Below are 127619 nucleotides of genomic sequence, written 5' to 3'. Positions count from 1 at the left end.
CCCAAATCCAGCTCTTTATTACTGTACAATCTACATTAATTTGATGTCTAAACACTTTTGCAGCATTTTCATAATAGTTTGAATTGATCCTGTTTTATTTTGCCCAGACCAATTCAGGAGATACGACCTATCCTGAGCGCATACCTGACCATTGGACGGCAAGGTGGTAAGCAAGATTTAAAGGTGTCGTGCAGATGCCATTCACGCCCTGCTTTGCTAGGTGATGTGCCTATTCAACAGGGGAGAGCTGCGCTCAAAAAGATTAATCTCTGTTCACTTTTTAATTAAAAAGCTAATGGTACATGGGTAGATGTGTCTTTCTCGAGAGAAATTAATTGGGAGAGAAAATTAGGAATATCCTTTATTAATGGGTTGGGACCAGGACCCTCAACCTCTCAGAATATGGTTTAGGCTTGGATTGACTCAGTCAACCTCTACCGGGGGTTGGACATGACAAATCACATCTCAACTGGTCCACCTTTTTTACAATCAAGCTTCTTCTTGGGAAAGAATATCACAGGCGAGATCACTGTAAAATCCCAGTTTTTTCTCCTAGAAACCAGTGAGATTAACATGGAATCTTTTGTGAAAACGCTGCAAAAGTATTTAGGCTTCTAATAATGTGGATCTTTAAATCTTGCTTACCACCTTGCTGTCCAATGGTCAGGTGTGTCCGCAGGATAGGTCGTAACCTCTGCAGGTATACTTTCACAGTGGCAATATTGTATTGGCAAAATTATGAGGTTTATCCGCGGTATGATCGATCAGTGAAAAGTTTGGCAAATGATTTACCATTTTGCAATCGGCAAAGCCCAATGTTCATTCTTGTTTAGCCAGCACAATCCCATAGAAAGGAGTTTAAAATATACTCTTAATAGGAATTAAGAGGCGGACCAATAGTTAAACAATTTCAAAGTTAGAGTTTCAGTTATACAAGTTTCAGTCAAATATTTATGGTTTGTAGGAAAATCCAGTGTTAAAGTAGAGTGCAAACAATCATATTTGCAACATTTTTCAACACCAGATTTATTGACGTGAACGAATGCTGCTTTTAAATGAACACGAATGATTTCTCATCCGCCCAACCGCAATAAATTATTGTAAAGTTATTTACTTATTTATTTTGCTACCCGAGCTGCAGGTATCCTAGATCCGCTCGTCATAGGCTACTGTACATGAAAGTAATGTAATGTTGGTGTATACATTGTCTTTTTTGCCTAATTGCCCAATCTGTAATTGGTTTCTGCAACAAAGTGTGAATAGATACATATTGTGCAATGATGATAATATTGTTATTGTTTGGATTTATGGATTAATGACTTTAATTAATTAATTCATCTTCTCGCAGGCCATCTCAATCATAAACCGCTAGTACAGCCACCGTAACCTCTTAGTTGATAAGTGCAATATATCAGTTCAATATCTTAATCTTACAGAATATGTAATATTGTGTGTTTCAGACCTCCTGTAACCAGACAAAATTCCTTGTGTGTGTGCACACTTGGGGTATAAAGCTTATTCTGATTTATGGACTTCTTGAAAATCCTTGATTTGGTCCTAATGTGTTAATCTAATGTTGAAAATTAAATAAACAACACACAAAGTTGCAAGGTGCAATTTTATAACAAACAAACTTGGTAAACGACAGCTTGTGTTCTACCAAGGTTGGCTACATACAAACTAACCATTGCATTTTTAGTGATCACATTTAGTAAATAAATTAGTGGTGGGCCGTTAACGGCGTTAACGCCGTTAACGCAGTGAGACTCTTATCGCGCGATAAAAAAAATGTCGCCGTTAATCTATTCTCAAAGTTGGGTTGGCAGCTGGGTCTATACTACGCAAGCTATGATGACTTTCACCTTGATATTTTAGCGCAGATGTATACCAGCTTAACTGCACTGTACGGGGCGAGAACGATTTTTTTTAACTCACGTGATTCGCGTCATTCGCGGAAGCAGAAGCCGCCTCATCATCTCATAACCAGGACTTCATTCGCGTCATTCGCGCCGCCTCATCATCTCATAACCAGGGCTTCATTCGCGTCCTTAGCGCCGCCTCATCATCTCATAACCGAGGCTTCATTCGCGCGATTCGCGCAGCAAGTAGGTCTATTGCCTCTTTGCATTAACATATAAATCACTCGCGCTTGACGCGCCATTCGCGTTTGGTCTGAACACAACATAACGTTACTGTGAAATGACCACATCAAACGTGACGTGCTAAAATGGATGCAGCTATGAAGCGCCGGGTTTGCTTCAGGGAATATTCATTTTTAAGAAGCTTCCCAATGGAAACATCGACAAGACTAAGGTTGTTTGCACCTTGTGCAATGCGTAATTGGTTTAAAAAAAAACACTTTCTCTTAACAGGTAGTGGTCTAGCTTTAGTTGAAACCAGAACTTTGTTTCGAGATCTAATGTATTATGGCTCCTGTATGACATATCGCTTTGTTGCTCCCTCACTCTTTGTAAGTCGCTTTGGATAAAAGCGTCTGCTAAATGACTAAATGTAAATGTACTGTAGGAGCTCTTCCAGTCTCAAGTACCACCTAAACACAAAGTTCATCTTATTGAACATAATTTAATTTTCATCACCAATTATCATAGTAGAACAACTTTCTCAAGCAGTTTGTGATGCATTTGGAAACAGGAGATGAGCCCCTGGTCTAATGCGCCACCTGGCTTGAGAAACCCGTTCTCAAAGACTTACTTTTAGTCATTATTTGGGTAGCACACATATTCTGAATGCCTTCGGCAGAATTCAAATGAGACATTTTAATCTAGATTAATCTAGATTAAATCCAAGATTAATCTAGATTAATCTAGATTAAAAAAATTAATCTATGCCCACCACTAAAATAAATACAGAAATCTGCAGTATTATAAATTGTTGCCTATATGATAAACCTATGTCACTGCCAAAAATATATTACAAAAATAGAAATATTCAGAATGAAACAAAATCGAGGAAGTCCTTCTTGCCTCAGACGGTTTGCCAGCTATGTCTGCGAAATTTAGGGAGCTCTGTAAGCATAGTGAGGGTCTCACAGAACAACAAAGTGAGATTCTGAGGACCTCATTTAAATGCAATGTATGCAGAGGAAAGTATTCACCCAGTCATCACACATACATGTATTTAGATTAAAAGAGCAACCATACTATACTACTATAGTTCATGGGTAAACACTTTCATAAAATATTACCTTTAATCTATATGGTCGGCATGTAAGGGACAATGTTGTCATTCCCAGATAGCATTTTTTTGCGGCCCAAATCTGGCCCACACCTTACTCCCCATACTTTACTCATCTGGCCCACATATGGCGTGGAATGATGGCACTTGTGCGGTCCGCTCCTGTTTGCCAGATTTGGGCCACAGGCATGCCAAAGCTATGCCACATGTCAAACATCAAAACAAATAAAGAAGAACTGAACCAAATATAAACAACAGTTCATTTAAATTCTGGCCCAGATTTATCCCAATACCATCACCTTTCTGTGCTCCAGTTTGACAGAATTTGTAATGAGTTTCAATATTATTATAGGGATGATTGAGTTATTAGTGATGAACATCTGCTTTTTAAAATAAAAAAATATTTGCCCAGAGGAATACAACAACTACAACCTGAAATACAACCCAGCTAACAAAAGTTTGTTATAAGAACGTTCCTTTTAAAATATTCAAAATGTCAGTTTTTAATGTTTTAAGATCATTTCCAGCTGACACTGGGCTCATTTCCAGCTGGGCTCGTGACCCTTGACATTTAATCTTGAACATAGATGTACTTATAAAGTACATTTGTCAAAGAAATTGAAATGATGCTCTGATTAATGGTGTTGGTTGGTGGTCAGTGAGATATCTACCATGTTTACATTTGATTAAATTACTGTCCTGCTGATCTTGAAATTACATTAAAACATCTGGGAGTTTGATTACATTTTCCAGTCTCCAAAGCTTTTTTGAAAAAAAAAATATTCAGAATTTAGACACAAAGAGATGAAGAATCAGTTTATGAATCTCAACAATGGTGAGAATAAACAAAAGAATACTTCAGGCTGTGATGCATGCTGGGTAACATCGTAGCACAAAACGAATTAATAATTCCCAGCATGCATTGCGGTTGATCCGCTTATCTGAGTTAGTTGGTTGTTTCTCACCATTGCTGAGAATCATACATTTATTTGATATATGTGTGATCCTAAAATGTTGTTTGATAAAAATACATCACTTTTTCACAAATCTTTCTAGATATCTAAAAATAGTCAAATTTCCTGATTTTACAATGTCCTTTCAGGATCTTTAGCATTGCACTCAACCTAAATGAGTACTGAATCAAGCTATAACATCACAGAGGTTTCACCAATACCATTTAGTAATGTTCATATTTGCTCTGCCATGACAAGTGCAAACATACCTTTGCTCAGGGGTCAAGATCCCAACCCAAGGAAACACTGATCACCATGATGGTAACGTTCTTAAAACATTCTTTTTTTTTACGTATTCAAACATATGAAAAACCTCTAAGGAACGTTCTTATAACAAAATTTTGTTAGCTGGGTTGTATTTCAGGCTGTATTTTAGGTTGTAGTTGTTGTGTTTCTCTGGGTAAATACTTTTTTTGTAGTTATTGTTGAACTTTTCTGCAGTGATGCTGTTTGTTAACAGCAGATGTTCATCACTAATAACTCAATCATCACTATAATAATAATGAAACTCAATACAAATTCGTCAAACTGGAGCACAGAAAGGTGTTGGTTTTGGGATAAATCTGGGCCAGAATTGAAATGAACTGTTGTTTATATTTGGTTCAGTTCTGCTTTATTTGTTTTGATGTTTGACATGTGGCATAGCTTTGGCATGCCTGTGGCCCAAATCTGGCAAACAGGAGCGGACCGCACAAGTGCCATCATTCCACGCCATATGTGGGCCAGATGAGTAAAGTATGGGGAGTAAGGTGTGGGCCAGATTTGGGCCGCAAATATTTGCTTTCTGGGTTTGGTCTTCATTGCAAAATAATCTCCAAATGGATAATCAGGACCCCAAAAAGTGATTTATAGTAGCATTGGTGTCAGTTACCTGGATCATTAGTCTGACACTTAGGGGTGGTTTCCTGGAAAATTTTCAGGACTAGCTGTTAGTTATACTAGGAAATTTTAAATGTGTTTTTACAAACAAACCATGCAAAAAACATTACTGGTTGTGTATCTTGAGACAAAACAGTTGCACTGATATATTTTAAGATGTCAGTGCAAGCTGTTTTCAGTTAAGACAGTTCAGACATACATTTTGTATGGACCAGAAAGTTGCCCCTTGGTGTTCTATATTAAGAAATTTCACACTGCTGAATGTCACAAATGACCATCAGCATCAAATAAAGTGTAATAAAGTCCTATACGTTTTCTGCTGATGAATTAAAGCAAAGGGTCATTTTAAACTGATTCTTAATTATCATGTATGTGTAATGCTTGTCACAGGAGTGATGCACAGTCCTGTGCTGGCGCAATGCTGTCGAAGTTTGGTTGGTTGCCGACAATGTGTTAACGTTCTACTTCAGGAGGGTCAAGCATGCGTAAAATGTCGGTCTACAATTACAGGGGAATCCCTGCTGTAGCTGGCCTCTCTGAAGTCTTAAATGTAATTAGGGCTATAGAGCAGTACAGTTCTGTAGAAGCTTGCTGTTGTGGTATAGTGAGTGTTAAATTGCTACCAGAAGACTTTGTATTATTCAGTTTTATTGATAATTTGGATTGTATTGCTCTCTTTACATTCCATACATTTGGACATTATAAACATCTCTATGTACATCTTCTGGTAATGTTGATTAGTTCAGATAGACAGTCTTGATATGGCCTGTAATGTTCGTTTACAGTGTAGTTCAGTACATTTCCAAGGTCACAATGAAGTGAACTAAACTCTGTCTCTGCCCTGATTTTGTCCTCTTCAGATTAAAATAGATCAATGCCAAATGTTGAGGGACTGGTCAAACTGTGTCCCATTTCCTGTCTGTATAGGTTGGCAGCTTCTGAGGCCCTCGGGAGCAGTTGCTCTGAAATTCTTGCCTTGCAGCCATCTCTGGCCAGCAGATTTGAAATACCTTTGCCTATAAATAGAAACATTTGAATTGTAAGAAGAAAACAAATGCTGATGATACTGTATTAAATAGTACTGTAAGAACTTTCTACCAGTCTTGCAGAGTTTAGGTCCTGCCTTGCACGACCTGCTGTAACTGTAATTCTGAAGACCTTCATTAGGTTATTTTTTGTTAGATTAAGGTTGGAGCTAAACAGGACACTGAAAGTATGTGTATACAATACAATTTCTGATTGATGTCAAAGCAATATACCACATACCTAGAATATGATGGTAATTCCATGCCTGAAGAAATCTCTGCAGTCCAGTCTGGCTGATCTGGCATGTGAGATTGGAAACATATATCTTGTCTACCCATTCTCCATATCCAAAGCCTCGTGGTCAATCGTCTGGATGAGGGCAGTCTTGATTGGATAATTGACCCGCTTATTTACGTTGGGCCATACCCAGATAGCAAATTTTTAAACTATGATGTTACCCAGCATGCATCACAGCATGAAGTTTTCTTTTGTTTATTCTTACCATTGTTGAGATTCATAAACTGATTCTTCATGTCTGTGTCTAAATTCTGAGTAAATTTCTATTTTTTTCTAACAAATCTTTGTAGTATCAAATACATAATCAAATTCCCCAAATGTTTTAATGTATTCTCAGGATCAGCAGCACAGCAATTTATTCAAATGTAATGAAGTAGATTTCTCACTGACCACCAACAAACACCATTGATCAGAGCATCATTTCAATATCTATTACAAATGTACCTTAAAAGTACATATATGTGCAAGAGTAGATGTCAAGGGTCACGAGCCCAACTCAAGGAAACACTGATCACCATGATGGTGACTTTTGTCAGCTGGAAACGATCTTAAAACATAAACAACTGACATTTTCCTTTCCATTCCATTCCATTTTCTACCGCTTATCCGAACTACCTCGGGTCACGGGGAGCCTGCGCATATCTCAGGAGTCATCGGGCATCAAGGCAGGATACACCCTGGATGGAGTGCCAACCCATCACAGGGCCAACTGACATTTTGAATATTTTAAAATGTAAAAAAAACTGTAAGGAACATTCTTATAAAAAACTTTTGGATGTATTTCTCTGGGTAAATATTTTTTTTATTTTAAAAAGCAGATGTTCATCACTAATGGCTCAATCATCACAATAATAATAATTAAACTTAATACAAATTCTGTTAAACTGGAAAGTTGTTGGTTTTGGGATAAATCTGGGCCAGAATTGAAATGAACTGTTGTTTATATTTGGGTCAGCTCTGCTTTATTTGTTTTGATGTTATACATGTGGCATAGCTTTGGCATGTCTGTGGCCCAAATCTGGCAAACAGGAGCGGACCGCACAAGTGCCATCATTCCATGCCATATGTGGGCCAGATGAATAAAGTATGGGGAGTAAGGTGTGGGCCAGATTTGGGTCGCAAAAAATTGCTATCTGGGTATTCTCTCTACAGTATGGTTTTGTCGGGTAAAAGAGCATTCCCACAATGTAAAGCATAACTCAAATTATATAGTTAAAATGTAGAAAGTACACTTTTTTCATGTTAGTTCATCCTGAATTAACTAATGTTAACAGTAACATTTAATTAAAAAAGGTATTAGTAAATGCTGAAATTAAAAATAACTAAGACTAATGGTAACAGAACTAAGCATGTACTACAGTATTTATTGATCTTAATGCTAATTTCAACATTTACTAATAGATTATTCAAATCAAACATATTTAGTAACATTAATGCTCTGTGAACTTACAAACAAAGTATCATTATTTGCATTAACATTAATACATGCTGTTTATATGTATTGCTCATCTTTAATTCATGTTAGCTAATGCATTAGCTAATATTAACAAATACAACCTTATTGTTGCCAATAGCTCAGAACAGTATATATGCCATAAAATTAGAGATATGTGATAATTAATAATTAAATCTCACCTTAGTTGATGATGTCTAAGGTGAGACTAACTTGTGATAACTTGTTCGGAGAAGCGAACAAGTCATCACAAGGCTGCTGTAGTGCGTGAGTCTGCTATTTACCCCGTTACTTTGTTTAAACTGTTTAACTGCACTGTTGCCTGTTGTTAATTAAGATTATTTGAGCTCGTTTATTTAATGATTCGTTGACTGATTGCTTAGTTGTTAGCGTTTTTTGTTTCGTTTGTGCTGTATTTAATTTGCCGTTAGCCTCTCGTTACGGCTTGACATTACAAGTTTGCTCTTAAAAGCACCGAGCTAGTTGATCGCTGTTTGATCCGTGGCCCATTCAAGTCGTACAGACTTTGTTTTGCTAATCGACTAGGCACCCAGATAGCAAATTTTTGCGGCCCAAATCTGGCCCACACCTTACTCCCCATACTTTACTCATCTGGCCCACATATGGCGTGGAATGATGGCAATTGTGCGGTCCGCTCCTGTTTGCCAGATTTGGGCCAGAGGCATGCCAAAGCTATGCCACATGTCAAACATCAAAACAAATAAAGCAGAACTGAAACAAATATAAACAACAGTTCATTTCAATTCTGGCCCAGATTTATCCCAAAACCAACACCTTTCTGTGCTCCAGTTTGACAGAATTTGTATTGAGTTTCATAATTATCATAGTGATGATTGAGTTATTAGTGATGAACATCTGCTGTTAACAAACAGCATCACTGCAGAAAAGTTCAACAATAACTACAAAAAAAGTATTTACCCAGAGAAACACAACAACTACAACCTGAAATACAGCCTGAAATACATCCCAGCTAACAAAAATTTGTTATAAGAACGTTCCTTAGAGGTTTTTCACATGTTTGAATACGTAAAAAATTGTTTCGTGTTTTAAGAATGTTACCATCATGGTGATCAGTGTTTCCTTGGGTTGGGATCTTGACCCCTGAGCCAAGGTATGTTTGAACTGCTGAAACTGTGTCCTTATAAAGTTCACTTGTCATGGCAGAGCAAATATGAACATTACTAAATGGTATTGGTGAAACCTCTGTGATGTTTTAGCTTGGTTCAGTACTCATTTAGGTTGAGTGCAATGCTAAAGATCCTGATAGGACATTGTAAAATCAGGAAATTTGACTGTTTTTAGATATCTAGAAAGATTGATATATGTTTATCAAACAACATTTTAGGATCACACAGATATCAAGAATCAACGTATGAATCTCAGCAATGGTGAGAAACAACCAACTAACTCAGATAAGCGGATCAACCGCAATGCATGCTGGGAATTATTAATTCGTTTTGTGCTACGATGTTACCCAGCATGCATCACAGCCTGAAGTTTTCTTTTGTTTATTCTCACCATTGTTGAGATTCATAAACTGACTCTTCATGTTTGTGTGTCTAAATTCGGAGTATTTTTTTTTTTCAAAAAAGCTTTGGAGACTGAAAAACGTAATCAAACTCCCAGATGTTTTAATGTAATTTCAAGATCAGCAGGACAGTAATTTAATCAAATGTAAACATGGTAGATATCTCACTGACCACCAACCAACCAACACCATTGATCAGGGCATCATTTCAATTTCTTTGACAAATGTACTTTATAAGTACATCTATGTTCAAGAGTAAATGTCAAGGGTCACGAGCCCAGCTCAAGGAAACACTGATCACCATGATGGTGACTTTTGTCAGCTGGAAATGATCTTAAAACATTAAAAACTGACATTTTGAATATTTTCAAAGAAACGTTCTTATAACAAACTTTTGTTAACTGGGTTGTAATTTCAGGTTGTAGTTGTTGTATTCCTCTGGGCAAATATTTTTTTTATTTTAAAAAAAGCAGATGTTCATCACTAATAACTCAATCATCCCTATAATAATATTGAAACTCATTACAAATTCTGTCAAACTGGAGCACAGAAAGGTTTTGGGATAAATCTGGGCCAGAATTGAAATGAACTGTTGTTTATATTTGGTTCAGTTCTTCTTTATTTGTTTTGATGTTTGACATGTGGCATAGCTTTGGCATGCCTGTGGCCCAAATCTGGCAAACAGGAGCGGACCGCACAAGTGCCATCATCCAACGCCATATGTGGGCCAGATGAGTAAAGTATGGGGAGTAAGGTGTGGGCCAGATCTGGGCCGCAAAAAATTGCTATCTGGGCATGTTCCAGCTGTATTCTGTTCGCGCTAATCTCAACACATACTTAAGCAGTGCCTCTGCGCTGTCGCGGTAAGCGTCAGCGGTAGCGTCAGCTCTCGTGTTCAGCCTCCTCGTGTTCAGCCTCCTCGTGTGAGACTCCACCGAGCAAAGACACCGGCAAGGCACATCAGTATATTTAATATACCTTTGCTTTCATTTACTTGTCTACTAACATGTGTTTCGAGTTTATTCCTGTACTATACCGTAGACAGCGTTCTCACCCAAGACGCAAGGCACAACGCACACACTCTCAAGCGCGTCCCATTCACATCTCCCCTTTCACACCTCTGTCTCTATCTATGGGTCTCTGGAACTGCCAGTCAGCTGTGAACAAGACTGACTTCATCCATGCGTTTGCCAGCCAGTCTGAGATTCACATTCTTGGTCTTACTGAGACTTGGATTCGTCCTGAAGACACAGCCACACCCGCTGCTCTCTCCACAAAATAGTCCTTCTCTCACACTCCCCGCCAAACTGGAAGAGGAGGAGGCACAGGTTTGCTTCTCACCAATGATTGGAAATATGCCACACTATCTTCCCTATGCAACAACTATTCATTTGAATACCATGCTGTAAATATCACTTTACCCTCTCAGCTCAGCATTGTTGTAGTTTACGGTCCCCCAGGTCCTCTTCACGACTTCATTGAAGAGTTAGATATGCTGCTCTCATCATTTCCGGAAGATAGCGGCCCTCTTGTAGTCATTGGGGACTTCAACATCCACCTGGAGAAACCCTATGCTTCTGACTTCCACACACTCACCGCCTCGTTCGACCTCACGCGACTCGTCACAGCCAGTACTCACAGATCTGGAAACCAGCTGGATCTCATCTACATCCGTAACTGCACCACAGATAACATTCAAGTCACACCTCTTCACATCTCGGACCACTTCTTCATCACTTTCAACATGCTCCTTCCTACATGCACTACACCAACACCACCACCCGTTCACTTTAGACGGAACCTTCACTCTCTCTCCCCTAGCACACTCTCTGCTAGAGTGACATCCTCTCTTCCCTCCAACTTTGCTTCTCTAGATGCTGACACTGCCACCGACACCTTATGCTCAACACTTACATCCTGTCTAGATAACCTTTGTCCTCTGTCCTCCAGACCGGCTCGTGCCACTCCCCGCTGCCCCTGGCTGTCTGACATCACCCGTGAACAACGTAGTACACTCAGGGCTGCTGAAAGGAAATGGCGCAATACCAAGAACCCTGCTGACCTAGGGGACTACCAGTCACTACTCTCCTCTTTCTCTGCTAGTGTTACCACAGCAAAAATGTCTTTCTATACCACCAAGATAAGCAATGCTTCTAACACTCGACAGCTTTTCAAGACATTTAACTCTCTTCTTTGCCCCAATCCTCCCCCACCCACTTCATCATTGACAGCGGAAGACTTCGCTGTATTTTTCACTGACAAAACATCATCCATCAGCAAACAATTCTCGGTACCTCAGACCTTGGGAAACACCTCCCAAACTTCAACCATCGAACTCTCCTCTTTCACCCCACTTAAGGACACTGAAGTCACCAGGCTTCTCTCCAGCCACCCCACCACCTGTCCCCTTGACCCTATCCCCTCCGATCTTCTTCAGGACATATCCAGCTCGCTCACACCTGCACTCACACACATCATCAACACCTCCCTGCTCACCGGCACTTTTCCATCCACATTCAAACAGGCCCAGGTCACGCCCCTACTGAAGAAACCAACATTGGACCCTTCTACTCCCGGCAGTTACAGACCTGTCTCTCTCCTCCCATTTATAGCAAAAACACTTGAAAGGGCAGCTTTCAACCAGGTGTCTTCCTACCTGTTCCAGAATAAACTACTGGATGACAAGCAGTCTGGCTTCAAAACAAACCACTCCACTGAGAAGGCACTGCTATCGGTCACAGAAGCACTGCGGCTAGCCAAGGCGGAATCTAAATCCTCGGTCCTGATTCTGCTAGACCTATCTGCAGCGTTTGACACTGTCAATCACCAGATTCTGCTAGCAACCCTGTCATCACTAGGAATCACAGGCTCTACCCTCCGCTGGTTCAAATCCTACCTCTCCGACAGATCCTTCAGGGTGTCATGGAGGGGCTCGCTGTCCACGGCTCACCACATGATCACTGGGGTCCCTCAGGGTCGGTGCTTGGACCGCTGCTTTTTTCCATCTACATGACATCACTGGGACCCATCATACAGGCACATGGCTTCTCATATCACTGTTATGCCAATGACACCCAGATCTACATCTCGTTTCACCCAGACGATACCACTGTAGCAGCTCGCATTACAGCCTGCCTCGAGGACATCTCAGCTTGGATGAAAGACCATCACCTCCAGCTGAACCCTGCAAAGACCGAACTACTCGTGTTTCCGGCACACCCTACGGTCCAACATGATTTCAACATCCATCTTGGCAATACCACGATCCCCCATTCCAAAACAGCCAGGAACCTCGGAGTCATATTTGATGAACAGCTGTCCTTCAATGATCACATTGCAAAGACAACACGGTCATGCCGATATGCATTATTCAACATTAGAAAGATCAGACCCTATCTCACGGAGCATGCGGCACAACTCCTTGTCCAGGCCCTGGTAATCTCAAGGTTGAACTACTGCAATGCTCTCCTTGCTGGTCTTCCTGCAAAGGCTATCAAACCACTTCAGCTGGTTCAGAACGCAGCAGCACGCCTCGTCTTCCAACAGCCCAAAAGGGTCACGTGACTCCCCTTTTCATCTCTCTTCACTGGCTACCGGTTGCAGCCCGTATCAGATTCAAGTCACTAATGCTTGCCTACAGGACTATCACTGGATCTGCACCGGCTTACTTCCACACCCTCCTGCACTCCTACACCCCATCAAGATCCCTGCGTTCAGCAAACCAGCGGCGTCTTGTATTGCCTTCCCATAAGGGTAGTAAATCGCTCTCCCGCTCTTTCTCATTCACAACTCCTTCCTGGTGGAACATTCTTCCTAACTCTGTCCATTCAACCACATCTCTCACAACATTTAAAAAACTAATTAAAACCCAACTCTTCTGTTAATACTTGACAAAAAAAAAAAACTCTAACCCTTTCTCTCAACAGGTAGTGGTCTAGCTTTTATTGAAACCAGTAACTTTGTATTGGCACCTAATGTATTATGGCTCCTGTATGAACTATCGCTTATTGCTCCTAAACTCTTTGTAAGTCGCTTTGGATAAAAGCGTCTGCTAAATGTCTAAATGTAAATGTAATGTCTGGAGGTAAGGCAGTCGTTGCTGGTTATGCTTGTATTCTGCCGAGATGTCTTGGATGAAGAGGGTTAGATAAAATTCTCCACCATGGTCCCCTCTGACCTGATCCCGCATCCCATGGGAAAGGACTGCATTTCTAGAAAAATATAATATTTAAACTTTGATGTTATCACTGAGTGTACCAAAAATATGGTAATATTGCAGTAGAAAATCTTAGTCTTACTTGTATACTTCTTTGTAAATTGTTAAAAAAAATATTGGCTTCGTGGAATATCCAATTTTTTTGCTATCATTCTGGTCCATATTGAGTTTGTGACCCACATACTCTGCATTATATGGGACAGGATTTAAATAACATGCACCCTGGAACAAAACAGAAATTATTAGATTACATATAGAAAGTGTTCAGCCCCCAGTTTTAGAAGCATTGGTGTAGAGATTCTGTAGCTTGGTTGTGGGATGGATCCCAGGGGATTGCACATACCTAGAAACAAATGTATAGGAAAATGCAATGTACTGTAAGTCGCTTTGGATAAAAGTGTTTGCCAAATGCATAAATGTAAATGTAGAGAGACTATAGGGCAGTTTCCCAGACAGAGTTTAATTCAAGTCCCAGAAAAAAATGCAAGTTTAAGCTTTTTTAACTAAAAACATCTTGCACTGAGATATATTAAACAAATATTAGTGACATTCTTTTGTCTCCAGATGCACAATGTTATTTTTGTAAGGTATGCTTGTAAAGATAAGATTTCAATATAACTAAGGTCTAGTTGGGCTTAATCTAAACCTTGTCCAGGAAGACCTCCTGGAAATTAACCTGTACTTAGGGTGTGCCCACTTCATTTCAACTATCAAGTTTCAATCAATCAGTTATCAATTGTCATGTTTTATCTCTTCTTCTGAAAGTTAAATACTAAATATGCATTGATGTAGGATTATGTTATGTTTAATAACGTAGATGGTGCTAACACATGATAATTATGTATTTTTATGATAAATTATGTACTTTGGCACATACCTGGCATCTTGCCTGGTGATATGGTTCATGCATCTGTGCCAGTGTCCTTCCCACTCGAACCTCTGAAACATGAAGTCCTTGTGCTGCAAGGAAGCCCATCATCATTTTGCGTCCGTACACAGCAAACTCCCTGGTGTTAAATGTACACCCTGGTGTATATAGGAGTCCATACTTACGGGTGTTACACTGAAGCAGAGTCTTTCAGGTGTGAAATGTTCATTTATTCATGCAATTAATTAATCAATTGAGTTCACATTACAAGTGATGATTGATCATTAATGATGAGCACCTGCTGTTAACAAACACAATCGCTGAAGAAGTCACCCTGATAGTGTTTAGTGTTTCCTTATGTTGGTGTCTTGATCCTTTTTTTGTCCATGATAAAAAAGTTCTTCAATTGTAACATTCTCATTTATTGATGCCTTTATTTCAGTGAAAGGAATGTTCAAAGAGGCAAAGTGGTGATTTTGGTGTATGATACAGAACCAAAACATTATACTTAAAAGATTTTGACAAGTTTTTCTGATCCTGCATAGTGATGCCCAATGATTTTTATAATGTCAAAATTTTTCATTATTTAAACACACAGACTTCAAGAATCTATGAATGCATCTCAATGATGGTGACAATCAACAACAGATTAACTTTAAGTAGCAATGTATTCTGAGTAACATTGTGGTAGAAACTCCTCTATGTCTCCCAGAATGCATTGCACTTGATCTGTTCATCTTAATAATTATGTAGTTTGTCAACATCATTGAGGTTTGAATGAAGAGTGTTGATCCAAATATAAACAACAGTTAATTTCAATTCTGGCCCAGATTTCAACCAAAACCAACAGCTTTCTGAACTCCAATTTGACAGAATTTGTATTGAGTATTTGTATTTGTATTCATTATTATTATAGTGATGATTGAGTTATTAGTGATGAACATATGCTGTTAACAAACAGCATCACTGCAGAAAAATTCAATAAAAACTGCAAAAAAATTTACCCAAAGACACATAACAACTACAACCTGAAATACAACCTGAAATACAACCCAGCTAACAAAAATGTGTTCACTCCACTGGAGATGGTGGTCTAGTGGGTTAAACCACTGAACTGGTAAAGCAATGGTTGCTGGTTCGATCCCAGCAGCAACCACCAGTGTGTCCTTGAGCAAGACACTTTACTCCATGTTGCTCCAGGGGGATTGTCCCTGTAATAAGTGCACTGTAAGTCGCTTTGGATAAAAATGTCTGCCAAAATGACTAAATGTAAAATTTAAAATGTGACTATATGTGTTATAAGAACGGTCCTTAGAGGTTTTTCACATGTTTGAATACATAAAACAATATTTTAATGTTTTAAGAATGTTACCATCATGGTGATCAGTGTTTCCTTGGGTTGGGCTCATTATACAATCTCCCGAGAGGCAAATCAAATTTTTTTTTTTACAAAGGCTGCAAAGGTCTACTTATTTTACTATTTGTACTCACTAAATAAATATTGCTGTAGGTAGAGATTATAACGTTAACAAAATAAACTCTTGTTATATAACGTTTGGTTTGAGCAAAAGGGGAAAACAATTGTATGCAAGAACACGTTAAAGAAAATAACTTGAAAATTAAAGATTCCAGTCATTTTTTATCCAAAGTGTGATCTGCTGAAACATTTTGAAAGTGAAATTGAAGTACTTTTTAAGTACTTCATAATTATTTTTATCAGCACATTAAAGCTCTATTTTATTTAGTTATAACATCATGACAAAAATATACATTTTCCTCAGATGTAGACATATTTCAAAGGTTAGGGTTAGGTTTGTAAACTAAAAGTTTCAAGATAATCTAACAGTATAATAGCATAGAACTTCATTGCTCATTATCAAAGTGCACTACGTGATATACTCGTAGGACGTTCCAGTAAGTCTTGTTCTTTATACATTAAGGGCTCAAAAGCAGTTTTTGAGATAAGCAAAACAATGCTTTGAAATGAAGGCTTACGTATTTGAAAGTATGTTGGATTTGCTTATGATAGTATGTATTATATTGGAGGTTCTGCATCTATTGAAAAGTTATATTTATAAGTCAAATGAAGGTATGACTGAATTAAAAAAAAACATTTTAATGGCAAAGTGAAAAATTGGCCTAGGCTGGGTCTGTTGGCCTCCGATATCCCGGTGGTACATGAAAGATCATCAAGCTTGGTTGGGCCTGGTCAGTGGGCCTCATAGAAAGACAAAAGCTGGATTTAGTGTAGAAGCCTTTCACACTTTAAAGAGAATGTACAGTGCTATGTAATTGATGGCAGTACTTTAGTTTATGTGCCATTTGTGTTTTGGGCTTTAGATAGATAGATGTCTGCTAATGTCTGTAGATTACCATGTTATTAACAAGGCTATAATTTACTCATAATGTCTGCAAGTTATCATATTAATCTATTCTCAAGTCTATTGTATGGACAAACTTCCTAGGTTATGATGTTAGTTCATTTTGTAGCTTATTGTATTGTTGATCACGTGCTATAGATAAGAGGGGGTCTGTCTTTACATTTCTCTTGCTTGAAGACCTGATGATTAAATACTCCAGATCTCGGTTTCATTTTGTTTATATTTTCCGTCTGAACAACTGAACAACGGAGCAGAAACTACCTCAGATGCACAACCACATTTAATAAATGATTATGCTAGTACTATATTATGCTACAGTTTTGTGTTCTGATTGTCATAATTTAAAGCCAAGAAATTGTTGTTGTCATTAAAATATTAAAATGTAGCATGTCCTGGGAACCCACAACAGCAAACAGCACATATGTTCACCTATATTTTTATTTATAACAGAGCCACCTGAAATTGACATGTTTCAATTCTGGGTAACCAAGTTTGGAAATTCCTTTTTAAATATCATGAAAACAACTGTCAGTTGAGACAAATAAATTGAGGAAAATACAGTGGGGAAAAATAATTTTAAAATGTTTTTATGTAACCTACCTGCAATATGTAGAATTTAGCTTTAAAAATATTAATTAGAAAATCAGAATGCCTAGAAAGAAACAAGTTGTGGATGACTGGCATTAAATAAAATAATGGTTCCAAACAGCACCGTAGCAAAACAATTTTAAGTAGAGCAGTTGTGTGGGTATTAAATATCTTTTTTTGTGGTTTTGAAACATAGCTTGAACAACCCCATCATGTAATCTCAACAGAACAGTGCTTTGGCGTCACCTACTGGTTATTTTAATTTTATGTTTAGTGGTTTCATTTAAAGTGTACATATGGCCTCCTTTCATTTCGATATTGACCATTTGGTTTATATGAGCTTGCTAGATTAGAATTAGAACACAAGGGATGCATCCATTCTATTCTAGACCTTACTTTTTATTTGTTATTGTATATTTCCTATCATGCCTGCACATAATAGATATTGTAAAATGCATTAAAAGCTTTTTCTATTGTGAAAGTAGTTTTTCACAGCCCTTAATAGTATTTTCTTGATATTCTTTAATGATGTTAAAGATATAGGCCTTTGCAATAGTTCTATCTACTGATAAAAAATACTTTATCTAATTTAATAATAGCTTTAATGATGAAATCTTCTATCCCACACTGTATAAACAGTGGGTTTGAATTTGTGTCTCAAATAACACAAGCCCATCAAAGGTTACAAGTAGCTGTACATATATCTGTGTAGCCTATGTGCGCTATTTAAAAGTAAGCAAGGCAGACACGTTAGACCAGGGGTGTCCAAAATCAGTCCTGGAGGGCCTTTATTTAACTACAAACAAGCGTTATATCTAAAACATTATTGTCTATACGGAAATAACAATTCATGTAATGACTATGCAGTATTGCACACCTAAATCAATCACGGTTCACAATAGTGGTGGTTTGATTAATCTTCAACATTAACTGCAAATGCGAATTAATAATTCTTAACAATTTCACAGGAGATAATAGAGATCACATGGACTTCACTAACAATCGTTTAGAAGTCGTCATAAAAAGACATCATAAAAACTTTAATTCTGGCTCCTCAGGGTATGTTTTTCCAAAGTCATCATCGATGTAGAAAATACTTCTTTTGGACTTCTTTTGTTTGATGGAATAGTTAAAATTGGGATGTTCCTTTTTTAGCACATTTTATTTCTGAGATAAAATCATGGCTGTCCCAAAACTTTTTGTGTCTTTATAGTGATAAGACTGAGGTTTTGCTTAAAGGGCCTCCCACTATGCCTTGCATCAGCTTCGTAAAGCTGGTTTACTATTTTTAAACGTTGATGGCTGTTTTGGAACCCCAAACCAAAGTCGTACACTAGTGATCCAATCGACCAAAAAACGCATTTTATTACCAGGCTTAAACAGGGTCTAATAAAGACAGCAGGGAACCACAGCAGGGTGCAGAAGAGCCAAATACGGCTCGAGAGCCACGGGTTCCTGACCCCTGATTTAGATGATCTAATGATTTTAGACAATACATCCTAACCTATTGTAGAGAATAATTGCAATTGCTCCTTAGGGTAGCTGAAATTTATGTTCTTAGCTGCAGGGGTGTAAAAAGTATTCGACTAAAATTATACTTAAGTGAAAATACAGATACTGAGAGACAATTTTACTCAATTAAAAGTTAGAGTATCGAAGTATGAACTTAAGTGAAAGTAAAAAAGTACTAAATTAAATTGTATTTAATAATTCCAAATGTAAACGTAACAGCAATAATTAAATGATTATTGTTTACCCAGTGAACACGATGATGTAACCAGCTCTCCTCCTTTCTCACGCAGAACAACTTACTGGACAGCAACCATCATTCCACTGACCCCTCTGTCATTGAAGCCCTGAGACTGACAAGAGCTGCATCAAACTCATCCTACTGGATCTATCTGCTGCCTTTGACACCGTTAACCACCACATCCTCCTGTCGACCCTTAAGGCTATGGTGTCTCCGGAATGGTGCTTCAGTGGTTCAGGTCTTACCTTTCAGGTAGGTTATTTAGAGATATATTAGATATCAATTCTTTTACCAAGTGCACCATTGCAGAAGCACTCATTGTGTTTGGAGAAAACGTTGTTACGCTAAAGGCAAAATTGATATTGGTATACTTTATTTATATATCATCAAGTAAGTTTTGTTTCTTTTAAGGGACACATGGTTGTTTGTAAGACCATTGGTCTGAAAGTGGCCATTTTGAGAATTTGGGTTTTGCCTGTGTCCCACATATTATGTGAAATGTATTGCAATGATTATTGTACACAAATCATATTATGTGAGATGTATTCCAATGATGATTGTACACCAATTATGTCTAATCTTACTTGAGTTTAAGTGCTGACCAAGCTAACAGAATGTTCAGAACATCGTGCTGCCTTTTGCTAATAATATTAATGTACTTCTAAGAAAATCTAAGAATATGGAACTAACTCACATGAATAATATCAATATAGGTCTGGTATGTTTCCATGACATAGCTTTCAATGACATATTTAATTCCTATTTTATGATTATTTACATTTACATTTACATTTAGACATTTAGCAGACGCTTTTATCCAAATCGACTTACAAAGAGTTTAGGAGCAATAAGCGAAAGTTCATACAGGAGCAATAATACATTAAGTGCCAATACAAAGTTACTGGTTTCAACAAAAGCTAGACCACTACCTGTTGAGAGAAAGGGTTAGTGTTTTTTTTTTTTATAAGTATTTGATTATAAGTATTATAAGGATTATAAGGATTATAAATTTTGATTATAAGTATTGGAACTACATTCAATAAACTTTAAACTCAGATTGAACTGCACTTCTGTGTCTGTGTCATTCTTGGTTCCCGGGCCTGCAACTTTGTTTGTTCCATTGACTAGACCCTTTAACCTTCTACCTAGCCAAAAAATGAATGAATCTGAGAGTGATTGACATTCATTTTTTTCCTTCAGATTTAATGACTTTTCCTTATTTAATGAGGACAACTCAGTGAACACAAAATTAAAATGATGTGATTTTTTCAATGCCTTAAACACACTTTGTAGCATCAGTGTGAGTTTATTCAAAGATATATTTAAGAACTCAACAAAGATATAAATTACCTAACACAAACCTTTTAGTTAAAAAAAATATTTTCCTCGAGGTTTAAATTGTTGGGGTCAAATTGACCCCAGTGGGGAAAAAGTGTTATGAAATTTAAGAGTAAAAGATAAAAGCGTCAGCTAAATGTAAATGTAAATGTAAGTTGGAGCTGGTCTTGTAAAATTTCTTGTTAAAGTCATATTAAAGGAGATTCCACTAGGAAGAATTCCAATTCAAGATATCTCTTATTAGGTTTTGCCTAGTCAAAAATACGTACACAACTAGTACTAAATTACTTTCAGAAATCTACAAATGTATTTTAGATATCTTTAAAATTAGTTCATTAAAGATACCTTAAATGTGATTATGACTTCTCAAACACCAGTTAGAGATATCTCAAATTATTAATTATCCTGGTGATAATTCAGTTAGAGATCTCTAATTGAATTAACACTAGTAACATTGCATTAAGAGATATCTCTTATTGGAATTATGCCTAGTACAAAATCAATAATAGATATCTTTAATTGCAGTTTCTACTAGTCAAAACTCGTTTGTTGATATCTAAAAATATTTTCCAGTGGAATTCAATGGAAGCATATTGACTAGTCAAAACAGCATTTAAGATATCTCGAATGTGTATTATGGCAAGCCGAAATAACTGACTAGTCATAATCACGTTGTAGGAAAGTTTAACCCTTTTCATCCAGATTTCACGTTTGTAGCTAGATGGCGCATGTGAGTAAATGGATAATTAGAGAACCTGTGCCACTTTAAGACTCTGTGATTAAGACATTGTTGGCTCATTCAACACACTGGCAGCATTTACCCCAATCTGTGTGCGTCCATGAAGAAATGTGAGTTATATTTCTGATTATCACATCCGTAAAGGCATGTTGACACTTGTAATTGAGGATTCAATTTTGTTTGTTGTTAAGATGCTAACAAGCTAACATGCTTAAAGGACATGTGCTACTGTGACATTGTTTGTATCCATATGGATAAATGTTTAACTGGTATACAGATATCTCTTACTCTTGTTAATATAATTGATCATCTTATTGTGGAATTATGGTGAATTGTTCAGTCTTTATTTTTTGTCTGTAAGTGAAACTTTGTTACCATGTAAAGAAAGAAAGTGTGTACACCACACGCAAAAACACACATACCCACATCCACAAAGTGGATGATGTCAACAATATACTCAATTTCATAATAAACATTTGTTTGTGAATATAACCCTTCCTCTCTAACCGGAGTCCTTAGTGTTCAAGGACTATCATAGCATCCCTGAGGCGTAGCCTCAAACAACGTTGTAGATATACTAATTGCAATTATTACGAGTCAAAATTATAGAAGAAATATCTGGAATTGGAATTTTGACTAGTCAAAACTAAATTATGACTAGTACTCCCAGGGGTATTTTATGTCAAAACAGCTTGCCATAGCCCCTAGCACAGCTGCCACAAAAACGGCTAGATGACGTACAAAATCTTGCAGACATATGATACACTCCTTTGCAATAAGGCGGAAGTTAAGTTATGTCATTGTGAAAAGGGCGTATTGTGTGAACCGTAAATTGCGGTCGTTTTAACTTCCGTATTCTGACACATTTCAGAGTGAAAAGGAAATTCAAAGGTGAAAATTTGTGGGTTTGCGAATTGTTCACTGTGAATTGATTGGATATGTACAAACAGCTGTTGCATAGATTTAGAAAATAAACTGGCAACACACTGACAGTTGAAGAGGAGGAGTTGATGGATGCCCCAGGCAAGCCTTCTACCTTACATTATTTGAGATGGATAGTCATTTCAGGGCCGAAGTGAATTTTCAGATTATAAGGGTATATGAATTTTAAAAAGAGAATGACCCACATTGATAAGCTATTTACTATTTAAGCTATTTAAACGCTGCAATATTTGATGAAAAAATCTAAATTATTATTTTTTTTCCCCCCGGGAATTCAAGGGTTAAAATAGGAATAATATACAAAATAGTATTTTGTATTTTAAATACATATTTTAAATACATGTATTTCAAATACTGTCCATCCTTGGTTGTTTCGACATTAACTGCGGGTGCAAAAGTGATATTGATTCAATGCAATTACCATTGACAAATCAACAATTTGAGCTCCAGGCTATCAGAGTTATTATGGCTTTTTATGATGTCTTCTGAATATCTGATATTGACGTGTTGGGGACCTATGTACAAAGTAAAAATTTGTTAAAATATGGTGTTTTTCAGACTAATTTCAGTTTTCACTTGGAAATAAATGAATTGAGTGAGATTTTTTTTAAATAAATTATGTTGATCTGAATGCAGTAAGTTTATTTTGCCAGATAGCAGGGGTGCACACCATTGGTCCTGGAGGGCCACCGTCTTGCATAGTTTAGCTTCAACCTTAATTAAACACACCTGAGCCTTCTAATCAATGTCCAACAGAACTAGGCCAGGGATGGGCAACTGTCATACAAAGATTAAAGTACTTGTCCATAGCAGTGCCTTAATTTCAGTCTTAATTTTCACACAATAATAACACAACACACTCAAAAGCTATTTAGGAAACTTCAAAATGTAATGGGAGGGGAGGAGTTTTGCTTCCTGACTGCCCGGTGGATGAAGCTCTCCTTTAGTCTGCTGCAGGGGCGCTGCCTGGAATTTTGGGCCCTATGACAAAAAAATCAAATTGGGCCCCCTGTCCCGACTGTCCCATCAAACAGTCCCATTACACAACTCTAATTAAAGGCTTTTAACTCTTGCTTCTTGTATTTCAATACTAGTACTAGCACAATATTGACTGCTGTTGATTTGTACATGCATGCACGTCTAGTACCCAGATAGCAATTTTTTTGCGGCCCAAATCTGGCCCACACCTTACTCCCCATACTTTACTCATCTGGCCCACATATGGCGTGGAATGATGGCACTTGTGCGGTCCGCTCCTGTTTGCCAGATTTGGGCCACAGGCATGCCAAAGCTATGCCACATGTCAATTCAATTCAATTCAAGTTTATTTATATAGCGCTTTTCACAATGTGTATTGTTTCAAAGCAGCTTTACAAGGGCAAACAGGAAAAACAGAAAAGTTAAAACACAGCACAGTGCATGGTATTTATACAACGGGTAAGATCATTCTAATAAATGATATCTAATTTCTAAATATATAAATGAATGCAGTCTCCCGGTGAGCAGGCCAACACTGCCCTGCTGTGGCGAGGAACCCAAACTCCAATGATTGATTAATGGAGAAAAAAACCTCGGGAGAAACCCGGCTCAACCGGGAGGGCCAGATCCCCTCTGACGTGTCATAGCTGCACTCAGACTGGTGACATGTGATTTTAGTTTAGCATTTAATACCAAATATTGTAACTTCAGCATTAATAAGACAAATAGTCCGTCTTTGCTCTTGGTTGGGGATGTAGTGGTCTGAGCTGGGATGGTCCGATGGTCATATTTCTCTTGGCAGCTGGTGGAATGCCTTAGATGGAGCTGGGATGGTCAGTCAGTCTGCAGCTGTATCTGGTGTAATCTCAAATTGGGGATGGGCATCTGTCGGTCGTCTGGACATGGTGGAACTTCTTCCTACCTCGGGATGGGCATGGGGATGGGCATCTGTCGGTCGTCTGGACATGGTGGAACTTCTTCCTACCTCGGGATGGGCATCCCGAGGCAGAGGCGGAAAGAGAATAAAGAGAATAATTAGCGTAGCTGCTGTTCATTAACTATGCATTAAGTGAAAGCTTGGCTGAAAAGATGTGTCTTTAATCTAGATTTAAATTGGGAGAGTGTGTCTGACCCTCGAATAGTATCAGGAAGGCTATTCCAGAGTTTAGGTGCTACGTATGAGAAAGCTCGTCCACCTTTGGTGGATTTTGTTATTCTAGGTATTGTCAAAAGTCCTAAGTTTTGAGATCTCAGCGAGCGTGATGGGTTGTAACGTGATAAAAGCTCGGTTAAGTAAGTAGGTGCTAAACCGTTCAGGGCTTTGTAAGTAATTAAAATAATTTTAAAATCAATGCGATACTTAATGGGTAGCCAGTGAAGCGATGATAAAACTGGGGTTATGTGATCGTATTTTCTTGACCTAGTAAGAACTCTGGCAGCTGCATTCTGAACTAACTGTAGTTTGTTTATCGATGATACAGGACAACCACTAAGTAGAGCATTACAATAGTCAAGCCGTGAGGTCACAAATGCATGAATAAGCTTTTCTGCGTCTGCAACACATAAACTATTTCGTAATTTGGCAACATTTCTAAGGTGGAAGAAGGCTGTTTTTGTGATATTTGAGATGTGATTTTTAAATGACAGGTTGCCGTCTAATATAACGCCTAGATCTTTAACTGTATTTGTTGGAGTAACAGTGCAGCTTTCAATTTGCAGGCTGTAATCGGAGATATTCGGTTTACTTAATTTTGGTGCTATAAGTAATATTTCTGTTTTGCTAGAGTTTAAAAGGAGGAAATTACTAGTCATCCAATGTTTTATGTCCTCGATGCACTCTGCCAGTTTGGATAGCTTAAAGGAATCATCTGGTCTTGATGAGATATATAGCTGAGTATCATCTGCATAACAGTGGAAGCTAATTCCATGTTTTCTAATAATGTTGCCGAGGGGCAGCATGTATATGGAGAAAAGCAAGGGTCCTAAAACCGATCCCTGAGGTAATCAATAATTGACTTGCGTAAGATTTGACGATTTCCCATTTAAATGGACGTATTGATATCGGTCTGTTAAGTAAGATCTGAACCATTGCAGTGCCTGTCCCTGAATACCGATATAATGGTGTAAACGATCTAGTAGTATTTTATGGTCTACAGTATCGAAAGCAGCACTAAGGTCAAGCAGGACTAAGAGTGAGATGTTTCCTTTATCTGAAGCAATAAGAAGGTCATTTGTAATTCTAACGAGCGCAGTTTCAGTGCTGTGATGCGGTCTAAAGCCAGACTGAAACTTTTCGTGCATGTCATTATTTTGTAGGAAGGTACACAGTTGAGTTGACACTACTTTTTCTAGTATTTTAGACAAGTACGGGAGATTTGAAATCGGTCTATAGCTTCCAAGTTCATTTGGGTCTAAATTTGGTTTTTTGATAAGAGGCTTAATTACAGCCAGTTTAAAGGGTCCTGGGACATGTCCTAGATTAATAGACGAGTTGATTATGTTACAAATGGGCTCAATTACAGCAGGTAGTAACTCTTTTAATAAAGTAGTCGGAATGGGGTCTAATAAGCATGTCGTCGGTTTGGATGTTGCAATAATTTTAATTAAATCTTCCTGATTTATAGGAGAAAAACACTCTAGCTTTTCTTTTTGGGTGACGGTTGAAACTAATTCTTCCGACAAACTTGGAGGTTTGGTTTTAGCTATGTTGTCTCGTATTATTTCGATTTTCTCGGTAAAAAAATTCATGAATTCATTGCTACCAAGGTGCGGCGGAATACCCAGGTCAGGTGGAGTCTGTTTGTTTGTTAATTTAGCAATTGTACTAAATAAAAACCTTGGATTGTTTTTGTTATTTTCTATGAGGTTACGGAAGTGCTCGGCTTTTGCTGCTTTTAGTGCCTTTTTGTAACAGCTTGCACTCTCTTTCCATGCAATTTTAAAGACCTCTAATTGGGTTTGTTTCCATTTTCGCTCCAGTTTACGCGTTTCTCTTTTTAGGGCGCGAGTGGTGTTATCATACCATGGTGCTATGTTCTTTTCATTTATCCTTTTTGACTTCATAGGTGCGACCGCTTCTAATGTATTAGAGAAAATAGTGCCCATGTTGCTGGTCATGTCATCGAGCAATTTTATATTCGTTGGAAAGGTTATTAGAGAAGTCAGATCTGGCAAGTTCTTTACGAAACTATCTTTAGTAGTTGAGGTGATTGTTCTACCTTGTCGATAACGAGATATACAACTGATTTCTGCAGTGCGCAGTGTACATATTATAAGATGGTGATCGGAAACATCGTCGCTTTGAGGTATAATATCGATATTGGTTAGATCGGCTCCGTGAGATATAATCAAGTCTAGGGTATGATTAAGGCGATGAGTAGGTCTATTGATGTATTGTGTTACACCACAAGAGTCTAGTAGTTCTTTAAACGCCACAGCTAATGGATCGTTAGCACTGTCTACGTGGATATTAAAATCTCCAACAATCAGTACTTTATCGACGTTAACCAATAGATCCGATAAGAAGTCTGCGAACTCTATCAGAAAATTAGTGTAAGGCCCAGGGGGTCTATACACAGTAACCAATGTAAGAGAGACCGATGATTTTTTACTTTTGTTTGGAACTGTTATGTTCAACGCAAGCATTTCAAATGATTTAAATGTATGCATTGTTCTCCGAGTAACGGTAAGAAAGTCTCTAAAGATTGTTGCGACACCACCACCTCGACCAACCGGACGTGGCTCATGAATATAACCGTAGCTTGGAGGAGTAGACTCATTTAGACCAAAATAATCATTTGGCTTAAGCCAGGTTTCAGTGAGGCAAAGTATATCAAAACTGTTGTCTGTGATCATTTCATTTACAATAACTGCTTTTGGATTTAGTGATCTAATATTAAGTAGCCCAAACTTTAGGCGTTGGTTTTGCTCATTAAATATATTGTCTTTTGGTTTAATCATGATAAGATTTTTTCTCTGACTTTTAAATAAATTATTATTTGGTTGTATTATTCGGGGGACAGACACAGTCTCTATGCATTTGAAAGCAGTAACATTCTTAACAGTTGGGTGAGAAGAACACAGACTGTAGTTAAAATTTGTACTTACTAGTCAAATGGTGCGTAGCGTCTTTGAGACGTTGTCAGACAGAATTTCCGCTCCAATGCTGCTGGGGTGCAGGCCGTCGGGGCGGAAAAGCCTAGGTCGCTCCCAGAACAGATCAAAATTATTTACAAAGAGCAGCTTCTGTTCAATACACCATGACATTAACCAATTATTAAGCATAAATAGTCTACTGAACTTTTCGTTCCCTCGTCGGTAAATTGGAAGCGGTGTTATGCTGAAAAATGCACCCCTGCCAGATTATGCACCCCCTCATCCCCACAATGGTTAGGGTGAGGATTAGGTGTTAGGGGAGGGGTTAGGATTAGGTGTGGGGAGGGGAGTGGTTAGAATTAGCCAATCAGACAGCGTGTATTTGAAGGGGGTGCTTAATCTGGCAGGGGTGCATTTTTCGGCACAACACCGGAACGTACGCGCCTCCTTCAATGAGGTAAGGTGCGCACTCACTGTTTTCCTGGCGCCCGTGTTCTCGATGTGTCTGCGCAGGTAACTGCGATTCTGAAGGAGGATGCAAGAGTAGGAGCCGTAGTTCTGCACGCGGGGGTGAATGATGTGAGAATGCGGCAGTCGGAGATCCTGAAGAGGGATTTCAGGAGTCTGGTCGATACTGTTCGCAACGCATCGCCCACGGCGAGGATCATCGTATCAGGGCCGCTGTTGTGCCGAAAAATGCACCCCTGCCAGATTAAGCACCCCCTTCAAATACACGCTGTCTGATTGGCTAATTCTAACCACTCCCCTCCCCACAGCTAATCCTAACCCCTCCCCTAACACTTAATCCTCACCCTAACCATTGTGGGGATGAGGGGGTGCATAATCTGGCAGGGGTGCATTTTTCAGCATAACACCGGACGATTGAGTCTCCGATGACCACAGCGTTGGATTTCGTTTCGCAGAGGGCAGCAAAGCGATTTCTCGTAGAAATCTCGAAGACCGGTCGCGGCGGTGGGGGAGAGGTCATCGCTCCGGTCCTGGATTTCGCCTTCCGCCGTGTGTGTGCAGGTGCAGGAGTGAAGTTCATTTCGGCTCGTCGTGATCTTGAAGCCTGGGCTCTGTGCATAGAAACACACGGAGTAGAAGTGATAGGAGTATTACAATCACGTCGAACACTTACCGCAGCTTTGCGAGCGTCAGCCCGGGATGTTTCCATCGCCGTTTTACGTTCTCGCAGACGTGTTTGCCTCTCGAGTAGATCGTGGATCTGCTTCTCCAATACTTCCAGTTCTGACTGAAGTGCGAAGAAAGATTCATCATCTGCACTCAAAGGTAACGTTAAACACATATCTGAATCATTAGCCATTACTGGTGTCATAATGAGAACAGTGAGTTAAGCAGTAAAGGCAATATTCACAAACTAAAGGCTGGGAATGCTAACAGCCTGAGTGCTAATAGCGAATGATCGTATAAAACAAATCTATCTGTGCGTTATAGGACGATATTTGGTATGGGATACACTTAAGGATAGGTTTAACCCTCTGTGAGTTATCAATTTACAATATAAATATTAAGAAATAACAGGAATAAACGATATATTTAGAAAAAGTTTGACGGAGCTCTGTCTCAAACCACGCTCTCTCAGCAAACAGGAAGTGATGAGGTTTTACTTTAGCTTGTCAAACATCAAAACAAAAAAAGAAGAACTGAACCAAATATAAACAACAGTTCATTTCAATTCTGGCCCAGATTTATCCCAATACTATCACCTTTCTGTGCTCCTGTTTGACAGAATTTGTATTGAGATTCAATATTATTATAGGGATGATTGAGTTATTAGTGATGAACATCTGCTTTTTAAAATAAAAAAATATTTGCTCAGAGGAATACAACAACTACAACCTGAAATACAACCCAGCTAACAAAAGTTTGTTATAAGAACGTTCCTTTTAAAATATTTAAAATGTCAGTTTTTAATGTTTTAAGATCATTTCCAGCTGACAAAAGTCACCATCATGGTGATCAGTGTTTCCTTGAGATGGCGTCGTGACCCTTGACATTTTCTCTTGAACATAGATGTACTTATAAAGTACATTTGTCAAAGAAATTGAAATGATGCTCTGATCAATGGTGTTGGTTGGTGGTCAGTGAGATATCTACCATGTTTACATTTGATTAAATTACTGTCCTGCTGATCTTGAAATTACATTAAAACATCTGGGAGTTTTATTACATTTTTCAGTCTCCAAGGCTTTTTTGAAAAAAAAATTACTCAGAATTTAGACACACAGACATGAAGAATCAGTTTATGAATCTCAACAATGGTGAGAATAAACAAAAGAAAACTTCAGGCTTTGATGCATGCTGGGTAACATCGTAGCACAAAACGAATTAATAATTTCCAGCATGCATTGCGGTTGATCCGCTTATCTGAGTTAGTTGGTTGTTTCTCACCATTGCTGAAGTTCATACATTGATTCTTGATATCTGTGTGATCCTAAAATGTTGTTTGATAAAAATACATCAATTTCTCACAAATCTTTCTAGATATGTAAAAACAGTCAAATTTCCTGATTTTACAACGTCCTATCAGGATCTTTAGCATTGCAATCAAACTAAATGAGTACTGAATCAAGCTATAACATCACAGAGGTTTCACTTATACCATATAGTAATGTTCATATTTGCTCTGCCATGACAAGTGAACTTTATAGGGACACAGTTTCAGCAATTCAAACATACCTTTGCTCAGGGGTCAAGATCCCAACCCAAGGAAACACTGATCACCATGATGGTAACATTCTTAAAACACTTGATTTTTTTTTTTTACGTATTCAAACATGTGCATCTACTCATGTATTGCACCGTACCTTTAATAACCACATTAACTCATCTACTGCACTGTAACTTTAATAGCTAATGTCTGTAACTAATGCACACTCAAGTCTCTTGCACTATTGTATAGTCTATATTGTTATCTGTTCATAACCTCCTGTACATTAATGTTCACAGTATATAGCCTTCTGTATATATTGTTCATAGTACATACCGATTGTCATATTTTCATAGTACATGCCCAACGTAAATTATTTTCCTAATATTGTATTCTGTATTTATTCACACTGTATATCTGCACTTGCTAATTGCACTTCTGGTTAGACCTAAACTACATTTCGTTACACTGTACCTGTATATGTGTAATGACAATAAAGTTGAATCTAATCTAATCTAATCTAATGTGAAAAACCTCTAAGGAACGTTCTTATAACAATTTTTTTTTGCTGGGTTGTATTTCAGGTTGTATTTTTGGTTGTAGTTGTTGTGTTTCTCTGGGTAAATACTTTTTTTGTAGTTATTGTTAAACTTTTCTGCAGTGATACTGTTTGTTAACAGCAGATGTTCATCACTAATAACTCAATCATCACTATAATAATATTGAAACTCATTACAAATTCTGTCAAACTTGAGCACAGAAAGGTGATGGTATTGGGATAAATCTGGGCCAGAATTGAAATGAACTGTTGTTTATATTTGGTTCAGTTCTTCTTTATTTGTTTTGATGTTTGACATGTGGCATAGCTTTGGCATGCCTGTGGCCCAAATCTGGCAAACAGGAGCGGACCGCACAAGTGCCATCATTCCACGCCATATGTGGGCCAGATGAGTAAAGTATGGGGAGTAAGGTGTGGGCCAGATTTGGGCCGCAAAAATTTGCTATCTGGGTATGCAGTTCACTATTTGATGCAAGATTAAAAGCAACCATTAAAAATGTGCTGAAGGCCATCTTTTACAGTCTGAATGTATTTTTATTGTAAAATTTGACAAAATGGAAAATTCTCTTAACAAAATGATTATTTATTATTATTTATATAATTTTAATGAAAGATTTTAAAGAAGAAAAACGCACAAACTTAAATATATATTAACTTTTTAATCAAAATACATTAACATCATCCTCTCAAAACAATGAAAACAGTCGATTTTTTTACTTGGCTGCACATATATTAATATGAATATCTTGGTAAACGTTTCCCTGCACTGATTAAATGGTGATTAAATGTAGGCTAACAATAGTCTGCAGCTAGCTAGCTTATTTCACTATGGATATTAAGCCAACAGGTGAATACCAATCACAGACTATAGGCTACGCACCTTTCTTGGTGAAAAACTGGGTTACAGTTTGACACCCTTTCCTTTGTCTTTCCTCTCTCTAAACACCGTCACCGATACCCATTTTTCACCAGCAGGAACCAGGTGATAGTTCTGAAACAGTGCTATTGCCAGTTCTTAGTTGGTTCGACCGGCGAGCCCTTTAAGAACCGGTTGCTTTTCCACAGGCTAGAGAGCCAATACAGAACAAGGTGTTACGTGACCGAATACGTCTCATTTTTTCCCAGCAATGCTAGCGCGAAAGCGCCGAACACAAACATACGGGCACAACGGCATGAACAATGGCGAACGTTGAGTTGCTATTGATGTTGGCTTTGCGAAGTTACATCGGCATCCGAACATGGCGAATCCATCGTTTTTTCGAGCAGCTCGCCGTAACTTGTATAGACGCAGATTTCAAGCGATTTGTGCTAAAGCAGGACCAAACCATTTTATGCGACCGATTGGTCGGTCAATATGGATGTTCACTTTTTGGTCAATGGGGATTTTTAACTTTTGCTGCCAAAAACATAGAGATTATTAATTTTATTATTATATAAATATATATACTGAATGATGATGGTTTAATAATTTTATATTAGTTTTTACCTATTTTTGGGGCCCCTGTCAGTCATGGGCCCTTGGAGTTGTCCTAACTTTTCCCCCCTATACGGCGCCCGTGGTCTGCTGGTCCTGATCTGGAGACTCCGCAGCCTGAAGAAGCTGTGTGTCTGGTGGGTGGGATCATCTGCAATGCAGAGGGCTTTGCGGGTGAGATGGGTTCCATAAATGTCTTGGGGGGGGGGGGGGAGAGACACCAGTGATCTTCTCAGCTGCTCTCACTATGAGACTATGAGGCGCCAGACCACACAGTGATGCAACCAGTCTGAAGGCTCTCGATTGTGCCACTGTAGAAGGTGCACATGATGGGGGCTGGGGCTCTGGCTCTTCTCAGTTTGGGGAGGAAGTAGAGACGCTGCTGTGCTTTCTTGGCCAGTGATGCGGTGTTGTTAGTCCAGTAGAGATCCTCAGTGATGTGCACCCTCAGGAACTTGGTGCTGCTCACTCTCTCCACAGTCGCACCGTTGACGGTCAGATGAGCATACGGAGTGTATACTCTCCTGAAGTCAATAACAATCTCCTTCTTCTTCTCCACATTCAGAGAGAAATTGTTGTCACTGCACCACCTGGGCTCACCTCGCTCCTGTAATTTGTCTCATCTCTGTTGCTAATGATTTGTATTTTGTATTTGAAAAACATGCCCATCCCTGGCTACACTGTAAAAAATGAAGAGTTGGATCAACTTTAAATTTACTTCAATTGGTAACGCAGATAAAAATTAAGTGTCCAACTTAAATTTCCTAGCTAACAAAAGTCATCATATTGTTATCCTTGAGTTGGGCTCTTGACGTTTAAAATGTAGATTATTTGCCATGCTGTAACTGTGTACTTTTAGAGTAAATATGTTATGGAAATTAATTGAGGAAATTAATCAAATGGTTTTGACTCTTGGTTATTAAAACACCATTATCTTTTGATTAAGAATATTACAAATCATTATTGCATTATATTTGATTGCATTTTTATGTCTTAAATGATTTTTTGAAAAAAAAGCTTAAACTGTAATGGAGCATAGAATCCGCTGTCATCTAGAATCAGTGTATGAATATCAACAATGGTGACAATCAACAAAAGAAAGCTTCATGCTGCAATGTTAATATCTGTTCACCTCCACATATCTCTGTCGCTTATAAAATAAACATATGTTTGTGAATGAGCTTATAATAACATTCGGAAGATTTGGTTGTTATAGCTGTTAAGTCTCCCACTATCATTCATATGGGGCAGTTGACACCCATATGACACAAGCTGTGCAGTTTGAACATCAGTCCCATCCCGTGTTCTTCATACATATCAGCAGCACATATCACCGTGAGATTGTGTGAGGACAGTGATACAGCACAATGGGACGAGCTTAAAACAACATTTGTTAATAAAAACATCTTTGTTCAATGTAAGTGAATTTGTCTTTGTTTTACTTCATCAACGTTGTGTTTTCATGAAATATGACCCACAAATAAAGAAAATAGTAAGGATAAAATCCAAAATGTTTTATTATAGTTTCAGTAAAGTAGTTTAAAGGAGGCATGAATTAAAATCACAATTTTAACCTGACCTTTGGTTATATAATGAGGGAATCATATTCACACGAACGTCATGTAATTATTAGAACTGAAATACGCACTCGTTACTGAGATTACATCTGTTATTGACACCAGGCCCAGCGAACACCATGTTCTGGAATGCACCTATCAATGACATCATTGATACGTTGAACCCCGCTTCCACAGAAAAATATCAACGACTACTTCTCTAGCCCCACCCACTGGTTCGCCCATGACAATTCTGAAGTAACACAAGTGGCGCGGAACCAGATAGAGCGAGCAAACAATAAACAAACATGTCGTTTAAGATAGCTAAATATTGTGCCACCCCTGGTTGTGGAAGAATATAGTCGCTATATAACCTTCCTTCGGATTCCAACATTAGTAATGCGTGATTAAATATTATCAGGCATTCCAGCTCATGTGGGAAAAACATGGAGAGTTTGTCCGTTTCATTTCTCAGAGGATTCCTTCGTGAACAAGGCAGAGAATTAAACTGGATTTGTGGAATGACTAAAATGAAAAAGCAGTGCTGTGTTGTCAATATTGGATCCGATAGGAATGGCGCAGCAACCTTATGTGAGTTAATCATTTTGTACTATGTGTCAGTATTGCTTTGTTTGAGATCGCTTGATGTGCCCTGAGCACTATTCACATGAGATAAGTATTAACGGGGACCTCTAGTCATTTGTATTTCTTGCAGAGGTTGTCTGTGATCTTAAGCCTGTGCGAATCGGCATCTCTGTGATTTGGCAGGCTCACATATCATTTTTAAAGGTTTTATCCACCGTTTGCGAATAATAGAGGCTGTTTTGAAGTGTTTTGGTATTATTTTAGGTCCTGGGTGATATCCAAAAATTACCAGGAGTCTCCCGTTTGTTTATTTATCATGGAAACTCTCGTAACATTTGAGACCCGCGATCGCGGTGATCTTTTGTCCGGTTAGCAATCACAGGTCTCAAATGCTGACAGGTACGGTCATATATCATTAAACACCATACACTATACAAACTATATGCAAAGCCTTGCCATCACATCCGGGAAACAAGTCAGTAAATTTTTGTAAAATTGTAATAAGATTCAAGACATGGAAGGAAGGAGGCGGGAACCGGCAAACATTTAAACATTTAATAACAGAAATAATAAAATATGCAGCGACGAGACGAGACAACGGAGACGGGAGCCCTCGTAGCGACCGGAAAGAGAGAGGGGAGAGAGGAAAAAAAAATTATAGTCCGGTTCCCTGACATGCTGCCGCTCGTTCCTCAACCAGCCGGAGTACTCTCTTTCGCGGTGGCCCTGGGGCTTCGGTAGACGGCTCGACCGTCCGCCCCCTGGCAGCCGGCGGTGGCTCCTCCTTTATCTGGGAGTCGGGGCGGGTTGCCCGTCCCCTGCGGACGGACGCAGGCTCCGGGCTCTGGCAGGCGGTGGCCGCACTCTGCACTTCCGCCCCCTGCTCCTCCCCCTCGGGGGACGGACGCAGGCTCTGGCGGACGGCGGCAACTCCCCCACTCCCGCTTGGACGGAAGCCAACCAACCTCGACCCAGGGGCGCGGCAGCAAAGGTCGCCGTTCCTCCGAAGCTTTGACAGTGGCCGCACTGTGCACTTCCGTTTCCCCAGAGCCACTGCTTCCGGCAGCCACTGGCGGACGCCCTTCGTCCGCGCTGCCCAAACTCTCCGGCACCGCGAGGCCACTCGGCGGCAAGGACTCTCCGACAGCATGTCTCTCCTTCCTCCCGGGTTTCGGCACCAATGTAATAAGATTCAAGACATGGAAGGAAGGAGGCGGGAACCGGCAAACATTTAAACATTTAATAACAGAAATAATAAAAGCGAACATAACATAAATACAAAACACAAGAACATAAATATAAACTTAACATATGTTCGGGACCGGTCCTCTCTCTTCCTCTCTTCTATGCTTCCGATCTCCTCCGTGATACGAGACCGGTGCGCGTACAGCTGACGCTCATTATCACTCACTCACCGGCCTCGACTCACAGTCTCGTCCAGCCTACTGCACTACACACACGAACGTCAAAACTAGACCTCATACAACATTATAAAACAATGAACAAGGCCAGGTCATCACACCTTTAACACACACTCTAAAAATTATATGTTCAACTCAATTAACCTTTTTACGTTATCAGGTTTCATATAATTGAATTATGTTGAATTCAAGGAACATTGTTTATTTCAGTAAACTTAAGATAGTAACATCAGGCAATACAATGTTGTTTATTTGAATCAGATCTTGCTTTTGTTTTGTATCATCAATTTAACAATGTAACCGCCCAATACGTAGGACAGGCTTTTCTGAACAATGCTAACAACGAAATTCAGACACTAGACATGAAACACTAACAAGTGTTTTTTTTTTACTGATAAATGCATAAAATAAAACCTATTTGAGAAAATGACTCTCAAAATGTTGTTTTAAGCAAAGCGTCCTGAGAAATATAAGACCTCTGCCAAATTGTAGCTATTTTATGTTAACACAACATGGATTCAGTTACATAACTGTTGCAGGGGGCGGATGGGGGAGCATATTTGAAGGTTTCATATGACATGGCTAAAACAAATATTATCGTTTGTTTTAGATGTTATGCAATGTGAATAAACAATAGAAGTTTAAAAATGCTGTATTTTCCACATACCATGCAGGTTCATCAAGTTGCAAAGCAATTGTACATACAGGTACGCCCACCTTTTGTAAAAGTCATACCATGAACTGACGTAGATGTGTTGGGTTGTGGATACACGTGGCATTTCAGGCAGGTCTGGGTGAGCGTTTGCATGGGTAACTAATAACACCTCAAAGACACAGAAAAACACGTATTAGCACCATATGACCTCATTTAATATGACATTTCAAGGGAAACGACTCTTGATGTAAGTCATATTAACATATTAACATTCTTTTGTTTATCCTATTCATCTGTCAATTCGAGGCACAGGTAGGTAGGCTGTTCATCACCACACCAGGACAAATGCTACTGGAGGGAAGGCTTCACTTCTGCGGCTCTCTGTCTGATGTGCTATACAGCTGTGCTGCGCGTGCGAGAAAAAGGCATCTGAACCCTCAACATTTCCCGAACTGACCTGATATGTGTTTGACAGGGAAAGCGGTGTGCAAACAGAAACAACCACGTGCGCACACGCATATTTATTAATTTATAAAAAAGGGCTTCTTCTCTTAAGTAAGAAAAATGGCCAGGTCTCAGCATCCAAGGCTTGCTATCTGGGTACTGTCAAAATCAATTTACAAACAAAACTGAATTGAAAATACAAAACAGAAACCGTTTGTTTGGTGGTGTAAATATGAAATATTAACTGTACAACATTTTGACTAATCAATAGATAGTTCATTTTTGGATCATACATTAGTATTCTAAGCAGATGCATGCAATTTATTATAGCTTAATACAGAAGAACAGTTCCAAGACAAGAACATGCAACAACAAACGGTCACACTAAATTTAAGCCTATTTGCATTGTTGCAGTAAAGTCTAAATTAGGCTTTCAGATATACTCCGATTAGCAGAAATATAACATTGTTTAGAAAGCTGATTTGAATATATATCTTTATTTGCAACTGTACCTTTATGGCCGCTGTTGACCACAACAATCACAATGCGTTCATAAATATACCGATTTGTTAGCGTTTAGATATGCAAAATGATTTACTTGGTGCATTATATCACTTCTCGGGGTCTCGAAGATGAAAGGAGTGTGAAATAAGATCAGGACCCTCACTAGGCACTTGATCTCGAGCGGATGTGTGCGCGAGCGAAAGAGAGAGGGAGGGCGAGCGAGAGAGAGAGAGAGAGAGAGAGAGAGAGAGAGAGAGCTCAAATCAATCGTCTCTTCCTCGTTCACCTTTAAAACACACCACTGCAGTGCTGGGGTGTTGCAGCCTCGCTGTCGCCCGCATCAGAATGACTAGATGCACCATTGCACCTGTTCTCGAGATTGCAAATCACAGGAAGTTGCTGTGCAAAACCGACACGTACCTCGAGCTTCCGATGTAGCATAAATTACGTCGATTTGATTAGAATTACGCTGGGGGGAAACACAGCGGAAGAGACCAGACAGCTGTCATACATCGCTTTGTTGTCGGTGAGTTTATTCGAGACCGCTGTTTTTAGATAACTTAAATGAAATGTCACTGATACATTTGGTATGCAGTCAGTGTAAGTAGATTTGTCTTTTTATTCAGTAAATGTGACGTACTCGTGTGCTTCTTTGTTCGTTCCTCGCCTTGTTCCGGTTGACATTGCTGCAATGGCATGTAATGGTTTATATTGTATTCAATTGTAATGCTTTCGATGTAATATTTGTTTGAATGTAGAATACCTCAACGTCGCGTTCACCGTAAAGACGATTTATGAAAATAATAGCAAGAGATTTGTATTAGAATCAGTAGGTCTGCCAAGATAACGTTACTGGCAGATTATTAATGGCATCCACAAAGCTCTGTCAGTGCACACCCATATTGCTCTCTGTTAAGCCGCATTTGGGTACAATTTAGTGCATTGGTGCCTAATAAAAAAATGGTAATGCAGTGCAAAAATGTTGTACGGACGTTTAACACCTAATCAGCTATGTTACGTTTTTTTCCTGTATCCTTCCCTCATGCAATCTAGACACTTTGCAATATGATACACGTTCAAAACCCTAATATACAAAGGTTTAAAATGAAGCTAAATGTAACGGTTAATTCCGATTATGTTTTTGATTTATTTTAAGTGCAGTTGCGTTTATTATCCTACCGGTCACATAGACTTCAAATTGACATAAAAAAACGTGTGTAAAAATGCAAATCAAACTGATGTCAAAAATTTGCCATCTACATACTGATGTCCTTTTTACCACCAAAACAATAACATAGATAAAATATATCCGCTGAAGACACTACAGTGCATAAAGTTAAGAAATCTTATATGTGGTGTCAAAGAGATGTTGGTGACGAAAAATAAAATCCTCAAAAGGTGTAGATTAAACTAAATGATTAGTGTCAAAATAAAAATTACGGTAAGGAGCTTCTTTTTGTTTTGGTCATGTTAATGTTATGGTTCACAAATGTGAGTTATGTTAAATACAATAAGATAACTTTTTACTGGCAAACTTGGACATAGACATTCATCACACAAACCTGACAATCATCAATAAGATAACCTGATTAACCACAATTCATGCTGGGAGTCATGATTGAGTTTTGTACTATGATTTTACCCAGCATTCATTGCAGCATGAAGCTTTCTTTTGTTGACTGTCACTATCGTTGAGTTTCATACACTGAGTTTACATGCATAAAATATTTATATAAAAGATATCCATCAAAAATCATCTTAAAAAGAAACCTGTTTTCACATGCTTACATGCATAGTACTTTACCGGCTATGCCGAAAAACCGCGTTTACATGGAAGTTTGAGACTTGCTGGGTTTCTCCCGTGGAGTGACGTCATTGTCAATAGTCTGTTTAGTAATTAAAAAGTGTGAAAACAGTCAGAATCTATATTTTTACATATGTTCTCATGTCCACAGTATCTGCATATGCAACAATAGGTCTTTATTTTGATATTTCTACATCAATTGCATGACTTGAGAGGGGACTTTTATGCGTTATTTTACTATTATTTCCGTTTGGGATTAGTGCGCTGTCAGACATGCGCACATAATTAAAACTGAGAGAAAACCTGAAAAAACATTTACATGCAGCGCGAAATCGGAGTAATGTGCAAAAAACTACCTCTGCCGAGCGGGTTTTGCCTACGTTTTGCCCGTTTATGAGCTTTCCCTGAAGAAAGAAAAACGTTTTACATATTTACACGACCTAACTTATTATCAGCTTTGTGCATGTAAATGCCCTCACTGATTCTTCATGTCTAATCAATTCAGTTTGTTGACTGTTTTTGAGTATATTCTGAGATAATGACAGTCATAACACTGTTTTAAAACCACACTTTAGTATCACACAGTATTCTCACATCACTAACATAACACTCTTAAAATGATTTACGTAATTTCAAAGTGATCATACAGTATCACAAGAAATGAACCAAAAAACACTTATTTTAAGTTTATAACATATATATGGCTTGCATTGCCTCAAAGTGCCTCCATGTTGTGCGTCCACGACTTCATGTACTACATAATCATGTTGGAAAGGTCCAAATCATGTTTATGGGTGTAACTTTCCAGCATGATTGCGTTATTTGGAAGCAGTGGACATGCATCGCGGAGGCAGCACAAGCCGCTTATTTATGTTTAAGTGTTAATTTTTTCTTTTTTTGGGGCAAAATAACGCATTATTTTGCTAAACTGTGATGAAACTGAAACTTGGACTTTAACCAACGGCCCTTATATGGCTAAGAACCCAGGAAAGCTATCCTCATAAACCACAATTTGTTTTCGACTGAAGAAATAAACACATGGACATGTGGGTGAGTGAATTATCATGCAATTTTATTTGACCTGAACTATTCCTTTAAAACGACTTCTAATTTGAGGCGATTCTACAATACATATACAATATAATTTAATTTCCAATAGATACATAGGCTGTTTATCTATACATTATAATTTTTGACTATTTTTATATCTGTTGGCTTTCATTAGACATCGTTTTATTATTATTATTCAATTATTATCTACAGCAATAAGTGTAACAAAAGACATAAAATATTTTTAGGAACATTTTAATTTATTAATTTTAAATTCTCACATCTTACTGGTTTTAGGTCTTATTTAGTTATCAGTTATAAAATAAATGATAGGGATATATATTGTCTAATCAATGTTAATAAGCATATTTAACTTAACCTGTTAATCCATCTCCCCACTTTCAAACCAAACTATTGAAATGACATGCTCACACTTAAACGTTTTGCAGTTCTTTGACCTTCAGACACAATTGTGGCAGCTTCTGAAAAAAGACACTTCCCGCAGAGCAGGTGAAAACCATTGAATCAATGTTAAAAACTGTTGATTTACTCAATGTTAGTTACATTGAACCCATATCACTTTTGCATCAGCAATTAATGTTGACATTCTAATTACAATTAAACGAACCATCATTATTGTGATCAGTATTTCCATTAAGTTACACCTCTTTCCTCTTTAAATGGTGAAAAAAGTGTTTCAATAAGAACCCTTATGCATAAATAATGTAAAAGTTGTTTTAAAGTTGAGTTTGTTTTTTTATGGTGTAAGGTGTAGTAAAGATGAGAAATAATACGAAGTAATGTTGAAGTTAATCTTTCACAATTTGAATGTTGGGTCAAAGATGTTGCAACACTAACAACAATTGGATACACTTGGAGATCAACACTCATCATACAAACCTCAACAATTTTGACAATCATCAAACTAACTATCAACTGCAGTGCATGCTAGGAGTCATGAATGAGTATTGTACTATGATGTGGCGCAGCATACATTGCAGCATATAGTCTCAGCCTCAGACGTCTGATGCATAAGGCACACTTTTCTGAAAATACTTCAGCATGTTGGAAGTCGTCATCTGATTGGTTGAAATTTACAGGATTTCTGGGAGATGTGCCTGTCGCGTTCTTTAACGGACCGCCCGAACACAACACTAAGCCATTTGATCAAAGAAGTAAGCTGTCATGTTTACAATAGTTATGATAATACTTCATCAAGATCAAATAAACGCTAAATTCTAAAAAGTATTGGAGTAAAAAGTATAGGTTCACCGCATAAACTTATAACCATTGTTGCTGCTGTTAACTTTTGACACATTCATGAATGCACACCGGTCTGTTACTGTCGAGGTATCTCCATGCCTATACATGACGCGGCACCAAAACGAAATGTGATGTCATTCATACAGCCTCTTGGAGGGGGGTTTGTCCAAGGAAAGTGGCCAAAGCACCCAGACCTTCAGCTTGAAGCATACAGCTTTTTGTTGATTGTCGCCATTTTTGAGTTTCATACTGATTCGTGATGTCTAATTAAGTCAGCGACTACATTTTTTTTTTAGTACTTTCTTGTTTGTTTGTAGCGCGTTTTGGTTCCACTGCTTTAATGTCACACTGCTGGATTACACAATATTCACCCATTAATAATACAACATACTCATGAGCAATTATTTAGACAACCAGACAATGATTACAATCACCATCACCTGATCATAATGAATCTTTATTTTCTTTTTTTCCACGAATGAATTTGAGTACATCTACCACAGACAATCAAAAATTGATGTTAAAATACAAGAGTAAAGAGCCCAACTGCAGCAAACACTGATCACTTTAAAAGTGGTTTGTTGAAATGTCATAAATGTTTTAACATTAACTGCAGGTGCAAAAGTGATATTGAATCCATGCCAATAACATTGACAAATCAAACATTTATTTTTACATTGAAAGAATAGTTTTCACCTGCTCTCTTGCAATCAGGGTTGTTCGCCAGTTACTTTAAAACCGGAAGGTTTTAAAGACATGTGTTGTTGTTTCTGATTTATCTACACACTCAGAGCCAGCCCTGCCGTAAAGTGAACTAAGCGAATGCTTTTTTCCATATTCACGACACGAATCCAATTTCTCATGTAGGGCCAATGGAGTGGCCAATCAAATGTAAGGAAACGGGAGTCATTGGTTACAGAACAGAGCAGTGACCAATCAAATCAAAGAAGACTGAGCTACTGTCACGTCTTCAGCTGTTCAGCATGACGCTTCAGTTTTAAAATTGATAGAGTGCTGTGCAACACATGACATACTGTTAGGGTCTGAAAACATTCAATATTTGACAACTTTTTCAACACCCAACAGTATCCACTGATTCAAACGACAAAATGTAATTAACAGGGTTAATGTGATTTATAATTAAATTCCGCGTTTTTTTTTGGCTTAACGAATATTATTATTTGTTTTGTAATGTCATGTTGTGATGTAATGGAATGTGTTTACACGATTTAAGGTTCAGAAACGCTGTATTTTTCATATACATTCATTTCATTTACTTTTGCCCCACACACTCTACAAAGTATATTTTTCTGCTGCTCGACGGACGGCTTAAATCCAAACCAAGTCCAAATAATAGATGTTCCACCGGTCTTTTTCAGGAGCTCCTCTGTTTCGCTGACGCTTTCAGCCATGTTTATTCAAGATGACGAATATGATGATTCAGCTGGCTGCAGCTTGTGGCTGTAAATTTCGCGGGTAGATTGCGTCATTAACATGCATTATCGCGATAGTGGAATAGAATTAAAATCTCTATCGTAGGCCAATTTTGTATCGTTTATATCGCATATCGTTTATATCGCCCATTACTACATGGATGTTATACAAAGCTCATCGTTCAGAAAAGCGAGGTGTGTTATGATTGACAAATTAACCAGTGCGTAGTGATTGGTCAAATACTGCAAGCGTGTGACTGAAATGTAACACCTCTTTACCATACTTGGACCATCAGGTTCCAAATCAATTGTGCTCACCGGTACGGCCACCTTACTTGCATATACATATGGGCAGTCTTGGTCAAATCATTCCACTAACTGACATAGATTGGTGGGGGCGTGGTTACACAAGGTGTTTCAGGCAGGTCTGGCTGAGCATTCGCTTTTATAGATAGAATGCATCTTTTGTTCCGAAACTTTAATTTGAGCAATTTGAGCACCCCTAGCCAAAATCTTTACTCAAGTAAAAGTTCAATTCAATTCAAGTTTATTCATATAGTTCTTTTCACGATGTGCATTGTGCCAAAGCAGCTGTACACGAGCAAATAAGAAAATCACAGAAAATGAAACACAGCGAAGTGCATGCTCTTTATAGTGTAAGCACGATCATTCTAATGATTAATATCTAATAAATAAATAATAATTAAATTAATAGATAAATGCTGTCTCCCGGTGAGCATGCATTGCCGAACACTGCCCTGCTGTGGCCAAACTCCAATGATTGATTAAGGGAGAAAATAAAACCTTTGGAGAAACCAGGCTCAGCTGGGAGGACCAGATCCCCTCTGACATATCATAGCTGCACTCAGTGACCCCGACCAAAAGTCACAGAGCAAACATCCACAAAGAAAAATTTAGCCCACCACCCGCTACACAGGAAGTCCCACTCGCTGAAACCGTGCAGGTCCAACCCGGTCCCACTCCGTGATCGTCACCAGAAAACAGAGGAACAACCAGTGAAAAATAGTAATGGCATAATGTAACTTTATTCCTCTGCTGTCTAATATCGACCACAAAACAAGACCAGACTAGACCCATACAGCCTCAACAAAGATATCCCCACCACCAACAAATCATTAAATCAAAACTGATTCGAGAACCTATTTAGACGTTTTATCCCATTGTTCAATTAATGCTTTCCAAGAATCTACCAAAAAGATTCAATCACTCATTAATGCCCCAGTAAATATTGAGGACAACCTTAAAATTAAAATTAAAATGAAGGAACTTCAATGCAGTGTAACAAAGTAAAAGTACAGATTTTCTATTAGAAATATACTCAAGTAAGAGTAAAAGTACACACTTTACTCTGTTACTACCGACCTCTTCAATTGTAAGTACACATTGATCTAGTTTTAGCCTACTTCATAGAGCATTTCTACTTGATGCAACTTTACACACTTCCTGTCTCTATTATTACTTCTTATTCCACTAGGCCTGCAATATTGTACGTTAAATTTTTTCATGTGGCCTACGACAAAAAACTGCATATTCTAGTGAAGATAAGATGTTAATAAATATATTTTATTTGTTATCCTTTACACTGCATTCTATATACCAATGACCTCAAAGTGTGTGATAAAACCAACATTTTCCTAAAAAAAATCATAATGCCATAAACTTTGGAACCATGACATTAACAAAATCAACACTTCAAAAGCTTTTAAATTCTATTGCCATAACTGTTTGATTCTTGTCACTTAAAGCAAATGATTACATCCAAACTTTTTCAAATGTTCTATTTCTTCATCAATTAAAAAGTACTTTTTAAAACCACTATCGCAAGTAGTGAAAGTGAATTGACTTGATTGTAGAACAATAGTCAGGAGACCAACCAAAGCGACACTGATCACAATAATGGTGATTTGATGGAATATCAAGACTTTTCAACTTTAAATGCTATTAGCATTGACAAATCAACACATTTTATCATTGATTCGATGGTTTTATCCACTCTCTGGGTTAACCTTTAATATTTCGACTAAGCTTAGCTTTAAAAAGCAGATGATTTAAAGTTCCATATACAACTTTACAATTTGACAAACAACATGACACATGACAAAACTTGTTGAATTTAAATTTATGTATGTATAAAAAGAATAACGTCAAAAGAAAATATAAATAAAAGTGCTGATGTAAACAAGTTCATTTGTTTTGTTAAATGCAGTGCAAGGTACATTTGAGTCCAGAGATTCAGAGTGCAGTTATTTGTTGGGTCAAAGTGCAAAATAGTGTTTTAAGTAATGTAAATAATGTTTAGTAAAATGCAAGTAAAAAAACATTTGAATACATTTTGAAAAATATGTATTATTCTTCAATGATAATGATCTAATGGACATGTTATTAATTTTTTACCATTTTGTCTTTGTCTTCAGGAATTCAGAGGAGGGTGCAGCTCTAAAGGCTTGGAGCTTGTGGCCAGCACTAAACACAGAGCCATGATGAAGTTTACCTGACTAAATGAACCAGACCAGGTTTCCATTGGAACGTCAGTCAATCCAGAGGCCTTTATCATTAATAATAGAACTCAATATGGCTAAGAAGATATTCAGATCCTGTCTTGAGCCTATATGCCTATTTTTTTATTCAAAAGGTTTCATTTAGTCAATCAGAATATTTTTTTGGATGAGTAATCCTCTGATAGAGCATGGTTCTCTTCGTGGCTAAAACAGAAACATTTTTGTTGGTCACTTGAGTTCCCCAAAATCTCTAGAGTAGTGTTTTAAAGAAGTTATGTAATCTGGTTGAGAGACATAAGCAAAAATAGCCACCAAAGGAAACTTCCACATCAAAACATTGGAACATCATGCAGTCAGACGATCTTTTCATCCGTAAGTTTCGTAGGCAGAGCCCACGTCCGCACCTAGCTGCAGTAAATTTTGACTCCAAGCAAGACTGTGGTGTTGGTGTGCGTACACGAGGCATGACAGAATGGCCACCCAGGAAAGAAAAAGAGGATATGGATGAAGAGAGTATGATACTTAACACTGCTGGACTGAATATGAAAACAGTTGGTCGTGGACATATAATGCAGCGCAGCAACAGTGATGTCACCCTCGGGGATTTAGATTCAACAGATTCAACTGGGAGAAAGATCCGAGCAGGGGGTGACAAAATTAGCTCAGTAGGGCAGGGGGAGTACCTCCACAGAGAATACGGTAGCCTCTCCTCATTAGAAAGACAGACAAGGTTTACTAATCTTGGTGCAAGTGAGCAGGGAGCTCTCAGTCCCAATGCTTTGCGTTTCAATGATCCATTTGTTCTGCTGGGACTTCAAGAGCCAGATGGCTTCTTTCAAGCAAACTCATCTCCTGCAGTAGACCGTTCCAAACCAGCCAAGCCCCCCAAACCAGAGGTGCTTGGTAAGACGGCCAAATCGTCCCCTTTGCAGGCCTGTCAGGTTTCTCAGGATTACTTCACAGGTGGTGCTTGGGTGCGCAATTTTGCACACTATGATGTGCAAAGCGTCCTGTTTGACCCCACTGAGGCTGCCACCAACCGTGACAGCATTGGCCGCAAAAAGAACATCACATCTGGTGCCTCAGCTGCCTCTCAGCTCCGTCCACTCACACAATCCACACCTTCCTCACTGTCTCAGGGCGGAGGCAGCAGTGTGGGGAGTGGGGTTAGCTCAGAGGATGTAGAGCAGTCTTTGCTGGATGAAGGTGATGGGAATGATAATGATCTCCTGCTCAGCTGTCCACACTTCCGGAATGAAATGGGTGGAGAGGAGAGTGTAGGACTAGGCCTTACAGGGGGTGGCAGAGGTAGATGGAGAAGTCTTCAGAGTCCCAATGATGCCGTTTCTGTGTTAGAGGAGCCCAGGGAAAGCCACATCCAACAGCAGGGGAAAAGCAACTACTTCATAGAGCATATGGACCTGGGGGCTCGTTACTATCACAAGTACTTTTACATGAAAGGTGAGTGTGTGTATGTGTGGTGTCCACACGGCCTCCAACAATATGTTGGTAATTATTAACAGACCGGAATTGTAGTGTTTGCAATGGACTGTAGTCTGACAGTACTCCACACAGATACTGAGGCGCTTAACCATTTATTGCTTAAAATATTTAAAATATTTTTAAATGTTTATGGAACTTAACCCTTTAGAGCACAGGTGTCACACTCAGATATGCACAGTTTAGCTCCAACCCTAATTAAACACACCTGATTCAGCTAATCAACATCTTCAGGATTACTAGAAACTTCCAAGAAGGTGTGGTTTATAGCGGGTTGGATCTAAACTGTGCAGAGCTGCGGCCCTCAAGGATCTGAGTTTGAGACTCCTGCTCTAGGGTCTGAGGAGGTTTGGGGGCCTGGAGAAATTTTAACATGCCCTGACATTTGTGCTTTTTACGTTGCTTATTAGCACAATAATGGCTAGAGTCTCATTATACTACATTCTGAAAACCATTCTCCCCACTCATTCACATAAAAGAATACATATTATTTTAACTTTTATTGTGGAAAGGCCTATATTTATATACACAAGGGAGCGCCCAATGGTCATGAATATTGAAGTGTTTCACACCTGTGGCCTGTTTCATGAAGCGAGATGAACAAACTCAGAATTGCAGAGTAGGTTTCGAGTTGATAAAACCAGACAATCCCAAGCTGGTTTAGATCAGGTACAGCTGTTACACAACATTTGGTATAAACGTTTTCTAGCTGTGTCCCAATTCGAAGAGTGCAACCTTTTAACACACCAAATAAAGGCATGTTCAAAAGACGTCTTTTCTACATCGTTGACCACGTTGAAAAGACATCTCTGAGGGGTCAGAATTAAAGTTTTTTTTACATATTTTTTATGACGTCTTCTGACGTCTGATATTGACGTTCAGGTGATATCTCTGATTGGATTGAGGCAGTATGACTTTGCAGCTGCAAAAGGGTTAAAGGAGGCATGAATTGAAATCACAATTGTAACCCAAGCTTTTGTTATAAAAGAGGGAATCGTATTCACACGAACATCATGTAAGTGTCAGAACTGAAAATGCCCATTTTACTGAGATTACATCTGTATTGACACCCTGTCCAGCGAACGCAATGTTCTTGAATGCAGCTATCTATGACGACATTGATAGGTTGAACAGAAAAATATCAACGACTACTTCTCTAGCCCCGCACACTGGTTTGCGCATGACAGAACCAGTGGTGCGGAACAAGATAGAGCGGGCAGGCAATAAACAAACAAGCTGTTAAAGATAGCTAAATATTGTGCCATCCCTGGTTGTGGAAGAATAGAGTCGCTGCATAACCTTCCTTTGGATTTCGATATTAGTGATGCAGGGTTAAAGTTTATTTTTAAAGACGTTCCAGCTCATGTGGGAAAAACATGTAGCGTTTGTTTGTTTCTTTTCTATGAGAATTCCTTCGTGAACAAGGCACAGGTCGACACTGAATTTGTGGAGAGTTTGAAATTAAAAAGCAGTGCTGTGCCTTCAATATCAACGGTCCGGTCGCTCGTTCTCTAATGCTCCCGATCTCCTTCATGACACGAGACTGGTACGCGCACAGCTGCTGCTCATTAACAATCACTCACCGGCCTCGAATAATGGTCTCGCCCCGCCTACTCCACTACACTGTTACATTAGACAATATCATTATAACAATATTTTTTCTGGGTAATGAACAAAAGACCATAGACCATACTGAACAATAGACCATAGAGATAATGTTTGACTCTTGATGATCGCTAACCGTGGGTTAAATGTCAGAATTAAAGACGGTCAGAAAGCGGGTTGTTCATGGCGGGATATTATATATAACAATTATATAAATCTGAGCAAGATGACAAAATATATGCTTAACATCCCGGACATGAGCGCAACTTCATCCTTCAGAGAGAGCCTCCAGCCTTTGCTGTGCTTTGCTGTCATGTTTTGGAGAAGCCTTTGGGGAATGAAAATGAAAGCATTAGCAGCAGGTCATCTACATTCATTTTAGTAACCTGGAACACTGCAGCACTCAAGCTTAAAATAAACATAAGCTTATCGTTATTGTCCGCTGGTGTGGACGCAAATATTGTTAAAGTTATCATTATTGCTATAATGTTAACGGCCCTTATCAGACAATCATTACAGAATATGTGACAATTAAGAATGAAGATTTTTTTTAAATCCTTAAGGGCCCTATCTTGCACCCAGCGCAATTGACTTTGTACACCGACGCATGTGTCATTCCTATGGGCAGGTTCAGCGCAAAAAAGGAGGCGTGTTCCGGCGCAAACAATCCCTGGTGCTATTTTGCTGTTACATTAAACAATTGCGCCACTGACCAGAAAAAACCTAGTCTAAAGTCAGTGGTGCATTGCGCGTTGTTCATTATGCTATTTTAAGGGCGCATGCTTGACCATAATGTATAGCGTGCACAACGCGCATACACTTTGCTCATGTAATCTACACAGATGCAACAGTTATTTTTGCAAATCATAAATTGTTACACTAAAAAAATATTAACACATGGGATGACGGAAATCATTGCGGTATCCTCTGCTGGCGTCAGGTCCTGAGTAGAGGCAGATCAACCTCCCGTAACACGGCGTGCCCGATTGATGCTGGCAAGCTTGGACTTTCCCCATCTTCTGATGTCATTGTAGCGCTTGCGGCACTGGTGCGACGTCCTGGGGATGCCAGCTGATGAAACAATTGTGGCTATTTCCTCCCACGCCTGTTTAACCGACGCTATTTTGGGTGGGTTTCTCCCATACCCATACAACACAACTTCTCTGTCTTTCACTGCTCTTACAAGAACATCAGTCTCCTCGGCTGTGAACCGCTCCTGGCGTGCGCCTGGTAAATACGCCATAATAGTAGCAATCCATAATGGAACTTGCGCACCTGCTTTTAAAGGGAATGTTGGATGACGCTCTGATTGGTTTATTTCACGTTACGTCCAAACCACACCTATGAATAATGAAGCTACTTCAGACCAACCCATTTTAGATTTGCGCCGGGCGCAAGAGCCATTTATACCGCCAGGAAAATGGCAACAACGCCGAGACCCGCCCACAAAGTTACTTGCTCTTCGCGCTTTGACACTTGCGTTTCAGATCGTTAAAATAGGGCCCTAAATCTTTAACTCTTTCCCCGCCATTGACGTGTAATCTCGACATTTTAAAAATCAACCGTTTTAATCATTGTTCTGAGTCTATTCTGGGTTGAGTCTTTTACAAAAAATGTGAATTATCTCTGCTGTTCATTCAAAGTGATGCATTTTTTTAAGAAACCTACCCACATCTAAAGGGTGATAAAAAAAGAAGAATACAGTTTCTTTTGTTTAAAAGCAGAGAATGTACTGTGAGCCATCAAAGTTTAGTGAAAATGTTAAAAACCGCTGGCGCTGGCTGGCAACTTTTTTCTTAAAGGTTGGCAGGTAAAGAGTTAAGTAACCCACCCTTTGTAACGATTTTCACTATTTGTAACAGCCCAATAGGTTCCAAGATAATTGCAAAGTATTTTTTTTGCAAAAGTTTACATCAATGCTCGCAATTCTCTGTTTTAGTTTAATATGCAGTTATTTGTTTGTCTTTATAAAGTAAAAAGCGCACCTTGCTGATGCCACAGTTCCTTTGACTCAACTAATCCCCACATTTTACTTTCACCGCAGTCCAAGCTGGCTCACTTTGACCCAAGGTCTTCATCATACCAAAGAATCCTGGCCATTGGCCCTGAGCTAAAGCAAACACTGATCACAAACATGGTGGTTTAATTAAATTTCAAAATGAATAACAGGTACAAAAGTGATATTGAAAAGACGTCTTTTGGACATGCCTTTGTTTGGTGTGAAGGTTGCAGACTTTAAAGTCCGAGGACGCAGCATAAGAAGTTCACTAAACTGAAGTGAGATGGTGTAGCCTTGATTTCCTATTTGCGTCACCTGCTACTTCTGTTACCTTGTGACATCAGAGGGACATGGCAGAGATGTTTCTGAGGCAGAGAATTATTTTATTTGAGACAATATTACATGTTTATATAGATTTAAACAGCCCAACAGTATATTCAATTAACCGACCTTAGAAATGTAAAACACAATAATTCACCTAATAATATTAATGAACAACATCATGTATCATATAAATCAATGACAGGGTTTCCTTGAGTTAGGCTCTTGACTCTAAAATTTGAAATCAGAGATTTTTGGGGTTTCTGTAATTGTTCGCTTTTGACGAAAATTTGCTACGGCCGTGCAAATGAGAGTGCAGTCAAATGGAGTTTGTTGAAACGGTTATCATCTAGTAGCTTTATTCACTGATCTCACCTGAAATGTGTGCTGTGCTGCTGATCATCAAAAAACATTATAGTAGTTAAGGAATTTAATTGTGTTTGTGAACACATGATACAACAAACACTTAAACTACAGCAGCGTGTCGACACGCACCGACATCAAGAATCAGTGTATGAATCTCAACAATGGTGACAGTCAACAAAAGAAAACACCTCACAGAAATGCATGCTGGGAATCATGGATGAGTTTTGAACTGTTAACCAGCATGCACTGATGCATAAATCTATTTTTTGTTGATTCATACAGATTCTTAATGTCTAAGCTGCAAGACCAAAAGACATCAAACTACAAAATGAAAGCAAAACTAGACCCTTTTACTGTTCAAACTCCCACAAGGCTCAAATAGTAATCAATAGTACTGCTAAACACTAAATAAAATGCATTATTGCATTTTTTTTAATGCGATTTATAGTTTTATTGTAGATAGCGTAAAGGGCAGACAATTCGGCGCAAATTCAGAAATATGAGAGAATACACTGTTGCTGTAAGACAGAGTTAAAACTACAGAACACATGCGTGCCTGCGCACCTTAGGCAGACGAGAGCACAGACAGCACATAGAGAAAGATTGTGCGGGCTAACCTTTCATTAACTCATGATAAACTCGATCAGCCATATTCTGTTAAAACGCATATGGAAAACACCATTCACTTTCATGTGAGAAAGGAGCTGTCGAGACACCGCACGTAACATGAGAGAGAGAGGCACTCGCAACTCTACATGAATTAAGCTGTTTTAGATAATAAAATAAAATGTAAATAGGAATCATAAAATATCTATTCATTGCAGGCAGTGTTTAAAGTTTGGCTGGCCAAACAGACAACACAAAGAAATGTTGTTATGAGAAGTAGCCTAAAATTGTTTGCTTAGTTTTGAAATTATGGAGGGCCCCTAATCTAAATGTGTTTCATTGTACCAGGTATGCACACTTGTTCCTTTTAGTAACAGAAATGAGGAAGTGGCAAGTGTATAATCATTGTTCACTAAATTTTGTTCCTCTTTTTTCACTCTAGACCATCAAAATTTCTTTGGCGTGGATGAGCGTTTGGGGCCAGTGGCTGTCAGTTTTCGCAGAGAAGAAAAAGAGGGATCCAGTGGGTCCCAGTACAACTACAGAATCATTTTCAGGACCACAGAAGTAAATGCCTTTCCTACACACAAAGTGCTGTTTTCAAATCTTTTCATATGTTCACATAATATAAATATATTTTAAATTATAATGTTTACTTATCAATTATAGTACTGTGCAGTCTTAGGCACGGTAGAATGTAAAGTACCGTCTATTGTCAGATTCCTTCTGGATACAAAATTCTTACTGGATTAATCAAAATAATGGCAAATGGAATGTTTGGAAATGTAAACTAATATTTTCTACCGACACACAGCTGTAAATGATGTTCTTACATTCGTAATAACTCATCTCTGATTGTTTAAGTGTCTGTGACATGAATACACACATAATGTGCTTAAAAAGATTGTTTGAGAAACTGTATGTTAAAGAGAACCTGCGGTAATCCAGCAGCAGGTCTTTCGGTAGCTTCTGTCAATCATAAAAGTGGGAGGTTACACTGAAGGAAAGGCTCTTTAAGGGGAAATACACAAATCAGACTTTTTACTGAAAGGATCAAAATTAGCCTTGGCAAGAAGTGTAACTTAAATTTGTGTTTTTCATGGTAAAAACTCTAAAAAAAAAAAATATATAATTACACCACAGGGAATTAAATACAATTTAATTTAAAGTCATGTCCTGACCCCTTTAAGGTGTATGGTGATTTTGTCAGATTATGTTGTGGTTATAAATCAAGACTGAAAATAGAAACAGGAAATATGTACATAAGAACAGCTTAATTGGGAAATGAGCTCTATTAAGATACAAAATGTTCAGAGAGTAGAAGCGAAAGTGAACTGCAAACCCAAGTCCTCACAAATATGTTAATTAGCATGTGATGTTATCCAGCGCCACAAAATCTTGTGGGAAACACAGATGAAGCTGTCATTGCACTGTACGAATACTATAGCGCGTGCATACAAATGGTATGTGAGAGCCTAGAGTCTATTATTGTGTTTTTCATACAATTTCCAGGAAAAGTTGAATTCTGTTTTTGTATTATGTGCATGACACCCCAACACACACTTTTAATGCAGCAAATTTGCATTTGATATAAACTGAAATCCTCTATTTTAGATATATTGATCACAAATTTTAAGCCGTCAACCAGTCACCAAGCTGTAGCGCTGACAAGATATCACAGAAGTGTATCAATTACATTTATCACTGAATGCAACCACTGAATCAATGTTAAAAATAGTTGATTTGTCACTGTTAATGGCATCAAATCAATGTCACTTTTGTAACCGTAATTAATGTTGACATATAAACCTGTATTTTAACTAGTGGCGGGCATAGATTATTTTTTTTAATCTAGATTAATCTAGATTAATCTAGATTAAAATGGCTCATTTGAATTCCGCCGAAGGCATTCAGAATATGTGTGCTACCCAAATAATGACTAAAAGTAAGTCTTTGAGAACGGGTTTCTCAAGCCAGGTGGCGCATTAGACCAGGGGCTCATTTCCTGTTTCCAAAATACATCACAAACTGCTTGAGAAAGCTGTTCTACTATGATAATTGGTGTTGAAAATTAAATTACGTTCAATAAAATGAACTTGTGTTTACTTCCGCATTAGCTAAGGGATGATTTGCGTTTAGGTGGTGCTTGAGATTGGAAGAGCTCCTACAGTACATTTACATTTATTTACAGTACTCTTATTAATCTAAGAGCCTTAGATTGTGCGTGAGGTTCAGAGATTCCGACTAGAGATAGTCGGGATCACCTCTACGCACAGCTTGGGCTCTGGAAACACACTCCTCGAGGGAGGATGGACTCTTCACCACTCTGGAGTTGCCCAGGGTGAGAGGTGGTGGGCTGGTGTGGGTTTGCTTATAGCCCCCAGCTCAGCCGCCATGTGTTGGAGTTTACCCCGGTGAACGAGAGGGTCGCTTCCCTGCGCCTTTGGGTCGGGGATAGGTCTCTCACTGTCGTTTGTGCCTATGGGCCAAATGGGAGTGTAGAGTACCCAGCCTTCTTGGAGACTCTGGGAGGGTTGCTGGAAAGCGCCCCGACTGGGGACTCCTTCGTTCTGCTGGGAGACTTCAACGCCCACGTGGGCAATGACAGTGACACCTGGAGGGGCTTGATTGGGAGGAACGGCCCCCCTGATCTGAACCCGAGTGGTGTTCTGTTATTGGACTTCTGTGCTAGTTACAGTTTGGCCATAACAAACACCATGTTCAAGCATAAGGGTGTCCATCAGTGCACATGGCACCAGGAAACCCTTGGCTGGAGGTCGATGATCGACTTTGTGGTTGTTTCATCTGACCTACGGCCGTATGTCTCGGTCACTCGGGTGAAGAGAGGGCCGAAGCTGTCAACTGATCCCCACCTGGTGGTGAGTTGGATCCGATGGCGGGGGAGGAAGCTGGACAGACTCGGCAGACCCAAACGTACTGTGAGGGTCTGTTGGGAACGTTTGGCCGAATCGCCTGTCAGAGAGATCTTCAACTTCCACCTCCAGCAGAGCTTTGACCAGATCCCGAGGGAGTCTGGAGATATTGAATCCAAGTGGGCCATGTTCTCCACCTCCATTGTCAACGCATCCACTCGGAGCTGTGGCCACAAGGTCTCCGGTGCCTGTCGAGGCGGCAATCCCCGAACCCGTTGGTGGACACCGGAAGTAAGGGATGCCGTCAAGCTGAAGAAGGAGTCCTATCGGGCCTGGCTGGCTTGTGGGACTCCCGAGGCAGCTGACAGGTACCGACAGGCCAAGCGGACTGCAGCCTGGGTGGTTGGGAAGGCAAAAAGGGGAGGAGTTCGGTGAGGCCATGGAGAAAGACTATCGGTCGGCCTCGAAGAGATTCTGGCAAACCGTCCGGCGCCTCAGGAGGGGGAAGCAGTGCCTCACCAACGCTGTTTACAGTGGAGGGGGGCAGCTGTTGACCTCGACCGGGGATATCATCGGGCGGTGGAAGGAATACTTTGAGGATCTCCTCAATCCCGCCGTCATGTCTTCCATTGAGGAAGCAGAGGCCGAGGGCTCGGAGGCGGACTCGCCCATCACCCGAGCTGAAGTCACCGAGGTAGTCAAGAAACTCCTCGGTGGCAGGGCACCAGGGGTGGATGAGATCCGCCCTGAGTACCTCAAGTGTCTGGATGTTGTGGGGCTGTCTTGGTTGAGATGCCTCTGCAGCACAGCGTGGCGGTTGGGGACAGTGCCCTTGGACTGGCAGACCGGGGTGGTGGTCCCTCTTTTTAAGAAGGGGGACCGGAGGGTGTGCTCCGACTATCGGGGATCACACTTCTCAGCCTCCCCGGGAAAGTCTATGCCAGGGTACTGGAGAGGAGAATCCGGCCGATGGTAGAACCTCGGATTCAGGAGGAACAGTGTGGTTTCCGTCCCGGTCGTGGAACACTGGACCAGCTCTATACCCTCTCCAGGGTGCTGGAGGGTTCATGGGAGTTTGCCCAACCAATCCACATGTGTTTTGTGGATTTGGAGAAGGCATTCGACTGTGTCCCTCGCGGCATCTTGTGGAGGGTGCTCCGGGAGTATGGGATTCAGGACCCTTTGCTAAGGGCTATCCGGTCCCTGTACGACCGGAGCAGGAGCTTTGTTCGCATTGCCGGCAGTATGTCAGACTTCTTCCTGGTGCATGTTGGACTCCTGCCCTTTGGTCGCCGGTTCTGTTCATAATTTTTATGGACAGAATTTCTAGGCGCAGCCAGGGGCCGGAGGGTGTCGGGTTTGGGGACCACACGATATCATCTCTGCTCTTTGCGGATGATGTCATCGTGCTGGCCCCATCAGACCAGGACCTTCAGCATGCACTGGGACGGTTTGCAGCCGAGTGTGAAGCGGCTGGGATGAGAATCAGCACCTCCAAATCTGAGGCCATGGTTCTCAGTCGGAAAAGGGTGCCTTGCTCACTTCAGGTAGGTGGAGAGTTCCTGCCTCAAGTGGAGGAATTTCAAGTATCTTGGGGTCTTGTTCACGAGTGAGGGAAGGATGGAACGGGAGATTGACAGACGGATCGGTGCAGCTTCTGCAGTAATGCAGTCACTGTACCGGTCTGTCGTGGTGAAGAAGGAGCTGAGCCGCAAGGTGATGCTCTCGATTTACCGGTCAATCTACGTGCCTTCTCTCACCTATGGTCATGAGCTGTGGGTCATGACCGAAAGGACAAGATCCCGGATACAGGCGGCCGAAATGAGGTTTCTCCGCAGGTTGGTCGGGCGATCCCTTAGAGATAGGGTGAGAAGCTCGGTCACTCGGGAGGAGCTCAGAGTAGATCCGCTGCTCCTCCACATCGAGAGGGGCCAGCTGAGGTGGCTCGGGCATCTTTTCCGGATGCCCCCTGGACGCCTTCCCGGGAAGGTGTTCCGGGCATGCCCCACCGGGAGAAGACCCCGGGGAAGACCTAGGACACGCTGGAGGGACTATGTCTCCCGGCTGGCCTGGGAATGCCTCGGTGTCCCCCCGGAAGAGCTTGAGGAAGTGTCTAGGGAGAGGGAAGTCTGGGCATCCCTGCTTAGATAAGCGGAAGAAAATGGATGGATGGATAACATGCATTGCAGTTGATCTTATTATCTGAATTAGTTTGATGATGGTCACCATTGTTGAGGTGAAACAGAACATTCAAATCAGATACAGTATAAAAGACGAACTTCAACAATTAGTGTAGTTTCTCATCTTTTTTTATAGCTCGACTCTAATCACAAAAACCAACTTAACTCTAAAACATCTCTTAATTTATTAGGACTGGCCCCTTGGTGGCTAAAAAATGAAGAACGCAATCCTACGTTTGCCAAATCTGCGTAGAACATCTGCTCCATCCCTTCTATGTCTTCGCCATCAGTGTGCTTCCCCCTAAAGGCTGCCGCAGCTGATTCATTGTGTGCGGGACACAGAGCTCAATTTTCCTCGCAATGCGGACAAACTTTCCAGTCCACAATTTGATGTCACAGTGATGTCACCATTAGTTTCAGAATAGTCATTATCCAAAGCGACTTACAAGCAATTGGGTCAAACATTAGGACAACATAAAGCATAAGAGCAATAAAAACATGTCTCACAAAGCCTACTACAGTGTAAAGAGCCAAGTTTAGTTTATCTAAGCATCAAACTCACTCAAAAAAAGCAAGTTGTGCTATGATTGGCCAGTTAACCAGTGCATAGTGATTGGTCGAATACTGCAAGTGTGTGACATAAATGTAACGTCTCTTACCATACTTGGAACATCAGGTTCCAAAGCAATTGTACTGACAGGTATGCCCACCTTTCTTGCGAATACATTTGGGCAGTCTTAATCAAATCATACCACAAACTGATGTAGATTTGTGGAGGTGTGGTTACACAAGGAGTTTCAGGCAGGTCTAGGTGAGCATTCACTTTAAGATAGAATGCATCATTTGTTATGACACTTAAATTTTTGCAATTTTACGTGTCCTCAACATGCATGGGCAACTTATAACACACCAAAGAATACCAAAGACATTCTGACTAAGCAGTAAGCAGTGATTTCATCCACTTTTTCCATTTCACATCTGACTGTAGCGATCTGTTTGCTCTGTGAGCTAGCAGCATAAGCCTGCGCAGCAAAACAGCCAATCAGAGCAAAGATCAACATTATTATTCATGACCCTTCCAAATGAGGTATTAATAGACCTTTCTATTCCAGGGACAAATTCTATGGTTGTAAATGGACATGTAAAACTTTTTCTGGAGAACATTTGCACTTAATAAAGCAACATGCCTTCTTTGTAGACATCAGAGAACAATTTAACATATTATTTCAATGAATTCTTTTGAACCTTTAAGTGCATTTTTGGGAAACGCCCCTGAAACGATGAAGAAAGTTCACAAAGTGGCTCGTAGAAAACGCTCAGAAGTGCTAAGATCCATCGTTATCGTGAAACGCAGCCCAGGTCGTCATTGACAAGTTTACACTAACACAACGTGAGTGCATTACAACGAGTCGCTGTTTGCTTGACGGTTCACATACTTTTTCCACAAGCACTATGAGTTTTTTTCTCAATAAAGACATTAAAATAATATCACAATTCTTTTTATCTTTCAACACACTTTATTTGTCAATACCCTTGACTAAGATGAAGATCAGATCACATTTTTTGACAAATTTATTCCGAAAACCATGAAGTTCCAAAAGGTTCACATACTTTTTCTTGCCACTGTATCTATTGATTCCTTCAGACAGTCAATATCTTACGGACTTACACCCGGTTGCAAGACATTAGCCTTCCTGCTACTGGTTTTGAAAGTCTTATTTTAACACATCAGCTCTCTCTCTCTTGGACACTAACACCGCCACTGACACTCTCTGCTCCACACTTACCTCCTGCTTAGACAGCTTATGGCCCCTTACATCTCGTGCATCCCCTTCTGCCCCCTGGTTATCTGATGTTCTCCGCGAGCATCGCGCCACGCTCAGGTCTGGTGAGAGAAAGTGGCGCAAATCTAAAGAATCCACTGACCTCAGTCTCTATCAGTCTCTCCTCTCTTCTTTCTCTGCTGATGTCTTCTTTGCAAAGACTCAACACTGACGTGCTAAAATCTACAACTCGCCTAACCCTCGTACTCTCTTTGAAACCTTCTCCGCTCCTCTTTGCCCGCCTTCCTCCTCTCCTGCATTGGACTTAACAGCTGATGAATTTGCATCTTTCTTCGTAAAGAAAACTACTACTATCAGCAGTCAGTTCTCTGTGCTGCCACCTCTTGATCATGCCCAAACCCCGGCACATGCTTGGTCCCCTCTTTCTCCCTCCTATCTGTAGATGATGTTTCCAAGGTCATATCTTCGAACCACCCAACGACCTGCCCGCTAGATCCCATCCCCCTTATCTCCTCCAGGCAATATCTCCATCGGTTGTTCCCTCTCTGACCCACATTATCAACACGTCTGTCACCATGGGTACATTTCCTGCAGTCTTCAAAGAAGTCTGTATTACCCCACTACTGAAGAAACCCAGTCTTAATCCTGCACTATTAGAAAACTACAGACCGGTATCGCTCCCCCCTTCATTAATAAAACTCTTGAGCATGTTGTATGTAACCAGTTCTCCTCCTTTCTCACGCAGAACAACTTGCTGGACAGCAACCAGTAAGGTTTCAAGATTACACTGAGACATCGTTGATGACGTTGAAAAGACGTCCTCTGTGGAGCCAGAGTGAAAGTTTTTACAATGTCTGTTTATGACATCTTCTGAACGTGTGCTATTGTTGTCCAGGTGATCTCTATAATTGAATTGGACTAATATCATTATTGCACCTTTAAATAATGTTGAAATTTAAATTATCCACCATTATTGTGATCAGTGTTTGCTTTAGTTGGGCTTCTGACTCTTATATTTCATTAATAAGTTGAGAGTACTTTGCCATTTCAAATGTGTCTGAACACTGTTTTAATGGCTTAAGAAAACTATATTCCAATGAAATCATCTAGTGAAATTTCCATTGAGAAATGAATGTGCTCACTAATCACGAGTGTTGTATTGTTGTGCAAATTTTGGCAGATCAATATTCTTATGCATGCTATGAGGTCAAAGCAATATGTCTGTGAATTTCTTTAGCAGTTTTTCAACAGCATGGACAAATACAAACACACAAATACTTGATAAATTGGTCTATGACACTCAACAATGGTGACAACCAACAGAAGAATAGTTTGTGCTGAAATCCATGATACACATCATAGTACAAAACTTATTCATCATTTCCAGCATGCATTGCAATTGATCTAATTATCTGAAGTTTTTGTTAATTGTCACCATTAATGAGGTGTGTATGATGAGTGTTGATGTCTAAGTGTGATAAGTAAGAATTGTAGATAATTTTGATTCAATGCTTGTGCATTTGCTAGCCAGAGCACTCACATCAGTCATGTTTGATCTAGTTTAAGGTAACCAAATTTCGTCATTAAATATGACTTTATAAATATTACAAATCAACTCGAACTACTCTTCACCATCTCTTTCGTTATTTCTAAAATACTATTGTCTATACTGAAAGTGGATTCATGTTAGGACGGTGAAATATTAAGATCACAACTAAAGCAAAGACTGTTCACAATAGTGGTGGTTTAATTAATCTTCAACATTAACTGCAGATGAGAATTAATAATTCAACATAATTATAGAGGTGACAATAAGGATCACCTGGACTTCATTAATATGTTCAGAAGACGTCATAAAAACTTTAATTCTAGCTCCTCAGGGTACGTATTTCCAACGTCATCAACAACGCAGAAAAGACGTCTTTTGGACATCTTTTGTTTGCTGGGTATCTGCTGCTTTTGACACCGTTAACCACCAACATCCTCCTGTCAACCCTCACTGCTATGGGTGTCTCCGGAATGGTGCTACAATGGTTCAGGTCTTACCTTTCAGTACCTCCAGGTGTCCTGGAGAGGTGAGCTCTCTTGATTCCTAACATCTTGATACATGGGTCACTCAGGGCTCAGTGATTTTGGCCGTTGCTCTTTTCTGTATAAATTACATCCCTTGGCTCTGTTATGCGGAAACACTGCTTTTTAATTGACAAAATGTAAATTATCTAAATGTATTTACGACATTATAACAAACAATTGCGCTTATCAACCACAAGGGGATCCATACATCAAAACGGCTCGTGGTTGCTTTGTTTTATTTGATGTTATATTTACATGTGTTGTGTGAACATGAGGAAAAGTGTCCTTAATACACAATAAAATCATCACAAGACATAATAACACTAGACCTTTCATTTTGCTTTAATAGGTACCACTGTTAACATTAAATTTAAACTTTGACAAACTCAATTTCTGTTGACACAGTCTCTCTATTTAGCACCAATCAATAACAAAACAAAAATCAAGCTTCTATGTAGACTCTGCCTCTTTTTAAATAAGCAGAACCAAATGTGCAGTCATCAATTAACTTTTTTGTCAGTATAACAGTTATTTTGGGGAGAATAATTGAATAATTGCATTGCAGGCTGATTTAAGGTGTGTCCCTAAATTTTTATCTTGCGCTTCTAGAAAATTTCAGCCAGGGGCTACAGTGTCCCTAATTAAAAAGTTAGTCTGGATTGGAGCCCTGGTGTTTGCTTCAGATGGGCTCTTGAGCCTACAGTGTTTGACTTCTCTTCATCTGGCTGCTGTTACTGTGTGTTTACTGTAGGGAGCACATTTGTTGTATTATATAATGCCAAAAGAGTTTTTGATGTAAGTATAATCATGAGTAAATGTTGATGACAACAGTGTTCTGCTGTCAATAATGTGTGATAGTAGAGAATGAGATTCAGCTGTTTTGATACGGATATTAAGGTCTTCTAACTGAATTATGCACATAAAAAAATCATAAACTTATTAACACAAATACATCAAGAATCAATGTTTGTATCTCAATAATGGTAGGGATCAACTGAGACGCTTCATGCTGCAATGCATGCGGGGAGAAATGAATGAGTTCTGTACAATGAAGTAACCAACTGGCTCTAAAGCACAAAGCTTTCGTTTGTTTACTGTCACCATTGTTGAGTTTAATACGCTGATTCTTGATGACTGTGTTTCTCAACAATTTCTTATAAATATATAACATAATGGTTTATATGTTCACTTCTCAACCTCCAACTGCAACATGATATAGCGATGATAACCACACATACTACGTAAGATCAATGAATCTGTGTTATCAGATCAGGCTTACTTCATGTTTTTTTCTTTGCCATAATAATTGTGATGCAAAGTATAATGCTTTCGATTCATATGTGTACACATGTTTTTTGACGCATTCCCATCGCGACATATTCCAAGTCTGGGTCCGAAATAGCCCCCTATACACTAATATAGTTCACTGTTTGAGGGGACATCCATTTTCAGTGGTGTCCGAATTCTTAGTTGACATTATTGAGTGCACTCATTTAATCCCATGATGCAGTTGACATTATTGAGTGCACTCATTTAATCCCATGATGCATCATAATAACGAGTCTACAACTGTACTTGATCTTTGCTAGCTGCTAGACATCTATTGTGACGCTCGCTCTGCTGAATGAGTTCCCACATCTCAGCAGAAGATGGCGCCTGTACACAAGAGTGTCCGAATTTACTCACTTGTTTTGACCCACTCCTTAAAGTGGACTAACTTTGTGAACCAATGTAGGGAATAGTGAATGAGGGTATAGTGGGCAATTTCGGACACAGGCCAAAACTTCTCCGGGCTTACAGGGGTAAGGTTTTCTTCTACTACCTTGAATTGATGCTCCCAGGACACGGTTGCCACCTGGTGGTTAAACAAATCACTGTAAGAAATGAAATGCACATGCGCTACATGAGGTAACAAAATTCTGGCGGTGCACGTACAGTACGTCCGTACTATTTGATGATGCTTTAAAAACGTTAAAATTTTACATTCCACTCTAAGTTTGACAGGTAGACACTGCAGTGTAGTGAAAATGGGAGCAATATGCTTTTTCAAGTAACTGAGTATAGAGAAACGTTTTCACATTACAATAAGGTGCAATTTGTTAAGATAAAATGAACTAACAGTAAACGATGCTAATACAGTATTTATTATTATTAGTGTAGGGGATTCAAAGAGGAACACTATTGTTTAAACGCTATTCTTCACCAAGTTTGTAAGAATTATCATGAACTTTGATGACAATTATTAGTAGTTTATTCTCGACCATCCATTTTAAGGAAAACAAATATCAACCCAAATTGGGATGAGTTTAATTAATTATGATCAATTATACTTATCTGCATCAAATTTAGAAATCACTTAGCATTGGTAGAAAGAATCTGCATAATCTCCGGATTATGAGCATGAACTACAAACAACATCATGTGTGAAATACAACAGGACTTTATTATCGAGACTAGTCACATACTAATCTAACATACTCACACATACAGTTTAGCATTGGAAGAAGGTTGAAGTTGAAGCAGAGAGAAGAACAGAGCATGGATTTATGGCAGTAAAGGATATTCAGAAGATGAACAGCCTGAACAAAACATCAGTTTCTTACTTGTAAAGCACCTTTGTTAAAAGGATTAATGACACTCTATGCATCCATTAATAAGACTTAGTATGATACTTGCATGTCTTGCCCATCAAAAGAAAGAAAGTGTCCGGATGCAGTTTGTTGAGGCTCCAGTTGATCTTGGCTGAAAGTGATCAGAGAGAACCAGTTTTATCTGGAAAGATGTGCCAGCCTAGCACAAACTTAGGTGTCAAAGGTGACGTCTTCTTCTAGTCAATCCTTTACAGATGCAAAACGCAAGAAGAGAGAGGAGAGAAAGAATGAAACCCTGCAAACCGAAAAAAAAAAAAAAACCTGAAGAGACTCTTCCTCTTTTTAACTGTAAGGATATCACATCCTACAGATGTGACTGACCAAATCAGGAGATGGCAACTTTGGAGGGAAAGTTAATTGTCTTTGTTTTTCAGATGGTGTTTTACATGTGGAAGCTGATTGGATGTTCACTAAGAAAACATCTATGAATTTGATAAAACTAATATAAAAAGAGTTACCAAAACACAACAAACATTACCATCAAGAAAATCACAAATGCGCCTCCTATATACCAAACATGATCTACCTATCATATTGGTTAAGTGAATTACTTCAAATCTAATAATTATACACGCATTCATGGATACTTTGGATTAATGTTTAAAACAGACATAACAACAAGAACATCAATTCATGGAACGGTTATAACTGGAACAATTTCAATTTCCATATAAATGTATATAGGACGGTATGTCTGTCCCCAAAGTGAATTAAGATAGCACATCTCCCTACATTCCATTGGGTCGTAAAATAGTCTTTTCTTGATGGTTTGATGTGGGTTACCAGATATCTGGACCTGCGCCTAGCTGTTAGTTGCAGATTGGGGATAGACCCCCTGGTGGGTAGCTTGCTGGTTGGATGAGGGGTCTTGTTATATTTAAGAAATATAACTAGTTGTTGTGTATCTGATTGGTCTCAGGCACTACATTAGTGTATGTTAATTTCAGCATCTATTAAAACACTATTAAAATAAAATGTTGTCACTGTTAACATTGGTTAATGCACCATGAACTAACATGAATAACTGTATTGAAATTAACTGAAATTAACAATGAACAATATTGTTTTTCAGCATTTATTAATCTTTGTTAGCCAATGGTTACAGATGAATTTAAAACTATTATCAAATTGTTGTTGTTGAAAAGAGATATCAAAAATGACTGTAAAAGTAAGAGCCCAAAGTAAACACTTATTGAATGGGGGTCAAAATATTAACTGTTCAACATTAACTGTGGGTGCTCATATTGATTTATTGCAATTAACATTGACAAATCAACAATTTTTTAACATTGATTCAACGGTTTTCACCTGCTCTCTTGCTATCAGGGTTTTACATAGACCTCTAAAAAAAATTTGAAATTACATTTTTAAAGTTATGTTATGATCTCTTCCTTGCCTGTAGCTGAAGACATTGCGTGGTTCTATTCTGGAGGAATCTGTTCCCACTGCAGCACGCCACACAACACCGCGTGGCCTTTCACCCAAGAGACTGCTAGAATTCATTTTGCCTGATCTCAACCTACATTGTCTTAGACTGGCTTCCACATCCCCTAAAGTTCGAGATACACTCCTCAAATTGGACGAGCAAGGGGTGAGCAAGATTTATTTTTTAGACAGTTTCTGTATTTCTGTTGTAAAGTTTGGAATATAAAGTTGTGCACTTAAATATTTTTGAACTATGGCTTACATGAATACTTGATTTAATTAGTCAACTAGTAATTCAGAAATGTTTTACTGCAATGCAGCATCACTTGCTCCCTTGCCTACAGTTTCTGTTATTGGTAATGTCTCACTGTAAACCCAAATGCTCAGATTAAAAAGATAAAATTATGTAAACTTAATTTGATAAAAAAGTTATATGTAAATATTTAGGTTCCTTTATTATTATTTATTATTATTCCTTTATAATTATCCTTTATATTATTATTTAGAAAATGGTGAAAAAATAAATAATTCACCACTATTGTTTGAGAAGGATTTCCAATTCGTTGCCTGCTTTGTGTCAGACTACATTGGGAGAGTAAATTTCAAAATCTGATTATGTTATGTGTTTTTCAGTAAAGGACTCGTTAGTATTTAATGTTCATTTATCTTTGATATTTAGAAGAGATTACTCTTAATATGCTTCACCAATAAGCAATGACTTAATTTTGTTTCATGAGTAGTCACACTAAACTATAAACAGTAATCAAAATCTGAAAGTTTTTTATTAAGAGTAAATTAAGAGTAAATTAAGAGTAAATTAAGAGTAAATTAAGAGTAAATTAAGAGTAAATTAAGAGTAAATTAAGAGTAAATTAAGAGTAAATTAAGAGTAAATTAAGAGTAAATTAAGAGTAAATTAAGAGTAAATTAAGAGTAAATTAAGAGTAAATTAAGAGTAAATTAAGAGTAAATTAAGAGTAAATTAAGAGTAAATTAAGAGTAAATTAAGAGTAAATTAAGAGTAAATTAAGAGTAAATTAAGAATAAATTAAGAGCTTCTTAAACTCAAAAAATGTGAGGCAACCGGTTGCTATAATTGTATTTTTTTTAGTATTGCTAACTTATCCTGGTTTACTGTGTCCTTGTGGAAAAATTGCACTTAATATACTTTTTTATTACTTAATAATATTTAATGTAATATTTTGCTTTTATTTGTAATTGAGTTCAAAGGTATCGTTAATTGAACTTTTGGGTGATTTATTTAAGTGGGAGCTCTGGATTTAACCCATCCAATGAGTAGTGAACACTCGCACACAAGTCATGAACACATGTGCACCCAGACCAGTGGGCAGCTATCACTGCAGCGCCCCGGGAGCAAGTGGGGGAACGTGCCTTGCTCAAGTGCACCTCAGTCGTTACCTGCCAACCCTGAGAATCGAACCAGCAACCTTATGGTAACGATTCCTACTCTCTAATCATTAGGCACGACTGCCCCTGTTAGTCATTTCCAGCCATTTCTACAGATATATATTGGCAACACTGTTGCCAGATAGTTAGTGTGTAGGTCAAACATCAACAAAGGCTCTTAGTGAGGTTGAAAGTTTTTATAAGTCACTATTAGTGTGATCACTAACCAGACTCGAAATGTCTTTTGAAGATGTTTGTTTTGCACAATGATGATATGCCTAAAAGTATGCATAATTCATCATAAAAAAAGGAAAAAATACACAAAAGATTAAGCTCATAAACAAATAACTTAAAATCTAATTTTTGATATATGACACAAATCTTCAAAAAAATTATACATGTAACATTATTATATAATAATAATCAATTTCTTTATGTTTGCTTGGTGACTAGAGTCACATTATAAAGTTGCATTTTAAGTCCCATTCTGTATCATTGCATAAGTGCACATTACAAAACACTAATGCAGTTACTTAAAGAGGATACACGAAAAAAGTAATTGTGCAAATGAAAGTCAAGACTCCATTTAAAGCAAACACTGATCATCGTAATATTGATTTAAAAAATAATTAAACTACTATGAACTAGAGTTGAATCTTTGTTAATTCTGAATAAGTTCTTAGATGATGACAGAAATAAAGTGAAGGTGGTGTCTGTAATAAGTAAAAATGTTAAAGGTGTTTTTGTTTTTTGTTCTCTTCTGGTGTCATCTTGACAAATTTAATGTTTTCATCTGTTATTTACAGTTGATGTTAATCTAAGACTGTGTGACCTAAGTGAGTTGACAGATCCTTTTAATGATGTATCTTCAAACAGTCATCACAGTAGTTTACTGTAAAAGGCCTACAGCAACTAGCTGGCAACAGTGCTGCCAATATATTACTGTAGAAATGGCTGGCAAGGGCTGACAGTGTAGTTTAGAAATAGCTTCCGTTGTGTTTAAAATGTAGTAATGTGTACTGCTTTGCCAGATGGTATAGCATAGCCACGAGGAATATATACCAATGGCAAAACTAAGGCTTTCCTGTAGCTCAGTGGTAAGACCATTGCGTTAACAACGCAAGGTTGTGGGTTCGATCTTAAGGGATTGCAAATACCAATGTATAAATGTATAGGATAACGCAATGTAAGTCGATTTGGATAAAAGCGTCTGCTAAATGCTTAAAATGTAAAATGTAAAAATGAAACTCTGGTTCTTTTGGGGTAAGAGCCACTAGGTGGCACTTCCGTACTGAGGATACCATTTTGGGGAGACAATGCCAGCTGGACAGTAGCACAGACATACAGAATAGAGCAATAGGAAATTCTCAAATTAAGTAATTAGTGCATTTTATTACACCTACAGTAAATATTGTATTGTCTTAAATATGTTTAATGTTAACAGTTGTGAAATCCAACCATTTAGCCTACTTTATTGAGTATTTCAATTTTATGCAACTTTGCACATGTATTATAACCATTATAAATGACTATTTATCCAATAGGTCTGAAATATATATCATATCATTTTAATCCCCTGGAACACACTACAAACGTGATGATCTTTTAGAACAATGCTGAAAAACAACAATCCTTCAGACATCCCAGACTCCTGAAGGCACTAAGAAAACTTGTTTGGGGCCCTTGTACAAATAATTAAAATTATATATACATACATAAACTAAACATAACTGTAAACTGTAAGGAATACATTAACACGTTTAAACACTTAAATAATTTTTTTAGCTTTAAAAATATCTTCTTTTGTGTTCAACAGAACAACAAAATGTACATATGCAGGTTTCTAACAACTTGAGGCTGAGTAAATGCCCAGCCAACATAGTCATGTGGGTTAGAGATGGGTTTGTTCTGGCTTGTCTAACTGTGTCAGTTTTGTCTGGGGGTTCACCCATGCCCCACATGGGTGAGCCCAGATGAAATGAACACTGCTTAGTGTGCATACTACAGGGTGGTAAATGAAACACTTAATGTTAATGAGATAATGAAGTGATAAACTAAATCACTGATAGACACAGAAACAACAAGAACTACAACTGACTTTGGCCACAACAAGTCCACAAACACATTTTTTTTATTTATATTGGGAATAAACAGGGTTTTGTTTGTTAATGTTTTATTGAAAATAATTGTTTGGTTTAATGTCACCATTTTATGGTGATCAATGTTTGTTTTAGTTGGGTTTGTTGACTCTTGACATGTTAATTCTAGTTTTTCTATGGCTCTGTAGCAGAGTTTGTTATGGCAAGAGAGTCATTAGAAAATATAGTCTAAGGCTTTTGGTTGTTCTGTGACAAGTTCTCATGATCATTCCCTAAGTCCCTAAACATATGGGACAAAACATTCTTTGACAGATTTAAAGTAATTTCACATGACTATGCTGGCTGGGTGAGGACAGAATTTTCATTTTTGGGTGAACTATCCCCCTTAAGTGGCGCATCCCTTTTTTAACATTTACATTTAGGCATTTGGCAGACGCTTTTATCCAAAGCGACTTACAGTGCACTTATTACAGGGACAATCCCCCTGGAGCAACGTGGAGTAAAGTGTCTTGCTCAAGGACACACTGGTGGTGGCTGCTGGGATCGAACCAGCAACCTTTTGATTACCAGTTCAGTGGTATAACCCACTAGACCACCATCTTCAACCTACAGATAAAAACTGTGGCACTGTTGGCACTAAAATGAATTATTTGGAATACAGACCTAAAGTTGGTCTTGTTCGAAAGAAGAGAATTAGCAGATTATTGCTGAATAAATAAATCAAATTTTTTTTATCATTTTGTAATATTTATCGTAATAAAAAATCTCTAAAAGGTTTATGTTTTTCTAAAAAAACATAACAGCTCCAAAATGTCTTGAGTCAAAGTCCCAAGGGTCACCACGTGTTGCATCAAGTTTGGTCTTGACACCAAATTTTCACTTCTCTGCCTACCACCACCAAAATCCACTAGGGGGACCTATAGGCTTCCATTGGTTTTAACTTTAAATCAGAAATTTGATCATAGATGCTTTTTTCACTTTTTTCAAACTTTTCGAATTAACAGACACAATGAAAAAATACAAAAGCACAGGAACATGTAAACAAAACAAGAAATTGATAAGAAACTATATTTTTAATGCTCAAGTTACCTGCCAACTTATCAATCAATTATCCTTTATGAATCAATTACTCTTCCTACACAAATTACCCATGATAAGAATGAACAATGATCAAACATGTTTTCTAGAGTCCTAGAATTTTCCATGATGTTTGTCATGATAAGATAGGAATTGACATGCAAAGTATTGATGTGCGTTCCGTAGCCAGTACTTATTTTTGAGACACATTCTTGTAATTTATGAATCAATTACACTTCCCACATACTTATTTAATCAGTGTTTTATAAAAATATGTATTCTAGAGTCTTAGAACTTTCTAACAAAATATAGTTTCTCATGATTAGATCAGAAGTACCACAAAAATTGTAGGTGGGGGGAGTGATTGATCAGAGCTCTCCACCTTCAATACCACGGCTGAGGTGAGACCCTTTAACAAGGCACCATTCCCCCCAACTGCTCCCCGGGTGCTGTAGCAATGGCTGCTCACTGCTCTGGGTGTGTGTACTCGTGCGTGCGTGCTGGGATAAATGGGATAAATGCAGAGCACAAATTCTGAGTATGAAACACCATGCTTGTTCTCACTTCACATCACTCACTCACTTAAAAATATGTAAGCAAATGTGGGTGTCCTGTATACGGGACTGTGACAATTAAAAGCAAATTTACCCATAAAATGTAAGCAAGCTCTTTGAATTATATTAATGCACTGGATGGCAATGAGAACAAATGATGATGTGTGTCTTATTTTTGTATTTATTTTAATTGACTTAAACCTTGTTAATATGTGTATCTGTGTGTGTTTGTATCTGTAAAGCTAAATTTCCAGCGTAAAATAGGGATTATGTACTGCCGAGCAGGGCAGAGTACTGAAGAGGACATGTATAACAATGAGAGTGCTGACCCGGGGTTTGATGAGTTTCTGGACCTTTTAGGCGACAGAGTGAGACTGAAAGGTTGGGAGAAGTACAGAGCTCAACTGGACACCAAGAGTGAGAAAACATCACATAAATTCTCTAACTTTAAATAATTGCAAAAATCATGACACAAATATCTAAGGGATAATCCACGGTTAGCCGTTCATTAAAGCATTTTAATGCATGACGTGGAGGTTTAGTTGCCTCCGCGAAGTGGATTTAAAACTTTTTAATGCTTGACTAGCCGTAGATTATCCCTCTTATACCATGGTCAGTTTATAACAAGTTAACCCACCAAATAAAGGCATGTCCAAAAGACGTCTTTTCTACGGTATAGATAATGTGGGAAAGACATCCACTAAAGAGCCTGAATGAAAGTATTTATTACATCTTTTTATGACGTATTCTGAATTTCTGATATAGAGTTTCAGGTGATCTCTATGATTGCACAGTACAATATCACCTTTTCACCTGCAATTGATGTTGCAATTAATTAAACCATAATTATTGTGATGAGTGTTTGCTTAAGTTCTTGGCTCTTGACTCTTTCACTAAAAAGTTGGATATTGAAACAATGTGTTATAATGCATTTGTGAAAAACAAACTATATTAGAATTTTGGATCAGCTGGTGAAACTAAATGATGACAGGATTTAATCTGAAATGAATAGTTGCACTAATTACAAAATTGCTACAGTATGAAGTTTAAGCACATTGCGGTATATTTTGGATAATTCCTGTGGAAAGTATTAGCAGCTGTAAGTGTTAGACACACAGACATCATGAATCTGAGTGTGAAACTCAACAACGGTGACAAGCAATAAAAGGCCGCTATATGCTGCAATGCATACTTGGTAACATCATAGTATAAAACTCATTCATGACTCCCAGCATGCATCGGAGTGATCGGTTTATCTGAATTAGTTTGATGTTTGTCACCATTGTTGAGGTTTGCATAATAAGTGTAGATATCTACAGTGTCAAGGAAATGGAATGATAACTGTGAGGCCCATTTTATTTACTAAAATTGTCTTTATTGCCTAACAACTTTCATTCAACCATCTATCCCATCTAATCTAATCTCGTTCCTTTGTTCCAAAGCGGTGTTCTTCTTCAAACATCCTTGTTTATGCTGAAAGATTAGTCACTGGAAAACGTCAAGTATCGAGAGACCAACTAAAGTAAACACTGATCACAATAATGGTGGCTTAAAAACATTCAGAGAGAGAGAGAGAGAATCTGCCTACTTTTCCCGGATGGTCGCTTTTAAATATGGGCCAAAACAGCTAAACTGCCATGAAAATAAAAAAGAAGAAGGGTGATCATTCCAAAACACAATCGCCAACTCTCGAAACTGACAGATTACTGGTTGGGCAAAGATTTCCAAGGTTGTTTATTTTTGTCCCGTCAACATTAACAACATTTTCGGTACTGTTTCATTGAGCACACGTCTGTGTTATATGATAACATTATACAAGGCTGTGCGTTCATTTCGAATTGTGATCAAACTGACTGGAACCACCTGTGCATGAAACAGTTTTAATGCATACCTTCCAGCCAAAATCGAGTATTCAGACAGACCATGGTATAATACAATATTAAATGAATTTTACTACCAACAATGACGATGCTGTCATTTATTTATCCTCATGTCATTCAAAACTTGTATATGACTCTTTCTTCTGGGGAAAACCAAATAAGATATTTTGAGGGATGCCCAGTTTTGGCTCCATAAAATGGAAGTCAACGGGGTCCAATGTAGTTATAATATCTTCTTTGTTATCTGCAGAAAAAAATAAAGACAAACAGGTTTGGAATAATATAAGGGTGAGTAATTGATAAAAGAATAGTATCCTCTTAATGGTACGTTTCGTACTTTGCAGGGAGAGCAATGTTTGTGCACAGTAGGTGCAAAAAAATGCAGATTAAAAAGAGATTTCAAATCATAATAATGAGTTGAATAATTATGCATTTATTTTCAGCGGACTCCACTGGTACACACTCTCTGTATACTTGCTACAAGGATTACAAAATTATGTTTCATGTCTCCACCATGCTTCCATACACACCCAACAATACACAACAGGTAAGTGGACATCATGTATTATATAATATGTGATTTATATGTATAAAGACACATGCACACATGTGAGAAAATTGAAGACTTTAGATGCAGCTGTAGATGCAAGTAAAATTCCATAAAAAAACAAGGGAAAAGCACGTAAACGGCTTTGCAGTTTAAAACTTCAAGCTGTGAGGGAAATTATAACATTGAAACGAATGAAACTTAGGACTAACTTAAAAAATTACTTGAACTTTGGGCTAACTTAATTTTGTGATTTTGCTCTAGTGTTTTAGTTTCAAGTGGTTATTGTTGGGCCTTGGGGGTGTATAGTGTTCTTTATGTGCAAATATTGCAAAGGTTGAGATTAAAGCAGTATAACAGCAGTCTTACTTCCGATAAATATCAGCTGAATCAATTAGACATCAAGAATCAGTGTATAAAACTCAATAATGGTGACAATCAAAAAATGAACCAGTTCAGCCAATCGCTCGTGATGAAGGGAACTCCACCTGATGGCAACTGTAGCCAAAACCTAGGCTCCCTAGAGCAGCGGTTCCCAATCCTGGTCCTCGCGACCCCCTGCTCTGCATATTTTGTATGCTTCTCCTACCGCTTCGGAGGTTTGTTTAATACGCCCATAAGAGCCCTGCGAAGTAAACATCACTAGATATTCTGCCATAAATCCCGTTCGAAATGTGGATAATGTTGCGCAAATCTCAAAATTACTTTTAAATTACCCTTCAATCTTCCGTAGTAAATTTTGTTCTTCGTGTTCTTAAATTAACGTCAGCCGATTTCATGTGTGCAGGGAGTAGAGAGCAATGAACACAGTTCAGGGAGCACGTCAATCGGAACGCGGTTCATTCATTAAGATCTCTTCTAATGAGCTAGAGATTTAAATCAGGTGTGTTAAACAAGAGAGATACACAAAATATGCAGAGCGGTGGGTCGCGAGGACCAGGATTGAGAACCGCTGCCCTAGAGGACCAGAAGTTGCAAAGCTCTGGTTCCTGCCTGATGCTCTTCCCAGTCCAGCCAGACGCTTGTGATGATGGGCAATTCACCTGTTGACAACCACAACCTATAGTCACCCAGAACCAAAATAATATTGGACAGAGCTAAATATCTATTATTTCAGATGAATCTCACAGTTTACAGTAATTATTGTCTCTGTAGTTGCAGCAGTACTATTTTAATATGCGAGACGATAACTGGCTATCCCGGTTCATAGTCCTTGGAGATTGCTGATTTAGTTTAATACATAAATATAAACAACTTGCATATAACAACACACATGCACGTTTTTCTCCATGTTTTGGTATTATTGCAAATTTTTCTGGTAGATTGTAATTTTAGGCAATTTTACCCAGTTAGTAAACAACCATTGAATCAATGTTTAAAATAGTTGATTTGTCAATGTTATGGCATTGAATCAATATCACTTTTGCACCCTCAATAACAGTTGAAAAAACATGGAACTTTAAAAAAATCACCATTGTTCTGTCATGTTTGTTTTGCAATGATTCGATTGTGCTCCATCTTCTCTCGTTTCGGACTAAACTTTCTTCTTCTTGCTTGAGTAGGTGGGTTTGCCTGACGTTCAGTCCAGAGAGGCGTGTTTAGGGCGTTTTTTAAGCCAGGGAGTGGAGACCTAACTTGATTTTGGTCTCACAGGTAGAAGCCCGAGGCTAAGAGCTTTGGTATACATTAAACAAAAAGAAAGTCTAAGTGGTGTTGTTATATGTGAATTTTGTAATAGTGTTTGTGGAGTTGATTATTGGTGAGTTTTTTCCAAAAAAAACTGGTTGTCAGAAAACTTCTGTAAATTCTGCAGAATTTCACTGTTAATTTCTCAGACATTTTTGCAGTGCAAGTTACTTTAGTCCACAGTGTACAGCTATTTTAATGTTGATAGTAAATGTTTGGTACCTTGTGCTGCCATGCATTTCACATTTTTTTTTTACATTTATATATAGGAAATTTTGTGTCAATAGCCCACTTAGAAATCCCCTTACTGATAAAAATGCTGATGTGTCAAATACTTATTTTCCCAGCTGTATATAAATGTAAAACTGGGATCTTACCCTTACTGGTGAGGTGTGACTGGTTTGTCATTTGAATTCACCATTATGTTGATGAGTGTTTGGTTTAGATGAGCTCTTGACTCTAAAGTGTTTGACCTCTCTTGGTCTGGCTGCTGTAACTGTGTGATCACTCTTGTAGAGCACATTTGTAATATCAAGTTATACCAACAGAATCCTGGATGGTACTATAATTATTGGTATTTGTTGATGAGAAAACTGTCAGTTTGTGAGTGTAGTAGAGTAGGCGGGGCGAGACCGTGGTTCGAGTCCGGTGGCTCTGGGGAAACGGAAGTGCACAGTGCGGCCACCGTCAAAACTTCGGTGGAACGGCGACCTTTGCTGCCGCGCCCCTGGGTCGAGGTGGGGTGGCTTTCGTCCAAGTGGGAGCGGGGGGGTTGCCGCCGTCCGCCAGAGGCCGGAGCCTGTGTCCGTCCCCCGAGGGGGAGGAGCAGGGGGCGGAAGTGCCGGGTGAGCCACCGCCTGCCAGAGGCCGGAGCCTGCGTCCGTCCGCCCAAGGGGGAGGAACAGGGGACGGGGAACCCGCCCCGACTCCCGGATAAAGGAGGAGCCACCGCCGGCCGCCAAGGGGCGGACGGTCGAGCCGTCCACCGAAGCCCCAGGGCCACCGCAAGGCACCGCGAAGGAGAGTACTCCGGCTGGTTGAGGAACGAGCGGCAGCATGTCGGGGAACCGGATTTTTTTTTTCCTCTCTCCCCTCTCTCTTTCCGGTCGCTCCGAGGGCTCCCGTCTCCGTTGTCTCGTCTCGTCGCTGCATACCCCCCACCCCACCCCCCCCGAGGGAGGGAGGGGGAGGGAGCTTGCACAGTCGCGGGGGTACCCCCCGGCCTGTGAGGGGTGATGGGGGTATGTAGTAGAGTAGGCGGGGCGAGACCGTGGTTCGAGTCCGGTGAGTAATTGTGAATTAGCGCCAGCTGTGCGCACACCGGGCTCGAATCACGTAGGAGATGGGAGCATAAAAGGAACGAGCGACCGGACCGTCGAGGAGAGAGGACCGGGCCCGAACTTATGTTGTGTTTGTATTTATATTTATGTTCATGTTCATGTTTTGTTCGCCGGCGGTCGTCCGTGAGGGGCCGCCGGCTGTTATATTAATTTATTAAATGTTTAAATGTTTGCCGGTTCCCGCCTCCTTCCTTCCATTTTATTGAATTGTGTTACAGTGAGATAGTAGAGAGTGAGATTCTGTTGGTTTGAGATGACCAGATATTTCAAAGGTCTTTTAAATGAATTTTGCACATATCTTTTGCAAGAATCAGCATATTAAACTCAACAATGGTGACAGTAAGCAAAATGAAAACTTTCATATCATAGTTCAGAACTCATTAATGACTCCCAGCGTGCATTGCAGCATGAAGCTTCTCAGTTTATTTGTACCATTGATGAGGTTCATACACTGAGTCGTGATGTATTTGAGTCTTAATTATAAATATATTCCAATGTTTATAAATGCTCATTTAGAAGACCTTTGTAATACATAGTTGTCTCAAAACAGCTGAATCTCACACTCTACTATCACACTTTAACAGCACAACACTGTTCTCATCAACATTTACCCTTTATAATAATATCATTTTGGTATTACTCAACATAACAAATGTGCACAATAAAGTATACAAAGTTACAGAAGCCAGAGGAAGAGAAGTCCACCGTTGGAGAGTCAAGAGCTCAAATAAAGCAAACACTGATCAACATAATGGTGACTTCATATTACAAACCAGTCACATCTAAACCTCTAAGATCAGAGTACAAGAGTAAGATCACAGTTTGAGTACAAAGTGAGTTTGCTGTGAGGTTACATTTTTGACCTCATCGTGAGTATTCTGTAAACTCATGGTGACATCACTGTTTACCAATAATAGAAACAAGTGTAGACATTTGACATGTTTAAACTGTGAACTCAAGATAACTTGTGTTTTCAAAGTTATATGTATACAATAAAATACAATAAAATATTATGTTTTCACTGTAGAATGAAATAATTTCTGTAAAAAAAAAGAAATTTAAATCAAAATGGATGACTTTAAAAAAAATGGTAGCATGAAAAAACAACAGATAAACTTTTAAAAGAACACTGATCAATCAACACCTGGTCAATGATCTGAATGACTTTTACTGCAAATTTGAAAATGCTAACTTCACACCAACTCTGAAAGTGAAAGGTGTTGTGTAGGGAGAATGTCAGTCACCACACCTCTTGCACTTCAGATCAGTGAAGAGGATGTGTGCCAAGTCTTTAGGAAACAAAAGACAAAAAAGCACCAGGCCAAAATGGTTTCTCCCAGCCTTAAAAGCTGTGCTATTCAACCTTCATCTTCTCACAGATCTTCAACAGATCACTGGAGTTCCTTCCTGTTTCAAGTGCTCCACCGTAATCCCCATCTAAAAGAAACCCAAAATAACAGGACTAAATGAATACAGACCCGTCGCTCTCACATCTGTGGTCCTGAAGTCATTCGAGAGACTGATACTGGCTTATCTGAAGGACATCACAGAACCCTCACTGGACCCACTACAGTTTTCCTACAAAACAAACAGGTCTGTTGAGGATGCAGTTAACATGGGGCTGCATTTTGTCCTGAAACATCTGGATAGACCAGGGTCCTATGTGAGGATCCTGTTTGTGGACTTCTGCTCCGTTTCAACACCATCATCCCATCACTGCTCCAGACCAAGTTAACCCAGCTATCTGTTCCTGATTCTATCTGTCAGTGGATCACTAGCTTTCTGACAGACAGGCAGCAGTTAGTCAAAATGGGTAAATTCACATCCAGCACCTGCACAATCAGCACTGGCACCATAGTTGCCAAGTCCGCTTATAATCCGCGCCTTTGTCCTTGATTTTTTATGAAGTTGCGTTAAAAAATCATAAATCGCGTGTTGCATTTTTTTGGGCTTATTTAAAAAATATTTGTTGATTGTTAGGAAAATTTGACAAGCAACTTAATTTCTTTAAATCTATGGTCACAGTTTTACACGCATGCATTGATTGACTCTTTCAGATTACAGCTAATTGCAAATCAATGAAGTAATATAAATTCTGCAACGTATTTCGTCAAATTGTTCAGCCCCCTCCTCCCCCTCTCCCCTCATTGGAGAAAAATCTAATTCAAAGAGCAGTCGCGTGACGTTGCAATCCAAGCGATGAAATTTAGATGGACATAAATAAAACATGTAAATTTGAGAAATCAATGGCACCAATAAAATGGTCCAAGTATGGAAACAAGTATAACAAAGCCCTTTAAGGCTCATTCCTTTTTCTTCTTTTCCATCTCTCAAACACTATTCTGCTCACAGGTCATCGAAGATGAGTGGTTAGAGCGCGTGCCCTCACGTTTTGTTGCCGTTTGCTGATTTTTGTTAAATATCTTCTGCTCTTCATTTTAAAATAAACGAGAATTTCCAGTTTAAATATTGCAGGCTCACTAATAGTTAATGATAAATTAGAACAATGGTAAAAAAAATATTGAATTATATTGGGCTTGTTTTGGGCTTGTTTTTAAAGCCGAGGTTGCTTATTTGTCTCGCGAGAGTTGGTAACTATGACTGGCACCCCCCAGGGGTGCGTTCTCTCCCAACACATAAATGAGGGCACTGCCCATGTCACTTCTGTCAGACTTCTGAAGTTTGCATACGACAACACAATCATTAGCCTCATCCAGGATGGTGATGAGTCTGCGTAGAGAAAGGAGGGTTAACCAGCTGGCTGTCTGGTGCAGTCATAACAGCTTGGAGCTGAACAAGCTTAAACCCCCCTGCACTCCCCCCTTTCACCATCATTAACAGCACTGTGGCAGCAGTGGAGTCATTTAGGTTCCTGGGCACCACCATCTCTCAGAACCTGAAGTGGGACAATCACATTGGCTCCCTTGCTGAAGATGCCCAGCAGATGTTGTACTTCCTACATCAGCTGAAGAAGTTCAACATACCACAAACTCTATTAAAACGGTTTTATTAAGCAGTCATAGAGTCTGTCCTCTGCACATCCATCACTGTCTGGTTTGGCTCAGCCACAAAGTCAGATATCAGAAGACTACAGAGGATGGTTCGGACTGCTGAGAAGATCATTGGTGCTCCCCTGTCCACCCTCCAAGAACTCACATCCACATTTATATACATCCAGAGTGAGGAAAAGGTCTCAGCAAATCACCCTGGACCTCTCACATCAAAGCCATAATTTCTTCACAATGCTGCCGTCTGGTCGGCGCTAAAGAGCACTGACGACCAAAACAACCAGACACAGAAACAGCTTCTTCCCTTATCTACCTCTTGTAAAGTTAAATGTTTTTTTACCCACCATGCAATTAATAACTTTGTGCAATAATAATTAAGTGCAATATTAATTGTGTCCTCCAGGTACTACACTATCTATTTTTATACAACTTTTCTGTAAATTATATTTCATTCATTATGCTGTATATAGCACATACCTTGTACAATAGTCTATTCTTATTTTGTACATGTACATATTTACATACAAACATAGCTTTACTCTCTATATCTTTATCTTACGTTATTGTATTGTATTTCTTATATTTTTATACCCAAAGGCCCTTATTTAAATCATCTGTGTACTGTGTTATAGTCTCTGTGTTTGCACATACAAATTCCTTGTATGTGCAAACATACTTGAAAAATAAAGCTCTAACTGATTCTGATTTCTGTATCTTAAGTTATCTGGGAACCAGTTTTTCTGTTAAATCTTACCATTAAACAACTCTACGAACACCATTACTACAACACCACTTTCACTTTCTTTCTGTTGTAGGTCTACAAATGTTCTTATTGAAAACTAACAGAAGTTTTAACTGTTGGCTATTGTTGTTGCGGCACCATTATTGTGATCAGTGTTTGCTTCAGTTGCAGCAAGTTAAGCAATTAACTTAGTTTTCATCAAATTATGTTTATGGCTTGGTTCAAATAAAAATGTATACATTTCAACAAATCATCATTATTGTGATCAGTGTTTGCTTTAGATATGTGTGTGTCAAGTTATGTTAAAGATGTTAAATTAAATTAAATAATATTGAAGCTGGTTTTTCATGACTAATTTAATGTTCCAGTTTACAAGTGTAGTGATACTGTGACAAAATAAATAGCTTTACTGACACACTTAGATTTCAACATTGGTGACAATCATCAAACTAGTTCAAATAAACAGATCAAAAGCCTGCTGGGAGCCATGAATGAATTTTGTACTATAATGTTACGCAGCACGATGCTTACTTTTGCTGATTGTCACCATTGTTGAGTTTCATAAACTGATACTTGATGTCAGAATGATTCAGCAACTAATTGATAGAAGTATGATTGCTTTAATCTCAGACTGTACAACACATGTTCAATACAATGTCTCAAACATAAAGACCACAAAACCATGCCAAACATTTAATTAGATAACTGCTATATGGTTATTATCACTAATCAGTGATCAGTGTTTGCTTCAGTTGGATTCATTACTTAAATGTCTTCTTTTGCTCATGGCTTACTGTAATGTTTCAGTTTGAACATTGTGCATTAATAAAGGAGAAAGCGATTTTGTAATGTACATTTTTTTTAAGTTTGTGTTGAGCTGTATTAAAGAAGAAATATTACATAAATCAAGCATTATTTTGCATACAAAAGCTCAATTAATAAGAAGTTAATATTGTGTTATTTTATGTCATTTTTGCATAGTTTCACCAAGGAAATTAAAAAGACAATTTAAAACTTTTTGTATATATATATATATATATATATATATATATATATATATAATAGCAAATCTTCACTTTTGGATTAAATGTGAAATGGATATTATGAGCTAGGATCTAAGAAGTAGACTTTGAAATGAACAGATGATTTCCCTTTGTTTTGGGCTTTGTAAACCTATATTTCTTTTGTCTTTTTGTCTTAGTTACTGAGGAAGAGGCACATAGGAAATGATATAGTCACAATAGTCTTCCAGGAGCCAGGCGCCTTGCCGTTTACCCCAAAATCCATCCGTTCTCACTTCCAGCATGTTTTTATCATTGTCCAAGTGCATGAGCCTTGCACTGACAACACCTACTACAGGTAAGAAAGTAGACAAAACATAATTTAAAACATGGACCTAAATATTACTGAAAACTTATTAAATGGGTCTTTAAATCTTATTTCCTTAGAGTTGCAGTAACCCGTTCCAAGGACATTCCTCTCTTTGGTCCCCTCTTCCCTAAACACGCACACTTTCCACGTTCTCCTGCCTTCCGTGACTTTATCCTTGCCAAAGCCATTAATGCAGAAAACTCAGCTGAGAAGTCAGAGAAATTCCGCTCTATGGCAACACGTACACGGCAAGAGTATCTGAAAGACCTCGCACAAAACTATGTCACCACCACTCCCATTGATTCTTCCACCAAATTCCCATTGCTGTCCCTTGGGGGAAAACGTAAAGAAAAGTTCAAGGGCGCTAAAGGGGCAGAGCTTCATAGCGCAGGGGCTTTAGTGTGGGCTGTCACAGCCATTCAGGATGAAAAGTGCAATGGACTTATCCTGGCCTGCTTGCTGGGCGTGTCAGCAGAGTCAGTGGTGCTCATTGAGCGGTCAACACGAAGGGTAGTTTTCAACTGCAGCTGTCGTGATGTGATTGGCTGGAAGGCAGTGACTGAATCAGGAGATCAAGGTGGACCTTCCCTGGACATTTTCTACGAGAGGGGTGAGGTGGTAACTGTGAAAGTGCCAGATGTCCAGGTGGAGGATATTAAGGAGGTGGTCCAAAGATTGGAGGTGAGGAAAATCTGACATGGGGCAAGAGAGTCATGTTGCCAGGAGTTTTTAATACTTTTGGGTTTTAATGTCAAACGTATTAAAACCACAGCTGTTATAACACATTGAGGATTTGATTGTATATACAATTTCAAAATGTCACTTACACTGGTACTGATACTTATACTATAATATCTTAGCTGGTAACAAGAGGCTGTGAGGCACGTGAAATCACCCCCTTGCGAGACGGAGTAGGCCAGCCCGGCTTCATGATGAGCGAAGAAGGCTTTGTGACAGAGCTCAAGCGGTTTGGATATGCTGAGAGCGGGGGGCTGCAGTTGGGAGCTCGTGTAGTTCGTCTGTGTGGCCAGGTCCTCATACATCTGACCAAGGAAGAGAGAAGTAGACTCCTTCGCACTGCACAAAAGGTCCACATCACTGTCATACCTCCAGACGAGAATGGGAAACCACGCAGGTAGGGGGTTGGTTTATGCGTATTGAGGACAAGACCTATAAAAAACATGCATGAAAGAATACAAAAATAAATAAATGACTAAACGACTTGATAAAAAAAAAAAGATTGATTAAATGTGTTTATTAGTTTTTTATTTTAACTGCATTTTTATTTCATTTATTTATAATATTTTTAAATAAGAATTTGACAACCGTTGAATCAGTGTTAAGAATTGTTATTTTGTCAATGTTAGTTACATTGAATCAATATCATTTTGCACTCTTTGCTAAATCCCTCGTATCCTTCAAGAAGTTACAGTATTCTTCCATTCGTGATCCAGAATATTCAAATCAGTCATGGTCAAATGTTTGTGAAATGTCTCATTTTTATTATTCATCACAAAAAGTAAGCTGCACCAAAAAAAAAACCTATACCAACTTAAAAAATTACTTTACAGAGTAAGTTTGAAAGTAAGCAGTCTGCCAAGTTTGAAGAATAACAAAGTTATTGGCTTGTAAAAAAGGGAGTCGCCTCCCTCAAACGAGACGTGACCTGGTCCGAGCCCCTAACCAAGTACCTTCGTCATTAGATATAGTCCCTGCCTAGGTTTTGATGGGATTGCCGCGAAAATTTCACTCTCCTCCCCCAAAACAATGTCCCTTGTTCCTGATGCGTGTGCATCATGTCTAGTGTGTCATCATGTCACAACCTGTAAGTGTTCACCAGTTCACTGAAAAGAACCGGCTCAAAAGAACGATTTGTTCGCAAACCGACGATAAGAACTGTTCACTAAGTGCTTAAGTTTGAGCAGGTGTGCCAATGCTATTGTAAACTGGCTATGTTTTAAAATATGAAACATGTGTATTGTAAATGTTTGATAAATATAAGAAATGTATTTCCTTATATGTGTGTGTTTATAGAGTGTAATAGTATAAGTTGGATATTAGGTTATTCCATAATGGGAAAAAATGGTGTATGGTCTTTATAATAAATAATATTTTTGGCTTTCTGTGTGTTCGTGTGTGTGTGCGCAGGAGTTTCTCAGAGCTCTACCAGAAAGCCATTCAGGACGCAGAGGGCAAGTCTGGAGAGGGACAGTCTGATGAGGCCTGGGTCCTGGATGAGAGAGGAGAGAATGGCGATGAAGGGGAAAAAGAAGTCACGAAAGAGAACCAAAATGAAATAACAGATGGTGAAACTGAAATTCACAAGAAGCAGCCTCTTGGAGAAGAGATGGAAATTCCAGGGCCCAGGGATTCAGAATTGTTACTCACTTCACCAAACTTGGCTCTTTTGCGGGCAACATCCCTACAGGACGGCGTACAAAGTCAGATTCCTGAGATCATCCCCTTCTCCATCACACGAAGCTGCTCACTAGAAAGACACTCCACATACAAAGATATTCTTGAAGGGTACACAGATTTGTTTTTGCTGCTTGCTTGAGAAGCTCAAATTGTAACCATACTGTGTATGAAATTATAACCATAATCTTAATTTATTTGTCTATGCCAGGCATGTATATGACAATGTGGGGCAAAAAAGAAACAAGCACATCTATGAAAACCCCGGAGAGTTTAGGGACGCAACCCCTGACCTCATACTGGCAGTCAAACCAAAAGTGTCTCAGGAGCAGGGGGAAGAGGTAAGTAATGCTATGTGTTGTCATTAGCGCCACTAGCACCTAATAAAATTTGATGTTACCTTTAAAAACACTGAAATTAAGCACAGATTAGTTCAATCTTGCTTGTGAAAGTTGCTAGTTTCAAATAATTAAAGGTTTAAACTTGTATATTATACAGGATTGATGTCCCTGATAGCAACAAACATTGAATCAATGTTAAAAAACTGATGATTTGTCAATGCTGATGGCAGTGAATGAATATACTGTAACTTTTGCACCTGCAATTAATGTTGAACATTTTCTTAAATTGTAACAAACCGCTATTATTGTGATCTGTGTTTCCATGTGTTAAACATTATCATATCCATCCATCCATCCATTTTCTACCGCTTATCCGAACTACCTCGGGTCACGGGGAGCCTGCGCCTATCTCAGGAGTACATTATCATATCAATGTGTTTAATTGCATTATGTGAAATTTGTACTAGGAATTAGAAAAAAGTTAACAATAGCAGAGTTTGGACATACGTAATCACTTGATGTATCTCAACAACGACGATAATCAACAATCATGCCTCAATGCATACTGGGTAACATCATAGTATATTTATGCATTTGGCAGACGCTTTTATCCAAAGCGACTTACATTTTATTATACTATACATTTGTTTCTAAGAATGTGCAATCCCTGGGATCTTACTCATGACCTTGGCGTTGCTACCACCCTGCTCTTACCACTGAGCTACAGGAAACGTACAAAACTCGTTCACGACTCCCAGCATACATTGGTTTGGATCTGTTTATCTCAATCAGTCTGTTTGTTGTTTCCACTGTTGAGATCAATCAGGGCTCAAGACTGCGAAAATGCTTGGCAATGCGATTATTATTTATTAAAGAGTAAGATAAAGTTTCACCATGTCACATTGGTGAATGTAACATGAGCACACAATGAGTTTGCTGTGCGGCTATATTTTAAACCTCAATATGAGTATTCTGAAAGCTCATGGTGCCATCACTGTGACAACATGTTTGTAATACGGTTCAATAAAAGAAAAAGGGAAGGAGGCGGGAACCGGTGAACATTTAGACCACTTCAATCAAAGTAAATAAACAATAATACGGAAGTAAAATGCCGGTAGCCACTTCACAGTCGACTGTCGGCCACAAGAACATAAATACAACATAAATACCCAATGCTTACGAACTCCTCCGTGGGAGATACGGGACCGGTGTGCGCACAGCTGATTTCCACTATCACTCATGCCACCGGCCCCGCCCCACGGCTCCCGTCACGCCTTCCTCGCTTCAATATTGTTGCCTGTGATGTAAATATATAGATTGCAAGTAAATTACATTAGCTAGTGAATTAAAATCATGTCAAGACCGCATTATTTTCCTAGTGGTCACATTGACTTCAAATTGACATAAAAAAATGCAAAACAGACTGATGTCAAAATTTTAAGTCCACTTGACATCCACACACCAATGTCTTTTTGACCACCAAAAATAACACTAATTAAATGTATCTGCTGAAGGGACTACAGTGCATAAAGCTAGGTCGACATATAAAAGGTTACCCTGAGAGCAGATAAAAACCATTGAATCAATGGAAAATAAATATGATTTGTCAATGTTAATGGCATTTCCTGTTGAAAAATCTCAATATGTCATCAATCACCATTATTGTGATCAGTGTTTGCTTGAATTGAGGAAACATTTTTCTTCAATGTCACTTATTTTTCCTTTTTCAATACTTACAATAGTGTTTTTAATAAGAGGTTTTTTGTGTCATGAAAGAGAGAGAACATTTGAATAGGTTTAGATATAGTTGTTTGTTATCAATAACATTCATACAGATCAATTGCCATGCATGCTGGGATTTGTAAATCAGCAGAGCTCAACGTTAGCGCTTGTCTGAGACAAAATCTTCTATAATGTTTCTTAACGAATCAGAGAGGAAAAATAGCCAAGGTTATGCTTCTGTCTTCAACTTAACGGATAATTTTACATACCTGGGTATAAAAATTGTGCATGAGGTGAATAAGGTAGCTCAGATAAATTACAACCCAAGTTTGGAAGCTACTACTTCCTCAATAGAACGCCGGACATCTTTACCCATCTCAATGATTGGCAGGATAAAATATCCTAAAAATGAATATACTCTCTAAATTTCTTTATTTGTTCCAAAATATCCCCTCATCCCCTCCCCCATATTTGTTTACTAGAATTAATAATTTATTATAACTACCATTTGACCGAGGAGGACTTAAATGCCCAAACATCCAGTGGTATTATTGGGCAGCTCAGCTGTTTTATTTCTCATCTGAAAATCCCCCTGCTTGGGTGGATTTGGAATCCTGTTCCGTTACACCAAGATTGCCGTTGCACCTATACTTATATTCGGCAGACCACAGATACCTAAGAAAACATACAGACAACCCTATTGTTTTGAACATGATCAATATTTGGTTTGATTCTTGTAAATATATGGATATAAATTCCTCCTGGTCACGTTTCAGTCCCATCTGGGGTAATGTTAATTTGAAACCAGGGAAATGTGATGCAGGATTTCGGATATGGGAGGAAAAAGGGTTAAGGAAAGTGCAAGACATGTACAATGAGGATGGAATATTTATGTCCTTTACAGCAATTTTAAACGAATACGAAATCCCGAAGACCCATTTTTTTTCAAATACCTTCAAATTAGAAGCTTTGTATCCTCATCTCAAAGACACTCATTAGATATTCCTAACATTTCCCCACTAGAGGCAGCAGGTTATAGGACACAGTCATGATAAAGGTTCAAATCCCCTCTTTGTATAAACTGTTTGTATCTGGGTCTGTTTTTGTTATCTGATTTGTTCTATGATGTTACCCAGCATGCATTGCAGCATTAAGCAATTTTTTATTGTCACCATTGTTGAGATTCATACACCGATTCTTCATGTCTAACTGATTTAGAAATATAACAGTGTTGAGAAAATCTTTTATTCTATTAATTGTCTGTAACACCGCTTTAATTTCTTCAAACTGTAAAATTACTCTGTATTCACTTCTTAATAACAGAACATACTCAAAATTACTTTAAATAACTGCATAGCAATTAAATAACTTTCACTTTTTGACCCCAGGGGATCATAATTCTCTTTGCCACTATATAATGTGTTTTAAGACACACGGACAGCTAAGGAAAACTCAAGAGTCAAGAGCCCAACTAAAGCAAACACTGATTTTTTTTGTCGTTTTTTGGGGGGGAAGGGGGTTATGGGAGGAGAAATGGGATGTAACATGTTTGCTGTGTTTACATGACTATTACCTATTGTGGAATCTGTTGAGATATGCAAACTGAATTTTTTTATAAACATACTGTTAAGAAAATGAGAAAAAAAAACTTTATGCTGCAATGCATGTTGGGTAACATAAAAACTACAAAACTCTTTACATTGAAGTTGATCTGTATTAGTTTGATGAATTTCACTATTGATAAGATGAATGTTGATGTCGAAGTGGGTTTGTAACATTTTCTGTTTGTTTTAGCATTATACTTAACAGAATCAAGCAATAATACTCCTTAAAGAAGAATCTTAACTTTATTAATGCATGGTACCACTGGTCAAAGCAAAATTCGAAACCTTTTCATTTGCATTGCAGTGGATCTGTTTATCTGAGTTAGTTTAATGATTGTTGAGGTTTTTATGAGGAGTGCTGACTGGGTCAGCAACTTTTTTTAATTCAATCATCTCTGTACTTTTATAATTTTGAACAAGAGTTCGACAGCAGTCACGAATGGTATGAACCACAATATATTTTAAGGGAGCTTAACTTTAGTACTGTCTGACACTTATCACAGAAAGAAAACTGTTCAGCCTTTCAAAACATCTCTTTCTCTTTCAATGTACAAGAGTTCTTATTAAGCCATAAGTCAAGAGCGCAGTGAAAGCAAACACTGATCACAATAACATTTTTTCCACATTAATTTGCGGGTTTAAAGGTGATATTGATTCAATGCAATTAACATTGATTCAATGGTTGCGTGCTATCTGGGAAGAATCCAGTGGAGTTGCTATCTTAAATACTTTTCATAGGTTAGTGTATTTTCATTTTGAAATGCATGTATTTGATATAATGCCCATCCCTCCCCACAGGCGAGGATGGCAAATAGTTATGGTTTAAAACGGTCCTAACACACTCGGTTTCTGCCAATCTCATAGTAATCTTGAATACCTATAGAGTAGTATTACATACTTCGTATCTTCGAGGAGTAAGTTTGATCACATTTATAAAAGATAGATACAGCTGCACGTTTTGTCCGAAATCATACAGTTCGTGCGGGAGGTGTAGGATGAACTAAAGCACATTGTCAACAAAACAAAGACATCATATTCACTCATCTCATGCGGTTCATGTCTGGCATCTTTCAGTGCCGGGGCGGCTCCATATTTAAATTTCAAACGATCTGCAAATCCAGCGTTATATCCAGTTTATATAACATTCATCACCTAAATACAGTGAACAAACAAACACCTGAACTTCGCGAACATATGCTCTCTCTCTCTCCTGCACATAATTGAAAGTGACATCTGCGCATCCTCCTGCTCTCCTTGCTGTTACGAAAACAGTTTTATATATTCGAAAAAATCTTTACAAAACCCAAACAATGGCTGGGGGAGTGTATCGAGCACAGAAATACTAGGTAATACGCCCAATTTGTGTTTTGACAAGTTAACCATGTTAAGCATGAGAGGACAGCACGTTTAACATTGTAAAGAAGTCAGAATGCATGTCACATCGTTGGAGCACCCCTTTAAAGCAGTGGTAGCCATCCCGTCGATCGCGATAGACAAATATATATCGTGCCTTACTAATGTTCAGTTTTGCAAGCACAAAGCTCTTTCTCCTCATTCAGCAGTTGTATGTTTTCAAATTCTGCTTGAATCCTTTCATTGCTGTATAAATAATGATTCCCTGCATGAGTTTTTAATGCAACCATTATCATTAATCATGCGCGACTGCTTCAGTTTTTCTAATGTCGGTGATCACATGCAAAATGACTTGCGCATGCAGTGGCGTAAACATCATCATTGCAAATTATATCTAATATACATTTTCATAATGACGGTAAAATGTGCGTGCCCTTCACGTTGAAAAAGGACGCCAAAGGGGTACCCTGAGCATTCAAAAGTAGTGCCAAAGGGGTGGGCGCTGACAGAGCGTAAATATGTGACGATTGAGGATGTGTTGTTGGGGAATTGACTGTTGCAGTGCATAAAACTTAAAAACAGTTTATTCATGTCACTTGTTCATTGGTGTACACGTTTTTGTGCTTTGCTTGATGTGCAAAGCAAGCGCCGCAAGCGAGGATGATCCACACATCTCATACTGTTCGCGTATCTGAAGTCGCCGTTCTGTGTGCAACAGGAGATGTGTGAAAGTGGCGCATCTTGCGTTTTCCAGGAGTTTTATTTGTTAATGGCCTGTCAACAAAACACACCTTTGGCAAGCATTTCTTAATTTCTTCCAAAAAGTGGTGTGGACATGTCCGAACAGGCAATTACGCATATGCACACAATGCATTTTAATGTCTAGTTGAATCTGAAAAACTAAATTAGCTTAATTTAAATCCAAATATTGCAGATAAAAAGATAAAATAGAAAACTAACATATTAACCTTATGTGGTTTCAAGGACGAACGCATAGGCGTAACAATTTTTCCGGCGGCACTGAAAACTTACCTTCACGACAGTATTTGACAGATTTTGCAAAGGATTCAGCTACTCCTAACTGTGGGCTGGTACCGGCCTCGGCTGTCTTTTTTGAGGTTGCTCCACGACTTGACGCTTGTAAAGGCAGCTGCGTTTCGATGGCTGGATGGCAGTTAGTGAGATGAGACCTCAAATTCCTAGCAAATTTAGCATATCGGCTCATCTAAATTTGCTGGCACTCCCTTTACATTCAGTTCAAACCCAAAGTATTCCCAAATTGCCGACGTTACATTAGGTTCTGCGACCAGAGCGCCAGCCATTGCGTCTATCTTTGAAACACCCGATACTAACAGTTGGCGGGACAATGATTACAAGTAACACTCTTGTATTCATCATTGATTTATTAAACATTCATTGCAGAATGCAAATGTGTAAAAAGAACAGGATACCCTGATGCCATACCCAAAAAAAGGTGGTTGCCGCGGTTTCTGCGGTTGCGTTCCTGTCCCTGTGGTTGGCTTGTCAGTAGCGCGGTAGTACAATACAGCAGTTACCGCGACAGCTCTACGGGTGTCATGGTTCGACATGATAGAACCCAATCACAGGCAGACAAGCGGGATGATACGGGGTTAAACTGATATTTATTAACATAACATAGACACTTACAAAAAGGCAAAAGAAAACCCACGAGGGGAAAACAAGACAGGATAAAACTATTTACTAAGACAAGGAAACAGACTGACTAAACTAAGCAAATATACACTTAATACAAACACTAAACTACACTTACTAAACACGGGGGTAACAGGAGCTGTAATTGTAACAGGACAATGAACACAAGGGTGTTTTAAAGGGTAGACAGACAAATTAAGCACTAATGGGAAGGTTACAACGAAACAAGATGGCGGAAGCACTGAAGAGACACGCGAAAGAGCATGCCAAGCTAATATAAGGAAAGCCATGTCTTTCTCACACAAAACCCAAAGGCTATGCCATGACTCCACTGCAAGAACAAGAATAAACCTGACATGATAGCGGAATCATGACAACGGGTCTGTCAGTGATGGTAATCTGCACTGTGTTCCGTACTATCTCATGCGGGAGATGACGTCCCTGCAGACATCATATTTATTTGTTCAATTAGACTAATATGCTAGCCAATTCCATATCACATTTTCAGACCTTTAGCTATTTTGTGAAACAGAGAATTATGACCAAGACATTATTAGAGGGGTAAAAATAAATAGATCAATTATTTAAAAATGAATGATTTGCATTGTTGTTATTATTACGGCCAATTTATAACATTTCCATCTATATACCATCTTGATAAAAGTAAACCAACTAAATGCATCATAATTAAAAAATCTTCATAGAGTAAATAGTTAAATAATTATGGTCTTGTTAAACTAATTCTTAACCTGGTTTCAATCTCAAGCTGTTGTGTATGAATTAAAGTCCTTGAACTGGTGTTTGAATTGGTGTTTTCCCCCTTATTTTGGCACAATGAAAGTGGCAACTCTATATGTTACAGAATTTGCTAAGTTGCATCTGAAAAGTGAAACAAAGAATTTAAGGTAATGCAAATAGACCCACAGTTATTGGCTAAATAAATGACATCAAGCTGGAGGTTCAATCTCGGCTGTTTTTATTTTCAACTTTTTGAGTGGAAGATCTTGCCCTTCATCAATTCTGAGGTCGCAATCATGGTTTCAAAAAGGTTGCTGACCACTGATTTAAAAAAAAGTAAATATGACAAAATATGGAAATTCCCCCAAATGCCACATTACAAGTCTGAGACTTCCAAATAATATATATATATATATTGCTTATTTGTGAGACAAAACACATTTTAGATGTTAATTTTTATTCTGTAATACTAGTTAATGCCTGTTTCACACATACTCCGTTTGCGGTGCATATTTTTTAATGTTTCCATGTTAACGGATTAGATCATTCTAATTATCTGAGGAACACGATTTAATTACAATTACTTTTTCTAAAAATAATTATTAACTTCATAATCTGTCACACACACTAAAAACTATTGATATTTTAAATTTGTTATTAGGTAAATGCCTGCAAACATCCTTACAACATGATTAACTCATTCCCGAAAAAAAAAAAAAGTTGCCAGCCTACGCCAGCGTTTTTACGTAAATGTTTTGTAAAGAATATATGGACAAACAATATGTCAAATAAACGAACAGTCTCAGCTTTTAAACAAAAGAAACTGTGTTCTTCTATCTTCATTTGTTTGTTTTTTATCACTCCGTAGATGTGGGTAGATTTCTTCAAAAATGCATCAATTTGTTTAAACAGCAGAGATAATTAACGTTTTTTGTCAAAGATTCCGCCCAGTTTTTACAGATTAAAAACCGCTAAAACATATACGTTCTAGGTTCTGGGATTCTGTACTTTATCCCAAAGGTGTGTAATTGCGCCACCTGCTGTACAACAGTACAAACACTGATTGCCATAATAACTCGTCTTTGGCGGTGAAAGAGTTAAACACAAACAACATGATAACAAGCTAGCTTCATGCTAACAATGCTACCATCATGCTAAACATGTTGGTACTTTTTAACATCATGCTAACATGATATCTGAATCTGCTTTACAAGCATTTGATTAGATATAGTTATATAAAAAACTATTTAAGAGAATAACGTCCGAAATTTAAGCATTTGAAACAGTTTTATACTTTCAGACCAGGATTTGTCAAGTCAACATAGTTTAGTTGATACATTTAGTTTTTTTAGTCATTTTTGCTTTTGCTCTCTCTAGTGTGGATCTGACCAGGAGATTGAAGAACAACCATCAGTAAGTGATGAGACCCTTCGAACTGCCAGCATGGAAAGAGCAGAAAGAAACTCCAGAGCTCTGAGCCTCCATAACTCCATCACCAAAAGTAATTATTTTCTTTATTCTGAATTTCACTATGGAACATTATAGTTTAAAATGTATAATTGTCTAGTTTCTTAAGGAGTGAGACTGGTCTATAATTACTGACTACTGAGGGGGTCGATTGTTCCTTTTTTTGCAGTGGGGTTACCTTAGCCTGCCTCAATAAAGTGAGGAGAGTTCCTATAGTAATGGATAAGTTTTTAATGGGAGTACATTCAGGTAGTTGGGACAGAGAGACAGAGCTTGAAGAAGATGAGAAGGGATGGGGTCAAACCTCGTCCCAGCTATGGGCGGCATAACGGCTAAAAGTTGACTTTTTTTTAGTGAATCCTTGCTATTTCTCCAAGAATTGGCGGATCGATCCTAATATCAATTGCATCTACACCAACACTGGTTTTTTTATTGGATCGATACTAGTTTAAACAAAAGATTGATATTTTGGTCTAAAGTTCTATAACCAGTGCTAAAGTATTCCTTCTGTTTCATCAAAGAGTAGGGGGTCTGAATATGCAGCTACTTTTTACATCTCGTATGCGCAAGCTGATATTCCTCTGCTCTGCTGCTGATTAGTTGTCCTGTCTTGACGTGACTACCAGCAGCAGTACCGAGCACAAACGGGCTGCAATGCCTCAGGAATATTTCCTTGGACATTGGAGGAATTCGGGGGTACAGCTACTGGCAGTTTTTGCTTTTGTTTATGTATTTGCACTATTTTACATGTGCACATTTTTACAAACACTTGTGTGCACTTTGTTTAAATGAAGGCAGAGGTGTTTTATTAAACTTATAATTTTTTTAGTTAGTTTCAACAAAACACTCAACCTCCCCAAAACAAATAGTAATGAAACTTTAGTAATGATTTTATGCGCTTTTTTCATTTAAAATGTATATTTCTTTTACATATGTTTTTTACAGAGAAGTTTTGCGGGAGTAATTGTTTGGGTATTATGTTTTTGTTTAGAAATCTAAGTTTTAAAACTTTTGCACTATAATAATAATTTGGTGTAAATTTCAAGTAATCGATTCATTAGATTTGATTAGATTTAACTTTATTGTGATTACACATATACAAGTACAGTGTAACGAAATGTAGTTTAGGTCTAACCAGAAGTGCAATTAGCAAGTGCAGGATATACAGTGTGAATAAATACAGAATGCAATATTAGGAAAATACTATACAATGGGTATATTGTGTAGTATGAAAATATGAAACTATGAAAATGTACTATGAAAATACTTTACAGAAGGAATGTTCTATGAAAATATGACAGTCGGTATGTACTATGAACAATATATACAGAAGGCTATATACTGTGAACATTAATGTACAGGTGGTTATGAACAGATAACAATTTAGACTATACAAAAGAAAGTGACTTTAGTGATTAATTATAGACATTAGCTATTAAAGTTGCAGTGCAATAGATGAGTTAATGGGGTTATTAAAGGTACGGTGCAGTATATGAGTTAATTCAGTTATGAAAGTTACAGTGCAGTAGATGAGGTAATGCAGTTATGAGAGTAGTCCATTAATGCAAATGAGCATTCAGTATAATATTCCTGGTGTGCAAGTGAGCAGTATAGAGTGCAAATGATGCTATGTGTGTTAACAGTCCGGTAGAGCAGATAACATGAAGTACTGGTGTGTACAGTTCAGTCATGCATGGCAGCCCTGTAGTGCAATGTAAACAATGTAATAGCAGCATTAAAGTTAAAGTTATGAGCGGTAGTGGAATCAGTGGGGGACAGAGTTCAATAATGAAACAGCTCTGGGAAAAAAGCTGTTTCCTAGTCTGCTGGTTCTTGTCCGGAGGCACCTGAAGCGCCTACCGGAAGGCAGGAGAGTAAACAGTCTATGAGCGGGGTGAGAGGAGTCCTTGAGAATGCTCCGAGCTCGACGCAGACAGCGTTTCTACTGGATGTCTTCGATGGAAGAAAGTGTAGTCCCTGTGATGCGCTGGGCTGTTTTCACCACCCGCTGCAGTGCCTTGCGCTCAGCAACAGAACAGTTCCCGTACCAGACTGTGGCACAGTTGGTCAGGATGCTCTCTATCGTGCAGCGATAGAAGTTTACCAGGATAGTTGAAGACAATTGGTTCTTCTTCAGTGTCCTCAGAAAGAAGAGACGCTGGTGAGCCTTCCTGACCAGGCATGAGGTGTTGGTGGTCCAGGACAGGTCCTGGACAGGAAATATGGGTCCCCAGGAACTTAAAACTGGAAACACGTTCAATAGCCATCCCATTTAAAAGTAGAAATGGGCTATTTAAGTATAATGTATGTTAATTAAGTTATTTAAGTTAAGGTATTTAAACAAATTACTGGCCCTTTTGAGAGCACAAATTACAAAATTCATGAAATTGTATTATGATTTAGCACACTGACCCAATAAATCATAACACATAGGTCTCCTTTACAGGAAGTTACAATTGGGTTCAAGTACATTTTTTTTTACTAAAAACAATCTCTATATTCTTTACACATATGGGGTAATGTAATTAGGCCCTAGACTATTAAATAAATAAAGAAAATTAATAATACTTAAAGTTGAATATAGCTGAAAGCAAGTGTGAGTACTAGGGTGACATTCTCTGATTTTTTGCAGCAGCTTAATCATATATAGTATTAAACTGGCGAATGAAGGCCGTTGAGGAGTCAATTGGAGTAATCCACGCTGATGGTGATGAAAGCATGAACATGTTTAAATCTTGGATAAGCTAAATCATCTGATTATTAGCTTTGATATGACTGCTAAAGCTAGGGTCATATTCCAAAAATAGCCAAGTTTTCTTACGTTATTTTGTGTTTTTAGTCTCTTGACCTTAGTTTTGTATTGCTTATTGTATTAGAAGGTTTTGACATATGGGCTGTACATTTTATCATTTTATCAAAACACTGGCAAAGGGGGTCAATAGGGCTGCGGTCATTAGCCGAGTTTCCATTACAGATTTGCACAAAACTTGCGTTACATGTATTTGTGGATAAAAAATAGTCAGAAGTGCGGCTTTCCATTAAACTATGTAATGTCACAGAAATTAAATGTTTCTTTTCAAACTTCTTTGGCCGTTAAAGCGGGTTGCGAACCAACTTTAGAGGTGCATACTGGCACGTACTGTGAAGAGAAATCTAGGCCAACCATACAAGCAATCTGTTAAACTTCTGGTTCCTTTTGAACACTTAAGTTTCTTTCTGTGTATTGGAGTACCCTTAAAATCAAATCAGAAATAGGTTGTGTGAGAGATGTTGTGAGAGAATTCTACTGCAGATCTGGGAGCACAAAAATTATTTTTCACATCTGAATCAATGAAAGGCAACCCTTGAATTAAATAAACCATCAAGTTTGCACTATGTCTTCATTCTCACTCTGGAATCAATGAAAGGCAACCCTTGAATTAAATAAACTTTTGGCCTATAGGACTTTTTAGCGCTTCTCTTCTAATATTGAAATTTTTATTTTAATATAATTTAACCTTAATTCAACACTTATATTAATATTGGAAATCTGAATTCACTGTTCTCCTCAATACCAACTCAACAGAAAACACAGATTAATGCATGCATTTTGTACTCTTTTGAAATCAAAACCCCTTTAAATCTAAATCTAATTTTGAAGAATGACTCTTGAGTCAAGGTTTTGAAACCAAAAGTAAATCAGACTTTATTGTCACATAGCTGAAACAAAGCCAAGTTGGATTGCAATGCAACTAACGTCTCTTCTTCCAGACTAGCTTAAATACTTGTACTTGTACCATTATGATGATGAGTGTTTGCTTTAGTTAAGCTCTTGACTCTAAAGCAGTGGTCACCAACCCTGTTCCTGGAGATCGACCGTCCTGCAGACTGTTGCTCCAACACTGCTACAGAACACCTGTCTGTAATTATCAAGCAAACCTGAACACTTTGATTAGATAGTTCAGGTGATGTTTGATTGGGGTTAGAGCTGAATCTTCAGGACGGTCGATCTCGAGGAGCAGGGTTGGTGACTACTGCTCTAAAGTGTTTGACTTCTCTTCCTCTGGCTGCTGTAACTGTGTGTTCACTATGGGAGAGCACATTTGTTTTATCGTGTTATACCAATGGAGTCTTGAATGATAATGTAATAATTAGTAAATGTTGATGAGAAAACTGTCAGTTTGTGTGATTGTAGAGTTTATCACACATTTAACAGCACAACACTGTTCTCATCAACATTTACCAATGATTATACTGTCATCAAAGACTCCTTTGGTATTAATCAACATAACAAATGTGCACTATACAGCAAACACACAGTTACAGCAGCCAGAGGAAGAGAAGTCAAACACTTTAGAGTCAAGAGCTCAACTAAAGCAATAGCTTATCAACATAATGGTGACTTCAAATGACAAACCAGTCACACCTAAACCTCTAAGATCAGCGTACAATAGTAAGATCACAGTTTGAGCACACAGTGAATTTGCTGTGAGGTTACATTTTGACATCATCATGAGTATTCTGTAAACTCATGGTGACACATCACTGTGAGATTGCTGTGACATCATTGTGTTGACTGGGAAATCTTCAACAAGGGTCGACAGGAGGATGTGATGGTTATTGCCCAGCTAGCAAAAAGTGTGTTCCATAGTCCACTCCAGTCCACGTGCATTCCCACCCTGAATGTTTTGGATGTCTCTCTAAATAACACATGAACAAGTTAATGAGTTAAATAGGGTTGAGTTAAGGCATCAACTGTCACTTCATTATCTCATTAATCATGAAATAACAATCACAATCAGTGAAATAAACCAGAAATAATAAGAAGTCACCATAATAGTGTTTAGTGTTCATCATTACTGAGATAATTACGTGAAGATTGATTCCTTAACTCAACCTGATTTTACTCATTAACTAGTTTATGTGTTGTTTAGGGAGACATCCAAAACATTCCCTGTGGTAATGCATGTGGACTGGAGTGGTGTAATGAACGTCTAAGGATCACATTTTTGCTTGCTGGGTGGTGTCAAAGGCGGCAGATAGATCCAGTAGGATAAGAACACTGTATGAGGACATTAACACATGAACTCCATCTCCAGGGCTGCTCTGAGAGTTAAATTTGCGTCCCAAATCGCGCACTTATGCACATTTCTACGCCATTCTGTGGTATAAATAGTTTGTGTATCCAGTCCTCACGTGAGTTCATACAATGATTACAGTGATGTCACACCATTCTCACACTGTGACAGTATGAGTAATATGTGAGATCAATGTGAATTTATTTTATGTAGTCACCATTATGATGATGAGTGTTTGCTTTAACTGGACTCTTACATCTGTAGCAGATGTGGATGACCAGACTGAGTTAGGAAGAACGTTCCACCAGGAAGAAGTTGTGAAGCAGAAAGAGCGGGAACGCGATTTACTGTTCTTATGAGAAGGCAATTAAGACACCACTGGTTTGCTGAACGCAGGGATCTTGATGGGGTGTAGGAGTGCAGGAGGTTGTGAAAGTAAGCCAGTGCAGATCCATTGATCGTCCTGTAGGCCAGCGTTAGTGAGCTGAATCAGATATGGGCTTCGACCGGTAGCCAGTGGAGAGAGATGAAAAGGGGTTTAACATGAGCCCTTTTGGGCTGTTGGAAGACGAGGCGTGCTGCTGTGTTCTGAACCTGTTGGAGCGGTTTGATAGCCTTAATAATAACCAGCAATAAATATAATAAGAATAATCATTTATTTTATATGGTGCCTTTAAAAGTTGCTTTCTCAAAGCACTTTAGAGAAAACATCACATCAGGTAAAACAATAATAAGAAAAACCTATAAATATAAAAGTTATACAATAAACAATAAAAAATAACATGAATAATCAAGCAAAAGCCATCGTAAAATAAAATGTTTTAAGAAGAGATTTCAATGTTGCTAGTGAATTTGCTTCCTTGTTGTCAGTCGATAGAGATTTGCAGAGCTCAAGGGCATAAGAAGAGAAAGCTCTATCAACCATGCAGCGAAGTCATGTCTTGGGAATAACTGAGAGACCACCTTGAGAAGAACGCAGATTCGCATGGTGTGTAAGGCGAGAAAAGATCATACAGGTACTGGGGAGCAAGGCCATACAAAGCCTTAAACGTTAACATAAGGATTTCATAATCATTACGGTACCTGACAGGAAGCCAATGCTGGGACTCTAAGACAGGAGGAAAATTACATTGAACATTCAGGTTTACAAGATATGCGATATGAGCCCGCAAGACCGTTTGAAAATTGATACCAATGTTCCTTGTGTTTGAAACCATATATGAGGACCATTGATTTTGCAGTTTTACAGAACTAAGACATGCTGTTGTTGTATAAGGTGTTTAATGGAGCAGTTTTAAGTTGTTTATCTAGAACTGGTTTGCTGGTTACATATACTTCTGTCATGATCTCTGCTGTCAAAAAGACATGTTCAATTTCATATGATGTATAGCGCATTCGATATTTCATTATATTTCTCAAAAATCAATGACAGCCCATTTAGCCCGTGTGAATATAGTGTGAAATAACAATCAAAATGATAAAAGTAGAATTGTGTAAGTTTGAAAGTTTAGACATAAAAGGCTGGTTTACAGTGGACGATCTGGCATTTTGCTCATCCCTAAGTGGAATGATGGTGGTCTGACAGTAAGCCAGAAGTGGTGATCCAAATTGATATTTTACTGTCTGGGCTTTTGTTCACGGTTGGGTACCCCCACTTTGATAATGTCTCCTGAACCCCTGTTATTTAATATATTACAATTACAAATTTTTTCATTGACATAATACACTAATTTACCTGCAGGTGTATGTTATGTTTGAAGACACATTCTCTGAAAGAACCCTTTTGGTGAACCACCTGAAAAAAGAACGAATCATCTATGTGAACAAAAACATCACTAATATATTGTGAGAGAATTGTGAAAAATTATTGATTTACATCATTTATTTAACTGATTCACACCAATAAATTCCAATTCCAATAAATAAATTCCACATAATCTCATTTTAGCATAGCATCCTTTTACAAACAAACATGATAAAAGCACAATCCACGACAAATAAACATTTAATCAACGCAAAAAGAGAGCCGACAAACCAATTAAAAAAAACACTGATCGGCCTAATGGTCACTTACATATTTCCACATTTCAACCTCAACAAAAGCTTTTGTAGATGCCAGGAAGCTGGCAACAGTGTTGCCAGTATATTACTGTGAAAATGGCTGGTAAGGTCTAACAGTACAGTGTGTAGAACGTGTAATAAACACTTTTTTCTTTCAGTTCTCTCAGAGACTACGGATTCATCTGAGGCAGAGTGGCAGTCTATTTCTAATCTAGCCAGTGCCTGCCAAAACATTTTGGAAGCTCTTTCTCAAGAAGGTGATAATTCATTTATATTTTTTTATAAGAAATGTGTTTAAATTAGTGGTGGGCCGTTAACGGCGTTAACGTGCTGCGTTAACGTGAGACTCTTATCGCGTGATAAAAAAAATGTCGGCGTTAATCTATTCTCAAAGATGGGTTGGGAGCTGGGTCTATACTACGCATGCTATGATGACTTTCACATCGATATTTTAGCGCGGATGTATACCTAGCTGAATTGCACTGTACCGGGCGAAAAGATTTTTCAACTCGCGTGATTCGCGCAATTCGCGCCGCTTCATCATCTCATAACCAGGGCTTCATTCGCGCGATTCGCGCCACAAGTAGGTCTATCGCGTGTTTGCATTGACTTAACATGTAAATCACTCGCGCTTGACGCGCCATTCGCGTTTGGTCTGAACACAACATAACGTTACTGTGAAATTACCACATCAAATGTGATGTGCTAACATGGATGCAGCTTTGAAGCCGCCGGGTTGCTTTAGGGAAAATATATTTTTAAGAAGCTTCCCAATGGAAACATTGACAAGACTAAGGTTGTTTGCACCTTGTGCAATGCGGAATTGGTTTAAAAAAAAAAAGTTTCTCTCAACAGGTAGTGGTCTAGGTGAAACCAGTAAATTTATATTGGCACCTAATGTACTATGGCTCCTCTATGATATATCGCTTGTTGCTCCCTAACTCTTTGTAAGTTGATTGGATAAAAGCGTCTGCTAAATGACTAAATGAAAATGTACTCTAGGAGCTCTTCCAGTTTCAAGTTCCACCAAAACGCAAATCATCCCTTAGCTAATGCGGATGTAAACACAAGTACATCTTATTGAACATAATTTATTTTCATCACCAATTATCATAGTAGAACAGCTTTCTCAAGCAGTTTGTGAAGCATTTTGGAAAAAAGGAGATGAGCCCCTGGTCTAATGCGCCACCTGGCTTGAGACACCCATTCTCAAATACTTACTTTTAGTCATTATTTGGGTAGCACACATATTCTGAATGCCTTCGGCAGAATTCAAATGAGACATTTTAATCTAGATTAATTCCTAGATTAATTCCAAGATTAATCTAGATTAATCTAGATTAAAAAATAATAATCTATGCCCACCACTAGTTTAAATCTAAATAAATCTTAGCATTCTAGTTACCCAGTCAACACGATGAAGTCACAGCGATCTCACTGTGATGTCACCATGAGCTTACAGAAAGCTCACGATGAGGTCAACATGTAACCTCACAGCAAACTCACTGTGTGCTCAAACTGTAATCTTACTCTTGTTATGTGATTTTAGAGGTTTAGATGTGACCGGTTTGTCATTTAAAGTTACCATTATGTTGATGAGCATTTGCTTTAGTTGAGCTCTTGACTCTACAGTGTTTGACATCTCTTTGTCTGGCTGTTGTAACTGTTTACTTTATAGTGCACATTTGTTATACCGAGTAATGCCAAAGGAGTCTTGGATGATAGTATAATCATATTCATAAGAATCAACTGAGAAGCTTCATGCTGAAATGCATGCTGGGAGTCATGAATGAGTTTGGAACTATAGTTACCCAGCATGCATTGCAGCGTGAAGTTGTCATTCTGCTGATTGTCACCATTGGTGAGTTTAATATGCTGATTCTTGGTGTATTTGTGTTAACCATTTGTTGCAAAATATGTGTTCATAATTCATATAAAAGGCCTTTGAAATATCTGATCATCTCAAAACAGCAGCATCTCACTCTATACTATCACACAGACAGACAGTTTTCTGAGTAATCAGTTTTTGAGTAATGCTCCTTCAGCATCCCTCAATATTACAAATGTGCACTATAAAGCAAACACACAGTAACAGCCACCAGAAGAAGAGAAATAAAACACTGTAGAGTCAAGAGCTCAACTAAAGCAAACACTGATCAACATAATGGTGACTTCAAATGACAAGTAAGCCACATCTAAACCACTAAGATCACAGTTTGAGCACACAGTGAGTTTGCTGTGAGGCTACATTTTGAACTCATGGTGAGTATTCTGAAAGCTCATGGTGACATCAAAACTAGAGTACTTATAATGTTACATAATACTTGGTTTCAGACTGGAAGGCAGGCGATGGCACACCAGAGAGTACAACGCAGACTGAAAATGGGCTTAAAGACATAAAGGACAGGTGAGATTGACTGTTTTTGCCATTTTTTACACTGGTAATAAAACTCAAACAATTGCTCTTACATTTTGATGGGTAAACTCAAAGCCAGTTTTGGAATATGGAATAAAATGTTTAAAGGCCTAAAAACTATTGCTTATTTGTGTACTGTTTCTCTCCCTTCCTTTTCAGTGATTCGCCCGGCCACCTTGAGGAGAAGGTCTCCCAGTTAGAGGCCATGTTGAAACGACTACAAGATGACCTCCAAAAGGTACTTTCTCTACTGTTGGTTAGTCATGTCAAATGTTGCCCGAGCCCTTCTCTCATTATACTATCCACATACTTACCCATTTTACTCTCATTAAACATATCCACCCATCCTTATCTACAGTATATATCTACATGGTCCAGTCGTAGCCCTCTCCGGCCACATCCACACGAAGCCAGAGCTTTCCCATTCCAATCTATTTTTTCCTTTTCACGGCGTCGTCTGAAGAATCTGCGTACACACAAAACCGGTAAAACCATCTCAAAACGATTTAGTGTACATGCCAAATCATTATGTGGCGCTGTAATTCTGCCACAATGAAACACTAAAAATGTTGAAGACTTGGAGCATGCGCATAAACTCTACGCGCTGGGTGATGAAATCATTATTTAAAAAAATATACTGATCGGCTGTACACACCAAAACCGGAGGGCAGTATTTTCAGTTTTATCCACTCTGGGACCCGGTTTAAAAACATTGCGGTTTTAGGCTCCAAAAACACCGGATCTGTGTGGACAAAGCTAAAATCGATAAAAAATCTTTATATATACATCTAAACATGTCTCTGTTCCGAATGCCTCTAAGTTACTTCAAAATGTCACTTCATGCTACTTCAAAGAGCCAATCAAACAGGGTTGTAGAGGTAGATTGGGACAAGCAAAAGAAACCTGTCTTGTCATTAAGCAGGGTGAACAGAGGAGATGAGAAGAATGCTGGAGGAACTTTGGGCAGCCATGCCCTCTCTCAACACTAACAGTCAAATGGCAGTTAAGGCAAGTAGAGCATGAGATTTCATGAGAAAAAATTTATAAGTTCTCACCTTATTAAAATTAAATGGTGATTAACTTTAGCAAATTCAAAGACATCGCAGCTTGCACCTTGATGTTGAAACGACGTAAAATTGACATTAAAAAAAACTTCAAATTTACTCCCAATTGTCAAAAATGCAAATCAGAATACATCAAAAACTTGGTCAATTTGACATCAAACTTTTACATCAAAAAGGCAGCTCAATAAAATGATGTTGTATTTTTTATTTCAAAATCTAACGTTATTGTTATCAGTGTTTGCTTTAGTTGGGCTTTTGGCTCTAGTTTGTAAACTACAAATTTATTTGTTGCAATAAGATCATTTTGAGTGGGTTGTGTTAATGACGAAAGAATACTGTGTAATACTAGAGTGTGGTTTCTAAACAATGTTATGACTATCATAACCTCAAGATATACTCTAAAGCTGCCAATAAATGGAATCAACTTGACAACTAGAATCAGTGTATTTAACTCAACAATGGTGACAAGTAACAAAACATATGTTTATGATCCAATGCATGCTGGGTAACATCATAGTACAAAACACATTCATGACTCCCAGCCAAAGCTGATCCTTCCTATATGCAAACTATGCAGGTTGCGTAGGGCCTCTAAACCACCCCTTGAGTACCAAATCAAAAACACCATTGTAAACAATTAAGACGCTATTTTTATAACTTGCGGATCCAACTTTAGAGGTATAATTTATAAATTTCCTTTTTAGTACTTCATTTATTCAATTACTTTGACATACTGGGACATAATGCAGTGCGCGGCCGGTAATGACATACGCATGATGTGCTGATGTGCCGTTACATATGGCCATGATTTTAAACTGAGCTATCCATCTGGAGCGGAAAAAAGTAAAAATACACCACAAAACCACACCAAAAGAACACGAGGCGTGTGTTTTTGTACTATATTAAACTCTTATTTTATTTTTGTTAATCACTCGTTTGGTTAGAAAAAACACACCACATTTACGTGTAATATTTTTTACAGCTGGTTCCAAGCCACGTATTAATTAAGGTGAAGAATAATTTACATGTCAAAAAATATGTGAATTTTATTTTAGAATGAATTGTTCTTCCTGTAAGTTTGATGTTTTTTTTTGTCTTTCAGTCTTATTAGTTTAAGTGTATAATTTGATGTATTCTTTTTTATTTGTTTATATCTAGTTTGAACTCTTATGACAACGGCCCTTCAAAAAGGTTTGCTTAGGGCCCCCAGATTTCTACGGCCGGCACTGTTCCCAGCATGCATTGCGGTTGATCTGTATTAGTTTGATGATTGTCACCATTGATGAGGTTTGTGTGATGAATGTTGATGATAAATTTTTGGAAACACAACATTAACATGATCAACACTAACAAACGCATCTTAAAGGAATAGATAATATCAAACTAGTGTTCATTTTACACACCCACATGATTTTCAACATGTTTTAGGACCTTCCGGCATCAAAAATCTTTCGTAAACGTGTACCGTAGACTGACAAGACTAAAAGAGAATATATTGACTAAATTTGGTATTTAGGTTTATTTTTCGCACAATAAGTATTGTCGTTGCTTAAAAGAATTGCAATTGCGATTAAGCCACTATGAGGGGATGAACCAATTTAATGATGTCTTTAGTACTTTTCTGGACCTTGACAACAACTATAACCATGTTGTCCATGAAGAGGCCTGGAAATCTGTCAAAAATATCTTTATTTGTGTTCCAAAGATGCAAGAAGTTCTTTAAACATGTTGAAAGTCAAATGGGTGAGTAAAAAAGAAAACAATTTTAAATTCTCAGATTAACTTTTGCTTTAATTTATAACGGTTATAACGGTTTAATGCTTGTTATTCAAAGCAAACAACTACATTCAAACCTTATCAAATTTTCTCTTTTTTACCAATACAACAGATTCTTGTTAAAGACACTATTTCACTTACTTTAAGAGAATTGACTTGATTGTAGAACAAGAGTCAAGATTCCAACTAAAGCAAACCCTGATCATAATAATGATGATTTGATGAAATAACAAGATTTTCCAACATTAAATGCCATTAACATTGACAAATCAAAATTTTTAACAGTGATTCAATGTTTTTGATCTGCTCTCTGGTTAACTTAGCTTTATGCTAAGTTAACCAGATGTAGTCCATTCAGAGCATACATTTTATTTGTTTTATTGGTGGTCAAATGGACATCAGTGTGTGGATGTCAAATTTTTGACATCAGTCTGATTTGCATTTTTGTCCAGTTTTTTAATTCAATTTGAAGTCAAGGTCCTTGCTGGGATATTCAAGGTTATATCTGATGCGTCTTAAAGTATCATATTATATCATTTAATCGTTAAAACCAAAAGTGGTCTTGGGTAGAACTAAAACATTTTGCAAACATACCCCAGTTACTCCTTGTTCTTTTTTGTTAAACTGACATATGTCATTCAATAAGTTACACAAATAAAAATAAGAATCAACCATATTCATAGAACTGAATAAAATCTTTTTCTGAGATATTCATAGTCTATACACTATATGGACAAAGGTATTTAGATGCCACCTCCGAATTATATTATTGATTGATTCAGTCAGTATGGAAGTTGAATGGTCCGCATAAAGCCCAGAACATTGCCTTGTGGCTAAGAAAATGCTGTTTTCTACATTTTGATAGCACTATTTAATGGTTAACCATATGAAGAACTAGGGATGTAATGATATTCCAACCCAACCACACTCTCGTGGCACTCCGCAAACCCCTGCTTGCCCTGCCCGTCCACCGCGCTTGAGGTTTGTGCTTTTCCCCATGGCACAGGTAGTATTCTCTTCGCAAGCTGAAGTGGCAGTTTAGCAAGCATTGATCATACTCAATAGTGTGATTACAATGCATTGTTAATGGCCAAAATAAAATAGAAAACAGCAGGAACAAGTAACAAATTTTCCTTGAAAGCATCACAATTATGTCAAATGTTGTATGTATGTGAGAGAGTAAAACTGTCAATTACTCCAGTGCTGAGTGAATCCCCTTTTCTCATCATAAACTTCATAGAAAGAAATGAAACTACGTTACATTTTGTGGTGGTTTCCCAGAAAGAGATTAGTGCATGTCAGGACTAGGCCTTAGTTTAATCTGGAAATTTAAGTGGTTTTAAAACAATACAAATACAGCAGAAAGGACCCAAATATCGGCAAAAATTGATTTGAAGTCTGGTTCAGATTCAACACCCAAATGTTTTTTTTGACAGATTTGTCAAAATAGTTTACAATTGAATTACTCCACAACTCCATTACAATCTTTTTTTAATGTTTTTTATTTGAAGTATCCGTTTTGGTAATCAGTGTTTCCTTTAGTTGGGCTCTTTGATTTTTGCAAAAAATAGGTTAAAGGTATTTTAACTGTTGTTAATTGTCACCATTGATGAGGTCGTCGTGATGAATCTTGATTTCCAAGTGTGCCAAGCGATAACTCTAAATTGTCTCATGAAGCATAAAGAGATACTTCAGAGGAAAAACAAAATTTCCACATGTTTTTCTAATCCTCAAATAATCCTAACTGAACATGACATTCTTCTTAAAGAGTAATACAGTCCAAAATCTAATGGCACATATTATTTAACTTCCAAGGGGTATGAAGGGAGTGAATGGTTTATGTGTTTAAATATGGTCTTTTGAAGCGAATCGGTGCATTTGCTTAAGAGAAAAATCCATATACAAAAGTGATAAACATTTCAACAAATCCACAGTGGTGACAGTGTTTCTAACTTCAAATTCTTAGGTGCCCTGCAGGGGGCCCTAAGGCTAGCCCTGAGTGGGCTCACACACCTCTTTAATATTATCTTATGGGATCTCCGATTGAAAAAGTTGAACATTGTTTGTGCCGACCTGAAAAATAGCCTTATTAAATTTACTATTGCCTTTTGCGAGCACATTTGAATTTGATTTGATGTCAGGCGCTCTGGCTCTCAGCAAACATTGGACTATGGTGGCTGGTGCCTCTTTGTTAGCTTTATGAACAATAGAATCACCAATAACTAGGGCACTTTCAGCGGGTTTCTCAGTGAGTGGAGCAAACCTGTCCGAGACTGTAACAGCCACTGACAGCATAACACAGGTCAAAACATCACTTATGGTTGAGTGATGTTTTGACCTGTGTTGCGGTGTTACAAAATGTTCCTGCTGCAGGGGATCTTAAACATGTACCACACTAAGTGCGCTACCATTACTAGCATCCAAAGTATTTTCTATGCCCCTTACTGTCCTCAAGTTAAGTGTAGATGCGAGACTCAAATTCTAAAATCATCTGTCAGCCTAACTTTCTTTGCATTTATCGCATGTAAGCAAAACATATAGCATGCTATGCAAGTAACAATTGGAAACGTCCTCTTCAGATAGGAGAGAGAACGAGGGGAGCAAGCATGTGTCTGGAGATTGGGCGTGGTCAAGAGAGGATGGCCCAGAGAATTGACTGCTGATGGCCAAAGCTATGCCACATGTCAAACATCATAACAAATAAAGTAGAGCTGAACCAAATATAAACAACAGTTTATTTCAGTTCTGACCCAGATTTATCCCAAAACCTTTCTGTGCTCCAGTTTGAGTTTCATCATTATTATAGCGATGATTGAGTCATTAGTGATGAACATCTGCCTTTTAAAATAAAAAAATATTTGCCCAGCGAAATACAACAACTACAGCCTGAAATACAACCCAGCTAACAAAAGTTTGTTATAAGAACGTTATTTAGAGTTTTTTTACATTTTAAGATATTCAAAATGTCAGTTGTTTATGTTTTAAGATCGTTCCCAGCTGACAGAAGTCACCATCATGTTGATCAGTGTTTCCTTGAGTTGCGCTCGTGACCCTTGACATCTACCCTTGCACATATATGTACTTTTAAGGTACATCTGTAATAGAAATTGAAATGATGCTCTGATTAATGGTGTAGGTTGATTGTCAGTGAGATATCTACCATGTTAACATTTGAAAAAATTGCTGTGCTGCTGATCCTGAGAGTACATTAAAACATCTGGTAATTTGATTACATATTTAAGTCTAAAAAGATTTTTTAGAAAAAAGAATAAGAAATTTACTCAGAACTTAGATACACAGACATGAAGAATCAGTTTATGAATCTCAACAATGGTAAGAATAAACAAAAGAAAACTTCATGCTGTGATGCATGCTGGGTAACATCATAACACAAAACTAATTTATAATTCCCAGCATGCATTGCGTTGAGCCTTTTATCTGAGTTAGTTGGTTGTTTCTCACCATTGCTGAGATTCATACATTGATTCTTGAACGCTTTGTCATTCCAAACTGTTGTTTAATGATACATCCGTTTTTCACAAGTCTTTCTAGATATCCAAATACAATCAAACTTCCTGATCTTACAATGTTCTTTAAGGATCTACAGCATAGCATTAAATCTAAATGAGAGCACTGAATCAGTATCCATTTGGTTTGGTTCACATTTGCTATGACAAGTACACTTCAGAATTGAAATGAACTGTTGTTTATATTTGGGTCAGCTCTGCTTTATTTGTTCTGATGTTTGACATGTGGCATAGCTTTGGCATGCCTGTGGCCCAAATCTGGCAAACAGGAGCGGACCGCACAAGTGCTATCATTCCACGCCGTAAGTGGGCCAGATGAGTAAAGTATGGGGAGTAAGGTGTGGGCCAGATATGGGCCGCAAAAATTTGCTATCTGGGATGGAGGTGAGGGGGTAGGCGGGCAAAGAAGAGCAGAAAAGGTTTTAAAGAGATTACAAGGGTCAGGAGAGTTGTTGATTTTAGCGTGGTAGCACTGGGTTTTCGCAGAGGAGACATCAGCAGAGAAGGAAGAGAGAATAGACTGATAGAGAGCGAGGTCAGTAGGTTCTTTTGATTTGTGCCACTTTCTCTCAGTTAGTGTGGAGCAAAGGGTGTGGGTGGCGGTGTTAGCATCAAGGAGAGAGAGCTGTATAGCGGGAGGGAGAGTGGCAGAGACTGCAGAGGATAAGCAGGAGGGAAAGAGTGATCGTAGGTTGCATAGGAATGTGACAAGTGGGGAAGCATGTGTAGAGTCTGGTGAAGTTACAGTTGTGTTCAAAATTATTCAACCCCCACTGAAATTGATTGTTTTGGTCGGTTTGACATTGATTATGATCATTCAGTCATCCTGCTTACAATTAAATCAAAGAGGCACGTGTAGGTCAGACAAATATAACATAACATTTATAATGAAATAACCACAAATGTCTTTTCTGAGCTCACATCATTATCAGTTTTATTCAACCCCCAAGTGACATTCAATCTTAGTACTTAGTACAACATCCTTTTACAGTTATAACAGCTTTTAAACGTGAAGCATAGCTTGACACAAGTGTCTTGCAGCGATCTACGGGTATCTTCGCCCATTCATCACGGGCAAAAGCCTCCAGTTCAGTCCCATTCTTAGGCTTGCGCACTGCAACTGCTTTCTTTAAGTCCCACCAGAGGTTCTCAATCGGATTTAAGTCTGGTGACTGCGATGGCCACTTCAAAATGTTCCAGCCTTTAATCTGCAACCATGCTCTAGTGGACTTGGAGGTATGCTTGGGATCATTGTCCTGTTGAAAGGTCCAACGTCTTCCAAGCCTCAGGTTTGGGACGGACTGCATCACATTGTCATCCGATATCTCCTGGTACTGAAGAGAATTCATGGTACCTTGCTAACGCTGAAGCTTCCCAGTACCTGCAGAAGCAAAACAGCCCCAAAGCATGATTGACCCCCCGCCATGCTTCACAGTAGGCAAGGTGTTCTTTTCTTCATAGGCCTTGTTCTTCCTCCTCCAAACATAGCGTTGATCCATGGGCCCAAACAGTTCTAATTTTGTTTCATCAATCCACAGAACACTATCCGAAAACTTCTGTGGTTTGTCCACATGACTTTTGGTATACTGCAGTCGACTCTTCTTATTCTTTGGGGACAACAATGGGGGTGCGCCTGGGAGTTCTGTCATAGAGGCCTTCATTACGCAGGGTGCGCCGTATTGTCTGAGCAGAAACTTCAGTGCCCACATCTGACAAATCTTTTCTCAGTTCCTCAGCAGTCACACGGGGACTTTTCTCCACTCTATGCTTCAGGTAGCGCACAGCAGTCGAAATCAGCATCTTCTTTCTGCCACGACCAGGTAGAGTTTCAACAGTGCCCTTTGCCTTGAATTTGCGAATGATGCTTCCTATGGTGTCTCTTGGTATGTTTAACATCTTTGCAATCTTCTTATAGCCATTGCCCTTCCTGTGAAGAGTAATCACCTGTTCTCTTGTCTTCCTGGACCATTCTCTTGACCTCACCATGTTTGTAACCACACCAGTAAATGTCTAGAAGGAGCTGAGTATCAAAGTCATTTTAAAGCTGCCTAATTGGTGCTTATTAGGCTTTATTGCTGCTCACTGATATCCACAGGTGTTTTCAATACCTGATTGAAAACACTTCATTGAACCTCTGTTCTTCAGAGTGGTAGTCTTTAAGGGGTTGAATAATTATGTCAATGAAGAATTCACAAAAGAAACATTTACTACTGTATTACAAAACTAATTGATGTCATTTTAGTTGCATATGGTTCTTTAAGAAGTCCTTGTAGGATTTCATTCTGAATACAATTACAAATGTACACTAAATTCCCTAAAACCATTTACAGCATTGGGGGTTGAATAATTTTGAACACAACTGTAAGTCGAGATCAGGAGCGATGAGGAAATGATCCGATGTGTGCAGCGGGATGACCTGGGAGTGATGGGTGAAGCAATAGCGTATGTAGATAAGATCTAGTTGACTACCAGATTTATGGGTTCCTGAAGTGGGGACTCGCTTGAGGTCAAACGTCGCAGTCAGGTTATTGAAGTCGGCAGACTGTGGTTTTTCCAGGTGGATTTTGAAGTCTCCAAGTACCACCAGAGGAGTAATTATCTATCGTCTGGGGGACGATAGATAACTACAGCTGTGTTTTAACAGGGTGGATGACTGTAACAGTATGAGACTCAAAGGAGGTGTCGTTGCATGAGGGTGCCAGCTGTTTGAATTTCCAGTCATTAGGAATAAGTAGACCGTTTCCTCCACCCCTCCGTGATATGCGTGGGCTGTGGGAGAAACTGTAGTTATTGGAGAGGGCAGCCGGTGTGGCAGTGTCCTCTGGTTTGATTCAGGTTTCAGTAAGTGCTAAAAGAGAAAGACCAGAATGTTTGGCAATAGCTGTGATGAAATCTATCTCGTTTACAGCAGATTGGCAGTTCCATAAACCAATAGGAAATGTAATAGGAGTCGTTTTGGATACTGAAAGAGTGTGCAGATTGTTAGCCATAGCCATGAGTGGCCTTCTATGTGATACTGGTGATTTACGAGTTGTAATGACAGTACCCAGCTAGCAAAAATGTGTTCCTTAGACGTTCATTAGACCACTCCAGTCCACGTGCATTACCACAGGGAATGTTTAGGATGTCTCCCTAAACAACACATGAACAATTTAATGAGTAAAATCAGGTTGAGTTAACAAATCAATCATCCAATGATGAACAGCTGCTGTTAACAAACACAATCGCTAAAGAAAACATGAGCAATAAGAAGTCAACATAATAGTGTTTAGGGTTTCCTTTAGTTGGGCTTTACCCTTGATTCATTACATGCAATTTTTTGATGCACAAATATAGCAACCAAGAAAAGAAAAAGTCATCTTGTTTCTTGTTGTTGGGAAAATTGGCACAACTTTGAGTGCTGTTGAGTTATTTATTGGACATATGTGTCCCTAGATAACATCTCTGTTTTGATAGCTTAGATGGAAATAGCAGAAATCTTAAAGTTTAAACTTCCAGACATCAAGAATCAGCTTATGAATCTCAACAATGGTGACAAAGTTGAGTTGCATCTTTTCTTCATGCAGCAATGCATGCTGGGAGTCATGGAGGAGTTCTTTTATAGGCTGTTACCCACAATGCAGAGACGCATGAAGCTTTCTTTTGTTGAGTGTCACCACTGTTGAGTTTCATGAGTAGTTTCGGAGTCATACAATAACAAATCACTCCTCATTTAACTATCAAGTCCTCTATTGCAATGACCACCTGAAAGAGAAACACATAGTGAAAAAAGGGGAGTAAGGAATGTACAAGACAAATAAAGAGCAATAGTCGAAATGCAAAACAGTAATACTCAAGTGCCTTGTCGGTGTCCTTGCTCGGTGGAGTCGCACAGGTAGAGGCAATGGTCTTTACTTTATTCGGTCTTCAGGCGATGAGGGCTGCACGCGACTGCTGCACACGGTGGTTAATCGCACTTATATACCCGTTTAAATCATGCAATTGATTTCAGCAGGACACGCCTTCCAATATCTCCCAATTACGGGCGAAACAAACACACTAACAACACGTGACTCAGCGTAAACAAAGCAACGAAACAACGTAAGACTCAATAAGACGCGATTAATAAATTACACTTAGGAGTTTCAGTTGATTCTTAAGCTCCAACAAACTTCTAGATCAAGGATGGGCAACTTGCGTCCTGGAGGGCCACTGTCCTTCAAAGTTTAGCTCCAACCCTAATCAAACAAATTCCCTGATAAGCATATTAAAACCATTGAATCAATGTTGAAATGTGTTGATTAGTCAATGTTAATGCCATTGAATTCATATTCATTTTCAATTCATATCACTTTTGCCCTTGCAATTGTAATGTTGAAAAAAATTAGACTATTCATCAAACCACTCCAGTGGCCACCTTGACTTCAAATTGAACAAAAAAAAAAACAGGTCAAAAATGCAAATCAGACTCATGTCAAAAAATTTGACATCCACTTGATATCCACACACTTTTGTCCTTTTGACCTCCAAAAATAATATGTATCTGCTGAAGGGACTACAGTGCATAAAGCTAAGTTAAAATATTAAAGGTTAACCCAGAGAGTGTATAAAAACCACTAAATTAATGTTTTAATTTGTTGATTCGTCAATGTAAATGGAATTTAATGTAGAAAAATCACCATTATTGTGAACATAGTTTACGTTAGTTGTGCTCTTGACTGTTATAATCTATAACCAAGTCAATTAAATTTCAATACTTGCAATGGTGTTTAACTGTTTTTATTTGGCGAAGATTGAGAAAACTTGAAAAGTTTCGGATGAAGTGAATTGCTTAAAATTAGGACTATTTAACCTTAGAATTTACAAGCGCTTTAAGTGTTGATACTGTTATTGTTATGGTTCCACCGTTTAAGCATTATATTTGGCAAACTTGGACATCAGCATTTATCAAACAAAACGTATCAATGGTGACAATTATCACACTGATAAAGATCAACTACAATGCATGCTGGGAGTCATGAATGAGTTTTGCACTATGATGTAACCCAGCATACATTGCAGTATAAAGCTTTCATTTTCACCATTGTTGAGTTTCATACAATGCATCTTGATGTCTTGATTCAGATTGTGTTTGGAAACCAGAACATTTAAATCAGTCATGGAAGATAAAATTCTACATTGTTTCAACACAATTGTTCCCCTTCTTTTAAAAAGCTTGACACAAAGATATACACTTCATCATTACATTAAACATCTCTCTCTATTAATACTCAGGTGTTTAAACTGAAATTCCTTTTTAAATCTAACTTCTACATAGAGCTAGCCTAATGCAAATTAACAGTATAAATTATCCGTATACTAATCAAGAGTCAGAAGCTCAACGGAAGCAAACACTGATCACAATAGTGGTGTTTTGTTGAAGTTTCTACGGTCACAACATTAATCGCAGAGGCAAAAGTGATATTGGTTCTATGATATTAACATTGACAACTTTTTTAACATTTTTTAACATTGATCCGATGGTTTTCACCTGCTCTCTTGCAATCAGACGAGTGGTTTGGAATGAAAGCATCATATCTGTTTCAAAATGGATTTATTGGCCTAAAGCTGACTTTTAGGAAACATTGAATAATATCATTATAGAAAGGTACTGTCAAAGAAAACGCTATAAATGGCAAGTGCATGCAACCCTTCTTGCATGTGTTATGTTGTGGCTTATTCTTGTATTTGTGTTTGCTACATGGTGTTACACATCAACTAAACGCTTTCATAGAGTTGTCAAACCCGACCAATTTCAAGGCAGGTTTACCACAAAAATCCTTTGTCAAAAATAAAAAGTGAAAAAGCAGTCAGGCTTAAAATGTGTTTGCTTTTTGTTCAGGAGAAGGAGGACAAGGAGTTGCTGCAAGCAGAGGTGCAGAGTCTCAGGCAGAACAACCAGCGGTTACAGGAAGAGTCCCAGAGCACTGTGGCACGTCTCATCAAAGTCACAGAGCTACTCTGCAATGTCAACAAGCCGTGCTAGCAGAGAAAAGTTATCCATGGCAGCAAGACCTACATTCAAGTAAACATCAGAAGACTAATGCAAATGTTATGCCTGCAAACAAAGCGCCAACCTAACAACAACATTGTCAAGCCCTATGAATAATGTGATCAGTATCTTAATTTATATATCATTTAAACCAGAAAAATCCTCTTTTAGCATCTTGCCGCACCAAAGCCCTTTAGAATATGTTCAGTTTAGCTGCCTATGTAAAACAGGGGATAGTAGGATTTGATTACTTTTTGTGTGCATAGCTGAAAAAGCAACCGTTTGTTAATTTCTAAGGTTGACTCTAGTTGCGCTCTCAATTTAGCCTAAAACATGGCCTTGGGACATCACAAAGGAAGATTTACATTTAAAGCGCACACTTTACGGCATTATTTAACTGACTTGACAGTGTACCTTTTTGAAAACGATACCTCTCGTGTACCTCTCTGGTACGTACTAGTAGCCTAGCTAACAAAATGTTGTTTCAAGAATGTTCCTTAGAGGTTTCTCGTGTTTTTGAAAACGTTTTAAAAACATTCAAAATATCCTGTTTTTTATGTTTTAAGAAAGTTCACAGATAACAGAAGTCACCATCAGTGTTTCTTTGAGTTGGGCTCTTGTACCTTGATTCCTGAGTATTAGAATATTTGACATGTACTGTATACATCAACTGTATATATGTGTTGTACTATTGTTATGGCAATTAGGGTATTTTAACTGCAAAGTGGGTCTTTTGGACAGATCATTTCAATGAATTGGGTCACAAGACAGTTTCTCTGAATCATTTACGCCCCGACGTAATGACATCACTCGTCCTGGCGTAACGCTTTAAGTCTATCATCTCGGCTGGCTTGGATGAAAATACTACACCAGTGGTTCTCAACTCTGGTCCGTGAGACCCATTACTCGGCCGAGTTTAGCTCCAACTCTGTTAAAACACCTGAAGAGGCTAATCAGTGACTTCAGGAACAGACGTGTTTAACTTAATGTAGGGCTGCGCAGATTGTTTGGCATAGCGCATTAAAGCATCGCGAGAGCGATTCAAATACGCACCGAGCAATCTGCTCTTGAATCTCTATCGCGGTACTTAAATGTCATAATCTGGTAGGTTTACGCAGAGCTGCATTAAATTGAACGCGTCTATTTCTAAAGTCGCTGATTATCTTGTTCAGGTGTTTGATATCAGAGTTTGGGCCAAACTCGGCAGGAAAATATGGCTCTCGCGGGCCAGATTTGAGAACCACTGTAGGCTACTACACTCAGCCTCAGCACAAAATTAATAAATCATCAATCATAACTTCTTTCATTTAACAAATCATCACCATGATGACAAGTTTTGTAACTAAAGCACCCAGTGCACAGTGATGTGCAGCAAACTATGATATTTTAAGTCTTGCAGACATAAAGTACATAATTAATCTTCATCAGCATTTTTCAGAAACTATATGATGCACTATATATCCATGCACAATCCAAAACGATTTAATTGTTATTATATAAACTTACGTTTTGCCAGATTGCTCCATAATATTGACATGCTCGGTTCACGTGCGCTCGTAGCATTAGGCCAGCATCAGTTGTCCACACTGTTCGGTTGCCTCACGGTGAATCACGCATGCTCAGTCACTATCCAGCTCATCGGTTCTCAATCGAACGTGTCCGAAGGAAACAGCTCTCGGTTCAGTGTACTGCTGAATCGAAAGGTGTTGCAACCAGTTGTTGACTCGAGAACGAGAATCGCTGTGGTAGTGACACGAATGTAAACGGCACTGCAGATTGGTGTACATAAGGCAGTAATTAAGTCCTAAAGATATTTCCAATGTGTTTTATAGTCCCACCTCTAATGTTTGATTAAATATCTGACTAAAAGCCTATTAATTCGTTTTGAAATTAAACGCATGCGCAGTATCATCAGTTCTTTATCGAACGTGTCCGAAGGAAACACCTCTCGCTTCAGTATACACAGCCATCTTATCTGCTCATGCTCTTAAATTCCCCCTTCTCACAATTGATGTCTAAAAATATTTGTGATAATTGGACCACAACACCACAGCAGAATAAAGACTAACACAGAATCTGTGTATGAATCTCAACGATGGTGACCATCAACAAAAGAAAACTCCATGCTGTAAAACTCATTCAGATAAACAGATCTACTGCAATGCATGCTTGGAATAATGAATTAGTTTGTTGATTGTCACCATTGTTGAGATTCATGCCCTGATTTTTGATGTGTTGTCGTTTTTGATATGTTGTGTTTTCACAAATATTCTACACGTTGAATTATAGTTTAACACCCTGATATTTTGATTGTCATTTTGGATCAAGATGACAACATACATATAATATCCATTTAGTGGATTGAACTGTAACTTAATGGTCTATACAACATCCACCAGCAAATTCCATTTGGTTACAACTTCATTGCATTGCAATAACAATATTACATCACATGCACAGAATTACAGCAAGTCAAAGAATTTAACACATTAGAGTTAAGGGACAAGAGACCAACGTAAGGAAACACTTGTTGGCTGGTTACATTCTTAGAACATTACAAAAATGGGACATTTTGTTTGTTTTTAAAACATTTTCAAAGCTGTCAATTTCTTTTTCAATTTTAGCTGGGAGGGTATAGGGCAAAAAAGTTTGGGGACTAAACGTGTACCAAACGTTATTAATTTAAATTCACATGACTTGTAAGGCCAGTTTGATTTAACTTATGAATTCAGCTTTTGAGCTAAAGTTTTTAACTTGAATTTTGTACAGTATACTATTCATAGGTTCTAGGGATGTAACGATTCACTCAGCCCATGCTGCGATTAACGATTCTGATCTCACATTGTGATTAATTCACGATTTACTTACAATTTCTTTCACAAAATGAATCGAAACAAATTAGAAATGAACAACTTCCCTTGCATTATTTTTAAATGCTTCCCGTTTCTTTGTATGATAAAATTATATTTTATTTCAAATTACAGAACTAAACTGCAAATTTTAAATAAATGAATAATTGAAACAGCTTCTTTAATATAAACAAACTAATACTATCTGTGCTTTTCTTGGATATTCTGAATTTAAGAAAAATCAGCATGTCCACTTTTAGGTTTGCTGTGAACATGGCAGCCCCTGCTGTTCAAAAAATGTATTGCGATTCAGTTCATGCCTCAACCGATTTGAATGTCACACATTATAATCCCTTTTCAACCGGCTCATGATGAATCTTTACATCCTTAATAGGTTCACGTTTGTCATAAATCAGTTTACTGACGCTGTTATTTGTGGGCTATACTCATAAGTATTGCCAAATTGAGGGAATGTGAAATGTTTGTGATTGTTAATAGTGGAAATTGTTTTCTTTGAAACTGTAACATACTATCTTCTTTGTTCTTTTGTTTCACACATGAGGGATGCCTGATTTAGTGTTTAGAAGTGTTTGAGAGATAAGCCAGATGTGTGTGCTTTGTTTAGACACAAATTTAGTATTACATACTGTATTGCAAGATGTCTTTTTTCTATATATTGCACCCCAATGTTTATTAATTGCCCCAATGTGATCCTTAACGGTTCACTGATAATGACAAAAAAGTGAGAAAAAAAAGAACAAAACAACTGGATTTGCTACGACATATAAACCTAAAACTAAAAATGCGTTTAACAAACACATGGAAAGCAATGCAAAATGTTAAATAATGTTATTTAGCGATACTGTATGTTGTGTTTGTACCTTAAAATGTTGAATTTAATTTTAGAGTTACTGTGATAAATTGTTACCAGCAGATTCTGATGTACTATTAAAATATAAATCTATATCTTTATCACTCTCTGTAAAGAAATGGAGAGTCAAATTAAGTGTTACTGTAATGTCTGTAAATGTACATCCAGATTGGTTGATGAATTAACAGCAGCAATGCTCTTTTATTGCAGCAGACAGAAAGTCAATGAAACTGATGCAGGTTTTATACAATGTATTTTGCCGGGTATACATAAAATAGCTCCCTAAAGGGTTGTCTGCTGTTCATTCGTGTGCAAGACAGTGTGGTAGACTACAGGAAGTTGTGAAAGTATGTTAGTACACAAAACAATTTCCATGCCTCCTTATCTCTGTGTATTCATGAAAATGTATAATAAAACATCTAGATGCCATTAATAGATATATTTTAACTTGAAAGGTGAACAAAGACAAAACATTAGGTCAGGACATTAGGGCAACTTCTGACGGATTTTAAATAATATATTTTTCTCTGGGTTTGTGAAGGAAATTAAAATAATTGGAAACTAACAGAAAGAGGACTTACACAGATGGCTACTTTGTGACATTCCATCATGTTGTCTATAGTTTACTGCTCAGTTAAAGTTAGCTAATACATTTACTAATAATAACAAATACAACGTTATTGTAAAGTGTTACAAAGATCTTTTATTATTATGTGTGTATCAAGGGTGCGTTTCCCAAAGGTGTAGTCGCAAGTTTCGTCATTACCAGCAATGCTCAACAATTCAGGTGTTTCCCAGAAACATTGTTCCAATCCTTTTTTGCTATGTGCAAGCTTGTGTTATTGAAACGACAGCCCGGGAACTGTGGTTAGAATCATGTCGTTTTCAATATCATTAATTTGGCTGTTGCTTTGCTGTGTTCTTCTCAGAGTGGTCCCCCCTATGTCCTATTACTTTTGAAGACTTCACCATTCACTTTCAAATATTTGGATAACGTTAGTTGTGTTCCTTAAAAACTAAAAGTGAATTACATTAAATTTAGGTTTGTAATATAACAGTATATAATAAACAATAATATTTATTATAAATAATAAAATAACAATAATATACTTCAAAAGTTATCTTTATTATACACTTAAACCACTGCAGTAAGTTAACTGTCAAATATGTAATGCCAAAAATGCAAATGGATCATTCTAAGAGAACCATTGAAAAATGCTGGTAGTAATGATTTTAAAAATAAAGAGTTAGGGTAGGGCGGCACGATAAATCACCATTCCCACTAAAATTGAGCATAAATTAATCTGCCTGGTGTGATTATGAAATTGCATTGCAAATTTTGTTTTTATGCTCAGTTTTTATGTCGGCTTGTTCAGTAGGAAACGCTGCTTCATAAAAGCACTGTGAGTTTGAGTGGCTTATAAGGTGCATTTGAAAAAGCAACACCCCTCAAACATCATTATAAATATATCTTGTTATCATGAAAATACCTGGAAGGCTTGAAGAGCAGTGATAGAAATGTGACATTTATAAATATAGGAAGATGATTTCTTGGTTATACGCGTGTTGTGCTCCTTTTTTTGCGACGCATTCTGTATTTGGAGTCGGTGCGCGAGCGCCAGAGGGTTTTAAATGCAGCTTTATTTCACTTTACTGACAAACTGTGCATAAAAAAATCCCAGCCAAACGGCCAAAACGAGTGTGGTTTATTTTTGATAAATTGTGCAGCCCTAAATTAGGGTATACATATAAAGCGTATAATAAATAGTTCTTACCCCCCCCCCCCCCTAGTATTGTCATCGCTACATCTTTATGTCTTAAAATCATTCAAATTATAGATCTCTGACAGAGTTACTGTGGTTCCGGGAAAAATACATCAAACTACAGCAGCGAGTTATGTTGATGTATGGGAAACGCACCCAGATTGACCCATGTTCTTTAACCTACATCATTAACCAACACTTTTTTTGCTTTAAAATCACATGTATTTAAAATGAACGAGTTGTATTGTCAGACTCTCTCCTACCTTTTTATGGTATGTTATTTTTATGGAGACATAAATGCTTCTCGCTGTATAGTAAGGCTTACCATTTAATTAGCATATTTATGATACAATTCAGTTTTACTTGATTACTATTATTGTCACAGTGAGGATCTGTGACTAGACACTCTTATTTTGGAGAAGACTCTTATTATGTCACTGATTGTGAATTGTTTCGTGTTGTACTTGTCTTCACCATGCCCTTTTTGCATTAACGTAGTTATTCATTTCTCTTTGTTGATTTATGTTTTGTTAAGAACTCAAACACGACCGGTAACCATGTTATATGTTTATTGATTTCAATTAACCACTTACATAATAATAAATTATCATACTTACGTACAGGAACATTTTACCTCTCCAAACAGACCAAACCCAGTCACAGTAATTGCCACCATTTTGAATGCCTTTTTCCCGCCTATAGTAGGCACAGTTAATTGTTGTCATGTGTGAGGGGGAGATTGGAGTTCTGTTTGATTCTTTGTTAAACGTTGTTCAACATTTATAATTAATAGAGTTGTTTTGTTGTCAATTCTTATATTATTCTAGCTGTTTATCTCATGGATACTGTTAGATCTATTTTGACTTTGTCTTCTTTAGATTTCTTTATTATCTTTAATTACCAAATGGTTTAATCCAAGTAGGAGGGGCTTAGCCTTTTTAAAAAGGCGCCTCAGTGTGGTGAAGAGATATCCTAGGCTTGTAGAGTGAGTGGTTGGAAGTTATTGCTCTGTTTTTGGGAAAATGTATTGGTATAGCCGAATGATGTTTGCAGATAACTTTGAACAGTTTGATTGTTTAGTTTTTTCTTTCTTTTTTGGATTTTCACTGTATATGCCAGTTGCAGGTATTAGATTAAACACTGAACTTTTGAACTCATCAGCACATCACTTCTCATCAGCCTCCATCTGTCGGTACATTCAGAGCAGTGGTGCTGCAACTGTTGGGGCCTCATTGTGGCACCCCTGTCTCTGTTACAGTAATGTTTTTTATATGCACCAAAAACTTTTAAAAGACTTTAAATTTAAATAAAATTTGAAACTATGTACAGTACTCGCATGAAATATGTGAGGGACTTGTTGATTTGAGTATTTGCAGACTGTACATGTAAAAGCTTTTTGCAAACTAGTTGAGCTCTCCTAAGAAATCGTTCTATATGGATTTATGATAAAGCTTAGTCCTGGATATTCTACACTGATCCTTTTGGTCAAGGACTGTTCTTACTTTCCAAATCTGCCTAAACATGTCATAAATCATTGGATCTTCAACAGAGTTGTGTATCATCAGTTAACAGACATTTTTTAAACAGGTTATATTGTCACATAGAAAGAGTAAATGTTGATGGGCATACCACTTACCTACACACTATGCACACTGATCTGTAACCTTTAGGAAGCGTTACAACTAGACTAATACGCTGTCCAGTCAACACAAACGAAGAAAAGGATTTGTGGTCATTAGAGCTATTTGTTTATTTATGTATGTGAGTTTGATTAAGTATTAATCAATTGTGAGAACCAGGTGGATTCTGGCAATAAAATCTAAACTGTGTCTACAGCTTGTTTCTCTGTGTCGAACATGGTTATAAAATATATACATTTTGGGTAAACACAATATGATGACCAAAAACTGTATTGTCCCCAATGGTGAAGTCTGTACACAATAAATACAAGTAGGAGATCATATAAACACAAATATGTACTATATTATACAGTTGAAAGAAAAAGTATGTGAACCCTTTGGGCTTACTTGGATTTCTTCATAAATTGGTCATAAAATGTGTTCTGATCTTCATCTAAGTCACAACAATAGAGAAACACAGTCTGCTTAAACTAATACCGCACAAACATTATACGTTTTCATGTTTTTATTGAACACAACATGTAAATATTCATAGTGTAGGGTGGAAAAAGTATGTGAACCTTTGGGTTTAATAACTGGTTGACCCTCCTTTGGCAGCAATAACCTCAACCAAGCGTTTCCTACAGTTGCAGATCAGACCTGCACAACGGTCAGGAGAAATTTTGGACATTTCCTCTTTACAAAAGTGTTTCAGTTCAGCAATATTCTTGGGATGTCTGGTGTGAATCGCTCTCTTGAGGTCATGCCACAGCATCTCAATCGGGTTGAGGTCAGGACTCTGACTGGGCCACTCCAGAAGGCGTATTTTCTTCTGTTGAAGCCATTCTGTTGTTGATTTACTTCTATGCTTTGGGTCGTTGTCCTGTTGCATCGTCCATCCTCTGTTAAGCTTCAGTTGGCGGACAGATGGTCTTAAGTTTTCCTGCAAAATGTCTTGATAAACTTTGGAATTTCTTTTTTCCATCGATGACAGAAATCCGTCCAGGGCCTGAGGCAGCAAAGCAGCCCCAAACCATGATGCCCCCTCCACCATATTTCACAGTTGGGAGGAGGTTTTGATGTTGGTGTGCTGTGCCTTTTGTTCTCCACACATAGCGTTGTGTGTTCTTTCCAAACAACTCAATTTTGGTTTCATCTGTCCACAGAATGTTTTTCCAGTAGTGCTGTGGAACATCCAGGTGCTCTTTTGCAAACTTAAAACGTGCTGCAATGTTTTTTTTGGACAGCAGTGGCTTCCTCCGTGGTGTCCTCCCATGAAGTCCATTCTTGTTTAATGTTTTCCTTATTGTAGATTTGTCAACAAAAATGTTAGCATGTGCCAGAGATTTCTGTAAGTGTTTAGCTGACACTCTAGGATTCTTCTTCACCTCATTGAGCATTCTGCGCTGTGCTCTTGCAGTCATCTTTACAGGACGACCACGCCTAGGGAGTGTAGCAACAGTGCTGAACTTTCTCCATTTGTAGACAATCTGTCTTACCGTGGACACATGGACATCAAGGCTTTTAGATATTCTCTTGTAGCCCTTTCCAGCTTTATGTAAGTCAACAATTCTTGATCGTAGGTCTTCTGAGAGCTCTTTTGTGCGAGGCATGGTTCACATCAGACAACGCTTCTTCAGAACAGCAAACTCAAAACTGGTGTGTGTTTTTTATTGGACAGGCACATTGATTGGACCCCAGGTTGGCTGACTGCTGGCTCCAATAAGCTCTTGGAGAAGTATTATCCCAGTATTATCCAGATTGCAGACACCTGTTGCACACCTGATTGCATCGCTGCCGGCGGCTAGTTTGTATCCTCTGACACTTGCTTCACATCACATTTGTTCCTGGTCTAAATATTAGTGTATTTTACTATAGTTACCTATCACTGTCGTTGCCGAATTATTTATAACTTTATTTTCTAAATCTATATTAATTGAAGCGTAACGCCGCTAGCATATTAGCGTGTTAGCTTGCCTTCTGTTTACATTGTGGAATATCATCTCCCCCTATTTGTCTTGTGTGCTAACTGTTTCTCTTTTTAAGTGTATATACTAAGACTCATCAAGCAACCTTGGTAAGTTAGGATTGCACTTCATACCCGGTGAGTTATGGCTTCTATTCCTATTGTTGTTACTTGCACCTCATGTCATATGTTTAGTTTAGCCTTCTCTGTCAGCGGCGAGGGTTTTACATGTGATAAATGCAGGGAAGTAGTTAGGCTGACGGAGAAGATCTTAGAATTAGAGTCTCGCATCCAATCTTTATTTGAGGATAGTAAGAGTGTTAGGACTGTAGAAAACACTTCGGATGCGAGCAATGTTAGCGCACACAGCTCGGTTCCGGTTGAAAATCCCCTGCAGCTGGGAAACTTTGTGGCGGTGAGACGGCATAGTCGCAGGACAAAACATCACTCAACCGTTCCGATTAAAGTCTCGAACAGGTTTGCCCCGCTCAGTGACGCACCGACTGAGAAACCTGCTGAAAGTGCCCTAGTGATCGGTGATTCTATTGTCCGGAACGTTAACATAGAGACACCAGCCACCATAGTCAAATGTTTACCGGGAGCCAGAGCGCCTGACATCAAGTCAAATTTAAATGTGCTGGCTAAGGCTAATCGTAAATACAGTAAGATTGTTATTCATGTCGGCACAAATGATGTTAGACTCCGTCAATCGGAGATCACTAAAGATAATATTAAAGAGGTGTGTGAGCTCGCAAAAACGATGTCAGACACTGTAATATTCTCTGGCCCCCTTACTGCTTACCGTGGTGATGAGATTTATAGCAGATTATCATCACTAAATGGCTGGTTGTCTGAGTGGTGCCTGCAGAATAACATAGATTTTATAAATAACTGGAAGAGTTTTGAGGGCAGACCTGACCTGTTGAAACGAGATGGTCTCCATCCCTCCTGGGATGGGGTTTCCCTCCTCTCTAGAAATTTGGCACACAGTCTTAATAATGCTAAAATCTGACTACCTAGGGCCCAGGTCAGGAAGGAGACACAATGGCTTAACCAACTGTCTGCTTGCCGTCTCGCGTTACAGAATACACAAAATATACAACATGTAATAATCCCTTCTTACAAACAACATAAAATAGAGACTGTGTCTGTCCCCCGGATTAGCAAACATAAAATATTGCGTAAACCTCTTGAAAGTAATTTAATAAACGTTAAACAAATCAAACATGAACAAAATACAGATAATCAGCTGTTACGACTCAGATTGCTTAATATTAGATCTCTCTCAAATAAAGCACTTTTTGTTAACGATTTGATAACCGATCATAAAATAGACATGCTTTGTTTGACAGAAACATGGCTAAAGCCAGATGATTTTATTACTCTAAATGAATCCGTTCCCCATGATTATTACTATAAACACGAGCCTCGTCTAAAAGGTAGAGGGGGAGGTGTCGCTGCACTTTACAAGAATTCTTTTATTACCTCTCAGAAGTCTAATTTTAAATACAATTCTTTTGAAGTCATGGTACTTCACGTATCGACACCTAATACTAAGGACAAAACATTTTTAAAATTTATTCTAGCTATTGTATATAGGCCTCCAGGGCACCACACAGATTTTATTAAAGATTTTGGTGGGTTCTTATCAGAACTAGTACTGGCCGCAGATAGAGTCCTTGTCGTCGGTGACTTTAATATCCATGTAGACAATGATACAGATGCCTTGGGACTGGCTTTCAAAGACACTCTTAACTCCATGGGCGTTAGTCAACATGTGTCAGGACCCACTCACCTTCGTAATCATACTTTAGATTTAATACTTTCTTATGGTATAAATGTGGACGATGTTAAAATCGTTCAGCAGAGTGAAGATATTTCGGATCATTATCTGATATTATGTTTGCTTCAATGGCCTACGGCTGCAAATCAAACTCCTTGTTACAAATATGGTAGAACGATTACTTCAACTACCAAAGATGCGTTTCTCGATAATCTGCCTGAATTGTCTAAAATATCTAACATGAGTAATAACGTTGACGATTTTGACACTACTATTGAAAATTTTAACTCTACTTTCTCGGAAATATTAGACATAGTTGCTCCTCTGCGTTTAAAGAAAATTAAAAATAGCAGCCCAACACCGTGGTATAATGAACACACTCAGACTCTAAAAAAAGCATTCCGTAAAATGGAGCGCAACTTTAAGAAAACGAATTTAGAGGTATTTCGTATAGCATGGAAGGATAGTACTCGAAATTACAGGAATGCAATAAAAACGTCTAGATCCGCCTACTTTTCAACACTAATAGAGGAAAACCATCACAACCCTAGGTTCTTATTTAACACCGTGGCTAAATTAACAAAAAATAAGTCGTCATCAACGTCAGATTCTGATTATCAGCATAACAGTGATGAATTTGTGAACTACTTCACGAGTAAAATCCAAGATATAAGAGAAAAAATTATAACAATGCAACCTGTAGTGAAATCCGCTGAACAAACTAACTACAGCACCCCTAAGGAGAAATTGCAATTATTTTCTACAGTAGATCACGATGAACTGTCTAAAATCATTAGATCATCTAAATCATCAACATGCATGCTAGACCCTATACCTACAAAACTACTGAAAGAAATGCTCCCAGAAATTATAGATCCTCTTCTTAGTATTATTAACTCATCTCTGACATTAGGACATGTGCCTAAAGCATTTAAGGTGGCTGTTATAAGGCCTCTTTTAAAAAAAACCAAACTCGACCCTAAAGAACTAGGGAATTACAGGCCTATATCGAATTTACCTTTTATATCTAAAGTTCTGGAAAAAGTAGTTTCAACTCAATTATGCTCCTTCCTCCAAAGGAATGACATTAATGATGAATTCCAGTCTGGATTTCGAGCATGTCACAGTACAGAGACTGCTTTGATCAGAGTTACAAATGATCTGCTTTTAGCGTCTGACCATGGCTGTATTTCGTTATTGGTGCTGCTAGACCTCAGTGCTGCATTTGACACCATTGACCACAGCATACTTCTACATAGACTCGAAAATTACGTCGGCATTAACGGAATAGCATTGAAATGGTTTAAGTCTTATTTATCCGACCGTTTTCAATTTGTAGCAATAAACAATGAGGTGTCCCGCAAATCACAAGTCCAGTACGGTGTACCACAGGGCTCAGTCTTGGGACCCCTGATCTTCGCATTATACATGCTACCTCTAGGAGATATAATAAAGCGACACGGAATTAGCTTTCACTGTTATGCTGAAGATACTCAACTTTATATTTCCTCGATGCCTCATGAAACCCAGCAGTTTCATCGAATAAAGGATTGCATAGTTGACTTAAAAATGTGGATGAGTAACAATTTTTTACTACTAAACTCGGACAAAACAGAAGTGTTACTTACTGGACCAAAAACTGCCATACGTAACAACCAAGAATACTGCTTTACTATTGACGGATGCTCCATAAAATCCTCGTTGTCAGCTAAGAATCTTGGCGTTGTATTCAATATTAATCTGTCATTTGAGAGCCATGTCGCCAACACCTATAAAATAGCATTTTTTCATTTTAAGAATATATCTAAACTACGTCATATGCTGTCACTGTCAGATGCAGAGAAATTAATTCATGCATTCATGAGATCAAGACTAGATTACTGTAATGCACTTTTAGGTGGTTGCCCTGCAGGCCTATTACAAAAACTGCAACTGGTTCAAAACGCGGCAGCTCGAGTTCTTACACATACAAAAAAGTATGAGCATATAACCCCGGTTCGGTCAACCTGGCACTGGTTACTTATAAAGAATTGCATTAACTTTAAGATCTTGCTTATTACCTATAAAGCCCTACATGGTCTAGCGCCGCAGTATTTAAATGAACTTCTATTGTATTACAATCCTCCACATGCATTACGCTCTCAGGCGTCCTGTCATTTAGTAATACATAGAATTTCAAAATCAAGTCCAGAAAATTCAACTTGACTCGATTTTTCTACAACACATTTAGGCATTTGGCAGACGCTTTAATCCACAGCGACTTACATTGCTTTATCCTATACATTTTACTTATGTATTTGCAATCCCCTGGGATCGAACCCACAACCTTGCTCTTACCACTGAGCTACAGGAAAAAACACTTAAAATGCTATTAGATTGTTAATGATAATCTTAAATGTATAATTTACCTTATTCGTAATTTTTTTTATTTTTTTATTTAGCCTTGTTGTGCAAGCACTGTTGAGCTTGTGCAGAGGCAGCAGGTTTTGCCAGAGGGGAACTGGAATCCCCTGGTTGGGCCTGGGTTCTCCTGAGGTTTTTTTTCTCGATTGGAGTTTTGGGTTCCTCGCCACTGTTTGCATATTGTTTTGCACTATTTGCCTGCCCGGGGGGGCTGCTTTAGAATTTAGAAGTTAGACATAATTAATAATGCATATAAGAATTTATAGTCCGTTTAATATTTGACCTGTGGTTCTCTCTCCTATGTGTGCTTTCACTGTGCGTGTGTGCAAATGTGTTTGCGTGTGTGCGTCTATGTCAATGTGTGTAAGTATGTATGCATATTGTGTGTGTGGAGCATTTGTATGTCTGTCTTTTGTTGTTTTCACCTTTTTCCTTGTTTTTACAGGTATATGCCTTTAGTTGTGTTTCTTGTATTCAATGTGTCTCACGTACAGCTGCTTTGTAACAATGAAAATTGTAAAAAGCGCTATGTAAATAAAGTTGAGTTGAGATAGCTGGTCAACAGGTGTGTCAGAATACATTTTAGTCAACTCCTCTGTAAATCTTTAAGGTTTCTTGGCTGTCGCTCAGCAAATTGGAGTTTGGCCTCCTTCACAGATTTTCTATAGGACTAGGGTCTAGAAACTGGCTAGGACATTTAGTATGCTTCTTAAACCACTCTTCGGTTGTCTTTGCAATATGTTTTGTGTCTTTGTCATGTTAAAGGCACATGCACGACCCATCTTCAGTGATCTAGTT

The 127619-nt window shown here is 38.3% G+C and overlaps 2 protein-coding genes and 1 long non-coding RNA gene across 6 annotated transcripts; 2 read left to right on the top strand and 1 right to left on the bottom strand.

The window, feature by feature from the left end:
- Positions 1-32597: 32597 nt before the first annotated feature.
- Positions 32598-37303, bottom strand: LOC130424261 (uncharacterized). Its single transcript, XR_008906947.1, has 3 exons — positions 37188-37303; positions 36294-36400; positions 32598-32694 (listed from the first exon to the last, which is right to left on the bottom strand). It is a non-coding gene; the product is annotated as an uncharacterized LOC130424261 (long non-coding RNA).
- Positions 37304-37473: 170 nt separating this feature from the next.
- zmp:0000001168 (signal-induced proliferation-associated protein 1) lies at positions 37474-117716 on the top strand. 4 transcript variants are annotated; one of them, XR_008906320.1, is made up of 17 exons: positions 37474-37705; positions 45165-46709; positions 52088-52212; positions 64609-64797; positions 70011-70185; positions 72092-72195; positions 80173-80330; positions 80420-81023; positions 81203-81477; positions 82491-82868; positions 82969-83098; positions 91567-91690; positions 98933-99031; positions 101109-101181; positions 101350-101428; positions 103413-103541; positions 113418-113495. XR_008906320.1 is itself a non-coding variant. In XM_056744444.1 (16 exons), exons 2-16 carry the CDS (start codon positions 45596-45598, stop codon positions 113559-113561), a joined length of 3771 nt encoding a protein of 1256 aa, XP_056600422.1. In that variant the 5' UTR covers positions 37474-37705; positions 45165-45595; the 3' UTR covers positions 113562-117716. The 4 variants fall into 4 exon arrangements, 3 of the variants coding, with proteins under 3 accessions (XP_056600422.1, XP_056600441.1, XP_056600432.1); XM_056744444.1 differs by lacking the exon at positions 103413-103541 and having other exon boundaries at positions 113418-117716; XM_056744463.1 differs by lacking the exons at positions 103413-103541; positions 113418-113495 and adding an exon at positions 102110-102174.
- Positions 117717-122466: 4750 nt separating this feature from the next.
- On the top strand, positions 122467-123902 carry LOC130424535 (uncharacterized). Its single transcript, XM_056750298.1, has one exon. It carries the CDS (start codon positions 122781-122783, stop codon positions 123645-123647), a length of 867 nt encoding a protein of 288 aa, XP_056606276.1. The 5' UTR covers positions 122467-122780; the 3' UTR covers positions 123648-123902.
- Positions 123903-127619: the final 3717 nt, after the last annotated feature.

This window comes from Triplophysa dalaica, chromosome 1 (genome assembly GCF_015846415.1).
Source record: "Triplophysa dalaica isolate WHDGS20190420 chromosome 1, ASM1584641v1, whole genome shotgun sequence".
Classification (NCBI taxonomy): Eukaryota; Metazoa; Chordata; class Actinopteri; order Cypriniformes; family Nemacheilidae; genus Triplophysa; species Triplophysa dalaica.
Note: the sequence above shows the minus strand (reverse complement) of the source record. Positions and strands in the feature narration are given on the sequence as shown.

Bases quoted from the DNA above. Each gene is read 5' to 3' on its own strand.
- zmp:0000001168 (XM_056744444.1), top strand. From the start codon at position 45,596: ATGCAGTCAGACGATCTTTTCATCCGTAAGTTTCGTAGGCAGAGCCCA. The intron at 46,710-52,087 runs GTGAGTGTGTGT...TTTTCACTCTAG, and splicing joins CAAGTACTTTTACATGAAAG to ACCATCAAAATTTCTTTGGC. The intron at 64,798-70,010 runs GTGAGCAAGATT...GTATCTGTAAAG, and splicing joins TCAAATTGGACGAGCAAGGG to CTAAATTTCCAGCGTAAAAT.
- LOC130424535 (XM_056750298.1), top strand. From the start codon at position 122,781: ATGGCTTCTATTCCTATTGTTGTTACTTGCACCTCATGTCATATGTTT.